The sequence below is a fragment of the Tiliqua scincoides genome, chromosome 9, assembly GCF_035046505.1.
Source record: "Tiliqua scincoides isolate rTilSci1 chromosome 9, rTilSci1.hap2, whole genome shotgun sequence".
NCBI lineage: Eukaryota > Metazoa > Chordata > Lepidosauria > Squamata > Scincidae > Tiliqua > Tiliqua scincoides.
In genome coordinates this window covers 14,726,000-14,855,942 of record NC_089829.1, presented here as the reverse complement: position 1 = coordinate 14,855,942, position 129,943 = coordinate 14,726,000, and the positions used below count along the sequence as shown (strand labels likewise).

Here is a 129,943-nt window from a genome sequence, read left to right as displayed (position 1 = left end):
GCCAAAGCTTCGGTCACATCGGCTTTGCAGTTCATTTTACATTTCAAGAACTTGTAAAACTGGCAGAGGACCAAACACAACAGGAAAGCATCGTACCACATTCTGCTTTGTGAAACAATGGCAATGCTAATCCTCATCTACCTATGCAGGACAACACAATACAGCAAGTGATGAAAGAAGGTGAGGGGGGAAGTGAAGGGTGGACAGACTTCACTGGATTCTACTGGTCTCAGGCACTGACTATCAGCAGATGGCTAAACAGCATCCTCCAGGCCAGATCTGAGCCCCAGGTGAATGTTATCTGACACGTGAAATTTTACTCAAGGTCTGTGGAAAAATCTGCTTAGGCTTTTACTCAGATAAAAAGGAAAACAGCAGTGTGAGGACCTGAGCTGGAGAACATTGATGAAGGTTTGTTAAATGCTCCTTAATGATCAGTGGATGTCTAGAATCTGCTTGAAAATTTCCAATGAGGAAGTACCCCCCCCCCACTGCATGAGACAGACTGTCCCAGTGCCAGACAGTTCTTACTATTGGGAAATCCACCCTCAGGTGTAGCCTCAATCAAGTGCCCTGTAGTTTAAACCCATCATCAATTCAGGTCCTCATATTTCTTCCATTGAGACCTTTCCTGAATGTTAATCATCAGAGCCTGTTGGAAGTGACTCCCCTAGATAAGAAAATCAACTGACAGTAAGAGGAAGGTAGGTGAAATCAGCTGAAAGCACCTTCTAATTTTCGGGCCTGGGAGAAGGGGCAGGGATCCTCAGCATTCATTTTTGTAAATCAAGGACATGTTGTGATGTCTCCAGTGCTTTCTCCTCCGAATGACAGGCAGAGTAGCACTTCTTCTCACTGCTCAGGGAAGTTGGCAACTATCTGTAATGCTGCCCCATGTGTGCAAGCTTTAGAACCAGGGAAATATTATTGCAAGGTGTAGGTGTTATAAGGTCTGGCTGTTTGGGGGAGGGGGCAGGTGGTGAACCACAAGATGGTTCTGCCCTCCTGGACCACTGTTGGAGAACTTAAGAAGTCCCCAAGAACAGAAAAATCTGTCACCTGTAGTTCTGGCCACAAGGAACTATCCTTTCCAGTTCAGCTTTGCTACAACTGTAATTATCTCTCTTCTCCACACTACTGATCTCTGTCTAAGCCTTCCTCTTCTCCCTGTATCTCTTCTCTCTCCAATAGATCATTGCTGCCCCTAAAGTGCAGTTGTTCTAGCAAGGTCTGCTTTGGGGGAAGAAGAGGGATGACCAGTGCCAGGGCAAATCCAGCCTTGGTACCCCCTTCCAGCTCCCAACTCAGCCCTGGCCCAAGGAACAGCTTGTCAGTCTTGGATGTGTTGCGTGACACAAGGATGGTGGATCTACAATGTGTCTGGGGCAGGCAGCAGCCTCTTGCCTTCCAAGGCCTTGGAGGGGAATTCCCAAAGAGGGCTGGCTAGAAAGGCAAGCAGCAGTAGCAAGTGGAGAGAGTACCTCGTACTGGTGCCGGAAGAACACGTACACACAGTATCGGATTACTCCAACGCAGGACAAAAGGCCTACAATGAAAGGAATAAATCCGTGAGTTCCCCTGCTAATAGAGTGGAGCCTCTGCCAAGCCCTCCTTCAGCTTGGCGAGGCTCCGTCATTGCCAAGCCACACTGGTGTACAGAATTGGGCACAGTACTCCAGGAGAGGTCTGACGAACACAGAATAAAGCGGGATAACTACTTCTCATGACTTGGAAGCTGCAGTTTTACTATTGCAGGCTAAAATGGTGTTTGCCTTTTTTGCAGCCGCATCACGCTGCTGACTCCTTGTGATCCACTGCAACTCCAAGATCCCTCTCTTATGTTGTGCTGCCGAGCCAGGTATGTCCCATTCTATGCCAGCATCTTTGGTTATTTTTACTTAAGTTTTTCTTAGATGATTCATTTGTTCTCCCCATTTGGCAGAATTAGGGCCCAATCCTATCCAATTTTGCAGTGGTGTCAGTGGGACGTGAGCTGCATCCTTTGGTGGGGAGGCAGTCACAGAGGCCCCCTCAAGGTAAGGGAACTTTTGTTCCCTTATCTCCAGGCTGCATTGTGGCTGCACCGGTGCTGGAAAGTTGGATTGGATTGGGCCCTTAGCCACCTGTACTGGAGATTCCCTATTGCTCCCTGCTTGAGTTGCCATTTTGGGCTCACCTCCTTCCATTCAGGAAGCAGAATCAGAAAGGCTTGTGTCTTTGAACCTCTTACCTTTGGAGCCAAAGGGAAGGTAGAGGACATACCTGCAAAAAGGAAGAACCCCACAGAGAGGTAGAGGCAGCGCTGTTTGGTGGTGGGCTCCTGGCAGCAGAGGAAGTACTTGCACCCCGCAAGGAGGCAGAAAAAGGCTCCGGCACTGGTGATGGCAGCTGTGATGAGCGAGGCTCTCGTGATAATAATGGCAGCTAGAGAAGGACAGATGGACCAAGTACCAGTCAGTGGTGAGAGACCAGCAGGGGGCAGTCTGTTTGTGGGGCAGAGATCCATTGGGGCTAGTGAACTATAAAACTATTGGAAGACTAAGGGGGATGTTTGACCCAGTATCCTGTCTCCAGAATTTACTGCAAATACTGAGCAATTCTTGATTAGACTGTTCTCCTCTCAGTCACACCCTGCTCTCAATGGCCAGCCCTCAAGGGGTGTGCCTCTTCGAATCAGACCAAAGGCCTGTCTAAGCCTAGCATCTTGTCTCCAGCACCACCCAGCTAGTCCCTCACAGGCAAGGTGTGAAGGTTTTAGCTATCTGAAAGTCAAAGGTAGACTGCCCTGAATGTGGAGGCTCCATTCCTCTCTGTATATGTCTAACTTTTTTTAAAGCTGATGACCATCATCACATTTGGGGCCAACTAATTTCGTGATTCTACACTGCATGAAGACAGGCCTAATCTTCTGTCTACCAAACCTCTTCCAGATGATTTTTACAGATGGGTGTCAACTTTCTAGTATTCTGAAAAGGAATGATATCCAGTCCCCTCCCCATTGCAACAGAAGTCTGATTGTGCCATACACCACCCTGCCCACCTCCCTTGCTGAACATCCCATGTGTGTCATGAACTTTGGTTTAGCACTTTTTGCTAAAACAAAAACAGAACAAGATGCCAAAGGTTTTGTGGGACTTCACAAGTGGCAGTGAGTTCCACAGACAGCAGCAACATTGACTAGTGGTAACTGTACTTTTGGCCTTCTTGTGGTGCAATATGATGGAACAACAGAGAGAAGACACCAAGAGCCAGGAATCTTGTTTTCCAAAAAGTGTGCACTGCATGCAGGAGGAAGGAATCAATTTCCAGAGCAACCACACAGGCAGCTTTTATCTCCTGCGGCTCTGATAATAGTGGAAAGTTGTGAACCTAGAGGAGGAAGTGATAGGAAGGTGTCATGTTACCAGCCAACTGGATGCTGTGGTTGGAAACAAGTGACAATGACACCAGACTGAACACAGTCTGAATCATTTTCATGCAGACTTGGGCTCCTCCTCCTGGCAGATCTTAGTACTGCATGTCTACTTTATAGAACAGTGGTTCTCACACATTTAGCACCAGGAACCACTTTTCAGAATGAGAATCTGTCAGGACCCACCGGAAGTGATGTCTTGACTGGAAGTGACATCATCAAGCAGGAACATTTTTAACAATCCTAGGCTGCAATCCTACCCACACTTACCCAGAGTAAGTCCCATTTACTGTCATTGTTGAAAACATATATATTGTAGCCTGTTAAAAGTACAGGTCTGTAACATTTCCCCAAATGCAGTCACATATCATGATAACATCAAGTTTAATATATTAAAAATAAAATATTGAAATGAATGGGTACCCACCTCAAATTGGCTCGGGGTCCACCTAGTGGGTCCTGACCCACAGTTTGAGAAACACTGTATATAGGACAAATGCAAACATTTCTAGAATGGGCAAATTTTTGGATGTGCCCTCACCTTGTCTAACACATGTACATTTTTTTCTCTTCAGGTTCAGGTTAGGAGAGTGGATAGTTACCCGGCTTTGCAGCTTAAACTGGTTGAGGACAGTGCTGATTGGCTAGCACCTACGATGCCACCAAAGTGCTTCACCTCCTATTCCGGAAATAATTTTACTACTGCTTTTACTGGGTGTCTGCTTTTTTTCCCCAATAAGGGGGAAGGTGAGTGTTTAATAGGCAGTCTCTGCCTGAAGAATGGGGAAAAAAGCAAGAGCTGGAAAACCTCCCCTTCCCAGCCCTATTTACTTTAATTGGAACTAGAGATGCCGACTTGCAGACAAACCTGATCGTGTGCAGATCAAAAGGCACACCTGCAGCAGGTGAGGCTTACCAGGGTGTGGATTCAGGTACGAGCTGAAGACATCACAGGTCCAGATCTTGACAAATTTGTCCCAAACACACTCCCCCCACAGGCCCCTGCAGCGCATGCTGAGAACCACGGAGCCTTTGCTATTCACCTGGAAGAGGAAGGAGGGAGCCTCAAAGCCACAAGATCCTGATTTAATAGAGCTTGGAGACCTTATTAAAACAGAATGGAAGATGAAATTAGCTTGAGCAATGGCTTTGGCCGGGGGCTAAGGCTAAATATCTCTCCCATGCAGAAAGGGACCATCTCTAAATTCACAGTGGCACACAACAGTGGCACACACAGTGGCACACAACAGAGATTCCCCAAGGCAGGTTTGCTGGATGTCAAGAATTTTGTCGTGTGGAAATGGTCAATTGTCCCCAGCTCTGTGGACAAACCATGTCCTAACCTGGGAGAACTGAGATTCTCTGCACGGTACCAAGCTGCTGTCTTTGCCCCCCCTCTTCTCAGCTTACCGATAATGGACAATGGGTGGCAAAAGACAGTGGCTTCCACCCTCCCCAGCAGTAAATGGGGGGAACCCCCCCTCCATGCCATGCCCTCCCATTGTTTGTAGAGGAAAATAGTGACACTGGGCACAATCCTAACCAGGTCTACTCAGAAGTAAGTCCTATTTTGTTCAGTGGGGCTTACTCTCAGGAAAGTGTGGTTAAGATTGCAGCCACTGTTGAAGAGTGCTGGACCACAGGTGGCTATTAGACATATGTGCAGCTCGTGACGATATATTGTCTGATCTCCTTTTGCATCACAATTAATATAAAAGGCAAATAAAAACAATTTCAAGCTTTATAATTATTTACTGGATATAAACCGAGAGTCTGCTAGATCAAAATGCAAGTAAATATATTTAAGATTTTAAATTCCTCATAAATATTGCGGCTCTCAAACATCTGAAGTTTATCTGATGTGACTCTTACATTAAGCAAGCTTGGCCACCCCTGCTCTAGAGGCACAGATATGTTAGAAGCGCACAACACTCCTGCAGGGTGCCATCAATAGCCACAACCTCCATACTGCTTGCTCACCACTCCAAGGTGCCACTTCTAGGGACAGAGCTGCACCCGACTAGCCCACGCCAGAGCAGCATGTGAACGAGGCATGCACCAAAGAGAAAACCAAGAATAAAACAGTTTCCTGGTTTGCCCAGGAAACACAACCTGTTCCTGATGGGGGTGGATGCACCCCCAGCACCCACTGCCTGGCTTCACTGGCCCTTTCTAAAGTGGCAAGGAAGAAGAGAGGCTCTTGTGTTACCTGCCAGCAGTCTGTGCAGAGAGATGCAACCGTGCAGACAAAGGACAGTGCCCCAGAGACAATGGAGACCAGGCTGGCTGCTGTTCCCATTGGAGGCGCTGTCGAAGGCACACAGGGCCCACAAGCCACCGAGTAGCTTCTCCAGGCTCCAGCTGAGTCCTGTTTGAGTTGTTCTCCAACCTGACCCAGATCAGGATGCACCAGGCACTGCTTTGATATACGCTTGAAACCTCTGTGTTTGGAGACCCCTGTTATGCCTGGCTTGGGCCCCTGGAAGATGGCCATGCCTTTTAATGAAAACCCTTTATGTTTTAATGAAAACATAGGCAGAGATTAGTTGGGACCTAGCAGAGCTCAGAGGTGCTAAAATGTCAGCTGGAACCAAAGAGGCAGCTGGTTAAGGCGAACTCCTGCTGGTTTCTCATCATGGCCCAAGAGGCCATGGCAATATTCCCCTCTTCTTTCAAGGAGGAGGAAATTTAGCAGGTAGTGGGCCACATCTGAAGGAATGCCTTTTCTAAGGAGGTGACTGCTGTGGTGTACAGAAAGTGGTCTCCTTCTGAATCCAGCCATCTAGCTCAGTATTGTCAGACCAGCAGTGGCTTTCCAGGGTTTCAGGTAGAGAAGGGCCTTCTCAGCCCTACTTGCAGACACTGCCAAGGACTGAAGCAGGTACTTCTCCAGCAGGCTACGCAGGGGCTGCCCCTGAACATGGGGACAGAGTTACAGAATAGACAAAATCTTCAACTGGTGGCTGGGTTGTGACCAGCGAAGATCCCACAGAAGGTTCCATCCTGAATTGGGCCCATTGTGGTTAGTGAGAGGTTGAGGGATGGTATCAAGAGTTAGCCAGATTGGGTGCTGATCACCTGAACCCCTTGAACCAGTCAGCCCCCACAGATTCCCCCTCCCCATTCATTGCTGGGGAGGATGGAAGGAGCCACTGCATCCAGGCCTGTGCATCGAGGAGAGTGTAAATGGGGGGTGGGTTTTCTTGGTGCATTCTCTTTGGGGTCTGTTTTACTGATTAGGTGTCACATGAGTATCTCATCTGTCACTCTGCACAGCCCCCCTTCCCATGGCACAGTGACAGGTGTTTTGCCCTTGATTGATAACAAGCAACCCTTTCTTTTGAGTTCCCCATTTTTTAAAGCCCACTTTTCACAGAGCCTCAGAGCCACTACCCTTTGCCACCCACTTCCGGTAATGTGGCACTGACTCTGAAAGGAACCTCTGTTCCCTCAGGTTGGGACATTGTTCATTCACAGGGTGAAAACAGAGCTGGGGCCTGGAATCTCAACTCACTCAACTCACAGGAAAGAGCCCTCTAAAACAGTGGTTCTCAAACTTTTAGTACCGTGACCCACTTTTTAGAATGAAAATCTGGCAGGACCCACCGGAAGTGATGTCATGACTGGAAGTGACATCATCAAGCAGGAAAATTTTGACAATCCTAGGCTGCAATCCGACCCATACTTACCCAGGAGTAAATCTCATTTACTGTCATTGTTAAAAGCATATACTTAGTAACCAGTTAAAAGTACAGACCCATAACATTTCCCCAAATGCAGTCACATGCAATGGTAGCATCAAGTCTGATATATTAAAAATAAAATATTGAAATGAATGGGGGCCCACCTGAACTGGTTCGTGACCCACCTAGAGAAACACAACCCATAGTTTGAGAAACACTGCTCTGAAACATTTTACACTTGTGTGTGTGTGTGTGTGTGTGTGCGCGCGTGCGCGAGGGAGAGGGAGGGAGAGAGAGATCTGCAGTTATAACATTATAGGATCATATGGAGCTGCCATGCAGAGTCAGACCATTGGTCCATCTAGTTATATTGCTGGACTCTGGCAGCATCTCTCCAAGTTTTCAAACAGAGAAGGGTCTTTCCCAGCAGTACCTGGAAATGCTACCAGGCCCTGAAGCTGAGGACCTTCTGCACATGAGGCAGGTATTCAGCCACTGACCTATAGCTCCAACAGCATGGAGGTGCAATTATTGCAATTCCTGTTGTCCAGCTAGGTTCAGTCCCTGGCAGCAACACCCTCTGGGCTGGGGAAAACCTGTATCTAAATTCCTGAAGTGCAGCTGCCAGTCAGTGTCCAGACCATTCTGAGCTAGATGGACCAAGGGTGTGACTATATGGGCAGCTGCATAAAACCAATTACTTTTTTTCCTCCTTCCCTGCTGCGCAGGGTTTATTAACCCATCATGACACGCTCTGGCCACAAGGTGGAGCCAACCACCACAGCCAGATTCTGCTATTAAATCAATTGGCGGCCCTCCTGCCTCCCAGGGTTGTGGGGCACTGCAGGTCCCACGTGGCTGGGGTCAAGCCCAGAACTGGAACCATCATTGTACTGCCTTCCTCCAGTGGTCTATTGGGTGCTACCACTGCCACCAGTACTGAGGACTCAGGGAGTGACCTGACCAAGTCAGCCCTATGTGTAACAGATGTAACACACCCTTCACCTTAAATTATGACAGTCTTCCACTTGCTGATGATGTTTTCCTCCAAGTGACTCAAGAACATGTGCACAATGCATTTTCTTGACCACTAAGTCACTACAATCTTTGGGGTAAGTCTTCTGGAGCAGAGAGACCATTTTCAGGGCTTCATCTGCATTTGTCTTTAATGCAGCTTAGTTCCAGAACTTGTTTTCAAGGCCAGGACCAGGTAAGGTACTAAAAAGGGCAGTGCTTCTGAGCATGTCCAGACTGCATTTTCTTCCCTTGTGGGCAATCATGGTTCACCTCCAGACTCCTGGGTCTCATGGTTGGTATAGAACGCTGTGTGCAGTGATAGGAATAGAGTTCCAAGTTCATCTGACACCTCTACTCAGGGCAGGCCTAAGACCTCCTGACACTAGAGTGGCCTGCCAAATGCTGCCCCCTTACCTAAAGATGTGCCTGCCTCTGCTCTTCCCACTCTCCAATGCTCCAGCTCAGTATGCCCCTCCCACTTTGTCCTCCTCTTCTGTTTCCAATCCAAGGAGCGGGAGGAGGAGGAGCAGCAGCAGAGGCACATAGGTGGGTAGAGACGGACACTCTCCACCCATCTGAGGCCTGAGGCAACCACTTCAATTGGTCTCATGGATGGGCCAGTCCTGTCTCTACTGGCCTAGCTGTAAGGGCTGCCAATTTGTGTCTGGGAACAATGAGAGTCCTGGTGACCATCCTTACAATTCTGAATGGTTATGACTCAGATATTTCAAGGGCTGCTTCCCCCTCCGTATGAAACTCCCCTCTAACATCCTTCAAATTCCTTCCTAAACCCACCCTTTCCACAGTGTCTTTGGCGCAATGCCATAGTCCTCATTCCCTACAGTCACCATGCTTAAGGAGGGTGTTTCCTTGCTCTTAGTGTTGCTGTGGATTGAAAGCTGATCCTCAGCCAGCACTGTGATGTGGCTACAAAGAAGGCAAATGCTATTTTAGGCTGCATTGGTGGAAACAGAGCTGTTACCCTGCACATGCCCGATCTCATCTGATCTCAGAAGCTAAGCAGGGTCGGGCCTGGGCCTGGTTAGTACTGCCTGGGAATACCGAGTGCTGTAGGCTTATACCATAGTCTTTCGAGACTGAAGGTTGCCAACCAAGTGGTGAAAAGTTGTGGTTCCACTTTACTCTGCACGGATCTGACCTTACCTAGTACTGTGTCCAATTCTGGTTGCCACACTTTAAGAAGGATGCAACCCACCTGGAGTGGGTTCAGGAGGTAGGGCTTTTCACCTTATGTAAAGAAGGCTATAACTCTCCCCCCCCCACACACACACAATTATATACAGTATATGATTCGTGCAAGAGCTGTCTACCATTAATGTCATTCTTCTTTTGCAGGTTTCTAATAATAATAATAATAATAATAATAATAATAATAATAACTTTATTTCTACCCCGCCTTTCTCCCCGAAGGGACTCAAGGTGGACTAATAAGCCCAGTTATCCCATCTGCTGGGAGGCTAACACACCTTACCCAGAGACAGTAAGCCGCACTGCTACCGTTACCCGCCAGGCCACCCCTCCTCTCTGCCTTCCTCTTGTGGCAGTTGGACAAGCAGAAGGGCTGCTCCAAGGCACGTGCCGCTTAAACGCATCTCATAGATTCATATCATCTCAGCCAGCGGCCTGCTGTCGAGGGGCAGAGGGGGCGGAGGGCGACACGAGCCTCTATTGTGCCAGCGCAGAGATTAAAGCAGTCCTGGTTCCCCGGGGATGGATAACCAGCTGTCCCTGGACAGGCACAACGAGGGCTTGACTTGCAGGGAAGCTCCAGGCTCAGCGCTTTCACTGTTTATTCTGCCCATCCAGAAGACCAAGGCTGGACCTGCCAGGCGGTCCAGCTCCAGTGGGAGGCTGGGGTTCTGAAAGCAGAAAGCAAAAACCGTTACTCTTCTGGGTTGCCGTTACATTACTACGCAGAGGGAGCAGACGGGCAGTCCCAGTGGCAGGACAGCCTAACCCCAAGGAAGCCACTGAAAATTCAAAAGCAGCTTGATACTGGCCACAAATGGTCTCTTCATTCAACTCACCATGTTGTCTGCCCTCCACACGGTGCCTGGTCAGAGGTTTTTCTTAGTCTAAGAGCATAAGAGCATCAGAAGAACCCTGCTGGATCAGGATAAAGGCCCATTTAGTCCAGTGTCCTGTATCTTACAGTGGTCCACCAGATGCTTCTGGAAGCACACAAGACAAGAGAACCTTCATCCTGTTGCCCTTTCCTTGCTCCTGGCATTCAGAGATAGGCACCTCTAAAACCCAGAGGTTGTATTTAGCCATCATGGCATGTCATCTGTGATGGACTTTCATCAATCTGTTCAATTCCCTTCTCAAAGCATCTAGGCTGGGTGCAATTGCAACATCCTGTGGCAAGGAGTTCCACAGATTTACTGGGTAAAGCCAGGGTGGTTTAGTGGTTAGAATGGCAGGACTGAAGAGGGCAGGAAGTTCTCGGTTCAAATCTCTGCTCAGTTGTGATCCTCACTGGGTGACCTTGGGGTCAGTTACTTCCTAACTGGGACTCCAGAGTTGTAGGAAAGGCACAAGAGTGGGGCCAAGAACAAAGCCCCAGACATCTTACAGGAAGGGTGGAACATCTTACAAGAAGGGTGGCACGTAAATACTGAAGTGGCGTTTAGGAATTCTGATAGAAGGTTAAGCCAGGGAACTGATGGGCAGTCAATTCAGGACACATGAAAGGGGATCTTCTTCACATAAAAAAATTAATGTATAGAATTCACTACCACCAGAAAGTGGGGCTGGTTACCAGCTTAAGAGGTTAGAGAGGAAGAGAGATCTATCAGTGGTTATTAGTCTGGAATCAGATGGAACCTCCATGTTTGGAGCAGTCTGCCACTAAAAAGCAGTTTCTGGGGAGCAACAACAGCCAGAGAGGGGGTCTGCCTTCCTATCCTGCTTGTGGGCTTCCCATTAGGGCAGCTGGCTGGCCAACATGGCAAACTGGATGCTGGACAAGATGCTGGACTTTGGGCTGATTCAGCAAAACAGTTTCTTAAGTTCTTGAATGCATTCTTATGTTCAGAATCCTAAAGGATTCTGGGATGCACTTTCCACAGGCAGGGGCAGCCAGGTTTGGAAGGGAGCCAGCCAAGGGCCAGGACCTGCAGCTACTGGGCTCTGCCACCCACCTGATCAACGTGGAAGTGAAATACTCACCAAATGTGATTTCTGTCCAGCTTTCGCACTCCCAACCTGGCATGCACTTGAAGTGAGCAGGTGGCCCAGAGAAACAGCTCAGCCCCTCCCCAAAAGGAGGCCCAATAGAGAGAGTCCAACCATTCTGGGGAATGAAATGGAACTGGGATCTTTATATTCCAGGGTTGCCAACTGTCGAACTAGCCCCTATAGCTCTGTCCCTTTAACTGCAGTTTGACCTGTGGCAAGGAGCAGGTGTCAATACTAATTAAGCTGGTCAGTTTGTTACTTTGGCACTCCACAGGAGGACAAGCTGAGATTTCTTTTCCTCTAAAAATCCCAAATCCTCACTCTCTACCCCAGGCCTCCTTTTAGAAGCCACAGAGCACAACCTTAGGCAGGTCTACTCAGAAGTGAGTCCCACTGTGTCCCATGGGGCTTATTCTCAGGAAAGTGGGTTTAGGATTGCGGCCTCAGCCAGGTCCCCCATGGGTTACTCTTTCTCCAAACCCAAAGCTCAGCAGATTGTGGCCTCTCCTTTGGAGAAAGGTGCTCTGCCCCCCCCCCCCAATCAATCAGTTGGCCTTCTTTGGCAGGAGCCAGCAAGTGTATGCGCAAAACCACTGCCAAACACAACCCCTCGGAGAGGATGATACACGTGTTTAGCATGATACACGTGTTTGCCCCATTCACAAGTTACAGTTTGGGGAGGTACATTTAAACCTCTGAAGGCAACAGAAGCATGCAGTCCCATCTCAATCCACTCTCACACACACTGGCCTGCATACACGAGTTTGCCCCATTCACAAGTTACAGTTTGGGGGGCACATTTAAACCCCTGAGGGCAACAGAAGCGTGTACACCTACCCCAGTCCACGCGCACACACACACTAGCCTTCGTCCAGCCGGTCCTCCTCCCGGGATCAGACGTGTGTGTCCGGATGGCAGCCGTCGGAGCCTCGCGTCCTCCACGTGCCGTCGATTAGCCCCATAGCTTAGCCTCCAGGCCGCTCGACGCGTGCCAAACCCCCCTTCCCTCCTCCCCACTGCCTTCTCAGCCCCTCGCTCTACTCTTGCTCTAGCGCGATCTGCTCTCTCTTCCCCGGTTATGCCCTCCTCTGCCCGCGGAGGTGGAGTGCGCCTGGTCCGAAATTTACCCAGAGGGAATGAACGTGTGAATGGGATGGGACGCGGGTCTCTGGTGGGGGGGGGGGGTGGAGGCGTGGATGACGCCTCCTTGCATCTCCGGGCGCTTCTAGCGAAAAGAGTTTGTGGCAGACACGAGTCTGTGGGTAGAGCGAGTTCGTGGGTAGGCGCGGGCACCTGGGCAACTTTAGGACACGCGATGGTGTGAGGTTGTGGGAATGGTGGCTGCTGAGTGTGCCGCTTGCGGGTAGGAGTCAGGGGTGCCGGGATTCTCACAGTCCAAGACTAGGCATGTGTCTACTCTGAAGTCCCATTAGGGGGCTTACAGCCCAATCCTATCCACACTTTCCTGGGAGTAAGCCCTATTGACTCTAGAGGGACTTACTTCTGAGTAGATATTCATAGGATTGAGCTGTTTCTCCCTGGTAAATGTGGATAGAATTGCAGCTTTAGAAAGGAGTCTCTGTGGGTGTATGTATGCAGGAGGGATGGGGGGGGGGAACGGGACAGTCTTGCTTAATCTGTGAAGGGTGTTTTAAGGGGGTGTCATTCCCTCTTCTCCCCCACTCAGGGCATCCATTGTCTCTGCCCCCCCCGTCCCGACTCGACTTGGGAAGCGGCTTAATTTGGAAGGGGGAGGGTATAAAGACTGGAGTGGGGGCTCTGAGTCTCTCTTTGGGAAGTGGGGGGTGGGGTCATATCCTGAATCTTGCTGGGGGAGTGAAAGAGGCTGCGGGAACAAAGAGTAGAGGGTCAGATCCAAGCATATTGGCGGGGGGAGGGGCAGGAGGGCGGGGGGGTCCCAGGCACGGTCCGATCAGCTCCCCAATGGATCGAGGAGGCGTTGGGTGGTTTGAATTGCCCAATCTCGACTCAGCATAGCTGGGGGGGGGAGAGACGCCAGACCCTCCCCACCCCCTTAATCACCCTCAAGATCACCAGGGGGGTGGAGGCCGGGCACACCCCCTCCACTTCATGCCCCCACGGAGGCACCCGCGTGGCTTGAGGCTTGGGGGCTTGGAGAGGGAGAGTATGGGGGTGGGGGTGCGAATCAATGAAGCAAGTTGGGGAAAGGTTGGTTAGTGATGCTCTTTGAACAGCTTTAGAAAGGGATTAGGGAGAGCGCGAACAACAGTCCTTGACCGAGGCAGTTCAATAGAGCCTCCATGTTCAGAAACACTCTATCCCCATGCACCATATGGTGGAGAGGCGACAAACAATGGGAAAGACCAGTTGTTTCCTGGAGGCTTGGGAAGCGGCTGAACCTGGAAGGGGGGGGGGCGGAGAGATGTACAAAAACATGGTTTTGGATGGGCGGAGTTCTCTGGGCCGCTCTTTGGGAGGTGGGGAGGGTCACATCCTGATGCTTTTGGAGCAGGGGGTAGAAAAGCTGCGGGAACAAAGAGCAGAGTCAGACCCAGACATATGGGGGAGGGGGGTTACGCTACTCGGGAACAGGTTACTGGGCTAGCTGGGCCCATCGTGGTCTGATCCAGCAGGGCGCTGCTTGGGACTTCAAACACTCCCGGGAGCCCCAAGGAAGAGACGGTGCTTCCTCTGCTTTAACATTGAGCCCCAGAACCTTTTTTTTTTTTTTTTTTGCCCTGCCAGGGGTCAGCGCTAAAACATGAGTAATCACGAATGCCTCTGAGCACGTGAGAGGCATAAGAACATAAGAACAGCCCCACGTCTTCTTGTATCTCACAGCGGCCCACCAAATGCCCCAGGGAGCACACCAGATAACAAGAGACCTCATCCTGGTGCCCTCCCTTGCATCTTTTCCCCGCTCCCCGTATGATTAGTTTTGGCGCCCACCCTGATGAACGGGGAAACTTGGGGAAGGGCCTCCAAGACAGAGGAGCTCCTCCAAGGCTGCCCGGAGCCCCTTCACCTCTTCCTAATTAGCGAGGAGCCCTCTCCCGCCCTGGGAAGGGTCCTCAATGGTCTTTAGGAAGGCAGCCCTGGTGGCTCTCGATTCTGCCCAGGATTATTACTCCTGGATTATTTCCCCCCCTCTTCTGAGGGGCTCAGGCTGCAATCCTATACAGACTTTCCCGGGAGTAAGCCCCACTGAATGCAAGGGACTTGCTTCTGAAAAGACATGGCTAGGCTAGATAGATAGATGGATGGATGGCTTTGAATTCCTGTCTGTCTGCCAGCATGGTTTTGGATGGCGGGGCTTTCTTTGGGAGGTGAGGTCACACCCTGAAGCTGGGGGGGGGGGGGTGTCTATCTGACAGACAGGATTTCAAAGCTAGTCACACACAGATCTATCTATCTATCTATCTATCTATCTATCTATCTATCTATCTATCTATCTATCTATCTATCTATCTATCTATCTATCTATCTATCTATCTATCTATCTCCAGCGTAGCACGGAGCTCTATCGGGTCTGGCGCGTGCCATGCCGGTGAGGGGCTCAGCCTCGGTCCTCGGGGCACGCTTGGCACGTGTCGCCTCCTGCCCGCAAGCTGAGCCTGGAGCTCCGTCCTCCTGTCGAGGACCTGCTGCTGCCTGGTGGCTCTCTTCGGCACGTGCCCCCGTCTTCCTTCTGGACATCCATCACAGGCAGGGGAAAGGAGCTCTCCTTGGGCTGGGGACTTGACAAGAGGGGAGAGACCTGGCCCGTGGAAGTAAGCCGAGGGCCTCCAATGAGAGCCCTTCCCGTACATGGTCGTCTGCCTTACAGCCTTAGAGCCCAATTCTATGCATGTCTACTCAGAAGCAAGTCCCATTATAGTCTATGGGGCTTACTCCCAGGAAAGTGTGGATAGGATGGCAGTCTTAAACCGGGAGAGTTGCAGAAAACAGGGACGCAGCTTGAACTCCTCCGAAGAACGGGGTGGGCTACAATGAGAAGGCAGACCCTCCCTCCGTTAAGGTGCAGGGCGCTTCGCAGAGCAAAATCGGAGTCCCTGCTCCGAGGAGCTTGCTTGCCATTGACAATTCTCCACAGCGGAGGAAGATGGAAGCGGGAGAAACCAGGGCAAAAATGCAGCCAGGTTTCATGCTGGAGAGGGTCCCCACTCCCACCCCAGGCGCCGCATACTCACGTTTGAGCCTCTCTCCTCTTCCCAAGCTGGGGGTCCCGCCGCTGCCTCAGTTTACCCGACGTTCTGCAAAGCTGCAGGGAAATGTGGGGGTTTCCTCTACTTCGTGCTGGTTTTTCAGGGTCCCTCTCCCCTCTTCCCCTCCCCCCGATTTTCCTGTCTCCTTTTATCGCGCCAAGACTCTCCTGCCCACCCTGCATGCATTGCCCCCCACACAAGACCCTTCATCCGGACCCAGGGACGGCACAAGCCAGCCAACCCCTCCCGCACACTCCTGCCAAGCACGCCAATGATCTCAACTGTCTTGGGTCCCCGATGGGGAGGGAGGGAAGCCATCTATTGAAAGAAAGACACCCCCCCTGCATTGGAGATACAAATGCTGCTTATCCCCTCCCCCCAACTACAACAGGCCAAACAGAGCCCCCCCCCCCACCTGGATAACATATTAATACTGTGGCTTTGGGGGTGAGTGTTTGGGTTTGGTTGTTGTTGGGGGGGTCCAGGCGTTGTTTTTGGTAAGCCCCCACGCACCTCACCCCCCCCCCCACACACACACGCGGCTTGGGAAGCAGTGGGGTCTCAGGAGGTCTGAACTAGATAATCCCCCCTCCCAACAGCTTTGGGGAGATGGGGGGATGAGAGAACAGAGTGTACCTTGATGCCCATCCGTAAAACAAAAAGGGGGAGGGGTTAGGAACAAAGAACAACTTACCAACGGATTCTTTCTGTGGTGGGGAGGGGGTCGCAGATAGGGGGGTCCAATCCTCTCCCCCGACGTGGTTCAAGGACGCTGTCAGTGTTTGAACAGCCTAATCCCATAGGGAGGGTTAAGAGATCCGACCTCCCCCCCCCCCTTCTGTGTGTGGAAAGGGAGGGGGGTTCGGTTTCTCGCCGCAGTAGCCCTGGGCACAGGACACGCGCCAGTTCAGCACCCTGGAGAGCGGGCGGACGCGCGTCTCTTTCATGGAGGAGGCGCGGTGTTCCAGACATGGGGTGGAGGGGCGGGATGGTATGTGGGACGGATCCCCCTCCCCAAAAGCGAATATGTTCAGTGCCAAACGGTTTTGGTGTCCTGTGATGACCGCATCACCTTCGCAGGCTCTCCAACCAGCAAGGCAATCCCAGGTCTAGTTACTTGGGAGTAAGGAGGGGGGCTTACTTTTGAGTAAACATGCAGAGAACGGGCGCGGTCCCAGTGACCCCAATGGGATACCTTTGGAGCACCAGATTTCAGTCCCCATCATTCCTTGTGAGACGTGCTTGGACCTGGCTTTGTCTGGATCGTGGCCCCCGTTTGTGTTTCAAGTGCAATTCGGTTGATGGAGGTTGGAAACTCAGCTGCGGGCCAGGGAGGATAGATAGATAGATAGATAGATAGATAGATAGATAGATAGATAGATAGATAGATAGATAGATAGAAAGAAAGGGAGGGAGGGAGGGAGGGGACACAAGGCAGCTCTTTTCTCACTTTCGACTCCTATCAGCATTCACATGTGACGCATCCCAACTTGCAATGTATTCCCAGAGTGGGAAGAACCCAAATTGTATCTCATTCTGGACTCGTTTGTAAGCGTTCACACATGCCATGGGAACACGCGGGAATGATCTGGCCTCTCTCTCTCTCTCTCTCTCTCTCTCTCTCTGGCACACACACACACACGCACATACACGCAGGGAACCAGGAAGTTTCCTGAATGGCTGGCTGGCAGGTTAGGCGAAGGTGAAGTAACCTGTTCTTCGGCTTTAGCGTGTCCCTGCATTTCAGTTCCTCCAACTCCCCATGTTCAGCATGAAGAACTCGAACCCAGGACCGGGCTCTGGAGAGAGGAGCAGTGCAAAATGAATACCTAAACAAACATTTATAAATGCATTCATCTCTCAGAGGGGGGCTGCAATCTTAGCCATACTTACTCCTGAGTAAGCCCCATTGACCATAATGGGACTGACATGGGCTCCCAATTCCCCTTCGCCCCCCCCCCCGCATTTTGCCCCAGTGAGGCAGAGAATTGTCAGACCCCCCCTTTCCAGGTCCAAAGGCGTCCCCTCCCCCTGGGACTCGCTGACGCCCACTGGGGGGCAAAGCGTGGGGGATGTGGGGGGGCAAAGCAGATGGCCTGGGTCTGGGTGCAGGACGGGGCGTCCCCCTGCGACGCGGAGGCACAAGCCAGCGGCTGGGTGGGGGCCGGACGGGGCGGGCTGGGCTGCAGCATAAAAGCGGCCCGGCGGGCGGGGAGAGAGGAGTCCGCCTCTCGCCGACGCCTCTCTCGCTCGCTCCTGCCATGGCCCCGCTCAGCTCGCCCGCGCCGTCCAGCTTCTCTCCCAGGATGGGCGCCGCCAAGAAAGCCGGCGCAGCCCCCGAGCTGCGGAAGGTGAGAGCCCAGCAGGGCAGCCCCTGCCCTCCTATCCACACTTCCAGGGAAGTAAGCCCCATTGACTATCATGGGACTTTCTTCTGAGTAGACATGCCTAGGCTTGGGCTCTAAGGTTGCAATCCTAGACACACTGACCTGGGAAGAAGCCCCACCGAACACAGTCAGATTTACTTCTGAGTAGACATGCCTAGGCTTGGGCTGTAACTCCCTCCCCTCGCTCCCCGCAGAACCTGAAGCCGCTCATGGAGAAGCGTCGACGGGCCCGCATCAACGACAGCCTCAACCAGCTCAAGACGCTCATCCTGCCTCTCATCGGCAAAGACGTGAGTAGCGCCCCCTTCAGAGTGAGAGTGTGTCTCTGAGCGCGTGCAGAGTGTCTTTCTCAGTAGACTTCAGCCTTCATTGCCAGGGCTGAATCACTTCCAGAACTGGCCTTACTCTCTTGAGAGGCCAAACTGGAACCAGCTCGCAAATCTGAGAAACCCCACCAAATCCAGCACCCTGTCTCCAAGCGAGAAGCCCCCTAAGCACGGCATGGAGGTAGCGCTCTCCTCCTTTTGGAGGGGGGCCCCCAACTTCTGGTATTCCAATGATAGACTGCCACTGTCCATGGAGGCTTCACTGCTGGGCCACTGCTGTCCTATGGGGGATCATAGCCTCTCTCTCCAGGAATGGGTCCTGTCATTCAGCCCTGCTTGTGTGGAAAGGCACCTCCTTCTTGTCCCCCTGGGCTCCGTCTGCCAGTCTTCCCTTGTTCCACCATGCCCTTCATGCACCCTTTCTCTGGCCTCCACACACCCACTCCCCTCGAAGCAAGTTCACCAGGAAGCCTCTGCCCCCAGTGCCTCCTTTTCACCCAAGATGCATTTCCTGGTCTCTATTCTCTAATCCCCACCCCCACCCCAGCACACTGGCCCTGATCCCTCTGCTCTTTGGCTGACTGTTCTGCACCTTGCAACACCCTGCACTGCACCCAGCTCTCCAGGCACCTAGTCGTCGTCCCGTTCCCAGCTTTGCTCAGACCAGCCAGTCACCTTGTTGTCCACCCAGGATGCCCAAGTTTCCTAAACTGACCATCTCCTCCTCTGGGATCCCCATTACCTGGCACCCTTATCCCTCAGTGAGGCTGCAATCCTATGCACACTTTCCTGGGAGTAAGCTCCATAGAATGCAATGGGATTTGCTTCTGAGTAGGCTGGGCACGTGCAGGCTTGCACTCTTCAGCGCAAACCTAAGCATGTCTACTCAGAAGGAAGTGCCACTGCATTCAATGGGACTTACCCCCAGGAAAGAGTGTATAGCATTGCAGCCTAAGTGTGTTTCCCCAGGGCATTTAAGCCTCTGCCTCCAGTGTCCCAAGGCCTGCAGAGCACTTAAGCAGCAATCCGATGCACACCTTCCTGGGACTAAGTCCTGTTGAACACAAGGGAATTTTCTTCTGAGGAGACGTGCATAGAATTGCACCATTGATTTTGCCTGTTAGAGAGCAAGAGTAGATAGGGCAACTTGACATCCCCCCCTTAAATGATTTAGGATGCACTCCTATAAACACTTTTCTGGGAGTAAGTTCCATTGATTTACTTCTGAGTAGACAAACCTATGATTTCATTCTCTGTGGTGTGTAACCCCACCCCCCACACACATTTGCTGTGTCTTCCTTGGAGCATCCTAGATGCACTGACCTGGGAGTCAGTCTCATCAAACTGAATGGGATTTACCTGGGAGTAGACATGCCTAGGCTTGTACTGTTAAAGGAACTAGTGTGGTGCACTGGCTAGCATGCTGCATCGAGCCTGGGAGGATCTAAGCTGCTCTGTCTCCTCATTTAGCCTACCTTGTAGGACTCTTGTGGGAATATAAAGTAGGGAAGACTCAAAACTTGGAGGAAAAGTAGAAGTTAAATGCAAGAAACAGATTTTTGCCTGGGGTGTGTGCTGCCTGTTTGCCCAGAGAAAAGCAGGATATAGTTTAAAAAAAAAACTAATATTTTATCTTTTGTAGATTTATTTAAAATGCATCTGTTTCTTTTTCTCTCCAGAATTCTCGCTACTCCAAACTGGAGAAGGCAGATATTTTAGAGATGACCGTGCAGTTCCTAAAGGAGTTTCCAAGTCCCCGAGCCTCTGTCTCCGGTAAGTGTGTCACTTGATTTCTTGGCATTGCATCACTCAAGGTTTGATGGATGGGTGCCTAGACTACCTGGAAAGTTTTGTCTGAGGCTATCGGACCAGGTGTTGCAATTGGAGCCAGGAGCATGCAAGGGTGAACCAGTTCAGATGGGTGACTGAGGAGGAACTTGCTCCAGGACAGGAGGACTAAAATGCTCCAGGGTTGGGGCTCCTCCTGAAGAGGACACTGTAGCTCACTGATTGAGCCTCTACTTTGCAGCATCTCTAGGTGGGGTAGAGAAAGGTCCTTCTGAAACTCAGGGAACTGCTGCTGTTCAGAGTCTGACAATGCTGAGATGAACCTATGACATAGCCATAGCTCCATATAGAGCAGGTGCCTTTCACACTGAAGGTTCCAAGTTCAAATCCTGGTACTTCCAGGTTGGGCTGGGAACAGTCCTTCTTTGCCTGAGATCTGGGGGAGCTGCTGTTGGACTTGATGGGGCAACTTGGCATAAGGCAGGTTTGTAGCATGGAAAAAAATAAGCCCCCCAGCTGCTGTTCCCCAGCAATGGACATTACAGGGTAGACTTCTTGCAGAGGCTCTATCGAGTCATCTTTTGGTGCATCTCTTAAATACCCTTGCAGGACTGCGTATTTATTATTAACATTGGTGTCCATAGAAATTAGAACTTCCACCCCAGTTGCACTGGGAGGCATTCCATGGCTGGCTATTGACCCTGATTTTTCTCCCGCAGATTCCAGCAACAGCTACTATGAAGGCTACCAAGCTTGCCTGTCCCAGCTCACAGCCCTCTTGCCGAAGTACGAACCCCTAAACTGGGACTCCTGCTGCAGTCTCTTGGGGCGCCTTCAGCAGGACTGTGAAGAAAGGGGCTCTCTCCAGGACTGCAGTGGCCCCACAGACTTGTCCCAAGCACAGAGTTTGGCAATGCCCCTCTGCCCAGCCAGAAGGGCTCAGGAAGACCTTTCTGCACTCTTGCCCATGGCGCGACCTGTGTTCTGGAGACCCTGGTAGAGACACAGGACTCTAATGACAGAGACACAGGACTCTAAAGACGATGACAGAGGCCAGTCTGGTATCTCATTCTGGTTGGCTGCCTTCCCACAGTGGGTGCTAGGGTGTAGCATTCTGCTGCTAGAGAAGTGCCGGCGGGCAATGTATTAACTAAATCCTCCTGTGAGCCCCAGCACACAAAAGAGGCTGGCTGCTTGTCACATCTCTGCATGAGTTGCTGCTCTGGCCTTCCTTCCAGTCAGCCTCCACTGAGGTCAGGCATTCCCAACAAACCTCTAATGTGGGATGTGAGTAGTTCCTTTGACAGAGCAGAATGACCAGAGGAGGCTGTCTGTTGTGTCTCTCTCTCTGCTGGGGTCACTGCTCTGGGGTAATCTCCTTCCGCTCAAGGCACTCCCAGAAGAGTGACTCACACAGAAATACAGGGAGAACTACTGTGAAGATAGGAAACTCTTAAACCCTCTAAAAAAATGTAACAATTTGGGAGAGGATGGGGAGGAGGTGTAAATTAGCACTGAGGTCTGGAAACATTACAGCTTATCAAGGCAACTTCCAGAGTCTAGGCCACAATCTGGTCCTTGTTACCTGACCAGAAATCATTTTTCCCTCTCCAGAGGGTTCTGTGACCATTAAAAGTATGTGTGTGTGTGTGGGGGGGGGGGGGGAATGGATGATTGAAGGGCTAACAAACTTTCTATCTCAGTCTGTGATTTGCACAAATCTGGCCTAGCTGAAAAGCCAAAGGTTGGAAAGCACTTTAATTTGTACATATGCATAGGTTTGATATCTAATAAAGTTGTTTTGAAAAATTATTTGAAATGTTTAAAAAAATTCTTTTCTACACTTTGGAACACAGAACTTTGCACAGGACAAAAAACACACTTTATTAATCTTATTTCTATAGTGGCATCAACATGCCCATTTTTTTACAAAGGTTGAAAAATAAGTCCTTGCTCTAAGGGGCTTACACAGTGTTCACTTGGCATAACTTTAAGCTTAGTTACAGCAGGGAATGGGTGTGAAGTCATGGTACAAGAGGCTTCACGGAAATTGTGGGTTTTTAAGAAGGGATTTGGAGGAAGAGAGAGGATGCCTCCTACAGGCATTCAGGCAGTTCTCTGATGCTCTAGCCCAGTGATTTTCAACCTTTGTCATCTCATGGCACACTGACAAGGTGCTAAAATTGCCACGACACACCATCGGTATTTTGACATTGCGCACTGCTGGTAGGAGGCTCACATTCCCCAATGGCCCTTCTAACAAATGACCCTCCCCAAACTCCTGAGGCACACCTGCGGACCATCCATGGCACACTAGTGTGCCACAGGGCACTGGTTGAAAATGGCTGCTCTAGTGCACCACTGCCCTCTTGTTCACACCTCTACTCCCTTTTCCAGTCCAGCAAGTGGGAGGAAGAGCAGCAGGTGGGTGAATGGAAGTGGGTGTGTCTTGCCAATCTATGACCTGAGGCAACCACCTCAGTTGATCTCATAAATGGGCCAACCGTGATGCCCACTCAGGTTCCATTTCATCTTCCTGGCTAAAAGTCACTGATAGACCAGTCCTCTGTCCCCTCCCCCATTTAAAGTCAATTATGGATTCGCACAATTATGCAACATGTGCCATGATTTCAGCCACCCTCACAATGGTCTGGTAAAGACCATCCAGTGAGGTCATGACTAATGTTCAGAGATGACTGCCCAATGCCACAACCTGCAAAGCTCACTGTACCTGCAATGGCAACAGATGAGGAAGCCTGAAGAAACTTGCTCCCGTCTTGCCCTTTGGCTCCATTTTCTCTCCTGCCTGGATGGAGAAAGGCCCAGGCTGGGAGATGTGCACTTCCAATCCACGAAAGGTGAATCCTACTCCATTTAGGCTTTGCACCAGTTGCCCAAACATGCCCCAGCAACAGGCATCGCTCAGGTTTCTCCAGGTTCCCTGGGTTGTGCCTGGTCTTGTCCCCAAATCTGCAAACTTGTGATGCTCAGGTGATTTGCTAGTCAAATATAGGGGAGGGGAGGGGTAGTGCTATAGAATGGCAGTGAAGTTTCCATTCTGCCCCTGTCCAACAGCATTGATCATGGCCAGAGCTGCCTCAGCCATGAAGCCTACTGAGGCCTCCAGTTGCCTCAGACAGCAGATTGACCAGGAGATGCTCATTTCCATCAGCCCACTTACAACTTCCTCCCTGGACTGGAAAGAGGGTGATGTTGCAGAAGGAGTAGTGATCTTCAACCTTTTTTGTGCCACAACTCCAATAAATAAATAATGCATAAGACTGGGGACCCACCCTGCTGATCCTGACCCCCTCCAGGGACCCTAACCCCCCACTCCCTGTTACATCCTCCCAGCACTGTTCACTGTAACCAAATACTCTTATTAGAGAGAAAAGGATGCCAGGAAGCCTGGCACAAGTAGAAGCTATTTTAGCACAAGTGTTAAGACCTTGAGTTGGGACCATCTCCTGGTACCTGAAGGGGTACAGCTGATACTTCCCTCTTTACCTGGTGGTGCTCTAGTCCAGTGATCTTCAGCCTATTTTGTTCCTGTAAGTTGCCACAACCCACAACAAAGGCTTTGTGACCCCATTGGGGTCATGACCCCCAGGTTGAAGAACACTGAGCTAGAGTGCTGGAGACTCTCTCTCTCCTCCTCCTCCTCCTCTCCACTTCCTCTCCTGCTCTGCCCCCTCTTCCTTCTTTTTGTTTCTGTGAGGCCTCAGCCTCCCTGTGGGGGAGGGGAGGGCCCACCCAGCCTTTCCCAGGGGGACCCCTTGTGGAGGCCTCAGACTTGCTCCCCACAAGAAGGGGGGGTTGCATCACCTGGTTCCCCTTCTTTGGGTTGGCAGCAATCATTAGTCAGGAGCAGGGGCTGCTAGCAGCAGAACCTCCTGCCTGCTCTATTAACTCCTAACTGCCTTGTCATCCCTGGCCTCCAGGTTTATGTAGGGCAGACCCCTCCCCTTTGGCCCCTCCCCTTCCCTCATAGGGAGGGTACAAATAGGGCCTATCTCTGTCTCTGGGCTTACCACAACTCCTCCCCTTCCTCTCTCTGTTTCCCTCCCACCTCCTCTCAGCTGGAGCTGCCAGGGTTGTTCCTGAGAGGGCTGGGAAGGCTGCTGCCTCTGCTCTGGTCCAGCAGCCTTCTCCCTTGGTAAGTTGGGGACTCACGGGAGGAGGGGAACCCCAACACTTTCCAATCAAGGGAGTGAGAGGAGCAGAGGCTGCCACATCATCAGGCTGGCGTGGTTGGCAGTGTATGGCACACAGAGTGACAGGATAATGTGAGCCAGCCCTGGCTGTACCAGTGTTAGATCCTTGTTCTTTGCTCCTTTTGTGGTTCCTTCATCCACCTTCTGAGGGTGAAGATTGTGGCCACTGTTTTCAAGCCCCAAACCGGGATTAGATGAACATACAAAACTGCCTTCTGCTGCGTCCATCTAGCTTAGCATTGTCTGTGCTGACCAGAGTCGGTTCTCCAGGGTTTCAGGCAGCAAACAGTCTTTCCCAGTCTTACCAGGAGATGCTGCCATGGCTGGAATCTGGGGACCTCCTGTACGTTCAGCGAGAATGACCGATAATGCATTCAAATAATTAAGCAGCCTGATCTGCTGCTGTTAGATGGGCCTAAACTATTGATTTTAAAGTTTGAATGAATTCTGCACAGGGCCAGGCTGGAAGGCTACTCTGAGCCCAAAGTGTTCATTCTCAGAAGACTTATTATTATTATTATTATTATTATTATTATTATTATTATTATTATTATTAACAGTATTTATATACCACTTTTCAACTAAAAGTTCACAAAGCGGTTTACAGAGAAAAATCAAATAACTAATAGCTCCCTGTCCCAAAAGGGCTCACAATCTAAAAAGATGCAAAAAGAACACCAACAGACAGCCACAACTGAAGCCACAACAGAAGATGCTCCCCTTTGTGTAGCTGCATGACTTGTGGCTTTGATCTTGCCTTCTCCCAGTGAGTAGGCCATCCTGCCCTGTTTATATATGGGGGCATATTGTGAATCATTCAGTCATTCCCAAAGTCAAGATGCAACAAGATCACCTCAAAGGAGGATGTCTGTGGTGTTTCTGTGGGAATCCGTGCTCTGGACTGGCCCTTTTTCATTCAGGACTAGTGACTGACACAGGCACGGTGTGTATGCATGCTCCACAGCAGGGAGGGCACTTTTAGAAATTCTGGAAGCCAACTGGAAAATTCTGGTTTAAGAACCGAAGATCCAAATAAAAATGTTGTGTATATTTTTAAAAAATAAACTAATACGATTGTTATGATTTTTAAAAGAGAGTGCAGGGAGAGGAGGAGGAGATAAATTATCATTCTAATCCTTGCAATGCCAGGTCAGGTCAATGTCAGGCCTGTTCACACATGCAAAAGGTCACCATTAAGTGGTGTCAAGTTATTCTATTGAATGTGTGAATGATCCCTAAGTCTAGGACATGGGGGTAGCATTCTGGCTGCTGGTGTTAGTTTTGTGGTGAAGGCTCCCCAGTCATCTTTTTGGAGGTAAAGGATCCCAGGCTATGAAGTCAAAAATGAGTTTGCCTGCTGGCATCAGAAAAATGCTGGATCAGCAGGGAATCGGGAGAGATACTGGTGCATTGCCAGGCCCTCCCATGGATCGAAAGCTCCTTTATTGTTGCTTCAACCTAGTCAACAGCCTAGAGGTTCTCCGTCAAAACAAACCAAGTCCTAATCAAGTTGCAGGCTTGGAAATGTGCGATGACTCAAGATGCAAAGTTCTGCACGTACCCCTCCCCATCCAATGCACAGGTTTAGGGTGGTGGGGTACCTGGCTTGCCAGTTATACATATGAAAAAAGGTAACTTGGGACTGCAACTGCATTCAATCGCATGTTGAATGTGATCCTGCAATTTGATACAGCTGCAAAAAAGGCTAATGCGATTTGAGGCTTCAGTAACAGAACTGTGGCTTTCAAGTTACAAGATAGAATAGCCCCATTTTATTCCATACCAGTCAGGTGTCATTGGGAGTATGTTGTCCAGTTCTGGGGGCAGCATTCAAGAAAGAGGGGGACAAATTGGAACACGTTTAGGAGAGGACATAAGAACAGCCCCACTGGATCAGGCCATAGGCCCATCTAGTCCAGCTTCCTGTATCTCACAGCAGCCCACCAAATGCCCCAGGGAGCACACTGAAGATGGCCAAGGGTCTGGAAAACAAGGCTTGTGAGGAGAGGTTGAAAGTCATGAACCCTATGCTTGCCTGCCAGAGCAAGGAGCCACTGTTGACACCATACTCTTATCTCCTCCAGGGAATCTTGCACATTTCCATTACAGAGGTTTTCAAGCTGAGGCTGGGTACTCCTCACTGGGGATACTTTAGCCCTGGATTTCTTGCACTGAGCAGGGCTTGGACTAGATGGCCTTAGGGTCCTGATTGTGGGAAAGTATTAATTATGGAAATTCATGGAGGATGGGTCTATCAGCTGTGTCTCTCCAGTTCATGAGCTGAACCACTTCTTGGAGACAGGGGACTGGTTAGTTCCACCCATTGCTTTTCAAAAGGATGACTGCAATGGGGTCCACATGGGTGGCCCTTGAGGACTTCTTGGAAATGGAGGCTAGAGCTAAATATAGCCACCCATTTCCTGATGTTGGTGGACGGGAGCACACAGCATCCAATTCCCAGATATTTTGCATGGGTTCTCCATGGTTTTCTGACAAGGATTTTAGCCGATGCCTCAGATATACCTCCCCGCCATAAGGGCTAGAAACTTGATTTGTTGATTTGATTTTTTTAACAATACATACACAAAACAGCCTAGATCCTTTGAATTCCATATTACAAGCCATAAATGAGATTGAATCTCAAAATTTGCCCTGCCCAAACCGGAAGAGTCAGGTTAGCAAAAATGGTAGGTGCCTGAACCCAGGCTGAAATCCCATGCAGTTTCTGTTGTCGGAACAATCTTCAGGCTGCATTCTGGCATTTTGGCTCCTAAATTGGAGCAAGGAACACACTTGCTTCAATTACTTAATTACCAGTCCCTCATGTCTCCAACTTCCACCCTTTCTTGTAAACCTAGGGCTAGAGCTATTTCCCAACCAGAAAGAAAGAAGAGGGAGGGAGGAAGATGACCTCAGGGGGAGGTTTATGAAATGAGTCATGGCATGGAGAGAGAGAGAGAGAGAGAGAGAGAAGTTTGGTTCCCTGCCTTGTAATATGAGAACTCAAGAGTTTATCCAGTGAAACTCAGGGGGCAGGAAAAAAATCATTTTTCACACAATGCATCATTAGCCTGTGGAATTCTCTGCTACAAGTTGTGGTGACTGTCAGTTGCAGAGATGGCTTCAAAAGGAGACTGGGAGCATTCCTGGGGGGGCAGTCTGCTGTTGGCTGTGATGCAAACTGCCCTGATCATGCTCATTAAGTGATGGTTGACAAACCAACAAGGAGTCTTGCACCTCCTTGGGATATGGACCAGAGTTTGGTGAAAGTACTAAACTAGATGCATCAAAGATCTGGCTTGATATATGGACACCTCACTATGTGTTGCTCCCCAGAGAACAGAGCCTATTTGTTTTAGATAAAAGAACAAAGAGAAAAAGGAGGGGATATAAGAACCTTGGGGGAGCCCTTCTGGGGCATAGGCAGATTCTAGCACCCTTGTGCTAATGGAGAGCCCATTAGAAGGAGATGACTGGAGCAGCTCTCCCCTGCTGTATTTACCCCCAGACACTGACAATCAGGTATTCTGTCCTGTACATGAAAGCTCCTTCTGTCTTGTGCAGTAGCTTTTGGTACAGCTATCTAAGAACTTCAGGTGTGCTCTCCCCACATCGCTTTCTAGGCCCTTCTCTCCCAGTGACCCCTCATCCTGTGACAGCAAAGCAGGGAATTCTCAAATTGGTGGAATTCTCAAATTTTGGGAAACAAAAAGGGGAATACTGTACAACTGACTCCCCACTCCAAATTTCTGGGACAAAAACATCTGGGGCAAAGGAAGACTTGGGTTCCAACCCAGAGGTTTCCCCATTGGAACCTCCAATCCCATAATGACACTTTCCTCCTATTTGCTTGTAAGGACTGGGGGATGAGGGGTTCTGCCCAGGAAGACTAGGGGATGGGTATAAAAATTTGTATCAGGAGAAGAGGGAATTATTTCCTCATTGAGTAACTTGGAGCCCCTAGATCAGGGATGCTCACACTTTTTTGGCTCGAGAGCTACTTTGAAACCCAGCAAGGCCTGGAGATCTACCAGAGTTTTTTTTACAATGTTCGCGCCATCATAACATATAACATTTATGTGTACAATGTATGTTGGTGTACCTTGAGCCCCACTGAGTATAACAGGACTTACTCCTGAGTAGACATGCCTAGGATTAGGCTGTGAGGCTGCAATCCTAGCCACACTTACCTGGGAGTAAGCCCCATTGAGTACAATGGGGCTTACTCCCGGCGTTTCCTCCCACTGGCACCTGAAAGGGGGGGGGGTCGGCACTCCGCGATCTACCGGTAGATCGTGATCCACCTATTGAGCACCCCTGCCCTAGATTTCTGCCACCCTGAGCAGCTGCCTATTGGATTGGGCCATCCCCACCCCACCCCACCCCAATGTTCCAGAAGTTCAGAGTGGTGCTCTCCATCCCTGGATGCCTGTGTCAACTGTCACTCCTCCTGCTCCTTGGATTTGAAAAGGGGAACAAAGCAGAAGAGGAAGGAGGAGGAAATGAGAGCAGAGGGCTACACAGGAGTACCTCCAATATCAGAGTCCTTCACTCATCTCTCCTCCACACTTCCTCTTCTGTTCTGTTCCCTTGTTTCAATTCTAAAGAGCAGACAGGGTGGTGAAGCCAGTTAAGTGGACAGGTGTTGCTCACCATGTTAACCATGCCTAAGGCACCCACCTCAATTGGCCTCATGGATGGGCCAGTCCCAGTTCTGTCCATCCCTGGGTACCTGCATTGTCTTTGGCTGTGATTCACTGAGTCACTGGCTGTGACTGCAGAACTGTGGTGAGTTGCCTAGGCATGTTGGGGAGAGACAGGCACCTCAGCCACCCACATGGCTCGCGGTGAGTGAGTCAGCAGTTTCACTCGGTGGTTTCAAGGAACGGGTGAGGCCCCCAGGCCCTGAGGGATCAGGATCTCCATGTCAAGCTGTGGATTGAGCAGCGTGGGAAAGCGCTGCGCTGCCTTACCCGGGCCAAGCCCACGTGGCTGGGTGGGGTGCTGTGCCTGCCACACAGCCCCAGGGAAGGCTTTGCACTCTGCACCACGGAGAGGGAGCTGCCTCGTGCTGGGCCGGCTCTCATGCCAACAACTCACTGGGGGAATCGCAAGCTCGCCATGGCTTGTCGGCATCATTTAGATCACATGGGATCCAACAGGCCTAATTCCTAGAGATGACTCCAATTTCCTGGTACCTGGGTAGTGTCAGCTTCAGATTGGGGGGGGGGGGGGCTCAGAGAAAACCCCTGCAGGGGTCTCTCAGTGGTGCCCCCCCCCGTGCTTTGGAAAGCAGATGTGCTCCAGTTCTCACTTCATGACACACAGAGCCAGACAACGGACCAGGAGCCCCACGTGCTACCTGCCCCCACCACTCCCTAGTAAGTGGGCCATGGGCCCCTGGCTGGTGTTCTGGGCAATAGTGAGGATAGCAGCAGGAGAGTAGGTGCGGGGGAAGGAGAGGATGCTGTGCTGATGCTCCTTCCTACCGCCCAACAAGCTACCCAGGGGCCCAATGAAGAAGCTTTCCAGGGGGCAGGTGGCAGTTTACCACCCACTTTCTCTTCCCTGTATTCCTTAGCACACTGGAGTCACTGTTCCACAGCACACTGGAGTGCTGTGAATGGTCCACAGGTATACTGTGGGAGTTTGGGGAAGGGTCATTTATTAGGAGGCCTACTGGGGGATGTGAGCCCCCCACTGGCAATGCAGTGTGCCTTGTCAATTGTCCAAAAACCAACGGTGTGCCTTGACAATTTTAGCACTTTATCAGTTTGCCATGAGAGGGAAAAGGTTGAAAATCGCTGCCTTAGCAGTTCCTGGATCCCCAGCTCTCCACATAGCACCAAGAGACAGGACAACCAGGAATTCAAAAATTGCCCCGATGATTGCTGTGGGTCCTGGTGGTGGTGAGGAGCAGTGGCAGCTGCAAGACCTCACTATATCAGTGGCCGGCCAGGTAGAGGATTGAACCTTGCATGGGCTTGAACCCCCAGATCATGTCCCACCAGCCCCATGCCAGCCTCTAGTCCTCCCACGCCCTGGTCTGGAAAAGAAAGGTGAAGCAAAAGGGAAGTGTGGAAGAGAGGAGAATGGGGGCTAGAGCGTCTGTTTGCTCCACACCTGGTCTTCTGCTGTATCCACCTTCTCCTTTTCCAATCCAGGGAGTAGAAGGGAGAGGAGCAGCTGAGGTGAGCAAGTTGATGGGGGTGGGCAGCCCCTGAGAATCTGCTGCCTCACTTGACCTCATGATGAGCCGGCACTGTGTAGCTTGAGCATGGTGAAGACTGTCCAAAATGTACCACTGCAGACAACTCTGCCTTGGCCTCACATTGGGACAAACTCCGCCAAGAGCTGATTTCAGATTCTGTGCAGGAAAATCAGCTGCATGGTTTAGCACGGCCACAAAACCGGACCCCTCTGCTTCCAATGTGGAGGATGACATCCAGTTCTTGCTCTAGCCAAAGCCCCAAAGGAACCCCGCCCCAGACAGCCCAAACTGGACGTACATCATGAACTCTGCTGCGTTCCACCTGCGATGCAGGAACTTATGTGTCAGGGAGCCAACAAATGGAAACCTCCTGCCCATAATTGGCAGGAGCTGGAAGTGGAGCAAGCTGGAGGCGGAGGGAACACCAAGTCTGAAGCCTGCAGCCTGAGAACGCCATTCTGGCCCCGCAGGTGCAGGCAGGGGCTGAGTTTCGATCTGGCTGCAGCCAGGGAGGGCTTGGAGGAAAAGCCAGGGAGACAGAGGAGGCTTCTGCTGGAGTTCGGCAATGGGCGGGAGCACGAAAGACTTGTCAACATTCCCCTTGCAGGCTTGCTGAAATGGCACCTCGCCTTGCAATTGCACCAAATGTGGGAATGTTGTCATAAGACCAGAGCTGGGCTTGCCTCGGCACAAGGGCAGGGCAGAGGCTCCGAGGTCCAGGAGGAGGTCTTGTCCCACTTGCAGCTATGGGAAGGCATCAGGGCTGCTCCGGAGGAAAGGGGCCATGCCACAGGTTCTTCAGCCTCTGGGAGCTGCAGAAGCCACCACAGAGCAGGAGGGAGAAAGCTACAGTTGCCGGAGCTCCTTCTTATCCTGGGTGGCTTTCAGGGCTGGCCCAAGACCTCCCAGTGCTTGAGGCATTGTGCCAAACGCTGCTCCCCAGGACCCAGTGATGCCACAGCTCCCACCTTCTCTCCTCCTTCTGCTTTCTGGATCGGAAAAGGAAGAGGGGCACCGAGTAGAAGAGGAAGCGCGGGGGAGTGAACACTCTGACCCACCATTCTGCTCTCCTCCACACTTCCTCTTCAGCTCCATTCCCCTCTTTATTTCCCAATCCAGAGAATGGAAGAGGAGTGGCGAGTCTAGGTGGGTGAATGGAGGTGATGTCCTCTGCCAGTTTGCCACCTGAGGCTGCTATCTCGCTTGGCCTCATGAGTGGGCCGGCTCTGGTGGCTCCAAAGGGTGGTTCGACTGGACAGTAGTGAGGGCTGTGGGACCAACAGCTGTGGGACTACTGGGAAGGTCTGAGAAATCAGGACGTAAACTTCAAACCAAGGCTTTGTGTGGTCTATTGCTTCTCCCTGGTCTTTCATTCACGGTCTGAAGGAGATGGAAGTCCATGTTGTATGCCAGTCTCCCAAGTGTTATTTCCTGTAGTATGTGGCCTTTTGCCTTTCTGAATCCAGAGGGTGGTCAGAGGAGAAGTTGCAGTGGCATTTGGGCACATGGCTCCTGGTGCTGAGAGGTCTCAATGTCACACCAGGATCCATCCTAGCCAGGGTCACCAGGGTCGCTTCCCAGCCTTGCTGGCTGGATTTTCTGGGCCACAGATAAAAGCTTAAGAGCCCTGCCCGAAAATCACTTGGCACCTCCACAAGATGCCTTCAGGAGAGCAGACGAGTGCTATTATGGCGGCACTACAACTCCAAATTAAGAGGTGCGCTGCAGGGAAGGAAGGCGGCTGCCAGCCATGCCTCAGTCTGAATCTAGAGAAGCGACTCCTCAACCATGTGCTGGGGTGCATGGCTGTTTCATCATGGGAAACAATTACACTAATTAATTAAAGACTCCGGTGAGTCTGAAGTAGCCACCCGCAGAGGAGGTTGTCTGTCGTGTTTCTGCTTGACTTACTGGCAGCAGCTCTTCAAGGGCTCAAGCAGACAGCCTGTTCCTCAGTTTGCCCAGAGTTACAGCATATTGAGTCACTGCTTAGATTTCTACAGTCCCTTGAGAAGGATTTGCTCCAACAAAATGCAGTGGGAGCATCTGTAATCAATAAAGCATGCCAGTATAGTCAGCTGTTTTGCTTGCAGCTGATGATTGCCATTGCTAACAGTGTCCATGACATTTTTCCCCAGAATGAGAGGGCAGGTCTCTGCCCTGAGAGGTTTACAGTCTAGATTTTGTGACAGCAAACAGAAACAGCAAAAGAGGGCAACCCAAATTGTCAGAGGCCTGGAGCACCTTCCTTATAAGGAAAGGTGACACTGTTGGGTGCTTTTTAGGTGAAGTATGCCTTCATCTCCTGTTTGTGTATTTCCTAGGGGCACCTGGTGGGTCATTGTAAGAAACAGGATGCTGGACTAGATGCAGTGAGAAGAATTTTATCAGGGGGTACAAAGTTTCTTTGGGGCCCCTTCCCAAAGGGGAGGGGAGAGGGGTGGTGACAGGGGTGGGAAGAATGGGGGTGGAGAGGATGTGAAGCAGGGCAGGGCAGGGCAGTGGCAACGGCAGGAAAAATCTTTGGAGCACAGGCTTCCCAATACAGAGCCCAAGACTACCCACCTGTGCAGCATCTGCAGCTAGATACAGTAATATGGAGAACCAAATGCACTCCTAAGTCTCTCCAAAATCTTTTAAATATAGAAAATCATAGCAGGAAATTAGCATACTTCGTATTTAGGCTCACATAGAATGGAAAGTGTCCTCTGTGTACCAACACTCACTTTTGCAGCCGCTGTAGTCCAACAGCTGTGTCCCTGAGCTCCTATACATTCCTCCATGGTGAGTAGATCCACAAGCCAAAGAACTACCTTAGCAGGCCAATTTCACTGTTGGCCTGCTAAGTGATTGACACTGTTAAGGAGTGCCTCCTTGGCCCAGTGCATATGGTTTCCAGCAGCTTCTGCTGGTGCGTGCCTACAATAGTGCCCCTAGCATCCCATGCAGGCAGTGAGTTTGGGTGAGATCGGAATATGTAAGATTCCAGAAAATTTCCTGGGCACCTCCTTTGGCTTCTGCCCCCCCCCCTTTTAACCCTGGGTCCTTACCCCCTGTACCCTTCTTTCATGGGCCATGACTAGATAGGCTTTGAACTGGATTTGGCAGGTCTCTTTTTATGTTAAGAGACGTCAAGGATGGAAATGAAGACAGCACAAGCATAGAAGGACTCTGCAAAAGTCTCAGTTGTGTGTACTTCGTTACAGAAAGGAGGACAAAAATGCTGTGCCAAGGATTCCATGGAAAAGGTGAGCTGCAAGAAGCAGTGGTGATGCTTATTCAATTGTGATGCTTTTTTGCTCAGTTTTGTAACCTGATTCCTCTTCCCTGAGTGACCTATCCTCCTGCTGCATATGCTCAAGACAATGACTTATAAGGTACACAGGGGTAGCCTCCTCTTTGTTCTTCCTCGAAAACTCACCGTTTGTAAGTCTTAAGAGCAACACGTTTAAAATTCATCAGTATTAATGATTTCACCTATTTACATACCACTTAAAAAAAAAATTACCCAAACAGGTTCACAAAATAAAATATCAAATAGGAACTCTAGCCATTAAAGGAAAGCAAAAGTAAACAGAGCCCCCAGCACTGAATAAAATCATAACACAGCACAGATAAAGCCAAGAAAATCAGTTCAACATCATTGTAAAAACAATACATAAAAATATTTTAAGGGCCTGAGTTGAAACCAGCCAGCTTGGGAACTTGTCTCTGGTTCCTGCCAATTGCATTTATGTTAATTAACAAACTATTTATTTATTTTTATTTGAGTTTTTGTTAATCTGTTGTGTACTCATAAAAAAAAAGAAAGAATGGAATGAAATACAGAGAAGCAAGTGTTTTACATTGAACCAAAGAATGTTATCACTAATACTCTTGCCTGGGGAAGACCTAAGTCTGTATTTCTAGGTAGGGAAGAGAAAATTCTTAGTTTGGTGACTGCTGCCCTCCTGTGTTGGCAGTGGGGACCTAGACAGACCACTGATCTGACTCAGCACAGCAGCACCCTATGTTCAATGGAATCATTTCAGGCATAAATTGGGTTCCCCATATCTTGCTCTTGGCTTCTATTCTTGGGGACCCAGACTTTAATTTGGTTAATAGATGTAGAAATGTTAGATCTATGGGGGAAAACCAAAGATTTAGCCATGAGTTAAGAAATATATGCAGTGATGCAGTATTGAGAAATTAAGAATTTCTTCCAAAAAAATCAGGGGAGGGAATATAACCTGCAAAAAGACCCCCTTTGAGAAATTAGTGGCTCAATGAGGAGAAAAACATCCCCCTTCCAAACATAGCATTTTGCAAATTGGTTTTGGAGTAAACGGATCTCAAAGGTATAAAAAAGAAGTGGGGGCAGAAAACTAGTTTGTGGATTCTGTAGGTTTGGAGAAGAGCTTGAAATGTACAGTGATCAGAGGAAATGGCTGGAAAATGGCCACACATGGCACATAACTTTCAAAAATGTAAATGGCCTCAAAGAGCCTTCCAACTCTATGATTCTATAGAATCATAGAGTTGGAAGGGTCTTTGAGGCCATTTAGACTGCCCTAAAGCATTAAATAACTAGCAGCTTAAAGCAAACGGGTAGGTGACATAATTGACCTGATGCAGGTGCAAGAACCTCACAGCATGTCACACCAGCCAGCAGTCACATTTTGCACCAGCTGAGATTTCTGGACTGTTTCCAAGGGCTGCCCTAGGTACAGCACATTGCAGGAGTCAAGCCTGGATGTCAGCAGTGCATGGATAACTGAAGGTGGGTCCAGCTTCATTTGCCTCACACCAGATGTTTGATCTAGGCATGGCTATTCATGCATGATGGCCTGGCTAATTCTCCCAAAGAGATTCTCACCTCTGCCACAAGTTCCCACTGTGACCCCAATGAAATCCCTTTGGTTTTCCACTCTGCACTCCTTTAGCTTGCAAAAAGCTTGGAATTTCTGGGCAGCATCAGGTCTGCTCTTTTGCAAGCTGCCTGTCAATGATGTCTCCAAAATGACACACAAGAATAAGCCCGACAGCCCCTGGGCCAATCTGGGTGCGTACTATCAGGTAACCCTCCAAGGCTTGTCAATCAGGACACAAGCTAGTCACATGGTTTAGGAGTGCGGTAAGACAAGTGGGACCGGTTGTGGCATTCTCCTTGAGGGCTGCAGCCTCAGCCAAGAGGTGGCATTTATACAGAAATATCTCCCAAAGTAGGTGGAAAACTGGAACTGGGCTCATGGCGTGGGAGAAGCAAAATGTCTCAGGTGTTGGACTGAAAATGTAACAAGGAATCTAAGGAGGAGCTGGGTTATTTTCCTAGCATCATAAGATGTTAACACAAGAAGGGCGATCCAGTGCAGCCTGCCTTCTGGCTTCTGCAAAGGCCAACCAGGAAGCGGGCAAGCAGGAGGTGAAGGCTAGAGCCCTTCCCTGTTGTTGCCTCCTGAAACCAGCGCACATAGCTGGACTGCTTTGGAACAGGAGGGTCTATAAAGTCAATGTGGGACCAGTTCAGGTGGTAAGCCTATAGAGCATTGGCATCACCTGGGGCAGGAGAATGGACAGGCACACCTGCTGCATATTAGCACTGAGGAGGGAATCATAAATGAATCACTTCTATCTCATTACAGTATTTTGTAGTGGGAAGATGTAGCATGTATTCACTGCTGAAACAGAGACGCCTGCGTTGGCTTGGTCATGTCGTGAGAATGGATGATGGCCGGATCCCAAAGGATCTCCTCTATGGAGAACTCGTGCAAGGAAAGCGCCCTACAGGCAGACCACAGCTGCGATACAAGGACATCTGCAAGAGGGATCTGAAGGCCTTAGGGATGGACCTCAACAAGTGGGAAACCCTGGCCTCTGAGCGGCCCGCTTGGAGGCAGGCTGTGCAGCATGGCCTTTCCCAGTTTGAAGAGACACTTTGCCAACAGTCTGAGGCTAAGAGGCAAAGAAGGAAGGCCCATAGCCAGGGAGACAGACCAGGGACAGACTGCACTTGCTCCCGGTGTGGAAGGGATTGTCACTCCCGGATTGGCCTTTTCAGCCACACTAGACGCTGTGCCAGAACCACCTTTCAGAGCGCGATACCATAGTCTTTCGAGACTGAAGGTTGCCAATACAAAAAAAGTGGGAAGATGCATCAGATTGGGGGAGATGTGCATGCCCTCCGCTCCTCTCCCACGTGATGCAGACAAACCACAGCAGTCTTATCCAAACCAACCCATTATCAATAGCCACCCCCGATGACCAGCCCATCTCTGGTAGGTGCCCGCACCCCCTACACCCCCCTAGCGACACCACTGGTCCCATGGCAAAGTAAGGGAAACTGTCAGAGTCTGTCACCCATCACTGCCCACTCTTACATGACTCTTTGCATTCTGCAGGAAACATGTAGATCCCACCCCCAGGCTGAACCATTTCCTTTGGACTGTAGTCATGACCTGGGCTGACCTGTTCATGGAGTATTTCTTTTTTTCCCAGGGCCCTGTTTCATTTGCAGAGGTGGCTGTGTACTTCAGCAGAGCAGAGTGGGCTCTGGTAGATCAACACCAAAGGTATCTGTATGAAGTGGTCATGATGGAGAATTATGAGAATGTGGCCTACTTGGGTAAGGAGGGTCCTTTGGTCCTTAAGTGGAAACTGCTTCTGTATCAGCTGTTGCCAGGGGGAGCTGGTGGCTAGGATGGGTGCCCTGGGCATGGGTTCTGCTCTGCTAGAGGCCCTACATCCCCTTGTCTGGGGGGATGGATCTGGGGTCTCTTAGCAAGGAGGGAAGCCCGAATCCAGGAACATTGTGCCATCAGCTGGAAGGGTTTGAGCAGCTGCTCTTTTGGCTGTCCTTTGGGACTGTTCTTAGAGGAGGGCACTTCTCCCTGCGTTTGGAGGTCTCCTTGTTTGCCCCAGAAGATCTCCAAGAGAGAAACTCCTTTGGTTTTCCAGAGTGGCATAGATTCTGAAATGACATTGCAAGGTAGGATGGGAGAACACCAGGCAAAAAAGTCTCCTGGTGCATTCAGAACTCCTCCACTTCCAATGGGCAGAGGTGCAAAAGGCCTTTCCTTGCGCAGCAGAGAATCAGTGAAACCCTGGGTATGGCTTCACTGCAGGCTTCAATCTGAATAGCACTGTGAGGGCTGAGAAGACTCTGCCAGAGATGACTACTCCCTCTGCAGGTTCTCCAAGGCAAACCAGCCTTTAGACCTTTGCCTGCCATGATGGTTGCTGTATTTAGCTCATTACCTTCATCTCTGCTGCTCTCAGTTGGATGTACAATGGGCACAGAGAAATGTGAATCTCTCTATCAGACTCAGACCTGTCTGTGGTGCAGGTGAAATCCCAGTGAAGGGCTGACCACACTTTGCTTCTTTAAGGGGTGGGGGCAGCCTGGAGGGAGCGGTGTGATCCCCAGGATTGTGCCACTCAGGGGGCTGCAAGGGCTTGGGTGCCCTTACTCAAGTCTCCTGCAGCCCCCCCCCCCCGGGTGCGGGGAGCCCGGCAAGACCTTCTGCAGGGCTCCCTGCAGCTGTGAAAGTGAAAGTTGAGCAATCGCGCTCCACTTCTGCTTTAGTGGAATTATTTATTCCCCATTGACACAATGAAAATAGCTGATTTTTGCTCTGTTTTCATTACATTCCATCATGTAATTTTTTAATGTTAAAAATAATGTTTTTAATACCTTATTTGAGGTTTTATCTGTTGTGATACTTTGTACTTGATGATAAAGCTTTGGAAGCTGCTTTGGGATGGGAAAGGCAGGATATAAATCTCTTAAATAAAAGAACACAAGGGAGGGTAGTCCCCTTCTTTGCATCAAAGTGTTGATTGAAACAGTGTGGTAATTTCTGCAGTGTTCAATTGGGTGCCTCCAACTAGCAAGAAAGCACAACCAGACACACAAGTGGGTAGCCCAGGGGAAGTGAAATAAGGGTACTCATCTTGGTACTGAATGGGGAGATTGGCAGCCAGTGCACTCCCCCACTTTGCTGGCAACCAGAAGGGTCAGGTCCAGGCAGTAGCTCCTTGCTCATACTCTTCCCCCAGTACAGCAATTCCTTTTTGTGCCAGCACAACATCACTAGAGCCAAGCCCTATCTCCACCACCCACCAGGGAGTCCCTTAGGGGAAGGGAAAAGTGTATGTTTCCCCTTGGGGGTGAGGAGGCCCTGCTTCCTATTCACTTCCATGGAAAAAGCTCAGTTCGCTGGAGCTCTGGCACCCCCAGTGAATAAGGAACAGAGAAATGGCCTCACATTCACCCCCCCCCCCCGTTAGGGTGAGGAGAGGGATGGTTTGCTAGGGCAGGGGCAGGATTTGAACCATGGCTTGCTGCCTTCTGCATCCAGCAGGAAGATTGCATTGGCTGGGAAGGAAGTGCATTGGTCCTGCTCTTGCCAAGTCTCTTCCCCCCCAGCCTTGCAAGTCTGGGGAGTGGGGAAAACAGGGGTCTACATCTTAGCACCAGAGTCCCCCTTCCTTCCAACAACTCCACTGAGGCACACCCCAAATTCCCCCAGCATCTCTCTTAGTTGGATTCCACTTTTTGCAATCCGTTATTTGTCTTAAATTGTATCCTCTGGTCCTGTTAATCATCTTGAATACAGTATTACAGACGTTCTCAATCTGTGCTTTGCAGTGGCTTAGGGAGGTGGGGAAAGCAGCCAACAACACTCTCCAAGGGTGGAGAGTGACCACAGACAAGAGAAACAAGCAAACCATTGTGTTTAATGGGGTTTGCTTCCCAAGAAGTGTGTGTAGGAGGGCCATTCAGGCTGGTATTCTCCATTTCATGGCAGCAGGAACTCCAAAAAGCCCTTCTTAAGATGTTCCTGCAAAGCTAACAGCGGGGACTTGTTTTCAGGTCTACAATATGGTGTTTCAATTAGATGAGCTGATTTATAGCCACTTTGCCTTTAAAAGTAATTTACAGTAGTAAAAGCATCTCTACTGTGATCTTATTCCCACAAGTCCTTGAATTTTTAACAGTTCAACTTTAAAATATTGGTGATCAGCTATTGCTGTTTCTGCCTTTGAGGACTTGGGAAAGGATTGTACTTTGTTATATAATTATTTATTGTTATATAATTATAATACTGTCATCCCAATTTGGGGGGTAACTGAGATGGGGTGATATCATGTAATGGGGAGCCATGGCCAGGCGACACAGGGGTCAAGGGAGACACGGGCTGGAAAAGTTTGGGAACCAGTGCAGTATTGTCTCACAGAGAAGCAGGATGAAAACATAGGAGACTAATGACATGTCTTCACACCTCTAAAGCTGGAACTAGTGAAAAACATGGTGCCGCCTGAAATAGGCATCACTTGAATTAGGAAGGAAAGCAACTCCTCACCTTCTGCTGAAGGTAACATTTATGTCCAAGGAAAAGGTGGGGGGGGGGGAGGACACATCGCAGAAGATGCTTAAGTGACTCTGGCCACAGCAGATGCATCTGTAGCTGCTGTCCAAGGAGCCTGCAACATTTTGCCCTCCTATTTCTGAGACATACATCCCAAGTGGGCATGTGCAGATCCTCCTGTGGAGATCACTGATACAGGAATTTTGAAACAAACCATGCAGGCAAGCTGGTTGTTTGGAAGCAGCCATAAGGGCCCAGTGAGTAAACCGGACCATTAAGACCATCTCCATGAATTCAATATATGTTGTCCAACCCCCTCCCCCGCTTTTCAAAGCCAAATTAATCAGGAAGATTAATTCTCTCCAGTCTTCTCTTCCATCTAGACTAATTCCTCTATGAAGATTTAGAGAAGAAACACTGAGTTCCCTATTAGAAGATTAGTCATAAGAGGGACTATTGGAGATACAGCTTTTGTAATGGTGGAAATTTAGATCATTAATATAAATGCAATTGGCTGGCAACATTCAGTCTCGAAAGACTATGGTATAAGCCTACAGGACCTGGTATTCCCAGGCGGTCTCCCATCCAAGTATTAACCAGGCCTGACCCTGCTTAGCTTCCAAGATCAGACAAGATCAGGCATGTGCAGGGTAACAGTTGCTGATATAAATGCAGTAAGCAATTGGAATTTTTTCTGCTTCGATCTTGCTACAGATATTCTATGTAGTTTTTTCTCTTTTTATTTTGCTTTTCTATTTCTGTTTTTAATGTATTTTATCTATTATGTATTTTATTTTGTTTGTTGTTTTTCTTTTACTATTATTTACCTTATTTATTTAAAATATTTACCTTAAAAAGGTTTAGAGGAGAAAACACACAATGGAACAGACCTGTGCAGCAAGAATCTCTCTTACAATTCCTGGCATGGAACCCTGACTGTCTGTGAACCTGCCACATGATGATACTGGCAACAGGGCTGTCCTTTTAGCTGGGAAAACTGGGGAGGGTCATCAGGCCTGGTAGTGGCAGGATCAGGCCTTGCTCTCCCTCTGTCCAAGAAAATAAACAAGCCTTCCACAACACCAGATCAAGCCAACGAGATAGAACGCCAGAAGGAAGAGAAAGTGGGAAATTTGGAGGCAGATCTGCTGAAAGTAGATAACTGTTGAAAGCAGAACCAAAACAGATGAGGAGGAAATAAAGATATCAAGCAATGGTACTTCGTCTGTGCTGCCAGCAGATTCCGAAAGCCTTCAAAAGGATCCTGTGGACTGGAAGATTGAGCTGGTGGCGAGGAAAGCCTTCGAAGCCTCATGGCTCTTCAGGCTTCAGTAGCTGGTTCTCTGTTTGCCAGGATTCTCTGATGTGGCTCAAGAACTTGCAAGAGGGCTATAATATTTCAGTCTAGGCCAGGAAAGAGCTTTGTAAGCTCTCTTCTGCAGCAGCATGTGTGGCTGATTCTACAGCAGATGCTATGCAGTTCTCGACAAGAGCTATGTCGGCAGAGGTCACGGTCAGACGCAGTGTGTGGCTGCGAAACTGTAGATTCTGCATCCCCTTCCAAAGTAGTTGGAGTTCCGTTTAAAGCTTTTTGGGGAGGCTTTGGACCCTTTGCTTGCTGAGACCAAGGGAAAGAAGGTCTTGCCTACTAGGGATTGCAGCCCAAGGGAAAGAAAAAGGTCTTGCCTACTAGGGATCACAGCCAACATCAAGGACAGAAGTGACAGCAGAGATCCTTTTGTCCGACTGGCCACTCCAATTCTTCCTATTCACTCAGCGGAGGTTGGCCCACCTGGCAACCCCACAAGCCTGCATTCAAGAACTAATCTCAGCAGCAGCCCCATCCTTCCTCCGAGAATTCAGTGATGCCACAAGTCCACCAATGGGGGCAGACTGCAGCTCTTTGCAGACCAGTGGGTGTAGCAGTGATTCTTTGGGAGCAACCAAAACCCAGGGGTCAGGTTGCTGGATTTAGGTGCAAGAGCAGAAGCAAATGAATGGTCAGACAGAAAATCAAGAGACAGCAGACAGACTGAGAGTTGAGAATGCAGAGAGAGACAAGTCGCTTGTACGAGCTTTCTCACTGCCATTTATTGAACATTGCAACATCAGTTACATTCCGTTCCTAGATAGTGTGCCACATTAGAATCTCATACAGGGGCTTAGAACAATGGGTGCTTCTTCACAGAGTGCTGTATCAGCTATTGTCACACTTCGGCCTGAGAACTAGCAACCCCTTCGGTGTGCCATAACAGGGGGAGGCTTGCCTGCATTGCCATGTCATCAAGGCTTTCTGTGTGCTTCTGCTTAAGCAGCACTAAAATACCACAAGTGGGACCAGACAAAGACTGACAAGTGGGTAATCCCTTGAGTTTCGATCTCTTCCTAGGGAGATGTTCATGCTGGCTCGCAGACTGAACTCTTCCCAGGGAGATGTTCTTGCTGGATCATCTGCACTCTTCAGGCTCTTCATCATCTTCTGCAGCTTGGAGCCATAGAAATGGTTTCAGAGGACCAAAACAGGCAGGGAGTGTACGCCCACATCTTTAAAGTTCCAAAGAAGCCTGGAGATACCTGGGTCATCTTCAACCTGAGATGGCTAAACAAGTGGATGAAACAGAAGTTCAAAGTGAAAACACTCAGGTTCTGCTGGCCATCAGGTGGGACGATTTAATCGTCTCCCTGGACGACCAAGATGCTTATCTGCATATGCTCATCAGGCCTGCCTACAGGAAGTATCTGCACTTCTGTAACATGAACCAGCACAAGTAGCTACCTTTTGGTCCGTCATCAGCTCCCAGGATTTTCTTGAAGATCCTGATGGTTCTCATCGCAGACTTTCATCTCCAAGGGATAGCAGCTTTCACCTATTTAGATGACATTCTTCTGAGAGCGATATCTCCCTTGCAGGAACAGAAGCCTCTGGAACGGACTCTACAGTCCCTTCGCTGCCATGATTTCCTTGTCAATCAGGAAAAGAGTCACATGGTACCCACTCAGGTTCTGGAGCATCTGAGTCAGGAGCTCAGAATCAGAAGGTGTTTCTCTCTGTGGAACTGGTCCTTTGTTCTCCACAGACGGACGTACTTACGCTAGCCAGATTACTGGGAATGCTTTCTTCCTGCCAGGAGATCATCCTGTGAGAGAGATTCAGGGCAAGGTCCCTGCAACACCTGCTCCTTCCAATCCAGTCCTACATCATTCTTGGATGCAGTAGACTGATCAGCCTCGCCCCTCAGATCTGCAGGGATCTTCAATGGTGGATCCAACCTTGCACGTTGATGTCTGGGTCCCCAATTCAAGTGGACTAGAGGAACATTCTCTTCATGGATGCTAGTCTTTTCGGATGGGAGCTCACCTTCAGGGACAGGTAGCACAGAACTGATTGTCCCAGTCCGAGTCTAGGAACAGCATAAACTGGCTAGAGTTGAGGATGATCTTCCTGGCACTTCAGACCTTTGCAGAGAATTTGACAGGCAAAGATGTTCTGATCTACATGAACAATATAACAGCACATGCTTACATCAGTCGGCAGGGAGGGACCAGTTCGGTAACCCTTCAGAAGTTAGTACATCAGATGTTCCTGTGGGTAGAGAAACATCTGTCATCCATTCAGGCTGAACTCCCAGGGTCTCTAACGTAGCCACCAACTGGTTCAGCAGACAAGACCTAGATCAGTCAGAGTGGAGGCTACATCAGGAGTCCTTCAACCTGATTACCAGATGCTTCGGCACGATGATGATGGATCTCTTCACCAGCCAGGAGGCTCATCAGCTCCGAGGTTCTTCTTGAGCCAAGGATGCTGCAACTCAGAAGAGTTTGATATGTTGAACATCTATTGGCTGAGGAGATTGCCGTATACACTCCCCCCATGGAGCTACTCAAGAGTAATTCTCAAGATTCGACAAGAACGAGCTTAAGTGGTTCTGGTGGTGCCACATTGGCCAAGATGTTCGTGGTTCCCAGACTTACTGGACCTATTAGTCACTCCACCTTTGCGTCTTCCTCTCAGAGCAGACTTGCTCAGTCAGGGGCCTATATTCCATCCTCAACCAGAAACTCTTCAACTTACTGCTTGGAGCCTGAGAGGAAAGGTCTCCTCCACCTAGGCTATTCGGAAGAAGTCCTAAGGACATTATTATATATGATAAGACAAAAATCTACCAACAATCTATTCCACCCCCTGGAAGATCTCACAGTGGTGTGAACAACACAGCGTCCAGCCCTCAAGCCTAGAGTTAAACATCTGCTGGAATTTCTGCAGTCCCTACTGCAGGACAAAGGTCTCAGTACTGCAACTCTCAGATGACAAGTGTCTGCTAGTTCATCTATATTGGGGTTTCCCTGGGGTAGGGTTTTATCTTCCCACCCTCACATTAGAAAATTTTTGAGGGGAGTAACTTTGCTAAATCCACCTCCAGTTCCTAGAGCTCCTATATGGGACCTTCCCTTGGCTCAGTTAGTAAGATCTTTATTGGCATAAAACTTTTCCTTGGTGTTAAAGGCCCTCTCTAGACCTCCTTTTGAACCTATGGCAACATGTTCCTTAAGGCTCCTATCTCTAAAGCCCTTTTTCCTTGTAGGCATTACATCTGCTAGAAGTGTTTCTGAAATGGCAGCTTTTTCCATAGCCAGAGATCTATCCAGGAGGACTGATTGATTCTCCGCATGGACCCTTCTTTTCTACCCAAGGTAAATTCTTTGTTTCATCCATCGGAGGCGGTGGTCTTCCCGTCCTTTTGTCCCAATCCCTCTCATCTCAGGGAGAGTGAGTGGCACAATCTGGACGTTTGCAGGGCACTGAGTTATCTGTCTCGCACTGCCCCTTTTTGCAGTTCTGAAGCCTTATTTGTGTCTTATAAATCTAACTAGGGTGAAAAGGTTTCACCTTCTACCATATCTAGGTGGATTTGTGAACCTGGGTGAAGTTACCAGGCACGGGGTGTTTCTCCCCCACAGGAGACTGCTGCCCATTTTCTTAGAGGAGCTGCTACCACTGCAGTGTTCAGTGCCTTCCCTTCCTTGGAGGCAGTGTGCGGAGCAGCCACCTGGAGCTTGCCTCACACATTTATTGAATGTTACAAGAGGCTCTTGCGCTTCTCAGGATGCTGCCTTTGCCAGGCACGTTTTGCATGGTGTTGCTGCTAGTGACTCGAGTGCTTCCCACCCTTGAGTGAGTTTGTACAGCTTGGGCACTTCCCATAAGTGAAGACTGACCCTGCCATTGGAGAACAGGAGGGTTTGAGCCTACCTGTGAACTCCCCTTCTCAGTGGTGCCATGGCAGAGTCAGTTGGTCCGCCTGCAGTCAGTTGAGTCACTAAAAAGATATATAGATATACTTAGCAGATAAAAGTAGGTACATCTGGAGATGTTATGAAGTTGTAGGGTTGAAGAGTTCACTCCATTACCCCTTGTTGTTCTCTCAGCCATGTTCATTGTGGGCCTAGGTTATTCTTTCTAGTGTCTACAGGTGAGACCTACAGTTCGGAAAGGAGAAGCATCATCCTCAGTTCATACGTGGATTTGTCAGTGGGTTCCTTCATAAGGTTCTGGTTCCAGTTGGAATTTCCCAGAGAATCCTTTGAATTCTGGGCATTACCCTGGGGAGGGGCCTTCTGAGGCTTTTCTACAGTCTGAGGAATCATGGGAGCCCCTCCCCTCAGGAAGACTTAGAAATTGATGTGCCTCCCTGAGAGGTGCACTACCCATAAGTGAAGACTGACCCTGCCATGGCACCACTGAGAAAGGGAGTTCACAGGTAGGCTCAAATCTTCCCATTCTTTGTTGGTGCTGGATAAGCATGGAAAAAGTCTTCAGGAGAAGGGCTTGCAGGGAGAGACCTCACTGGTCTTGAGGATTTGCTTGAGTTCCAATGCTGCCTAACACTCAGGCAAGGGGAGGTCCTTAATTCCCCTACTCCCATCTGTGGTTCCAGCTATCTTCCAGAGACTTTTGTGCCTAAACACACCAGCAACTGACTCCCAAACAAGGGGAAAACCTCATTCACCCATTCCCCTCCAATAACCTGCCTCAGTGGAGAAGGTCAGCTAGGTATATGTTCTGGGATATATTTTCATTGTATGTCAAAGTTTTACTTTATCTCTTTCTAAACAAAGTTTTTGTTCTTGTTAACTCATGCTGGTGTCTGTGTGTGGTCTGTGCCTTTCTGGTGTTTTAAAGGGCCAGAAGAGGTTAGATAGGAGGAGTGCCTCCTGATTCCTATCCACACACCTGGCTTCCTTCCCGTCTCCTGGTTTCACTCCCAGTTCCGAATTCTGACATGACATTCTGGCTTCATTTCTGATGCCTGGCTCACTTCCTGATCCTGGTTGGACTCTTCCATTTTTGGCTCTGCTTGATCCCGGCTGGTTCCCCAAATCTGGCTTGACTTTCCTTCCATTCTTGATTGCCGGCTGGTTTCCCAAAGCTGCCTAACTCCTCAGCTTCTGGCTCTCCTCCTGACTCCTAGCTCACTTTCTGGTCCTGGTTTCTCCTGTGTTTCCAGATCTCTTACTGACTCCTGGACAAATCTCAGGTCAGAGCTGATGAGGCAACAAGACTGACCCAAAAAAATCATTCTTGTCGTCTTGAAACAACAAACATTTTTCAAGTGATCGCCTTAATGTTGGTTTCTTTTCCTCTGCTAGAAACCAGCCAGGAGTCCATCCTGTTATGAGGGGACCAGTGCAGCACAAGCTTAATCATAGATCATCATCATGGATTCCATGAGCATAGAGACCAAATTCTTGGTGCATCCTCTGATGTTTCTCAGATGAAGATCAGCAACACGGGTGTATCAGCTGAAGACCCCCCTGAGAAGAATAGTGGAAGAAAAGTGCTCTGAAGCTGAGGACCTCGGAGGAAAACTGTTCCTGGGAACTGGCACCCAGGGAAGAAGCCAAATCGTAGCATAAGTGGCAGCATTCACCACAATGAATTCCACACATTGCTCCTGTGTGTGGCTTCATTTGCTATCACTGGCTGCAGTAAAATATGAAAATTTTGAAAAGATGTAGTATTACTACTACTATCTTGATAGCGGAAGTCCCGCCTTTTTTTCTGGAAATCCCGCCCCTTGAGGGGGTTCATGTGACCCCTCAAACAACTCTCCCCTTTGCCGTTGACCAATAGGAAGGGGTTTTGTGGCACCAGGATATTTGGTTTGGCAGGAAAAGGAGCCCCCCAATGAAGTGCTGGAAAGGGGTTCATGTGACCCCTCAAACAACTTTTCCCTTCGCCGCCGACCAATAGGAAGGGGTTTGTGGTGCCAGGATATTTAGTTTGGCGGGAAAAGAAGCCCCTCAATGAAGTGCTGGAAAGGGGTCCATGTGACCCCTCAAACATCTCCCCATCACCACCAACCAATAGGCAAAGGTTTCGTAGCTCTCGGTCCACCGAACGGAACCAATGGGAAAAGGGGAATGGGAACAGGCCGGGGCATGCCCCTGTATTTAAGGTTTGGAGAAGGGAGAAAGCTGTACAACCTGCTGCAGCCATGTCGTCCCCTCTGAAGAGCACACCTGCTTCGCCTACTGGGATGGAGACTCCCCAGAAGCCCTCCGATTGTGAAAGCCACACTCAGCAATTGTTCAAGATGGAGAGCCCAGAGACCATTCAGCCTTCTGGGGTGGAGACCCCAGTCAGACCAACTGATTCTCAAAGCCTACCGCGAGCACCTATGAAGAAGCAGAAATGCAAACGTGATGATGAAAGCTCAGATGTGTTACCGTTTCCATCTCTGAACCTGGTTTACTGGTTTGCAATGGCAGATGAGGCAGCACCTCGTGAAAGTGAAGCAGAGAATGAGTCAACGCCAAAGGTAAATCTGTGTGCGTGAGTGCATGCGTGTGCGTGTCTTGACTGATTTGTAAAAAAAAGGTAAAAATACTTATTTGTGTTTTTTTCTGTAGGGTAATCCAGAGGGTGAGAAGCAACGTCAAGACACTTACAAAACTTTACGTAACATCCTGGGGGTTCTCCTGCTGGACAGACATAACAATCTGACATCACAAACACGCCAAAGAATCACAAAAAATGTGCTGAGAGCAACCCTGTACGCCATTGTGAAGTACTGTGTGAGCAAGCATTTGGAGGATTCATGTGAAGGATGCAGTATTCGTGCCCCTGCCCAGGAGGCTCATGAATGTTTTGATTGGACTCATGAATTTATTAGAGAGAAATTGTGTAGGATTATGAAAAAATTAAACATTGGCTGCATTGTCCATACAAGTTTGTGTATAGCGTTTTCGCTGGGGTGTCTGGAAATTAAGCAAAATTTCCCAGAATACCTGATGGGCATGCTGGAGTGATTACAAAATGATTCTGAACCCCACAAAACAATTGATAAGCTTATCAGATTTGAAGATTGTGTTTTTTTGTTTTCTGTTGAAAGAGTAGTCAGGGCAAAGCCGTTTTTGTTTTACCTGTGCTGAGGGGGTTGCTTATTAATGTCATATGTGGTTGTATGGAAATAAAATATTTACAGGACTTGCATGTTAATGAAAAGAACATACTGTTTGTTGCTTACAATGAATTTTGTTATGGATTATTTCATGTGAATTTAGAAGTATTTTAATACTTAGTACAGAGAAGACAAGGGGGATGTGAAATTAAAAAAATATATATCCATGGGAGATTCGGAAGTTTTAAACATTCCTGAACTAATTAAGTTTCAGGGGTGAAAAAACAAAGAAACTTCCTGTTATTTGTTTATGCATGGCCTGGGAACAGACATTGAATGATAGGGCCTGGGAACAGACATTGAATGATAGGCCAGGTAAGGTGGTGCAGAGATTTTCCCTATAAAAGTGGGACACACCTCTGTCAGAATACTGAAGATCAACCATAGAAAAGAAGCCTACACTTTGATGTGTAAAACTTCTCTCTCTGACTGTGTGTCTGTGTATTTAAGCCTGTCAGCTGTTGCATAAAAATGTTATTTAGCCTTGTCACACTATTTGCTGTTTTATTCAGGGCTTTTCACTTTGTTTTTATATGTTTCAGCATGCTGAAGGAAGCACACATTTTTGATGTGTTTTTTCATGTTTGCATGTACGCTGTGTGTGTGTGTGTGTGTGTGTGTCTAAGCCTGTCAGCCTTAGATACACACAGGCTCAAACTGCTCCAGGATCTGCAGCTGCTCCTGGTTTCCCAGGTGGTGGCTATGGTGAAGGGAGACTTTGCTCAGCTTTCACCAGCTGTGACCATACCTGGGTCACTCAGATCTGGCCATAGTGACCCATGACCTGGTGACATCCAAATTAGATTACTGCAACACACTCTACATGGGGCTGCCTCTGAAGACAGTCCTGAAACTGCAAACAGCACATGTAGTTGCTGGGCCTCGTTGGTTTGACTCAATTAGGCTACTGCCTTGGTGACCACACACTGGCTGCCGGTTCATTTCCGGGCCCAATTCAAAGTGCTGGTTTTGACTTTTGAAGCTCCCTACCACTGGTTCCCAACCAGTGGTCTGGGGACCACAGGTTGTCCATGAGACCCTGATAAGTGAGACCTCAGTAAAAAAAATCTCCTTTGAACACTTCAAGCATCTTGCCAAGTGAGTGTTCCCCCACAGACCACCAGAGAGAGTGGAGAACAGACTGTTCGTAGCTGTCAATGAAGTGTCAGCTGCAGCTGTGGGCAGTCCACTCTCTGCCATCTCTGGTAGTCCACTGGGGGAGGGGCACTTGCTTCTCCACAGACCACCAGAAAGAGCAGAGACTGGACCACCTGCAGCCACAGCTAGCACCAAAAGCAGCACCTCAGAAATCTTCTCCATAAATAATAAATCTCTAATAAAATTTCTCTATTGCAAATTTAATTGTATTTTTTGTGTGCAGGGGGGTAGTGTGGTCCACGGTAATTCCAATTTTTGTCTCAGTGGTCCGCAACCACCTAAAGGCTGGAAACCACTGCCCTATATGGTTTGGGACCAGGGTATTTGAGGGACTGCCTCCTTCCATATACTTGTACTCTCTGGTCATCAGAGGGGGCCCTTCTGACTGTGCCAGCAATAGCAAAAGTGAGGGGAATGGTGGCTAGAAATAGGGCCTTCTCAGCAGTGGCTCCTCGTTTGTGGAATTTGCTAACTGTGGAATTAAGAACAGTTCCCTCTTTGGAACCTTTCGGTGGGGCCTGAAGACTTTTTTTATTCAAGGAGGAATTTAACTGTTGACATAATGGGCTGGTATTCTTTTAATTAGTGATAGTCAACCTTTTCCATCTCACTGCACACTGACAAGGCACTAAAATGGTCAAGGCACACCACCAGGTTTTTGACAATTTACAAGGCACACCATGCTGCCAGTGGGGGCTCACATCCCCCATTGGCCCTATTAATAAATGACTCTTCCCCAAATTCCTGTAGCACACCTGTGGAGCACTCTGGTGTGCCATGGCACACCAGTTGAAAATGGCTGCTTTAAATGAATGTGATTTTAATAGGTGATTCATTGGGTTCTGTTTAATTTTTTTAAATTGTTTTAGATTTTAATGTCTTAATTTTTTTTTTTAAATCTTTGACTTGTATTGTGTGTTCTTTTATGTTGTAAGCTGCCTTGGATGCCCCAATGTGTGGTAAAAATTTGTTAAATAAAGTAAAAACCTCTTCCTAGCATGCCGTAACCAGAAGTAATTGGTGGTGATATCATCACGTCACCACAATTACTCCAAGATCAGGGGCGGTTGATGTTGCAGTCATATCCCCAGGTGCCAAAGGAGCCAGCTGTGCCACTGGTTGGCTTCCCAAGTTGAGCTCTGAACAGTGTGGAGCTCAGTAATCTAGAAGTTCAACAATGACATGATGGCATTGTCAAATGTCTGGGTATCATTGCTGAACTAAGCTGGCCAAGGTTGCCAGACCCTGATTTAAGTATTCTAACACTGGTAGCCTTTTGTCTCTCAAGCTAAATCCCTCCTCCCCTCCTTAGGTGATTTGCAAGCAAAATGGAGAAGCCCAAGAAAATACCTACTTCTCACAAGATTCCTCACAATTCTTCATTCACTTCTCTGTGGGGCACATAACCATACTCCAAACCACCACTGACCATTCCCACTGGGACTCGTGGGGTCAGAATCACACACACATACACCCTCCCCCCCTCACCACAACATTGTTTGGACACCAGCCTGATTCTGCATTATTCTGCGTATAACATGGGAGGGATGAGTCAATGTAGGCCATAACCTTACCCCCTTTCAGACCATGGACATACTCCAACACCAGAAAAACACTACACCAATGACAGAGCTGATGTAGGTAGAAAGAACCGCATAGGGGAAAGGAAAAACCAGGAAGTCTCATCTCCCACTACACTCCCACACCACTTCACCCACTTTCCTACAATGCTGCATAGGATACAGACTACATTTACCAGCCAATCAACCCCATTTACAGTGCATCAACCCCAGTATATAAGTTCTTGCCAGGGAAACTGTCGCTCAGATGAGAAAATGGGACTATACCACTCTGGTCTCTCAAAGGAGAACTTTGGTGAAAGGGCATTTGGCGCATAAAGGGATCACTTTGCATAAACAGCCTCTTGTCCCTCACCACATGGGTGGCAAGATATTTTGTTAACACGTTTGCTCAGAATTCTTATTAAAGTGGCTCTGACCCAGGAGGACTCCACAGTCAACCAACTGGAAGTTCAACCTCATCACACCAGCAAGCACAATGCACCCAACACAGGTAAGCAAAGGGGAAGAGGGAATCCCATGCTATAGTGCAATGGTTCTTAAACTGGTGGATCACGACCCACCAGTTTGTGAATGCTTCCCCTGTCCCTTTAAGGGGCAGGGGAAGAGGAAAGGCAGGGGAATAGGAAAGGTACATTGGTGGCTTATCACATGTCTCTACTGTCAACTGCATTGCAAACCATCCCTTTCTTTTGCAACAGCTAAAAGCAGGGGGTATTTGCTCCCTTTCAGGGAATGCCATGGACTCCAACTATTGCTTGTCAAACACTTGTCAGAATCCTTTTTTTTTTCTCTCAAGACTGCACCATTGTCACAGGGGGCTAAACAGTGGTCCTCTGCAGAGTTCCACTGCAATCTCCCCAAACGAAAAGTAATAATCTGAGCCACCACTGTCTCACCCCCTACAGGGCACATCTGCACGTACATGCATCCATGTCCTGTAGGGGGTGGTACCAATCTGCCTCACAAACACAGAGAGTGCAATTCAATCGAGAGTTTGTGTGCAGCTGATACTGTTAAGTCCTTGTTACTCCCTCTGTCTTTCTCCTTGCTCCCCACAAAGACACCATGCAGACTCCAAGGGAAGTCCACAGCTTGCATACCTGCAGTTACTAGTGTGATTCCAGCTGCTTCCTGGTAAAGTTACTGAGCTACTCATTCAAGTCAAGACCCTGTGGCTTTGCAAATTCCATGGCAGATAGTGAGCCAATTGGTGCAGCCAGACCTCACTGGCACCTGTTACCTGGTTGTCTGGATAACCTGCAATGGTACAAGAGCCCTACTGGAGGGAGATCTTGGCAACCCACCCTAGGCGTTTCTTACCTCAGCTGACTTCAAGGTGAGAGTCTGCGGAGGGAGGGTCCTCAGGGACAGCAGCATCCTCATTCTGTGATTCCTTGAGCTCAGGAGGGGGGGAATGCTCCTCAGAGAGGACAAGCTCCCATTCTTTACTGCCTTAGTATATGGTGGGTAGTGGCAAGGAGTTAGAGAGGGGCAGCATATTGATAACTAGGTCAGAAAGTGCCAGCCATACAGCAAAGACCATATGGTGGGCATTGCTAGCAGGGTGGGCCACTTCAAGAGGTACCTTGCCCAGTGATTGGCCCATGCAATGCTCCCACTGATAGGTCCAGGTGCTAAACCCTCCCAGCCAATTGTTCCTGTTTGAGGTGATGCAAGGTGTTAAATGCTGGATGAGGTTCTCTTTACCTGTCTCCTGCTATGGCTGGTGGTTAGAGAGCAGCTTCAGAGAGTAGCTGGTGTAGGCTTTAGACCTGTCTCCCTCACTTCTTTTGCCGCTGCAATGAGTGTTTCTAGTCAGTCAGGCAAAAGCTGAGTACTTCACTGGTTAGCAGAAGTCCCTTGGCTTCAACTTATCTCGCCTGGGTCCCAGGCTGTTACTTTGTGCACCCTGCTTGGCCCAAGTGCTTTCTGACTCATCCCTGCCCCTGCTCTGGCAAAAGATTTCCTTCCAAGTGGTGAATGCCCTCATAGGGATGGGCAGCCCAATCCTGAGCTGTGTGGGGCTGCCATGGCACCAAAATGGCTGCCACAGCATCCTCACTGTGCCAGGCAGCCGGTAGTGGCTCCTCAGGAGAGGGAAACTTTCATCCCCTTCACCTGAATAAGGGAAATGGCCCCACAATGGGTCTTCTTGATTCTACCTGAACCCAGGGTACAGGGATTCCTAGCAACTATTTGCTTTTGTTCCTGATACTAGTAAGGTGGTGGGGAAGCTGTGCCATCTTTATGCTGAGTGTGTGCGTGTGCCCTCAGGGCATCTCCCAATGGATGGTAGTGGCCCTATTGTTATTTTGCTCACTCTTAATTGCTGGTGGAGGGGCATCCCTCCCAGAAGTGGCTGCACATTGGCCCTGTGCTTGCCCCCAATCCCTGCTTGGTTCATCATGGCAGTATTTCTCTGGCTGCTGCTGTTGGGCTGGGTGACACACTGACATCAGGTTGCCACTTCATGGGTGCACGGTTTCCTTTAGTAGGAGGGCTGCACTGCTGGGGCATTGCCTGGATACAATATGAAGGACACAGTGTTGGTGCACCATCAGCATGGTACCCAAATAGGACTTGGGCTTATGATTCCATTCTGGATAGCGCTGGCTCCTGTCCATTTCTCTGTGGAAGGTCAGAATCTGTGCAACTGTTTGTGATACCTCAGACGAAGCAGGTTGTTCAGCTAGACCAGTCCTTAAAAAGTACCTTGAGTTCAGTGTCCATCTGTGGCACTGGAGGTGGCATCATGGGATGTTTGGGGAATGTTGTTTCTGTAGTTCCTACTGAGGTTGCCCCGGAGGTCCATAGCTTATTGATGAACTAGTGCCAAATCGTATCAGGTGATACCTACAAAGAATAAGAGAAGGGACCTGTCTGATTATGGACAATGGCAAGATGCCCAGTAATCACGGGCCAACATAATTGCCAAGGCACACCACACTCTCTTGCAAGTTGCTGCTTGCTGATGTGCATGCGTCTGCCCAAAAACAACATTGCTGGTGAGTGACTGAGTGGCGGCACGTGCAGCATTACGACAGGCTCTTAAGAAGCGTGCTAGTTTTTGTTCTGTGTGGGACCTGCTCCATCAGCCCAGAAATTGCTGTCCTCTGCTGCCTGCGCTGATGGCAGCCACAGAGGCAGTGCAACAAGGCCTAGAATGGGCCAAAGACAAGCAAGTGGAGACTTGGCTAGTGTGAAAATGGGCAGGGCAGCCCAACAGAGCTCAGCAAAGGCTGAACACCCACCATGCATGGATTGGCTGGGGGAAAGATGAGCCAGCTCTTTAAAGAGTGGAGCGGGGGGGGGGGGAGAAATGAATGGCCGGCTTGTGGCAGTTACATGGAGTCTGGCCAGGGAGCAAGGGAGTATCAGATACCAAAGGAGCCTGGATAGAGGGTGCAGACCATGTAGTGCTGGGCACAGACCCAGCTGTTCTGAGCCAGGTCCCTCAAGCCCCAAGCCAGACCTGCTCAGACACCCAGGGACCACCCAAATGCTAACCTAGGTCCAACTTACCTGAAGGACAGAGGAACAGCAGCTCTGCCAGTCACTAGTCTGGCAGGGACCCATGGCACCACCTGCAGAGACAGAGATGACAATCAGAGTGACTGTGACAAGCCAGGCTGTGAAGGAACATGAGCATGCGTGAATGTTAAAAGTACTCACTGAAAGTAAACCTACCCCGGATCCAAGAACTTAATTGGCACTGGAGTGGAGTGTATGGGTAGAAAGGCCAGGTTCTTGCAAGGCCCCCTAGACTCCTACCTCCCCATGGATGAGGGTGTCCTGTTTTCATCTGACATTTGACTTCACTGCTTGCTTTATAATTCGTGCAATTCTTTCCAAGCCATCAGCGCAGGGGTTATCAAACGTTTTAGCACTAAGACCCACGTTTAGAATGATAGTCTATCAGGGCCCACAAGAAGTGATGTCATTAACCTGGAAGTGATTTCATGGCTAGAATGATATCATCAATTTAGACTCCAAACCTAAGCTGCCATTGCACAGTTCCCAAACCAAAGGTCCCATTGCACAGCGTGCTTGTGCTGCTATTTTCATAGCTCAGAATTCAAACATTCCAACTCGAAAATCAAAGCAGAATGCAGACTTGGATCCTTCTCCAACTGCACAGCCCTCCCCCCCTTTCCAGTGACCCATCTTCCCACCTATTCAGGGCAAAGCACCATGCCTCTCTCCCACTGGGAGCCCGCCCTCCCCAGCAGCTCTGTACCATGTACTTTCTGTCCTGTATTTTCAATAGCGGCTGAGCTAGGTGCTATGGGACCCAAATGAAATTGACACATGAACCACCTAGTGGGTCCTGACCCGCAGTTTGAAAAATGCTACATTAGTGGATTGATAGTGTGTTGTAGAGATGATGTACTGAGAGCTGTTGCAGTGCATACAGTCCTTGAATTCTTCCGAGGTAAACTGTTGGCCACTGTCACTTGCTCTGACAAACCTGGCAAATAAGCTCCAAAGAATTGCAATTGCCTAGGAAATAGTACGGTAATAGATTCCATAGAAAAAGTCTCGAGCCATTTTGAATGGGCATCCACAACTATCAGGAATAGGTGCCCCAAAAATGGACCTGCAAAATCAGTGTGAAATATTGCCATGGAGTAGATGGCTACTCCCATGGATGATACTGTGATTGCTGGCACCCAAAACATTTCATAGGCAACTTGCTGATCAAGTCTTGGCTTCCCTCAAAATGTCTTGCCAGGGCCTAAGATGTCCCATGTGAAGCTCTTCCAAAATTTTAGAGAACTTTAGATGGTATGATGATTAAGATGCTCCACTTTACACAGTTCTAATATATCGTAAGCATATCCTGAAAACCGTACAAAGGGACCAAGTGAGGGTTATCAATATGTTTCCAGCCCTTGAGTGTGGCTTCATACACCTGGGCCGATACACGATCCCTCTTAGTTTCCCGTTCAATATTACTATGCACGGTTGAGGTACACTCACAATGGAACAGGGTGAGAAAGTGAACACAGTCATCTATCTCAGGATGATGCTCAGCTGCTAAACATGGGAGTGCACTGGTATGTGCTGTTTCCTTCTTGAACTCAATGTCATATGTTTAACCTGCCAGGAAAACAGCCCAGTGTTGCACTTGAGCTGCAGCCAACAAAGAAATTCCTGTCTGTGAATTCAGAACAGAAACTAGGCAACTGCTGGTCAGTGATGATTGCATCTTCTTCCACATAGATACTGAATGAGGGCCCAATCCTATCCAATTTTTCAGTGCCGATGCAGCCATACCAGTGGGGTATGTACTGCATCCTGTGGTGGGTAGACAGTCACAGAGGCCTCCTTGAGATAAAGGAACATTTGTTCCCTTACCTTGGGGCTGCACTGCAGCTACACCAGTGCTGGAAAGTTGGATAGGATTGGACCATAATTTCTTCATATCCCACATTAGACTTAAAGCAGAGGTGTCAAACTTGCTTCATACAGCGGGCCGAATAGCATTCATGATGCCTGCTAAAGACCGGAAGTGATGTCATTAAACAAGTCATGATCAGAAATAAGCATTTTCTCACTTAGGAACTCATTAGTGACAGAAAAAAATATGCAAATCTTGATCAGATTTTTGAGATACGGGAGAGCCCAATTATAATGCGGGCAGCCCTTTCAGCAGTGATACCTCAGCACAGCTTAGCAGCTGAGAGCAGCTGCGCATCTGGCCCGCACACCTTGTTTGACACCCCTGACTTTAAGACTTCTTGTCTATTTGTGCATAGTTACTTTCTGTAGCTGACAGAGATGGAAACAAATGCTACAAGTATGTTAAAAGTATGGTTTTAAAGGGGTTAATGTTTTGTTGGACCTGTGGGAAAACCTGTGAAATGAGGACCAGCAAGAAGCCTATAGAGCAGGGCTGGCCAAACCACCACTTATGAGCCGTATGCAGCACTTTGACATACTGTACAACATGGGGCTCTCAAATATGTTGTCTGAGCTGCTTTTTGCATCACAATTAATATAAAAGATTAATAAGAAATTTTCAAGTTTTATAATCATTTACCAGATATAAACTAGGAGTCCACTGGATTAAAACATAAATTTATTGTTCATGGTGAGTAAATATATTTAAGAATTTAAATGCTTCTTAAATACTGTGGCTCTCAAACATCTCTCTTGCAGCTTTCAAACATCTGTATTGTATGTGGCTCTTACGTTAAGCAAGTTTGGTCACCCCCGCTATGGAGGTTAGAGGGCTATGTGCAAACTGAGGCCTATATTGGAGGCTGATTCTGCTGGGTGGGTGAAATCTGTTCTTGTTTGCTGGAAGCTGATTCACGAAAGAGCTTCAGAAGGGAAATAAGTAATTGAAAACCCACTTACCTGAAGTTGTCTACTTGGCTGTCTCACTGTCAAGAGAGTCCTGACTCCCTGGTTCCTGCTGCTCCCACTGAGACCTCATTCCAACTGCAGAGCCTAAAGATGGAAAAGAGGTTATTAGGACAGGCAAAAAGCAGCTTTTGGTGGAGAAAGGTGATCTTGTTGTCTTCTGTTAAAACTGGCTAACAAAATTATTTGTTCCACTTACCTTGTCTCCTGGAGTTGCTCTGGCAATGTGACTGAAGCTTCCAGCATAACAAGCACATTCAGATGTGACCAATTTCTTCGCACGTAAGGTTTTGTCACAAGATAATAGCCTATTTCAAGTCACCTGGTGGGTCCCGACCCACAGTTTGAGACACTGGACTAGAACATTCTCACAGTCTGAACTTTCTGAACTGAATACTCCCATTTGTATTATCTTGTCCTCTTCAGCAGTCATTTTGCACATCTCTGTAGCTTGAATAGGCTGTATCTCGTTCACTTCAGTAGCCATTTGCAGACCTCTGCTCTTGTGGCTTGAAATACTCTTGTTCTCTTGGACAGTCAGTTTGCAAACCCTGGTCGTTTTGGCTTCAACAGACTGTCTCTTCTTGTGTTTGCATCAAAGCTGGCTTAAACCAGCAAGACTCAGAAGGTTAAAGCATCCTTTTAAAGATGCATAGCTGCAGCTACCTTCCAGCTAGGCTTCTTTCTCAGTCATAAGTAATGAAAAAAGAGGTGGCTTGAGCTACTCTGCAAGAGTCTGGTATGAACCAGCCACCTTTACTGTCCGTCTTCTTGCATTCCTTGTCCTTTAAGACATAGAAGAGAAGCAGCAAGTTCTTTATATGTAGTCTCCAAGATGAACAGGACTGTTTGCAAGTCTCGCACTTGGTGCTGGGATATGCACCTAGGTATGTGCATATCTAGGCGCATGTATGCACATCCTCTTGTCTGTCACCCCTCAGGACAATGTCTCCTTCAGGGACTGTCCTGTGCTTTCAGTGCAACCGGTAAGGTGAAGTTGGCAGTGCATCTAGAAAAGTTTCATCCTCTCCACAGGATGCATCCTCATTGCATGCACTCAGGTTTCTCTGTGAGAGCTTCTGATAATTACACCCCAAAAGACCTGGGGGGGGCATAAGAGGAGCATGGGCTGCTTCCTGCTCATGTGAGGCTGAAGCTGGAATGGAGTCAGGTTCATTGATCCCTGCACCAGAGGCCACACCTCAGTACAGTATAGGGTGTGACAATCAACCATCTCTTGCAGATACATTATTCAACCAATCAGCTTCCTCCAGCACACATAACTGATACAATCAAACTAACCCAAACTGTATTAAACTGGTTTAAAAGGTTACAACAGAAGAAGAGAACATGACACCCCCCCTGCCAATCCAAAATGCCTTCCCTCCTGTCAACTTCCTTTCCCCAGCCATTTCTCCCACAGTGAACACACCCTATAATGAATACACCCTTCAATTTTTAGCTTTCTGTTGTAGATGTCCAGGTCAAACCCCCATTTTGCTGCCTGATAAAGTTGATTTGAAAACAAAGGGCACATTATTGTTATGCATGGACTGATTTTTGTTTCAAGTTGCCGTGTTGGAAGGTAAGCCTGGAAACAAGGTAAGGGATGCTTACCTGAAATGTAAACAGCATGGTTTTGATCTCTCGGTATGTGTAAGTTAAATGTCCAAGCAAGTTCAAGAAGAAAAAAAATAAAAAACCCGAAAGTTACAAACGGTTTGCTGGATTTGGCTGCGTGCCACAGATGTTCTCTCACAACAGATAAGAATGCAAGCACAATGAATAGTCTTTGTTTTCAAACCACAGGAAAAAAAATAGTTTGAACTGTTCGGTTTGAAGGCGTCTTACTTGCACACACACACGCTGGAACATTATAAGACACCAGATCCCCCAGATATATTATAGAGGATCATTGCTTTATGCCTAGTTTGTTTATATTGCTTGTTCTTCATTTTAAAACCAGTCTTGGTGCATACACAGGTGTGACTAGCAAATAGTAATATTTTACGTAAGTTTTAGTAGTCTAACAGCAATGAAAGGTTTAAGACAACTTATCCAAGCTATCTTCCGGTTTACAGCAAAGCATTTCTGGATTAACATTGCAAAGGTCAACTTCCCACAGAAAATGCAGAAGATAGCAGTTTTGTTGTTTTTAGCAGAGCTCACAACCTTTTAGCAACAATTTTGTTGCATTTTGAAGGCCCAAAGTAAGTCATCCGATGGTTATAGATGAGGTCAGGTTTTGAACGAAATTAAAGTGCAGTGCCATTTGCTGACTGCTGGGGGTATATTGTATATGATGTATGTATAAGATGGAACAACGGATGTTTTGAACCCACCAATGAATTGTCTCCAAAGAGAAATGTATGTGTTTCAAGGAGGGAACCCCAGATTGTTATAAAAGTGAGCTGCAGAAGGCACTCTGGGCTTCGCTTCTCTACTTCCACTTCTGACTTATACACACACTCTCTCAAAGCTTCCCGTAACGTTGGTGTGGTTTCTCTCACTTTGGATTTACAATAAAGGCCTGGATTTGATCACCTTTGCCTTCTGAGTTTGCTTTGGAATCTTGGGATCTCTTGTAATATCTGGGATTACCCTGGAACATCTTGGGTACCTTGCAACAGCCGCACTGAAGAGTAAAAAAGAAATAGGATCAATTTTGCTCATATTGCTCAGGCACCTGTCTGAGGATATTGAAAAGCAGGCAGCTGGCTGTTTTCAGAGTAGACAAAACAACAATGCCAGCTTTCTTTGTGGGTCCCTGTTCTGGGTATGACTCAGGCAGCACAATCCTAATTTGGCTTGCCTCGTATCCAGCACCAGTTTGGGGTGACAGCAGCTTTATGGCACGTTTGTGACCTTCCCAGGCAAAGGGGCTTGTGCTAGCCCAGCGCAATGTTAGGACTGCACTCTCAATTTTGCACTCTCTGCAAAGAGGTAGCACCAGAATGATGACTCATGAGTCATGCAGATGCACAGCTGGCATGCATCACTGGGCTGAAGAGCAACTGAATGATCCAATCAGGTGCATGCATGTACAGTACAAGGATGAGCACTACGGAGGAGCTGCAACCATTCCCCCCAATGAAATGACCACCTGACCCCGAGGAGGCAGGTTCTTACATTAAGAATTCAGGAATGAATGCTAACAATTCATAGGAACATAGTTTGGACAAAGGCTCCAAGAGAGCCTTGGGAAAGTATTCCTCCAGGGACAGTGGCCAGAAAAGAGAGATCCTTGGCCCATGTGAACCAAGAGTACTCCTTCAAATGCTCTCCTGCAGCAGCGCATGGCAAAATCTCCAGTAGTGGGCAAGGAAGCTTATCTGTCCTTGCAAAACTTCTCACTGAGCAGGCCCTGACAAAGTTCTAAGAAAGCCTCACTTTTCCCAGATCACAGGCTGAAAACCATAGATGCAATAGGGGCCCATTAAGACATAGGAAGATATTCCTGGATTGTGGCTTTTTTTATAATAGACTCAAACTGAGGACGTTTTTGCACTTATCTTATACTCTGTGATGAAAGGCCATCCTGTACATCTATGCAGTCTCCTAGCAGTCAGTGTATCATATTATCTTTCCACCAATGCACAGAAGGCTGCCCTGCACCCAACAGTTTCTTTGTGGACAAGCTAATTCTGATCTGAAAAATGAGTGCATGCTGTAAAAATAACAAGAAAGAACAGTATTATTTATACATTCTCTTCCCCGAAGCAATCACTCATTGCGTCTGCGTCAGAACAAAACAGCTATGAGAGCAGCGCTGAAATTAAATATTAAGATCATGCCTTCAAAAAAAGAATATATTTAGAGGAAAACAACAGGGGGAAAAGAATTAGGATTCTTGAGGCAAACACCTTTCAGAAGTACAGTAGCCATGTAGAAAGGGCAACAGGGTTCCCATACATGAGAAAAAGTGTGGTTCAGATAATGGAGGTACAATAATTTTTTTCCCTAAGTTAAAATGGAAGACATCACTCCACTCTTGTTTGCCAAAATGTTCCAAATGTTCTTGTTTGCCAAAATGATCTCATTACCTGTGTTTCTGCCTGAGTCATGGATTGGAAGAGCAGTGGCTCACGCAGAGATATGACGGGCAACCTCCTTGAAAGGCAGGATTGCCGGGTTGCAGGATTGCATCCGAGTGCTTGAAGAAGACGTGGCACATATTACCAACTACTGTGGGAAGCTGGCAACCCTATGTCAAGGACTCACACTGAGACAAAGGACCCAGTCTTTCCAGTGCTGATGTAGCCAGGCTGGAGTACACACTGTATCCTGCAGTGAGGGGGAAGTCACCAAGGCCTCCTTTAGGTAAGAGAACATTTGTTCCCTTACTTTGGGACTGCATAATGGCTGCATCAGTGCTAGAAACTCGGATAGGATTGTGCTCAAAGACTCATGAGGCTTTTCTCAGCAATAACTGGAGACACTGGTGCAGATCCCCCTGCCTCCAAAGCAAGGGATCAACTGCCGAGCTCCTGCCCCATCCTAACTAGGGGAAGAGGCAGATTTTAAAGCTCTTTTATGTCTTCTGATTGTAGAGGTAGGCTACCTCAGAATGCCAGATGCGAGGAAAGACACCGGATGCAGGTCTCTTGTTGTCTTGTATGCTCCCTGAGGCATTTGGTGGTCCACTGTGAGATGCAGGAAGCTGGACTAAATGGACTGGAGCCTGATCCAGCAGGGAGGGGGTTCTTCTTATGGGCTTATGAGATTCGAGTCAGGTTCCTCTTCTTCCAGGTGGTCAATAAAGAACATATTTCTTTGCCCAGCATGTCATTAGTCTATGGAACTCCTTGCCACAGAATGTGGTGATGGCATCTGCCTTGGATGCCTATAAGAAGAGATTGGACAGATTTCTGGAGGAAAACCCTTTCACAGGTTACAAGCCATGTTAGGCATGCGCAACCTCCAAGTTTAGGAAATAGGCTACCTCAGAATGTCTTATGCAAGGATGCAGGTCCTTGTCCTCTTGGGTGCTCCCTGAGGCATCTGGTGTGCCACTGTGAGATGCAGGAAGCTAGACTAGATGGGTCTTTGACCTGATCCAGTGCTGGGGGGGGGGGCTCTTGTGTATTGATGAGATTCCAGCCAGACTCCTCCTCCACCAGGTGGTGAAAAAAGCGGAACATATTTCTTTACCCAGCGTGTCATTAGTCTGTGGAACTCCTTGCCACAGGACGTGGTGATGGCATCTGCCTTGGATGCCTTTAAAGTGATGGAAGGTGACAGAATGACCAGGGTAATATGCCATTAGGGCAAAATGTTTAACAGCTTAAAAGCTCCATTGCTAATGCATAAGGGCACATAGAATAGTGAAAGCCATTTTCATCTAAAGAAATCATAAATTATTCTCACAGAAAAGCTGCTTAGAAAGCTGTTTTGCTAGCTGAGACCTTGGGGCCTCAAAGTCTTGCGTTGATACATTTTTGGAATTTGGAACAGGGAGTCGTATCTCAAAGATAGATAAACTCCTTCTTGGCAGAAGTATACGGCCAGCGAAGATATCACAAGCTGAGAAAACACATATATGCAACATTGTAGTAAGAAAAGTCTTAGTATTATCAGTTGGCAGGCTAATATAGGTTTAGCTAGCTGGATACAGACACCTGCAAGAAATTAGTTTAGAAAAGAATACATTTAATTAGATAAGCAAGAACATTCAGTCTTTGTTTGAATTGCAACTGAAATGGAGTGAATGTCAAAGGGGGTGGGAGAGGTTTGATTAGGAAGGTGCAGAGAGAGAGAGAGAGGGAGAAAGCAGTTTGCCTGGCATGTGATGTCTGAGGAACTTGTTTAAAGGTAAATGGGAGAAGGATTTCGTAAAAAAAAAAAGTGATGCAGTGAAAGTTTGGCTTGTTTTATGTTAAAATATATGAAAAGTCACAAGAAGCTGGCTGAAGCCTTAGCCAGCCACTAAAGGGAAGAGGTCACTTCTAGCAAGGATATACACCACTATAGACCCCTTAAATGTATTCAAAGTAACTTGTCACATATAGAATTAAGACATAGAGTAAAGCTGTTAAAAAGGGAAGTTTAAAGGACCTTGCTTAACAGAGGTTGGCAGAGAGCCCCACAGTGTTTTGCTAAACACAGGAGAAGGAATGCAGGAGAGATAAGACAGGTGGCTCAAGCAAGGCCATCCTAATCAGGAAGGGAGATGTATGTCAAGAAATAGGTCTGAAGTTCTGCCAAATGGTCAATGCCAGGTCAGTCCTGAATAAAATAAGGTTATAGCACATTCTACTGGTTCTTGAAAACTTTGTAAAACAATATGTTTAATTGTTTAATTTTACCTTATTTGGAAACCTGTAACTTGAAGCTCACCTATCAAGTGTCTCTAAGGCTATCTACAGCCTATTAAGAGTTAGCCCCATCTATGATGTCAAACTTCAGCCAATGGGAAGTTCAAATCATCAAACAAAGAACCCAAAATGTTATAAAGGATCTGGTTAAGATTGATACTCGCTCTCAATGCTTTGGCAGGAGTCCCATGAGATGCCTGTTGCTAGCAACGAAATAAAAGCTTGCAAATGATCACCCTTGACTACTGAGTCTTGCTTTTTGGACCTTGCAACAAAAGGGGAATTGAAATTTCTGGAGGAAAAGTCCATCACAGGAACCAGGTCCTGATGAGTATGTGCCACCTCCTGGTCTTCAAAGGAGGCTCCCTCAGAATGCCAGATGCAGGGAGGGCACCAGGATGTAGGTGACTTGTGTGCCCCTGAGGCATCTAGTGGGTCTGTGGGAGATGCAGGAGGCTGGACCAGGTGGGCCCTGGGTCTGATCCAGTGGGGCTCTTCTTATGGGGAGCAGGACTCTTGATTCACTCCTTTAATTGGTGCCCTCTTGGGGCAGGGACTCATTTGAGAACTGCATGAACTTGGGGCCTGCATGTGCTTGGAGACCTTTATTTCTTGCAAAGTGTCTATAAATGTTTTATTGCAGTAATAATAACAGCACAAGAACTTCTGTGTGCTGCAATATGTGCTGTGTGTGCTACATAAAACAACTGTACTTATGATTTAAGACAAGAGTGCCTCTGAGCATGTGCCAGCAAGACTCTGTGGGGGGGCCAGCATTGGGCTCCTAGCAACCAGCTGAGCGTTTTCTTTCCATGACGTCACACCCACGTGATATAATGAGACGTCAGCGGCCTTTCCTCCTGAAGCAGAAGCTGCAGTCACCATGGAGACTGGAGGCCTCCGTGAGAGCCGCTCTAGCCCCCCTAAACTCTATGGTATCTGTTCCCGTTCTTCAGGAGGGGACCGGAAGTGGCCGCCCCGACCGCTCAGAGGTTTCATGTGTAGACAGCTAAAGCGGCGCCTTTGCCGGCGTCACGTGAGTGGGCAGAAGAGCGAGTGCGCATGCGCCTAGCGGTCTCTCTTGGCCTCCAGCGCTGATTGCTGTCATTCTCTTTCGGCGGGGCGGGACTTGTAAAGTCCGACCAATAGGAAGCGGGGCGTGGGGGGAGGCGCGCCGCTGTTCGGAGGCCCCGCCCCTTCCAGCTCAGTCGGTTCGCCCATCCAGTCGCGCGCTGGCCGCCTGTGATCTGCACCGTCTCTTCCTCCCCTGCGCCTCGCCTCCGCCATGCAGCCTGTCAAGGGCGCCTCCAGCGGTGAAGCCGCCGCCGGTCCGGCTGCCATCCAGATCAGCAGGTGATGGGAGCAGCGGGCGGGGCGGCAGGGGCTCTGAGCATGTGCAGAGCGCCCAGTTGGGGGCCGGATGACTGGGCGAGAGTGCTTCTGAGCATGTGCAGAGCGCCCAGTCGGTGGCAGGGGTGGAGATGTTCCTGAGCACGTATATGATGCCCAGTTGTTGGGACACATGCGTCAAGGTGCCTCTGAGCCTGGGCACAGTGCCTGGTCATTGGCAAGGATGCATGGGTGGGAGTGCTTCTGAGCATGTGCAGAGTGCCCAGCTGATGCCCCGATGGATGGGCGAGGGCGCCTCTGAGCTTGTGCAGAGCACCCAGTCAGTGACAGGGGTTGGGGTGTTCCTGAACACATATGAGGCCCAGTTGGCTAGCAGGACAGACGTGTGAAAGTGCCTCTGAGCCTGGGCACAGTGCTTGTTCAGTGACAAGGTGGGAATGCTTGTGAGCATGAGCAGAGTGCCAGATAGTCATAGAGGGGGAAGGGGGATTCTTTCCACGTGGACAGAACACCCAAGTGGAAAGCTTTTCTACCTGGAGAGAGTACCCAGTTAGCCACAGGGATGAGTAGGAACATTGAAAGAGAGCATGAAATGTGTTAAAGTGATTAACTGAGATGAATCTCTGAGCATCGGCAGAGTGCTACTTCCCCTCACACTAGTTTATGTCCATATACTGTTGAGTGGTGAGTAGTGCTCTGCCCATGTGCAGATCTGCTCTTGTATAAGTGCTTCACATCTTTGTGAACCTTTCCCCCCCCCCTCAAGAAACTGGTGGGTAGATGTGTGGTCCCTAGGGGTCTGTACTGGTCAGATTAAGCCTTTTCTGCCTAACATTGCGTATGTACAACAGGAACCAAATGTGTACATCTGTGGGCTGGGCAGAAGTGGGTTAAGGCAAGTGTTTTTTAATGGAATTGTGAAGAAATAAATGCCTGCCTATCTACATACCTTCAGATCTAAAATCTAGTGAGTGTTGACATGCACATGTGAATGCTCACAATGCCACCCAAATGTTGTGAATGTCTAAAAGTGCATACATTTTTCTGCTGTGGCTACAAGCCAGTGGCTTATTATATTCACATACAGTGTCCAGCACCTTTAGCCACTTGTGAATGTGTTGCTCACTGCATTTCAGAACTTGCTAGAATATACTGTGTGATTGGAGTGGTTGATGCAACACCAGAGAGATAGATCCCTGCCTCATGGATCTTCCATTCTAAATGTCAAATGCAGCAAGATGCACTTCAAGGGAGCTTCTTGTGAGAGTGTAATTGAGATTAGAGGATAAGGCTTGGTGGTCATGGAAAGTGAATTGCTTGTGTGTTTTTAGGAGGGTGGGAGGGATGTGCCATTTTAGTGGTGTAGGATCATGGGGAGGTTCTGATTTATGCTTGTTGAACATCCCAAGCAATTTCACTCCAGTTTTAAAAAGTGCCTTGTTGTAGGTGATCTTGCTTCTTTTCCTTGAAGCCATCATGATATCTCAGTGAGACTTTAAGGTGTTGCTGGTCTACTTGCTAATTTCACAGCCACAGAAAAGTGCATCTGCTCCCCAGATGCTTTGATGTTGCATGTAGGCCAAGGAGCCAATGTCTGTACCTTGTGGGTCATGAATGCTTGTGTCAGATATGCAAGACAGAATGAATGGGTCTGTGATATGGACCCCATGAGAATGAATAGTGGCAACCACAGTGTGTATCAGTATTGGTGTGTGAGAGGGAAACCAACTTTGAAAACGTGTGCTCTGTCCTTGTGCTTCTCAGCCCTTAATAAAGCCATGTTGTTAGATCATCTTACGGAACCCAGTCTTCATTTGTAATATTTGAGTAGTGTTTTGCTCTTTACTGTTATAATGTGTGCCTGAAACCCCTGGGGGATGTTGACTATTTTGGGTTAAAATACTGTCTTGTGTGACAGTATTTGAGGTGCAATATTTTGAGCCTCTTGCATCTTCTTCAGCAGTGGGCATCCTGAACAAGTGCTTGGAGTTGGTAGTGGGTTGGTTGAGGGCCAGTGAACAAGCACAGTAATAAGGCAAAGGCTTCATTGATGGGGGACATGGTGTACCAAAGAGAAAGAATTTGGTCTGTTTTGAATGGGGTTGCATTTCCTGTGTCCAGAGGATCAGGTTTGTCATGCAGAGGATCAGGTGACATTAGATAAGTCTTATGGGACACTCTGATATTTTCTGTGGCTTGCCTTTCTCTTTTGCCGTTTTGGCTGGTGCACCAGCAGCTGTGAGTGCCTTGATAACATCCATTACTGCCGTGCAGGGTACTTGGGGCTGCCTTAGCAGTTTAGCCAGAGACCCTTCTCGATACAGCATTAGTGCTGCCCTGAAAAACTTTCTCAGCAGAAATACAGAAGTAGGGGTCTGATGTGATCCTGGGCAGTGGGACTGGCCAGTTTTGTTTCTGGGTATAATATAAAGTGGAGGTTATTACTTAGAAAGGCCTGCAGGATCTGGGCCAGTCCTTGAAGGACCACCTATTAACAGAGGGCCTCTGACTGCTAGAGACAATTTTATTGCTCTTCTCCGAGTGACCCCACATTTTGAGGTGTGGTTGGTGGAGCACAGAGCAAGTCCTTTTTGGTTGTGATGTTGTGCCTGTTGAACTTCCTCACAAAGACAAAAGAAGAGCCCTGCTGGCTCAGACCCAAGGACCCATCTAATCCAGCTTCCTTTATCTCACCAGTTGTCTCTGGAAGCACACAACGTAACAAGACACCTGTATTCTGTTGATGTGTCTTGCACCTGGCAATCAGAGGCAGTCTACCTTGAAAGCCCTCCCTGTTTGTGTTCAAGTGCTTCCTTAAGATGGGTAGCTCAATGGTAGACCCCCTATTTGCACCCAGAAGTCCCAGATTCTGTTCCTGGCAGTTTCTTCAGGTAGGGCAGGAGAAGACCCTGGAGAGCTCTCACCAGTTTAGTTTGATGGATGAAGGGCGTGACTCAGTTTGGCAGCTTCTGCTGTTTCTTTGTCTTCACCAATGGCTTTCAGGCAATAGGTGAAGCCCTTTTATTACTGCTGGATTTTAGCAGCCATTGACTTTATGGCTCATTCAATGAGCTGTTTTATTTGCATTAAACATTAACTGTATATTTTAAGATTTTGTTTCCTACAGCAGGAATCTTTGAGAGTGGCAGGTTAGGTTGGAGTTTAACTGATTAAGAAATTAAAAGGGTATCTGTTTCTTTCCCTCCGTCATGAATTGTTCTCCACCTCACCTCTGGTGTCTCGTCTTGATTGCGTTTCTCAATATTTTATGACCGGAAGGAAAAATAGCCTTTGCTGTGAGCATTTGCGAGCATTTGCCCTGTATCAGTGCACATCTGTTCCTGCAAGGGATGGAATGGTAAGACTGTGACCTATAGACAGACGTGCAGCCTTGGGTGTGTGCTGTTGTGGGGTGGGGGAGAGACTGTGATGTATGGTTGTAGCTTGACCCCCCCCCCCACTTCATCCTGGATATCTTTCCTAGAGCAGAAAAGCTCAGAATAGATCAGTTGTTAGTGTGACAGAGGACGCATCCGGTGCTCTTCTGTCATGCCGTTGGTAAGATGTGGTGGGCAAGGTCACATTTCCATTTCAGCCATTGTCAATGATTGGGGGAGGGGTAAGGTCCCTCTTGGCGTGCCCATCAATACACCAGCCGTGGTCTGATCAATGAAGCAGTTCAGCTGGAAGTGATGAAATGGTTCCAGTCTGCCATTCCCTAGTGTTTGGCATGAGGGTAATTAGGCTCTTGAGCCAAGCCGCTGCAGCCCATAGGGGAATCTAATCTGCTGACTCTCTGGAGCAGGGCTGGCACCAGAGGCACGCCAAGAGGCCTAAGAGACCCGTTGCTCTCTTTCCTCTGATATGTGCTCTCCCCGATGATGCTGAGTCACTGCATTTTCATTGCCATTCCGCTCCCGGAAGGGCTGTGCGTTTTGCAAAAGGGGCTTGCGTTCATTAGCTTCTCTTTGGGCCTCGGGAGTTTTAATTTGGACGAAGCTGTTTTTTAATGACAGTTAATTGGGATTCAACAAGGCACAACTCGTCTCATTTCCCTAACTGGTTTTCTAAAGCTTTATTTCCTGATTCTTTCCTGTCATAGTGACCTCAGACATATCTCTTTGCAAAGTTTCCTGCAGCGAAGTGCAGCTTTAGTTTGGTGGCAAAATCCACTTTTGGCAGGGGATCTACAATTTATATCACTGGCAGTGTGCACAGGGGTCGGGGTCCCTGCCTTTGGGCCACCATCTTGTATTCTTAGGGTTACTTCATATGTGACCGTTTTAGGTGCGAGTATGAAATGTGACAGATGTGTGTATGATGAGGGGCATTTGCTAGAGAAGCAGAACAGGCTATAGTGCCCTGTTTGCACATATGCTCAGGGTCGAGCTTAGGGTTTGTGGGTACATAATTTGTGAATAAGCCCTCAGTTACCCATAAATAAAAATGCATGATTATAGATGGAGAAAATTGGCTCTAGTTTAACATAAGAACCCTGTTGGATCAGGCCAAGGGCCCATCTAGTCCAGCTTCCTGCATCTCACAGTGGCCCACGAGATGCCTCTGGGAGCACCCAAGACAAGATCCCTGTATCTTGTTGCCACTCCCTTGTACCTGGCATTCAGAGATATAGGCCACCTCTAAAACCCAGAGGTTTCATATAGTCATTATGGTTTGTAACCTGTGATGGTCTCATCTTCTATAAATCAGTTATATCACCTTTTAAAAGTTTATAAGCCAGGTGCAGTCATGACATCTTGTGGCAAGGAGTCCTATAGGTTAATTACACACTGGGTAAAGAAATATTTCCCTTTGTAAGTTCTTACTCTCCTGCTAGTCAACTTTAGTGAATGTCCCCTGGTTTTGGTGTTGCATTGGAGTGAAAAGAATTCCTCTCTGTCCATCCCATGCATAGTTTTATACCTCTCCATCACATCCCCCATGCATAATTTTATACATCTCATCATGTCCCCTCCTCAGTTGTTTTCTTTCTAGACCAGGAGTCCCCAAACCCTGGCCCAGAGGCCACTTGCGACCCTCAGGGACTCCCAATCAGGCCCACGGGGAATCACCAGTCTCCAATGAGCCTCTGGCCCTCCGGAGACTTGCTGGAGCCCACGCTGGCCTGACACAACTGCTCTCAGTGTGAGGGCAACTGTTTGACCTCTCGCGTGAACCGTGGGACAAGGGATCCTTCCACTGCTTGCTGTTTCATGTCTGTGATGCAGCAGTGGTCATGAAGGAAAGGCTGGCCTTGCTTTGTGTAAGGCCTTTTATAGGTCTTGAGCTATTGCAAGAACTTCATTCATTCATATAAGTTCCATCTCTGATAGATTCATTTTTGTCAAAAGTCAAAGTCAAAGATTGTTTATTGTATTAGCTAATAGCCATCACAATAAGATAAAACATGTAAATCCAAAAATACATCAGAGATACAAACAATGATAAAATGATATAATTAGGTCAAAATCAAGCGCAAAAGGCACCTACACCCATCATATTAAGGAATCTCCTTTACAATCTACCGCTATTTCCCCCAGGTAGTTGGCACGAAAAGTTCTGGCAGCTTTGGCAAACAGCGCCACGCTGTAGGTGACCGATGGGTCATAATCGGAAAGTAACCAATACAATTTTGTAAGTGTGTTCTCCCCTTGAAGGGTAGCCAAAATAGGCTCCAAAAATCTTACCCTAGGATTTTGATAAAGCTGACAATGAAGCAGGTAATGTACAATATCTTCAATCTGTCCTGCTCAGCAAATACAAAGCCTCAAATGCCTGGGAATGGACATATATCTGCCACATTTTTGTAAATTTATTGAAATTTGAAATGTAAATTATTTTTCCCCCCGGCCCCCAACACAGTGTCAGAGAGATGATGTGGCCCTCCTGCCAAAAAAGATTGGACACTCCTGTTCTAGACTGAAGAATCCCAAACTCTGTTGCCTTTCCTTGTGAGGGCGGTGTCCTAGCCCACTAATTATTTTGGTCTTCTGCACCTTTTCTAGTTCCATATCTGTTTTTGAGATGTGGCAACCAGAACTGGGCACAACACTCCGGATGTGACTAACCATCAATTTGGACATGTTGAGAAAGAGAGGCTGTGGCAGAAAGGAGGCTGTTGCTTGAAGGTGTTCCCTCCCCCGTTCCCTTCTCTCTTTTGGTAAGTGTTGGTACCTCATGCGATGTGTTCTTGGGAAACCTGTTCAAAGTATGAGCCGCCTGGCCAGTTTCTTGTTCATTTGTGCTGCTAGGTCTTGGAACAAGCGGATGGCCTCACACAAGCTTTTTGGGTAAGTGACAATGAAGAACTGTTAACTGCTGCCTGTCAGGGAAGAGGGCTTCCCAACCTGGCTGCTTCTTGGTTTTTTTCAAGCAGAAAGCCCCAGTCTAGGGCTGTGACTGTGCAGCTTTTCTCTTGCTGAGTGCTGGCTGCAGATTTCCGGATAGTGACTTGCTTAGGTGCCATCAAGTCTTTTCAAGGGTCAGTACAGTTTTGTGATTTTCTTCCTCTCTGTCTTGAGCCATAGTGATTAGAAACTGAGGAAAGTCAAGGAAGAAATGAAGTCCAAAGTCTGGCCTTTTACAACAATCTTCAGATTCTGGGATGGAGAACCTGAAGGATCTTGGGACACTGTTTTACCCCACAACCTTGCACCATCTTAGGCAGGCTGAAAGCAATTTTCCATGATTTTGGAGAGGTTTTTTTTTCCAGTGCTACCTGGAGATGCTGTCAGGAATTGAACCTGGGATCTTATGGTTCATACCTGTCACTGAGCTACAGCCATTTTGTCAGAAGATGTTTAGGCCTCCCTCATTGTTGCTTATAGCCGTGACCCCTGCTAGAGCAAGGCCTACGGAATAGCTTGTGGGTTTGCTCCAAATCGATGAAAAGGATTCTTTTTGGTGTCTTTGTATTTGGGATTACAGTGGTCCTTCAACTGCCCTCTGTTTGGATGGCTTATCTGTCCTTGCTCCCCTGGGGGAGAGGCTTGGAAGGCACCTGGATGAAAGTTGGTCTCCTTCTGCCTTCCATTGCAGCTGTCCACAGGTTGGAACCCTAATGGTGTAGTAAATATAGAATATACAGGTGCTGGGCTTTAAGATGCTTTAGCAGTATTTGGCAATAATGACGCAGGCACACCTGCGTCTGAACAAGAGCACACTCTTGGCCTTGAAGATACGCTGTCTTCGCCCAGAGCCTGTAAAAACAAGATGTTATAGAGAATCATATCTAGGAATGTGATTGTGGTTAGTCTTAGCTTCCTCTTTCAAAAGTCCCTATTACACAGACTATTGACTCATGGCTTAGTATTGTAAACAAGATGAGAGAATTGAAAACCCCAGCCTGTGGTGTAATGTTTGGAGAAGCAATAAAAGGCAGAGAAGGCTGGATCCCACTACTACTACTGCTTCTACTTCTTCTTCTGCATCAAGCCTTCCTTCTGCCATCTAGCTACTATACTTGTCTGTTGTATTTATTGCTCTAACACTTTGTTGCCTCAAGATCTAACTTTCAAACCCTCAGAGTGCTTCTGCTTTAGCAAACTTTCCATCAGGCCACAAGAGACAGTCTTGTGTGTCTCCCATCAAGCATCAAGGCCCTCAAAAGCCTTGGGTGCTCCCCAGAGCAGCATCTTGCGCTGCTACATAATGGAATGTCCTTCAGTCAGTGTGTGTGTAGGACTGTGATGCCAGGGCATTGCTGTACATAGCCCCTTCAGCTTGTGCAGCGTAATAGCATAGATCAACACACTTCTCAGTGACATGCTTACAAAAGCCAACAATGGCCTACTGTAAGGCATACGATTTCTGAATTATAGATAAGGGGAGAAGCAGTCTAGTAATCAGTCTCTGGACACAAGGAAGCTTAAACCCTATTACAACCTAACTGTGGGTGGAACTTCTCGGTGTCCACACAAACCATGGTTTGGTGCCCCTGGCCAGCTTTCCTTTTCTTTCAGTTTTGGCACTCAAGTCTACCAATATTTCCTCTCACTGCTGGAACACGTGCCAACTGTGGTCAGACCATTCGGATGCTGCACCAAACCTTGACTGCAAGCCCCTTTCCTGTGCCAGTTTCTGAGTGACTTTCTGGACAATCACAAGCCAAGGCTTGTCCACCCAGAAAGCCCATTCAACAGAATTCAGGAAACTTCTGTAGTGGATTGGTGCAATATCTGCACTGAGCAGAGAATAGACTAGATGACCTTCAAGATCCCTTCTACCTGTAACGTTTTGTGACTCTGTGTCGAACAGAGTTTATTTCTTTGCCTGTTCTGGAAAAGGCATGCAGTGTTTTCTTCTCATTTTTTTGGCCTGAAGAGCATGCCACAGGCCCCCCCATCCCGTTACTCACTACTAATGAATACTGGAGGCCACTGATTGGGCAAAAATACTTTTTAAAATGGCCACTCTTATAGCTAAGGGTCTCTGTTGTAAGAGAGAAAAATGGGATTAAAAAAAAGAAAGACAAAAGGGAGATAACAGCAGATAGTAACAGGGAAGGATGCGATGATGGGACACTTAGACCATTGCTCTCTCACTGCTAAATTGATTGATTTAAATAATATTATTTTATATATTATTTATTAATTATTAAATAAATTTAGCAGTGAGAGCAGTGGTCTGTATGCGTCCCAGCATAGCATTCTTCTCCTTGGCTGACTGCTGATAGCGCGTTCTTTTTTTTTAAGATGGTAAGCTTTTTGGGAACGGAGACCCATTTTTAAAATATGTTTTACACGAACAGCTCTGCGATGTTTTTGTGTTTTGTGAAATAGTGGTATGTCTGTATTAATGATGGCTGGAGCATTACCTAGTTGAGTTGTCAATACCAGAAAGTGTTTTGCTGGGAAATGACAGTAATTTCTTCTGAACAGCCTGTAATGTGTTAGCTGAATGTTCACCAGCTTTCTTGCCCTAACCTTGTGGAGATTAGGCCCTTGTTTTAAAGGCAGTGGTCAAGAGGTTTGGAGCTGGATTGTCAGGATTCAGAAGAATTCTGTTTTCTACATATTCTTCTGTCAATAGCACGAGAAATATGAATTCCATGATATGGAGCTTCAGTGAGTGTTTGTCTGGAGCATTTTTAAATTTCCAGGCAACTTGTGCTGGTGGAGAGACCAATATAACCCTCAGGGAGGAGAGCAAATCTCATTTAGATACTACCTCCTGCATCCAGGCAGAAGTCTTGGGATTTGAGGAAGCGATGCTGAAGGCATGGCGACACCTGCCTGGCTTTTGGAAGGGAGTGAATCTCTGCCTGGTTAACACAGAAGTTAGCTGGTAAGTGTTCAGGCGTGAGAATCCTCCCCTTTCACAGCCAGTGCTTGTCTGGGAAGGAATTTGTCTGGATCTGAGTCCCTGTCAAAGGCCTCTGCTGCTGGATTCATCCCCCAAGCATATGCACTACCTTCAGGCTGTCGGGGCAGCAGTGGTGAGCTTGTGCACATAGCCATAGCTCCTCCCCCCTCCCCCAGGAGGGAAGTAGCCATCTCTTTGGTTGCATCTCTTTGGTTGACAGATCAGGAGAGAGATCTTGGGGTGGTGGTGGACAGGTCGATGAAAGTGTCGACCCAATGTGCGGCGGCAGTGAAGAAGGCCAATTCTATGCTTGGGATCATTAGGAAGGGTATTGAGAACAAAACGGCTAATATTATAATGCCGTTGTACAAATCGATGGTAAGGCCACACCTGGAGTATTGTGTCCAGTTCTGGTCGCCGCATCTCAAAAAAGACATAGTGGAAATGGAGAAGGTGCAAAAGAGAGCGACTAAGCTGATTACGGGGCTGGGGCACCTTCCTTATGAGGAAAGGCTACGGCGTTTGGGCCTCTTCAGCCTAGAAAAGAGACGCTTGAGGGGGGACATGATTGAGACATACAAAATTATGCAGGGGATGGACAGAGTGGATAGGGAGATGCTCTTTACACTCTCACATAATACCAGAACCAGGGGACATCCACTAAAATTGAGTGTTGGGCGGGTTAGGACAGACAAAAGAAAATATTTCTTTACTCAGCGCGTGGTCGGTCTGTGGAACTCCTTGCCACAGGATGTGGTGCTGGCGTCTAGCCTAGACGCCTTTAAAAGGGGATTGGACGAGTTTCTGGAGGAAAAATCCATTATGGGGTACAAGCCATGATGTGTATGCGCAACCTCCTGATTTTAGGAATGGGTTAAGTCAGAATGCCAGATGTAGGGGAGAGCACCAGGACGAGGTCTCTTGTTATCTGGTGTGCTCCCTGGGGCATTTGGTGGGCCGCTGTGAGATACAGGAAGCTGGACTAGATGGGCCTATGGCCTGATCCAGTGGGGCTGTTCTTATGTTCTTATGTTCTTATGTTAGCTAGCCCTGCGCTTCACTTCTTGTTGCACTAGGGCACAGGAGTGACTAGAAGCTACAGGGAGATATCAGATGCTGGACCAGATCCAGGGCCTCTTTTACCTCCATCTGGAACCTGGTTGCTCTGCAGCAGGTTGCTTCTTGCTGCCTTGCTCTTTGCCCTTAGGAGTAGAACTTCAAATAGAGTGAAAGGAAATGACTCATCCTGATGACACTCTTTTCTAGAAAAAGGAAACCCCTGACTTTGTAAATTAAATGCCTTCCTAGTGCTTCCTTGTCTCATGTTTCTTTTTGACTCCATTCCCAGTGGGACAGTAATGGGAATCTTTTTTTGGTTATTCTGCCCCAAAAAAGATTATTCTGCCCCCTCTCCTTTCTATTTCTGCGATGGGATTTTGAAAATCAAAATTTTATTTTGAGAGGAAGTCTTTATTCCTCTTATGGGCTACTCTGGCTTAAAACTGCAAATGTGAAACAAAGATATAATTAAAACAGCACAAATGAGGCAGGAAACAGAAAACGAGGCTGAAAATCATTATGTGGCTGAAGCGAAACGTGGAAATCAACAAAAAAAGCAGACAGTTTTGTGAAGTACTTAACTTTGATGTCTGGATCCAGCAAGAATGGCAGCTCATAAGAACAGCCCCACTGGATCAGGCCATAGGCCCATCTAGTCCAGCTTCCTGTATCTCACAACAGCCCACCAAATGGCCCAGGGAGCACACCAGATAACAAGAGACCTCATCCTGGTGCCCTCCCTTGCATCTGGCATTCTGACATGGCCCATTTCTAAAACCAGGAGGTTGCACATGCACCTCATGGCTTGTAAGCTCCTGTGGGGATTGGCTGGTGCCAGTTGACTTGGCATCCAAGTCTCCCCCACCCAGATCAGAGGGCAGGTACAGATACCCACCTAACTATCCAGTTCAATGAACCAGTGGCATGTTCAATCTAAGGTTTCTTCAGGCCAAGTCAAAGGATGCCTGATGGTGTTCCAGCTTGGCTACCTCAGAGCAAGCATCTGTGTGCCTAGCCAAGTCCTCGTGCTTCCCCCTTCTCTCTCCCCCCCCCCATCAGAGAGGTGTGACCTACTCTCAGACAGATATTGGATTTAGACACGTTGCTGCAAAGACTTAGACATTTCAGTTAATGATTTTTGCTTTTCAGTTTGCCTGCTTGGATTTTGGCTGAGATTCTCATCGCCAACACGCCAGCTGTTTTTCAAGCCTGCTTGTCTTATTAGTTCCTCCTTGTATTTTTAATACACACTTGACATTTTAATGGTTTACTTGCTTGTGGTTTGTTGCGTGCATTGAGAGCCTTTCCCCAGACCGACCTTTGGCCGCATGCTGATGAGTCGGTTCTTGGGACTTCTCTGAGTAACTAACTGGGAGAGAAGTTTCCAAGGATGGTCTCCTTATGGTGGCAGCAGAATCTACCGTTTTAAACCCTGACATGGGGGGCAGACCAGGGAAAGGAGACAGACTGCAAGAGCTCCCTCCCCCATCACCACATGCTCAAATCTCGCTGTTGGTTTACTCTTTTCTATTAGGCCGCTAGGTTTCTATGGTGACTTTTGCTTCCTGATTGGCTGGGTTGCCTCCTTCCTTATTTTGATGGGAGTGAGACAGGAAATCACCCGAGAGGGAGGCCCAGAGGAGCAGCATCGGGTGTGACATCACCTGCAGCACAGTGATGCAATGAGCACCGTGAAAATACCAGGTCAGAGAGTTTTCATAGTCCAGGGAACAAGGGCAGTGAGGACACTTCTCTGTCGTTACGATGGAATCTCTGCTACTCCAGTATGGCAACCCTCAAACTTCTTTCCTAGTGGCTTTATTTGTGGATTGTAGATATGTGGCTGTCCTTGGTTTAGATGCTCTGCGCTCTGTGTGTCTTTGTGAGAATGAGGAAAGATTGCATGCTGAACATTGGCTACTGGGAAAGAGCTATTGGTGCTTGGCTTGTCAGTTAATAGGAGCAGGTGGGGCTTCAAAAGAAAGACTGGGAAGCATAAGATGACCCATTCATGAATTAGCCTGGCTGGAGGGGGATTTAGTTATATGTCCAGGGAAAGAGATTTGGGTCTGGGGACTCTGCAAGTGTTGCTTCCACATGGCAGTGCTGGAAGGAAGAGTAATTCCAAAAGAAGGCTTTTGGAATGAAGTTTGTTGCTGGGGTTTAGTTAAGGCTTTTGTATGCTAAAAGGAAAAAAATGGTTACTGTCCCTCATGGGGAAAGAGATGGGGATATTTATAGAAGGTGGAGCCAGCATTGGTCAGTGACTCCGGGCTGAAAAACGGTTGCATGTTTCTCAAACCATCACCGCATCTCAAGTTTGCAGATTACCTGTGACTTGGAATTTTCCCCATCCCTAGTGGCTGGACCTACTGACTGAGAAAGAAACAGGGTTCCTTTGGACAAGAAGTTGATATGCTCTGACTTTCTCTGCCCTACCAGGGTTTGCATAATACCTTTCAATACCTACTGCATGTATAAGAGATGTTCTATTGCTGAGCTGTCCCCTCAAGTTGTTCCCATATTGGGGAGCTGAGGCTTGGAGGGAGTGACTTGCCTGAGGTCACCTGAGGTTAATGGCAGAGGGATCACATCCAAACCTTGGAAGTCCTGATCTGCGGCTTAGGGCACAATCCTTACCAACTTTCCAGCACTGATATAGCTGTGCCAGGGGGGCACATGTTGCATACAGTTGGGGGGCAGTCACAGAGGCCTCCTCAAGGTAAGGGAATGTTTGTTCCCTTACCTCGGAGTTGCACTGCCCTTAGCTCACTTTGGAAAGTTGGTTAGGATTGCGCCCTGGACTAAAGATCATGTTTTGGCGGAAAACTACATTTAGTAAAATGTGGTCTACAGAGCTTGTGTCCTGAGTACACTTCTGTACTGCAGCGAGTCATGGACACTGCTGAAACAGAGACGCCTGCGTTGGCTCGGTCATGTCGTGAGAATGGATGATGGCCGGATCCCAAAGGACCTCCTCTATTGAGAACTCGTGCAAGGAAAGCGCCCTACAGGTAGACCACAGCTGTGATACAAGGACATCTGCAAAGAGGTATCTGAAGGCCTTAGGAGTGGACCTCAACAAGTGGGAAACCCTGGCCTCTGAGCGGCCCGCTTGGAGGCAGGCTGTGCAGCATGGCCTTTCCCAGTTTGAAGAGACACTTGGCCAACAGTCTGAGGCTAAGAGGCAAAGAAGGAAGGCCCATAGCCAGGGAGACATACCAGGGACAGACTGCACTTGCTCCCAGTGTGGAAGGGATTATCACTCCCGAATTGGCCTTTTCAGCCACACTAGACGCTGTTCCAGAACCACCTTTCAGAGTGCAATACCATAGTCTTTCGAGACTGAAGGTTGCCAACAATGAATGGTCAGGAAAGGGAGAAAGCAGTTGAGGAAGCCCACCATGTGTCTCCTTCCTCTGCACCACTGTTGATAACAAATGTGATGTCTAAATGGTGCTTTCCTGTCCCTCATTACGCCTGAGTCACTGTTACTTGCTTTCTCCTTTCATGTGTGGCTGTCCATCCCATGTAAAGCCTTGTCTGTTGGGGTGGCATGGGGCTTGTCAGATTGGGCACTGAGAGAGTGTACCTGACTTGGCCATCTCTTGAAACCTCCCAGTGCCGGGCGTAGCAGTGGCACAAGTTGGATAAGAAACTTGTGCTGATCCTGTGTCTTTCATCCCTTATTTGTGGGAGCACTCCATGAGGCCCCTGGAGCATCTGAGGGAAGTTTCTCTTAGCTGGTGGTGGAAGAAGAGGAGGAGCTACCTCCTTCCCATCCTGCATCCCCATTTGCAAATTGGGTTGGACATGGCAGCCATAGCTTGTCATCCCTGCCTTTTGAGGTTTGGAGGGAAGGAACTGTTACTGCTAATGATTCTCCTGCTATTATGGGGGGGGGGGGAAGAGAGTGGGAGACCTATTGCCTCCCTCTTGTAATCTGAGGGGGGGGGCGTGGGGGCCCAATGTGTCATGGAGGCCTGACGTGTCGTATACGTCGTACACTCCCAAGGTTTTGGGGTGCTCAGAGTTCTTGGTTCTGGAACCCTAGAGCCCTCAAGAGCCCCGGTTTGGTAGTACTGCCACCACCCTGTATGTGCCAGTGTCTCAGTCCAGGGACACTGAGACCGTCTAGGCTTAATTCTGTCCCTTGCAGGCACTGAGCACTTTCTTTAATTAAAGCCTCAGTCCTCAAATTACTAATCCTCAATGAGTATTTGGTAGCTTGCTGAACGGCTAGGCAGGATTCTGAACCTTTGTCCCCCAACAGACAATGAAACAACTTAGTAAAAGGATTTGTACTTTATTAAATACATAGGGTTATATAAAGTTACAAAAGGCAGCAAATGCTAGAGGCATAAAACTTCTAGGAAACATATCAGCATTAAAATAACAAAGCTAACTGGCTATCTCTATTATTCCTTACTCTCACCTGGATAAGCTTTCTTTTGTAGATTTTTCAGCTCCAAGTTACCTAGGAGGCCACATGGCCTGGTGGACCATGCTCTCCCTGCAGGATGTTGCACCCACAACCTTTTCCACCAAAAGAGACAGACACACCCCTTGGGCTTTGTTCTTATACTTCTCAGGCTAACAGGACTGAGGTAACTCTGTACTCATTTAAACTGTCCAATCAGAACTCTTGGGGACAGAATCTTCCCAAAGTGGGGCTGGGTGCTAGCCCTCTCAGCTCTCCTCCTCCCCACTGGAGATCCGCAGCTGCATTCCTTCCTTGATGGGTGTCTTTCTGTCTGCATAGGTGCTACATTATCACCTCCCATTGAGTTGTTAATTTCATTGGCTGTTGTTACTTACATCCTTGCAGCTAGGAACTGCAAGCCATTCCTCTGTTACTGGTTAAGTTTGGTTCAGGCGCTGCATGCTCTAGGCCAGGGGTGCCCAAAGTTTTTGGCAGGAGGGCCACATCAGCTGTCTGACGCTGTTGGGGGGCCGGGGGGGGGAAGAATTAATTTACATTTGAAATTTGAGTAAATTTACATAAGTTTACATAAATGAATATATTAAAGATGAACTTATATGAACGAATGAAGGTCTTGCAGTAGCTCAAGGCCTATAAAAGGCCTTGCACAAAGCAAGGCTGGCCTTTCCTTTGCTGCCACTGCTGCATCACAGACGTGAAAGAGCAAGCAGTGAAGAGAGCTCTCATCCCACAGCTCACACGAGAGGTCAAACAGTCACCCTCACACTGAGAGAAGTTGTGTTGGGCCAGTGCGGGCTTCGCCTCCGGAGGGCCAGAGGCTCATTGGAGACTGGGGGCTCCCTGAAGGCCGCATTAAGAGGCCTCGAGGGCCACAAGTGGCCCCAGGGCCGGGGTTTGGGCACTCCTGCTCTAGGCCTAAACTGTACATATTCATGACAGGGCCCCAATGCAGGGCTTTGTTCCAGAGGCCTCAACAATCTGGCACGGCTGATCTGTCTTATTACTTTCACTGGGCCTGGCTTCTAACAGAAAAGTCAAGCAAGTCCAATACTAGCTCAACTTTTTCCTTACTTCCTCTTCCATTCCATTCCCCTCTTGCTGTTTGCATCTGGGAATTGGGGCTGCAGGCAGGCAGGCAGGCAGGTAGAGATTGGGCTGCCAGCCTGCTGGACGTCCTAGCTCAGTTAGCATTGTGGATGGGGCTGCCCCTGCTTTGAGCAATCTGGAGGGACTCTTTCCCATTCCTGCTCTTGAGTTCCTTTCAACTTGAACATGTTCCCATGGCATGTTTCAAGATGCGGCTATGGCCATTCAGCTTCCTGTCACCTCTTCCTTCCAGTGCTTTGAGATTCAGGGGCAGCCAAAGCGACTTTTGAGAACGTCCCCCTGCCCTTTCTCTTACCAGCCCGTGACCCAAATCAGGCAGCAGCAGCTGTTTTATCTCCGCCTGTCTTGGCCTAATCCTTTTTCCTCCAAAATCTCTAGCAAAGCTAATCCACAATTAGCAGTTATGGGATTATAGCATGTCAACTCTTGAGCGATCAATTGCACCCTTGCTAGATAAGGGAGAAGGAGGATACTTGGAAGCAGGGCCAACTTCTGGTAGTGATGCTGGGAGCTGCAGTGTGAGACCTGGGGACCAAATCCTGCCTGAAAGAGCCTCCAGTCCAGCCTCTAACTGTTCCAGGAGCAGCATTGTGCTTGGGGGTAGCATCGATGTGTGTTGTAACCTGGAAGGAGAGAGGCCAGGACACAGCATGAGGAAATCTTTGCCCTGGCTGGGAGTGGTGCTAGTCACGATGATCTAGACCAGTGCTTCCCAAACTTTTTAGCACCAGGACCCACTTCCTAAAATGACATCTTTTAAAACTATCGTGACCCACTAAAAATGAGATCTAGAAAGAAATATTTGATTAATTAATGGGGTCCTGTACTCCTGAGGCTGTTAGAGATGTTACATATAGTATAGGTATGTACGTATAGTCACTTGCTAGATCCTCCCTAGAAACAGAGTTTAAGGACTGTGTCCCCAAATCTTTACAGTTATTCCAGGGTACCCAGTAGGCTGAACTGGAGAGTAAGATGTGCAATGAGGGACTTCCAGGCGAGACAAAAGACTGAAACTGGGTTCATGCTATTTACTAGAGCAGTGGTTCTTATGCTTTTAGCACTGGGACCCACTTCTTAGAATGAGAATCTGTCAGGACCCACTGGAAGTGATGTCATGACCAGAAGTGACATTATCAAGCAGGAAAGTGTTTAACAATCCTGGGCTGTAATTCTACCCACATTTACCCAGGAGTAAGTCCCATTGACTATCATTGTTAAAAGCATATAAATAGTAGCCTGTTCAAAGTACAGATCTGTAACATTTCCCCAAATGCAGTCACATACCATGGCAGCATCAAGTACAATATTAAAAATAAAATATTGAAATGACTGGGGACCCACCTGAAATTGGCTCGTGACCCACCTAGTGGGTCCCGACCCACAGTTTGAGAAACACTGTACTAGCGAAAATAAGAAAACATATTTTAATTTTGAAGGTATAAAGATTACCTCATACAACAGGTCAGCATTCCAGCTAAGAATTTTCTTTTGCAAACCAGGCATGGGTGCTTGCGAAGTTGTTTTTTTATGTTCCAAAAACTTTTTGTGACCCACCAAAAATCAGCCTGCAACCTCCTGGTGGGTCTCGACCCACAGTTTGGGAAACATTGATTTCACAGCAAACAAGGAGAGCAAGAAAGGAAACAATCTTTTTTTTCCTCTTGTCCCCATAACTTCTCTGGTTCAAAAAGGGGTGATGCAGAAACAAGGAAAAGTAGGCAGTGAATGTTGTGTATTCCCCCAAAGATTGGTATGCAAAATATATTTTCCGCAGAGAATCAAAGTAATGAGGGTTATTTATACCAGCAAAAGGGGGGGGGGTAAGACCCTCTTTACTGTTACCATACCTCAGTGCAGCTGTCATGCCAAAAGACATGCCCACCCTAGCAGAGAACCTGTGAGAGGAGTGCAGGCACATGTCTGTAACACAGTCAGTGTGCTGAGCAAGATCTGACCAATAACTTTTCCTCTCTTCTCCCTCCGCAGGATCATGCGCCCAGATGATGCCAACATTGCTGGGAATGTCCATGGGGGGACCATCCTGAAAATGATCGAAGAGGCGGGAGCCATCATCAGTACCCGTCACTGCAATGCTCAGTCTGGGGTATGTACTTTTCCCATGAGTGCACAGGGAGGCTTTGCAGCCACTCGGTAAGGCCTACTGGCTAGAGTTGACTGCAAAGCCATGACTGAGAAGGGGGGTAGAGACCTGTACAGTGTTAGCCCTTATAATGCGGTTTTGTTATAGCACTCTTTGTCCTGGGTTTATATCCTACAGTACGATAACAAAGAGAAAGGTAAAACTTTAATGGAAAAAATCCATAAAACTGCTCCAGAATTTAGTGCAGAGACGTGCTGCTGTCAGCACTGCGCTTTCAGCCTACCAAAGCTGCATGTTCTGGTTAGTGCTATGCCAACGAGGGTGGCATATTTTGGTTAGCACAGGGCCAATCCCATGTTGCCTGGAAATATTCTGGGAGTTGAAACAGCAGGCAAGGCTGTCTGCTCTCAATGTCTTCTTCAAGAAGAAGTTGATAGTTCCTGAGGATGAGTGGCAACCTGGCTTTGTCCTCCTGGGAGCAGCTCCTCCCATCACCTTCCACCGCTGCCCCACAGGGGGAGTAACAGCAGCGGTGGTCAGTTACACAACAGGCACCGACTTCGGGCACTTGTGAGTACAGTGCTGAGAATACGTCTGCACTAGAAAGTTGTTACAGTTACCTCCTATAGCGCTGTGTCACACAACACTCTGATTTCCAGCACACAGCCACTGTGTTGAGAGGCATTACTTAGTGCAGTGTTTCTCAATATTTATCCCTCGTTAACCACTTCACGTGATTGGAAGTACCGCCAGAAGTAACTGGTGATGATGTCATCATCAGTTACTTCTGCATTAAGAGATCAGTTGTGTGACTAACACTAGTAAGGGTGGACAGGAGGGCTTTTTAGAGTACATGAAAAGCATGATTTGGAGCTCTGCCAGCTAAGCCTCATGCTGATATTTGTCACATCGTGATGCTCGTGTCACTGCCGGGCAGCAGATGTCCGGGGGTCCCACATGTACCACCAGACACCAAGTACTACTGATGGTACTCATACCACTAGTTGAGAAACACTGAGTTCAATGCCTAAGGATAACTTATTACTTAGAACTAAGGAACAGGATACCTCTCAGTATACACACAACCCAAGAATTTGTTTTTCAGTACCAGAACTAAGCACTCGTCCAACTTCCTTGCCTTGCACCCAAAAATTCAATCCTAGTTTCTCCCCCCCTCCCAAGCCTGACTTTCCTTATTTCAGTATGCCTGATACAGGGGAATGGCTTTCTTTTTACTATTGCTGAAATTAATTCATCACAGATGAGGAAGTGTGAATGTGAGAAGAGTGGAGAGCTGGACCATTGGAGAAACTCTAGCTCACTACTCCATACTTCCTCTTCCACTCCATTAACGATTAGCCTTTCACTTTCCTCTCCACCACTCTTTCTCTTCTGCTCCAGTCTCCTTCCCCCCCAGATGACCACCTCACTTAGCTTCGTGAATTGTTCTGTGCCATCCCCAAGATATTAAAAGCTCTCTAGCCCCAGGTTGTAGAGAGTGCACCCTCCAGGCAAGTGCCATTCCATACCACTCCTGGAAGTCACCCCAGTCAGAACAGCATCCACTTCCTCCTAACTCTCTCCCCTAGGAATCAGTTAAAATTAAAAGCTTTCTAGCCCCAGGATGGATAGAGGGGTGGATAGAGGGATGTCCTCTCACACAACACAAGAACCAGGGGACATCCACTTCAATAAAGTGTCGAGAGAGTTGTAACAGACAAAAGATCTTCCTTTATCCAGCATGTAATTAGCCTGTGGAACTCTTTGCCACAGGATGTGGCAGTGGCATCTGGCCTAGATACCTTTTTAAAGGGGATTGGACAGATTTCTGGAGGAAAAGTCCATCACGGATTACAAGCCGTGATGGATATGTGCAACCTCCTGGTTTTAAAAGTAAGCTGTCCCTTAATGCCAGGTGCAAGGGAGGGCACCAGGATGCAGGTCTCTTGTTGTCTTGTGTGCTCCCTGAGGCATATTGTGGACCACTGTAAGATTCAGGAAGCTGGATGAGATGGGCATGTGGCCTTCTTATGTTCTTAAAAGTTCTTTTTAATATGTCATATGCCAGGAGGATTTGGGGTCAAAAAGGAGGATTTACAGTATATAATGATGTATGCCATGCAGGCTGGTGAGAGGAAAGGCAGGTGTCTTTTCTCTTTCCGGATCTCTTCGAAGTCTCTTGCTTCGTATGTATTTTCTCCATTCCTTTAAAAGAAAACTTGCACAACACCCATGCAGTTTCTACATGGCCAGTAGGTGGCAGTGATGGATAATCAGAAGAGACCAAGGGAAAGACAGTAGCAGCCACACTGCCACCCCTTGGGAGGATTTGCATGGCAAACGTCTAGATGGGTCTCTGGGGCCTGCTTGAAAGCATATTGCTTGCATTTCTGGAAAGCTTCTTGTTCTCCTGGGCCATGTTGCCATCTTTTCTAGCCAAACTATGTTTTTTGAGGACTTGAGCAGGTTTGCCCCATTCTCTGTTGGGAGCCCCGTTCCCTACCTGGCAATGCTGGGACTGCTCACGTGGTGATCTTGTCCTTCACCCCATAGCAACCCTGCTAAGGGGGGAGCCCCGGCTCAGTGGCTGAGCCCCTGCCTTCTGTGCCAAGGACCTGGGTTCAGTCCCCTGTCACATCCTGAGATAGAACTGGGAAAGACCCTTTTTTGTCCGAAACTTTGGGGAGAAGCTCCTGTCAGAGTCAGGCAGCTCTGAGCCAACTGGGTCTCACTCAGGAGAAGGCAGCTTCCCACATAACCTCTGCCCAGTCTTATGCTAAGCAGGGATGGGGAGAGGGAAAGGCATGAAGGAATTGGAAGCTGGATTGGGAAAGATGGGAGGGGTGACTGCGATAAGGAACTGGGAGTGAAATTATCAAGCCGGAAGATCCTCTCTACTTTCTGATCTTGTAGCAGAAACAAGATCATCCCATTCTCTTCTTCCCACACTGAGAACTAGAAACTTGTGGCTTTCTCTCCCCCCCCCCCCCCGGCAAGATTGGGTCAGTGATGAGACTCCTTTCCCCTTGAAGTCTATCAGGCACTCTCCCAATTAGTTCCCCAGTGTCTTCTTTGTTTTGGCGGGTGTTTCCCTCTGGATGGGTTGGCAGTGTGTGTGTTTAGAATATTTATACCCTCCCTTTTTCATGATTACAAGATGCCCCAAGGCAGCTTGCAAAACTCATAAAATGGCAGTAAAAACAAATACAAAACTTTAAAAATCAGGAATAAAAACAAGCAGCATTAACAATAAAAACATTTAACTTTCCTACAAAAACAGCAAAGAAATGCAAACCAATGAACCAAAATGAAATACAAGCCTGCAGAATTAAAAGGGAAAGGTTAATCAAAAGAGGAAAGCTTTCGACCTCTGCCAGAAAGTTAGCAGGGAGAGTGTAGTTAAACTCATCTGGGAGAAAATTCAGCAACACTGGTACTGCCACAGAGAAGGACCTGTCCACACCAGCCTGGCTTCAGTCAAAGTTGGCACTCACAGTAATGCCCCTTAATGGTCTTGGGGGAGTGAGTCGGTTCATAGGGAAGTTTTTGTTATCCTCCTTTTGCTTTTACTCGGTATTGATTGCTGAGATTATTTTAACTTGCATATAAGTTGTTTAATTGTTCCTTTAATATTTGAGATGGAATTGTATCATACTGTTGATTGCCAGCTGCTTGAGGGGAGGTGACCCTTAGGGCAGAGATTTTCAAACTCTCTGGGAGAGTTTGAACCACTCTATGTCCTTGCAAGAGCGGGGGGAGGCAGTGTTGCTCGGGGGGCTGCAGGGGCTTGGCTGTACTTACCAGAGCCTCCTGCAGCCTCCCAGGGGTGCGGGGAGCCCTGCAGGGCTGCAGGGCTTACCGAAGCTTAAGAAGTGAAAGTAGAGCAATCGCGCCCCACCTCCACAAAACCGGAAGTGGAGCGTGATCATTCCACTTTCACTTCTTAAGCTTCAGGGAGCCCTGCAGTCTGTCGTGCAGGGCTCCCCGTGCCCCTGGGAGGCTGTAGGAGGCTCTGGTAAGTACAGCCAAGCCCCTGCAGCCCCCTGAGCAATGCGATCCTGTTGTGTTGCTGCTTCCTCGCTGCCCTCACTCCTTAAAGGGGCAGAGGCCAGGACCCTCAGGCTTGGGCATCGCGACACCCCAGTTTGAAAAGCCCTGCTTTAGGGGCTAGAAGGGTGGGATAACAATGTCAGGATAGTGGAAATGTGGAAGCCAAAGAGTTCCTCCTAGGCTGGAGGCTCTGTCCTGCTCTCTGTGTCATGGCTGCAGTTCTTCAGGCCTCTTTTGGCCTTGGAGGGCAAAGTCAGAATGAAGTCAGTTATCTCTTAGGAATGTGAAACGAGCTCTACACCTCTCCGTTTCCGTCCCACCTTGGTTGCATGTTGCACCTGTGTCTTTTCCTTTCCACTTCCTAGGAGCGCTGTGTGGCGGCCCTGGCCCGTGTGGAGCGCACAGACTTCCTCTCCCCCATGTGCATTGGGGAAGTGGCACATGTCAGCGCGGAGATCACCTACACCTCCAAGCATTCCGTAGAAGTCCAAGTGAATGTGATATCTGAAAACATCCTCACAGGTAAGAAGATGGGACTTCTGGGTTGGCCTGTGCGTGAGCCATCTCAAGATGCTTCACTGTCAAGTCCTTGAATGTGTGGGCTTCCATAATATTTCACTAGGACGGGAATGGAGTTGCTGACCAATGAATCCTCTGCTTAGTGGTGGAGTTGTCCCTGTTTTGCATGCAGAAGGATCCGGGTTCAGTCCCAAGCAGCATCCCCTAATAGGCTGATCTGGAGGGAAAGACCTGGAGAGTTGCTGTCGACCAGTGCAGACAGTACTGAGCAAGATGGAGCAAGGATCTGATTCTGTGTGGCAGCTTCATCTGTAGAGATGGGCCCTAGCTCAGTGCTTCTTTGCAGGCAGGAGGTCCTGGGTTCAGGCTCCTGGCAGCATTTCCAGACAGGGTTGGGAAAGACCCTTCTCTGTCTGAGACTCTGGAGAGCTGCTACCAGTCAGTGTTGGCGATATTGAACTAAATGGCTCAGTGGAAGGCAGAGTTCTGTGTTTTTGGAGTAGAAGTTACAAATCGCTGGTAAGGCCACACCTGGAGTATTGCATCCAGTTCTGGTCGCCACATCTCAAAAAGGACATAGTGGAAATGGAAAAGGTGCAAAAGAGTGACTAAGATGATTACTGAGCTGGAGCACCTTCCTTATGAGGAAAGGCTACAGCATTTGGGCCTCTTCAGTCTAGAAGGGAGACTCCTGAGGGGGGACATGATTGAGACATACAAAATTTTGCATGGGAAGGATAAAGTAGATAGAGAGATGCTCTTTACACTCTCACATAACACCAGAACCAGGGGACATCCACTAAAATTGAGTGTTGGGGGAGTTAGGACAGACAAAAGAAAATATTTCTTTACTCAGCGTGTGGTCGGTCTGTGGAACTCCTTGCCATAGGATGTGGTGACAGCATCTTGCCTGGATGCCTTTAAAAGGGGATTGGACAAGTTTCTGGAGGAAAAATCCATTATGGGTTACAAGCCATAATGTGTATGTGCAACCTCCTGATTTTAGAAATGGGCTATGTCAGAATGCCAGTGTAAGGGAGGGCACCAGGATGCAGGTCTCTTGTTATCTGGTGTGCTCCCTGGGGCATTTGGTGGGCCGCTGTGAGATAGCTGGACTAGATGGGCCTATGGCCTGATCCAGTGGGGCTGTTCTTATGTTCTTATAAGGTAGGGGTGCGTATACACCTACTGTCTCTTTCAGTTTGCCCTCTAAATGTTACTTAATATATTCTGCTTCTCCAAAAAGTGTTCACACAAAGTGTCTTTCCACCATAGAGGCAAGGATTTGCCAAATCAAAATAAAATAGCAAACCGCCAGCAGCCTAGAAAGCTCGAAAGCACAGAACAGCAGCGTATGCAATAATTTGATAAAAAAAACCTCATAGCTTTAGGCTGCATGAGGTTGGAAGTGTAAAAGCTGTGATTGATTGCCAGGGTTGAGCTGTAAGCTTCTGTCCAGTGGTATCTGGGAGAGATCAAACTTGGAAGGCCAAACCAAGTGCTAGGGAAGACTGCCCTTGTCCTGGCAAAGTCCTACCTCAAATAGGAAGCCTTTGGAGCTACTTCCTGTGTGGGGGAGCAATTACCTGAGGATCCTTCATTGTCCAGAGAGATGTTTCAGCCCATAGTCCTGGGGGTTCACCGCCATGCACACAGAGCCAGAGGTTCTAGTACCACCTGACTTTCTCATGCAACTGATTTAGTCCTGGTTACAGCTTAGTTGTATCGCATATGAGTCAGTGGAGTGAACTGTGACTTGATAACCACATTGAAACTCCCCGATGGCCACATTCTGCCGCTTTTGACCATGGGCTTGAGTGCCAAGTGTTCCTTGTGGGATGGTGCTTGCTTTCATGCTCCAGTCTGGATGACTGCTGGATTTGGGGGTCCAGAGGGGCATGGGATGCTGGCTTCAGGTGAGCAAATGGCTGATGTTAAATATTTGGGGTGAGTAGGGTGCAAGAGTGTTCTGGGATAACTTGCTGCCTCTTTGGTTGGCAACCTTCGGTCTCGAAAGACTATGGTATAAGCCCACAGCACCTGGTATTCCCAGGCGGTCTCCCATCCAAGTACTAACCAGGCCTGACCCTGCTTAGCTTCCGAGATCAGAAGAGGTTGGGCATGTGCAGGGTAACAGTTGCTCCCCCTTTATCCTGGGGAATTCTATTCTTTCCTGGTCTGTTTTTCAAAGTGCAGGGGTATTATGCTGAGCAGGTCTGGGACCAAGTATTTCAGAATCTTATCTTGGTCTTTCCTTGTGGGTGCCAGAAGAAGGAAAAAGGCAATTCTAGTTTTTAGAGTTCCACATTCTTTCAATATTGTTTGCTTCCTGTTCCATTTTTTCTGTTCTTCTTGACGTTCTATTACCTTTGACCTTGCTAAAAAGCCCTTTTCTCCCCCCCCCCCGTCAAAGACTCTTCACCAAGTGATGCAACAGCTACTGCTATTCCATGCTCCCTGGATTTGGTTAGGTGAGGGATGGGGAAGGGTGGAAGACATCTGTCTCTTCTCACCCACTTCCTGTTTCTCTTCATTCCTCTTTTTTTACAAATCCAGAGAGCAGGAGGAGGCAAGCCCATCAATCAATCCCCTGTGGTAACTGCCTCAGTTAGCCTCCTTGGCAGGTGCGGCCCTGAAAATACAGCCCTGCGCCAGTCTTTCTTCTCTGTCCCTTTTGGTTTCCTTTTAAAGTCTTGCCTTGGAAAACCAGTTTTGGAGGATGCACTTGCTGTCCAGGTTCTGCATTCCAGTCTCTGCTGAAATGATATTCCCAGCAGAAGTGCAGTTGAGCACTTGACTCTTTCTCATGCTTTCAGCACCACTAGCTGTGAACCTGCTGCTGATCTTTGGGGTGTGCAGTAAACTGCCAAGGCTGGACATCTTGGAGCCAGCTCTGCAGCAGGTTCAACCATTGCTAGCCCTGCCTCCCGTCAACCATCACATGCCCTTTTCAAGACCAGCTCTGCTGGCTTGGATAAAGGGTCTGTCTCATGAAACAGTCCAGCAGATGCCCAAATGCATCTTAATCTTGCAGGAGTATTTCCATTGTCAAACACTTAACCCAGTGTTTGTCAAACTGTGGGTTGGGACCCACTAGGTGGGACGTGAACCAATTTCACGTGGATCCCCATTCATTTCAATATTTTATTTTTAATATATTAGACTTGATGCTATCAATGTATGCAACTGCATTTGGGGAAATGTTACAGATCTGTACTTTTAACAGGCTACTCTGTATATGCTTTGAACAAAGATAGTCAGTGGGGCTTACTCCTGGGTAAGTGCGGGTAGAATTACAGCCCAGGATTGTTAAAAATTTTCCTGTTTGATAATGTCACTTCTGGTCATGACATCACTTCTGGTGGGTCCTGAAAGATTCTCATTCTAAAAAGTGGGTCCTGGTGCTAAAAGTGTGAGAATCACTGACAACCTATTTATTATCATATTCAGGGCTGGCACAAAGTTTTTCCAAGCCTTATATTCTCAAGGAGAGGCAAATTTTATAAGCAACCCCCCCCCCCCCAAACACACACACACACAGTTTTCTCCAGCTTGGATTAAAAGCTGAGGGGAAAAAAAGAATTGCTGATTTCCCTTGCTTCTCTTTAATGTAATAAAGCTTCATAACAATTTCTTTAATTAGGGGCCAAATCGGAGATTTTTGAAAGCCTGCTCCCTGGAAAATGGGGGAGGCAGAGGAAAGAACAGCGTCATGGGGAACTCTGTGTAGGGCAGCTGTCTTCCCTCATCTCCCCATTTCTGAGATTGCACCCCTTTTAAATAGAGCCAGTGGAGAAATCTGCCAGTTCTTTGAGGGGTTGTCCCCTGAGAAAACCCTAAAAAAACAAGCAGATAATTTCTCCACTTTGGGCGAAGGCCACCCACCATAGAGGACCCTTTAGGTTGTCTGCCCCTCCCTTTTCCTAGAGCAGCTCTTCCCAAAAGAGCTTCTCTTCACACCTTCGCTTGGTGTTAAATTATTTCTGAATTCTTTAAAAAATGTCTTTCCTGAGAGATCTTCATGAAACTGCATCTGTAGTTATATTTGCACCCTGCCTTTCAGGCAGGAGAGGCTCTCAAAACAGCTTACGATTTTGAATAATTAAAATTAAATAAAATTAAAAAATTAAAAAAAATGCAATAATGCTTGGATAGGGGTGTTCATGAGAGTCTAATGCGCGGACAGACATTGCTGCTGAGGATGCAGGGGCTGGCTGATATGAAAGATGCCAGCATACAGAAGTTAACCCTCTGAGCCTTCTGGCGGTGTGAGAATATGAGAAGAGCCCTGCTGGATCAGGCCAAGTGTCCATCTTTTCAATGTGAAGGATCTGAATGAGTTGGGAGGCATTCCACAGGCTACAGTTTTCTAGTTGATGTTAGGCTGGCTGAACCTTAAGATGCTGAATCACTTAAGAGCTTCAAGAGTTGCCCTCCCACAGTTCTCCACCAGTGAAGGACATCTCTTGCCCCCAATGCCTGCATATCTTTGTTTTTTTCTCCCAAATTCTTGTCTTTGGGGAAGTCCAAGAGAGGGTTTTGCTGCCAGTATGCTAAGAGTGGATGAGACGCCATCCGCTGTCACGGCGTAATCTTGGTGTGGTGCATCTGTGAGAGAATTTGAAAGAGCTACTCCAACACAGAGCATGCAGCGGGGAAGAGGGGAAATCCATGGGTCTGCTCCGGTCCTGGGAACAGAGGCAACGATTAGCAATCAATTCAGGGAAGATGAAAGAGGTGGTTTCTTCACACAATGCAAAATTGATTTCTGGCATCTGCTGCTGCAAGATGGCTTTCAGAGGAGGTTAGACAAATATTTGGAGGACAGATCTCTCAGCAGCTCTGAGTCATGAGGATTTGTGGAGTCTCGGTATACTGCTGAGTCCTGCTTGCTGGAGCTTGGAAGGCCGTTGCCTGCCTGTTCAGCTTGGGAGCTTCCAGAGGGATCTAATGAGCCCCTTCTTCACTCTCAACAATGATCTCCAGCTCCAAGAATTCCTCAGCAGCTCAAAGGATCTCCTGCTCCCTCTCCACCCTGGGTGCACTTTACTCTGGCACTCCCAGATCATGTGTGGGGTGCCCCCTCTCTTACTCCCTGCACATACCTCCCCAAAATCCAGATTTTAATGACACTACATCCTGCTTGCACCCTCTTTATGTGTACATGACAATAATTGCATATTCTTTCCCTGGCATCATTCCTCTCCCCTGCCTTGGTTTCTGCAAGCACAGGTCTATCTGTTTCCAGCAGGCTTCTCCATACCTGCTCTGGAGGGAAACTACACCTGTTGGTTTGTTTGATTTATGTCCCACCTTTCTTCCCTAAGGGCACCCAAGGCAGCTTACAGAAGTATTAAAATGCATATACAGGTGGGACCTTGGTATCCATTGCTTTGACTCACCACTGATACCAAGGTCTACCTCTAAATGCCTTGTAACAAGGAAAAATGGTACCAAGATCCAATCTCCTGCCTTCGCACTATAGTCCATCAAATTGCATTATTCACCCCATCTAGTTGCTGAATAAGTATAGGGTCTATACCGGGAATCTCTAAACTTTTCTGCCAAAGGGCCACATCAAATAGCTGGCACAGTGTTGAGGGCCAGAAAAAAAAATTTAAATAAATACATTAGCGATAGAACTTAGATGAATGAATAAATGAATTGGCTCAAATGTCCAGGACTTCTTCAAGCATGAATACAGCCCAAGAAATAAAGCACACACTGACATGGACCCCCATTCCCCCACCCCACAAGCACAACTCCAGAAGATTGGTGCCAGAAGATTGGAGGATAGCAAATGTCACGCCTATCTTTAAAAAGGGAAAGAGGGGGGACCCGGGAAACTATAGGCCAATCAGCCTAACATCTATACCTGGTAAGATGGTGGAATGCCTCATCAAAGATAGGATCTCAAAACACATAGATGAACAGGCCTTGCTGAGGCAGAATTAGCATGGCTTCTGTAAGGGTAAGTCTTGCCTCACAAACCTTTTAGAATTCTTTGAAAAGGTCAACAGGCATGTGGATGCGGGAGAACCCGTGGACATTATATATCTGGACTTTCAGAAGGCATTTGACACGGTCCCTCACCAAAGGCTACTGAAAAAACTCCACAGTCAGGGAATTACTGGTTGGAGGCCAGGAAGCAGAGAGTGGGTGTCAGTGGGCAATTTTCACAATGGAGGGAGGTGAAAAGCGGTGTGCCCCAAGGATCTGTGCTGGGACCGGTGCTTTTCAACCTTTTCATAAATGACCTGGAGACAGGGGTGAGCAGTGAGGTTGCAAAGTTTGCAGACACCAAATTTTTCCGAGTTGTGAAGGCCAGAAGTGATTGTGAGGAGCTCCAGAAGGATCTCTCCAGACTGGCAGAATGGGCAACAAAATGGCAGATGCGCTTCAATGTCAGTAAGTGTAAGGTCATGCACATTGGGGCAAAAAATCAAAACTTTAGATATAAGCCAATGGGTTCTGAGCTGTCTGTGACAGATCAGATCTTGGGATGGTGGTGGACAGGTCGATGAAAGTGTCGACCCAATGTGCGGCGGCAGTGAAGAAGGCCAATTCTATGCTTGGGATCATTAGGAAAGGTATTGAGAACAAAACGGCTAATACTATAATGCCGTTGTACAAATCGATGGTAAGGCCACACCTGGAGTATTGTGTCCAGTTCTGGTCGCTGAATCTCAAAAAAGACATAGTGGAAATGGAAAAGGTGCAAAAGAAAGCGACTAAGATGATTACGGGGCTGGGGCACCTTCCTTATGAGGAAAGGCTAAGGCGTTTGGGCCTCTTCAGCCTAGGAAAGAGACGCCTGAGGGGGGACATAATTGAGACATACAAAATTATGCAGGGGATGGACAGAGTGGATAGAGAGATGCTCTTTACACTCTCACATAACACCAGAACCAGGGGACATCCACTAAAATTGAGTGTTGGGAGGGTTAGGACAGGCAAAAGAAAATATTTCTTTACTCAGTGTGTGGTTGGACTGTGGAACTCCTTGCCACAGGATGTGGTGATGGCGTCTGGCCTGGATGCCTTTAAAAGGGGATTGGACAAGTTTCTGGAGGAAAAATCCATTACTGGTTACAAGCCATGATGTGTACGTGCAACCTCCTGATTTTAGAAATGGGCTATGTCAGAATGCCAGATGCAGGGGAGGGCACCAGGATGAGGTCTCTTGTTATCTGGTGTGCTCCCTGGGGCATTTGGTGGGCCGCTGTGAGATACAGGAAGCTGGACTAGATGGGCCTATGGCCTGATCCAGTGGGGCTGTTCTTATGTTCTTAACTATGGTTGTGTTTGGTCAACTGGACCAGAGGCTTTCAGGGGATCAGAGGCTGACTGCGGGCTGGATAGAAGCTCATTGCAGGCCGCATCTAGCCCCGGGCCAGGGTTTGGAGACCCTGGTCTATACCAATGCATTCTGGGACAGCAGTGGAGGAGCAAGTAACCTGGAAGTGGGTCTTTAAAGCTATTTTTCCACTGATTTAGTGTCCCCTGATTTTTATATACACATTGCTGAGGTCAGAAGGCTTTTTGGAAGAGGAAAGTCTTTTACATCATCTCATGGACATGTGCAAATTTTGCACTTTGAAAGTGCTTGGAACTGCACAGCTCTTTGCTTGATGTCCACAGAGATGGCTGTTAACTCCAGTGTGGCCGGCAGACGAGGCTGTGGAATTAAATGAGGCAACTGGATGCTCTTTAAAAATAGAGACTTTGGCAACATAGCTGTTAAAGGACTGCACATCATGGTGCAAGGAGGTTTGTGTCAAAAAGAGTCCCTAAGCTGGCCCGTAGAAATGCAGTTTCCCCCCCCCCCCCAGTGCTCAATACTTTGCATGTGGTGCTCTGAAAGAGAGTGTGCTTCCTTTGCCTTTTGCATTTCCCCTCCCTGCTGCTGCTCCAGATCCTTGGCACAGTTTCAAGTGTCTCTTGAAATCTCTTCCCACAAAGAGGATTCAAGAATGTGACTGGGACTGCTGGGATGTTACGCCTCTGCTGCCACAAGCAGTGCGGGGCAGGGTGTGTGTGTGCGTTTATGTACTGTTGTTTTTTCAAATCCCCAGCCACAGCGCAGGTGCTGGAGAAACCAGATGTCTAGCCCTGTGCTCTCTGCCCATGTGTGGGAAGATGAGACTGTGTTTCCATGGTTACTCTGCCTTGAAAGAGAATATGCAGAGGAAAACCGGGAGCCAAAAGTTCATCCCACGTGGTGATAGACACCACTGATTACCCGGGGGCTGTTATGGACAGGCTGGCAAATCCGCCTCTGGTTTTTCTTCCTAAAAAAGGAAGGATAGAAAAAAAAAAACTTCCACCCATTGTCTTTTCAAGATCAATTCATGCGTACAGTGCATTCATTGCTGGATTGAGAAAGGAGGCACCCCCCCTTTCCGCAGAGATTTGCAGTTTGAAACTAGCCATGTGTCCTCCACATGAATCGGACGCTTAGATGCAGAAAATTGGATTCCTGGAATGAGGTGCTTCCTCCTGCTCCCTTCTCCAAATTGTGGATAGGGTTTGCAACTAAGTTTTCACCACATCAATTACACTTCCACCCTCCCCACACAAAAACACTTCTTAAAACCTCCCCTTTTTTGCGAAGCTTTAGTCTCCCTTCCAGCTGTAGCTTTTTAAAGCAAGTGTAACCAAATGAATAGCACTCTTCTCTTGAATGCTTCTCTTGTTTACGCCTGCCTCCCTCTCCCTTCTCTTTCTCTTTTGTTTCCCCTTTGTGTCAATCTCCTGGTCTGTAAGCTCCTCTAGGCAGAGACCCGTCTTTCTGCTCAAGTGCCATGCATGTTGATGGCTGCTGTGAGCTGTAGGGGCCCTTAGTTAACCTCCTCTTTAACCCTCCCTTCTTTCCTCCTTGTTTGTGATAAACGGTGGCTGGATTTTGTGGTTGGTGTCGCCTCCATTCAGGGTCTCTGTCTTCTCACACAACCCCGACCAGCTCGCCTGTGCTTTGCAACAGCTCAACTCTCCTTGTGCCTGATCAGTCATGGTCTTGCTGACTGCTCCCTTCTGCTCCCCAAAATCCCAGATATTCAGTGGTGGTGTTCTGTTGTTTTTCCTTGTTGCCCCAGCAAGGTCTCACTGTTATCCAAATTATTGAGCTGCTCCAATGGTCTCCAAGCAGCTTCATTGTTTCTGCCAATGTCTTCACAGCTGTGCCTGCCTCAGAGCCCTGCCATGTCCCTTCATAAGGTGAACATTGTAACTCAAGCATCTGTAAGTTGGGACCTTCTGTATTAGCAGCAGGAAGATGGATTTAAAAGACTTGAGCAGACTTTAATTCCTGGTTCTAAAACTCAGAAGGTTGGGTGCCCGGTGCATGGGCCTAAGGAAGGACATTCCAGGCACAAGGGGGTTTGTAGTCACTAACTGCCTAACCATGGCAGATTGGGGGGGGGGGGTACTCTAGAGCAGGATTTCTCAAACTGTGGGTTGTGACCCAATTGTTGGTGGATCTTGAAGCTTTAGCTGATAAGCTGATAGCTGAGAAGGCAAATGCATGGAGCTCTATGGAAAGTGAAACTGAGCCATATCACACGTTTACTCACGAATAGACAAACTTGCCTTAGTCCGGAGTTATTCAAACTGTGTGGCGTGGCTCTTTAGGGAGGCGCCAGGAACTGAAAGGGGAGGCGCGGGATGTCCTCTTGCAGCGATACAGTCACATCCCTGGGCAGAATACGAGCCTGTCGTCTGTGCTTTTTTTTTTTAAAGCAAAAGAAATGGGAGTTGCTCGGCTGCGAGAGTGGCTGCTGCCGCCCCGCCCTCTTCTCCCTCTACTCTGAGGCTGCCGCCTTCTGTGTTCCCTGCATGTTGTTTCCAAAGCTCTTGGACCCCAACCCCCATCTGGCAAGTACCGAGCATGCTCAGCTTGCAAACCTTTGCTGATCCTTGTCTGGTTGGTTCCTAGTTCCCAGCCTGGGATCACTTCTCATCAAAGTGAAATCTCTCTTTTCAACCGCCTCCCTCTTCCACTCCCCCCTTTTGATCTCCAAACCTTCCCGATTCCCTCCCCCTCCCCAAATAAAACACGTCCTATTTTACCAGTCACCAGGGGTCTTAAAGTTGTTTCCATGCAGTTGGCAAAGGGGGGGGGGGCAGAGAGAGAGAGAGAGAAGCACACATTTTACTTGGCCAGGAGCATAAAAAGGGTACTGTTTTAAAGTGATTTATTAATCGTGTTGTTTGACTGAAGAGGAAAGGCTGTATTTTTAAAGTGATTAATCTTGCTATTTGAAGGGAATATCAGCCACTGATGAAGTGATTGCCAGCCCAATCCTAGTCACACTTTCCTGGGAGTAAGCCCCATTGACTCTAATGGGACTTACTTCTGAGTAGACATCCATAGGCTTGAGCTGTGCATCTCCTAGTATAGGAGACAAATCAGCTTCCTAACCAAAACCTTATCAGCTCTGATATATTTTCATGGTCTATTTTTGTTTTCCCCACCAGCTGCTGTAAAAACTTAATTTCATCAAATTAATAAAGGGTTCAATCCTATCCAAGGAGAAAGGGAGGAATGACTAGTTGGATTGGGGTCCACAGGGGTGTGTGTGTGTGTAATGTTGGTCAGACTGGTTGTTCACAAAGTTCATTTGATAAAACAATTCTATTGGTATGCTTACAAAGTTTTAAAAAATGAGTCCTCCTGGACCAGACGAAATCTACCTACTCCAGCATCCTGTCTCCAACAGTGATCAGCAGCTGATCATTTATAAAGTATGTATATTGCTGTGTATTAATAATATATTTTTAAGATCTGCATTTAATTAATATGATTAATATAATTAATAATATAGTTAATATATTTATTATATTATGATATAATATTATATTTAATAGATTTAATATTTCTGGCCACTTCCTGTTTAATGATGTCACTTCCATCCCTCAGGAACATGATGGGGAGTCATGGCCAACAGCCACAGGGGTCAAGGGAGCCACTGACCGGAAAAGTTTGAGTACCACTGCCTTAGTCCGTTGGAAAGGGCAGGCTGAAAGAGATTCAATGATAGATCCAATAGTCCCAATCTGATAAATGCAACCCCCAAAAACACCTGAGAAAGAAGACCCTCCCTCCAAGCTAATGACTGTATGGAGTTCTATAGAAAGCAAAACTAAGCTACGGATTCACATTTACTCATGAATAAGCAAACATGCCTTGGCTTGTGGTCAAGTTGGGCAAAGAGGAATGAAAGGCCACCAGAATGGTCCCAATCTGATGAAAGTAAGACTCACCAAATGCTCCAGAAGGCATGCCCCCACCACTAAAAAGTATAGGCTACAGCTGGTAAGGTGAATTTTTTTTTAAAGACTTGTAAAGAAGCTAAGTGGGTTCTGATAGTGGTATTGTATAAGAACTTAAATTGAACTGGGCGCTGAGTAGGACTAAAAATCTTACTAATTTTTTTCTCTGGGGGAGTGTCATTTCAGGCAGGCTACAGAGAAAATTAACTTGGTAGAACAGGGCTGGCTTCCTCTTATTAAATTATTTGTTTTATTTTAATTATTTATAATTATTTTAATTTGTTTATCTTGAGGATCAGACCATGGTTTGAACATTCGACAGGGCAAGTGCTCCTAGATCAGGGGTCGGCAACCTTAAACACTCAAAGAGCCATTTGGACCCATTTTCCGGAAGAAAAAAAACCTCAGGAGCCACAAAACCCTTTTGACATCTAAAATGAAGATAATACTGCATATATAGTTTTTTTTTTACCTTTATGCTCTTATAGGTCCCATTTTTTTAATGTAGCCCCCTCTTGTAGCTTTTAGTTAGTTTTGTTATACATTCTTGTCCTGTGTTTTCAGACGCCTGGTCCTCTATGATGTTTTGCCTGATTCCAAGGCCATTCTCTGCCTGGAGAATTATGCCCACTTTAAGCAAATTAGCTCCCCTTCTTTCCCCCAACAAATGACCCTGGTTCTGCCCTGCAGTCCTGCTGGACCCCACCTCCAGGGTAGCTTGCCTGTTCAACCTGCAGAGGTCCTCTCTCCTGCCAGCAGCCTCCCATCACTACAGCTGACCCTGGGTCATCAGCAGGTGTTGGGCACAGCAGCCACACTTCAAACTCCAGTGTCTCCAGCAGTCCATTAGTCACAAAGTCAGTCAGAGTATCCAGGGCAGAGTCCAAAGTCAATAAGCCAAGTCACAGTCCAAGGTCAGATTCCAAAGTAAATCAGTCAAATCAGAGTGTCAAAGTCAATTGAATTGTCTTGTCTTGTCTCGTCCCTTCCCCTCCTACCCACACACCCTTTCCTGCCTCAGGTGCTGGTTATATCCCTGAGGGCCCTATTGCCTTCAAGTGGCTGCAGCTGTGCAGCACACTCTGCTGGATGCCCAGGCCTTACCCTTAAAGGGGCCACTGCTGACACCACATCTACCTCCTCACCAGATCTTCCAGGATTCCAATACATATGTCTGCTTATCTTACATGGATACTAAAGAACTCCCCCCACCTTCCAGAGGCACCCTGCTGGAAGGAAAAAAGACTCCAGAGGTGGGGAAGAGAAGAAGCCAGAGCGGGGCACCCACAGGCCAACTTCTGCCTTGCCTGCCTGTCCTCCCTCACTCAGGCTGCAACCCTCTCCACACTATCCTGGGAGTAAGCCCCATTGGCTACAATGGGACTTCTGAGCAGACAAGTTGGTGGAGCTCTCAGGTTGTAGTCCTCTCCACACTTTCCTGGGAGGAAGCCACACTGACTACTTGTGAGTAGACCTGCATAGGAGGGGGCTGAGGCTGCAGCCCTCCACACCTTCCTGGGAGGAAGCCCCACTGACTACAGCGGGGCTTACTTGTGAGTAGACAGGCCCTGAGAGCCCAATCCTACCCAACTTTCCAGCCCCAGTGCATCCCAAGGTAATGGACCAAATGTTCCCATACATTAAGGAGGCTTCTGTGACTGCTCCCCCCACCACAGGAAACAGTGCATACTTCATTGGCGCAGCAGCAGCACTGGAAAATTGGATAGGATTGGGCCCCAAGTCTGTAGTTGTCCTCGTTCCACCCCCACCTCTCTTTCACTTGGGTGTGAATCTGCTGTGACCTCCCAGAATCTTCCTGAATCCCAGACCTGCACAGGAGGAGGCTGAGGCTACAGCCCTCCACACCTTCCTGGGAGTAGCCCAGGGACTATATCGGGGCTTACTCTCGAACAGACCTGTGCGGGCTCCCACTCAGCCGTCCTTGCGCTTGGCCTTGAGCAGGCTCCAAGGCTGCCATCCCAGGCACCCTTTCCTGGGAGTAAGCTTCATCTGCTGTAATGGGGCTTACAACTGAGTAGACACACATAGGAGCAGGCTCCAAGGCTGCCATCCCAGGCACTCTTTCCTGGGAGTAAGCTTCATCCACTGTAATGGGGCTTACTACTTAGTAGACACACAGGATGTCTCCTCTGCTGTGGAGGAAAAGCCTCTCCTTGCACTGAGTGGGGACCTGCTCAGGGAAAGGCGGGCTGCAAGGGCTCGCAATGGCTGAGGAGGAGGGTGTCCTGCTAGAAAGTTGGGGAAGGGAAAAACAGGGAGCTGAAACCTGCAGAGCGGGCAAAATTGAAAAGGGAAACCAATGCGGGGCAGGTGGGGGTGAAGGGAGAGGAGGGCAGTGAGCTCAGGGGGCTGAGGGAAGCAGCCTGCCCTCCCAACACAGGTGCCTCCTGTTACCCCGTTTGCCACTTTCACCCGGAGGAGTCGCAGCAGACAGCTGAGAGAGCCACATGCGGCTCTAGAGCAGCAGGTTGCCGACCCCTGTCCTAGATGAACTAAACTAACCAGGTGAACTAACTAAATCCCACTGGAAACTTTGACTTCAGAGAGATTAGTTTGGACCCTGCTCTCCCCAACCAAGGCGCTTCTCCTTCTCCTTCTCCCTGCCTGGCCTGCCTTCCTCTCCCTCCATTTCTCCAAACTGAGCACACACTCCTGCCATGCCACATTCTTCTGCCCCTTCTTTCCTCCCAGCCAACCTAGAAGGAATGAAGGGGCAGAACGACAGAGCAGCAGGGCAGTCTGACTAGCTGGTGTGAGGCAGGAAAAGAGCGACATGGCGAACATGGCGACCCTCTCACCCACCCCTCTTGTCCACTGAATCCTTGACAGTGGTTTGGGGTTTCGGGCTGGGTCCCAGTTCTTGGCAAGCTGAAGACCACCGCTGTTGCCTATGGCGAGAGGCATGCCAAGCTTCTCTTCAGTTTAGCCTGTTATCTAGCAGCTGTCAGGCACGTTTTCCTAAAGCCCCCTGGCTCTGGCTTGCCCGTTTGTAGAAGTACCCAGGCAGCTGCAACCTGCAGTGTCTGCTTTGCCACAGATCCCCTTTGCTTTTCAGCTCCCAGCAGGCGCTGCCAAGCCAGCACCGCCAAGCTTAGGGGCCGGGACTGTTCATTTGCCTTGCACCACATGTTAATGTTCATCTGGATGCAGTTAGGAGGGAACCACAGCAGTGTGAGCCAAACACGGCCGCAGAGGCTTCTGCAAGCAGCCGCCTGGGGAACTGCAGCTCATTTGATCTGGATTTTATTCAGGAAGATTTGCAGTTAGCCAATTTTGAGTCATTCGGGGCCTGAGCATGGGAGCTGTCCGGGTTTTTCTGTGTGGCTGTTGCTGCGGCAACCAGCTTGTCAAGGTGGGTTTTTTCGCTGGGCGTAAGCAGTAGGTCTTATTCCCAAAAGCAGGTTGTCACGTCCACTCTAAGTCAAAGCACAGTGAAAACATTTTTTCTTCTAGTGGAAGAATCGGGCAGGATCGTTGGAAAGCTCTGCAGTTCGCTGGAAGGAGGATGGGAGGTCCAGGCTGTACATGCTCCAGTGGTGCACTTCCAGAGCCAACAAAAGGCTAGTTCTGTAATCAGAATATTGCAGATGGGCCTGCTTTGCCCAACTCTTTGCTCCTTCTTGTAACTGGGGGAGATTTTGGACAAGTGGATGTACAAAGCAGAAGAACTCCACCTCCCAGTAGCCTTGTCTCCTCCATCTTAAGATGAAAGTTGGCATGATACGTTCAGGGTGGTGGGGGGAGGTCTTATGAAGGCATTCTCCCTACACATCTACACTGAATGCAGGCACATTTACTTCAGTCCGGAGGCAAAAAAAAAAGTGCAAACCTGCGTGTTTCACAGTGCTATTCAGTTCAAGCCATTGGAAAGCCAGCTACTGAGGCTGCCTGTTGGTCAGTGCCAGTGAAATCAGTGCCCACACCCATGCTCTCTCATTCCCAGGGCAATGAAGGATGAATGTACATAAATCTCAGAGTGTGTCTGCTGCTTTGATGTAGTCTTTTCAAAGGTGAGCAACTTGCCAGAAGCATATGGGGAGCAGCCAGCCTGCTGAACTGCAAGATTGCTGAAGCCCACTCATAACACAACAGAATGTCCTTGTCCTTTACCTCTTAGCATGTTTCTGGAGAGAACTGATTCCATTATTAGCGTTGCTCACCTCCTGTGGACCTGAGCTGGAACAATAATGTGTTCTCTCATTCCTTCCGTCTCAGGGGGATTTTAAGAACATTTTCCACAATTTGTCATCCTTCCTCTCCTGGCCTGACCAGAATCCTCTCCCTGCAGTGCTTCTACCCTTCACATCCTCTCGTAAAACCCACTTTTCTCCCATGAAACTTTTGCCCTCTTCCCTGTTGTAACTAAACTAACGTACATGTAGGTGAAATCTCATATGCTTGCCTCTGTCTCTATCCCCCTTCCCTCCCTCTGGTCAGGCGCTGTCTTTTCACTCCATGTCAAGACCACTTACGTGGCTCATGGTACATAAATAACAGTGAATTACGTTAGTAGTTTAACAGCAAAGACCGATTTGTACTGAATGTCATTCTTCCCTGTGCCCGTGCTAAAGCTTCTGGGTGCAGGCTTGTTTACTGGGTAATGTCTCCTGCCAGTATATGGCAAAGCATTTTTTTTGTTTGTTTTTGCAAGGCACAAGGCATTAACTATTACTAGGGGCTTAGGAATAATTTGCATTTATAGCATGCTGTAAACCAGAAGGAAGCCATGTTTTTAGGACGACACACGCACTTCTTTCACCTTGGCTAACACAATTTCTTGGATAATCTAAAAAGAGCGCTTGTCATAAGGGACTTTCCCTCTCTTCCCCCCCCCCCCCATCGCTCATTTTTCCATATTGCCCACAGAGATGGGAGAAAACTTTTTTTTTTTCCCATGGATTTTGGTGTTTTTCAAAGTTAGAAGTGCAGAAAGCGGTGATACATGTTTTTACTCAAAGTTTACATTATAATTATAAATTATAATTGCTTTAAAAGAGTACTAGGATGCAATAGAGAGGTATACTGTCAGCCGATGCAGCCTCAGTCATTACCCATGTGCCCCCACCGTTAAGTAATAAATAAAAACCAAATAAAACGGGGCTTAATTTTTTCACAGATCTTGGATTTTTTTTTGTTCCATTACAAAAATAAGAAGTGCGGAAAGCAGTGTTATGTGTTTTTATTTTGTTATCACTGCTTTCTTCCACCTCTATGTATTGGGCAATGTGTGTGTTTGTGACACCCTTGGTTCCTCCAGTTCTTTCCACCTCTAGGCTTTCTCTGTGGGGATCCACCTCTCTCTTCTGGGCTTGCTGGTTCCTGCCCTCATTACTTATCTCTCCTCCCCCCCAGCATTTCCTGATGTTCATATTTTGGTACCACTTTTCTGGAGTGGATACTGGGAGTGGGCAGTGCTTTTTTGTGCCTTGGTGTTTCTAGCCCCTATTGGCTTACAGATAAAAAACTGGGCAGGAGGTCTGGTCTAGAGGGTAGAGCCTCCATTTGCCTGAAGATTAACATCCACAAGGTCGGCAGTTCGAGGCCACCGGCACTGTGCGACCTTGAAGCAGCTGGCAAGCTGCAGCTGAGCTGTTCCATCTGCTCGGAGCGTGGGAGGATGGAGGCCAGAATGTTAAACCAGATCGGAGCGTAACATCTTGAATGTGGTGGTTCTTGAAAGAGAGAACCTTCTTTCAATTTGTAAAAATCCCTGCGTGGATTTAATAAGCCTGCCTGTGTAAACCGCCTTGAATAAAGTCTTGAATAAAGACCAAGAAAGGCGGTATATAAATACTGTATATTATTATATTATATATTATATTATTATTTGGTGTTTGTTTCCTCTTCCCAAAGGTGCCAAGAGGACGACCAACAAGGCCACACTGTGGTATGTTCCCCTCGCTCTCCACAATGTTCACAAAGTTTTGGAAGTCCCTCCAATTCAGGTGAGTGGCACAGTGGTGGTTTTTATCTCTTTGAAAAATGGATACTTTCCTGTCCCACCTTCTCAGGGCGAATTCGGGACAGCTTGTAAAAAACCACAGGCATGCCCCATTACCACAAGGATTCCATTCTGGATTCCCCCCCCCCCACACTCCCCTTGCCTCTGGAGAGTCTTCTGAGCTCCATGGAGGCCGTGCTCATTCGCCCACAGCCTCTGCGGGTCTCAGAACGACAGTTTCAATGAAAAAAGATAGTTTCTGGTTTTTCAACGAAGCCAGAAGTAACATTTTTATGCCTTTTAAAAGGCACGACCCTCATAATGCCTTTTAAAGACATGAAAATGTCACTTCTGGCTTTGCCTAAAAACTGGGAGTTGCTTTTTAAAAATTGTAGTAGTTCTGAGGCCCCCAGAGGCCATGAGCGAATGTACTTGGCCTCTGCGGAGCTCAAAAGATCCTCTGCAGGGTCCACAGGAGGGTACAGGGGGCTCCTGTATCCGCAGATATGGGATCCACGGATACAGGCCCTGTATATGTTTACACTGGCTTTTACAGCTTATGCAGTTGACATGTTTTGTTCCTGTAGTTCATGTTTCCAAATAATTGAAGGGAATTTTCGTGGGGAAAAATGTAATGGAGACTTTTGGTGGCTAAATTTTTTTTTTCTTGCTGGCTTTTTCTAACTTTGGTGATTTTCTCAATGGCTTGTCCTGTTCCAAGGACTTGGTGGTTTATCTTGGCTGGCCTCAGAGGCTGATGGGGCTGTTGACCAAGAGATGGTGTCAGCACCTTGTCTCCTCATCCTGGACCTGGGCAGGTTCTGCAGCACTAGAGAAGCTGCACCCTGCACCCTTTTGGGACATTGTCTATTCCCTGCCCTTACCAGCATTCTGTTTAGGTCAGTCCTCTGCCGGATGGTACAAAAGGCCCCTAAGAATCTGCAGCCAACCCTGTGGGCTACAACATCACCTCTCACAGTGGAGAACCACAAATCTTCATAGAGACAATCTTGCAAATTCTTTGTGGCCTTGACTCGCAAAGAGATGACCAGTCCCCCCAGCCTCTAGTTCTTAGCAATATCTTTAGGAGAGGGGCTGTGGCTGAGTGCAGAAGGGCTCAGGCTCAGTCCCTGGCTGCATCTACAGACAGGGCAGAGAAAATTCCTGTGTGAAGCCTTGGAGAGCCTCTGCCAGTTGCTGTCAGCACTAATGACCTAGATCACTCCTTGGCAGAGCGATCACTACTTAAGCCAGTCCTGTACTATGATGCAGTCTTTTCTCTGTTCGAACATGATGTGAAATAGTAAATTTTATCTTCCATCGCATTTTTCCTATCTACTTCGATTTCCTTTCTATGCTGCCCAGGGGAATTTTCACCCCAAACATAACCCTTGCACTATCTAGTGTCTGATTTACTAAACGAATGTGCAGTAAAATCCTCCAGGAGGCTTGTGAAGTTAATATTGAAGCTCTCCTGTATTCATTGATGATCCTGGGACATTGGGATATGATGTTGGTCTCTGATGGCACTTTGTAGTAGCAAGGCCAGCAGTCACAGTGCCAAGAGGGCAGCGGTCCATGGGCTTGAACAGATGGGCCTTCTGTTTCCTGTCAGTATGCAGGGAAGGAGCAGGAGGAGGAAGGGAGGAGGCGTTATGAGGAGCAGAAGCTGGAGCGCCTAGAAACCAAGGAGAGGAACGGGGATGTCATTCTTCCAGTTATCAACCCAGGTAAAATGGACAATCTGCATGCCTTTGGTTGCATTCCTTTGCTCACTGAGTTGGGACGAAGTCTCACTGAACATGGTGGGATTTTCTTTTGGGTAAACCTGTGTAAAATTGTGCTGGTAGAGACTTGAGAGAAGAGCTTTTGTGGTTCTTGTGAGTGAATCAGTGCATCTTCCCTGGCTTCCAGATTAGGTATTGATGACCTGCACTCCTGATGACTCATTGAACTCCCTTGTTAGCAGTGTGGGCTTGGAGAACTTTGGCGGAGAGAAGCTTTTCTGACAGAGGAGTGGGGAAGCTCCTTCTCAAGGAGTGTAGTCCAAATGCAGTCACACGGAGAGGACTAAGAGGGTTAGGAAGACTGCCCTGTCTGGACTTGTGCTATTTGGAGGGTGTTCTCTCCAGGGTGATGGGAGCCACATGGACCTGACTTGCCTTTCCTGGGTCCTTCACAGATCTGTGAATCAACTGCCACATGCCAAAGAGCATAGCTCTGCATGTGTTTAAATGGACACATGATGATACATTTATTGATTTCCTTTAAATGGCAGCCAGCCTCATAAGAATTGAGGAGAGCCCTGCAGGATCATGCCCAAGACCCAGGTAGGCCAGCATCCTGTTTCCCCACAGTGGCGCATCGTAAGTGGGAGGAAAAGGCATCTCCTGCTCCCACCATAGCTCCCCTGCAACTGGTAATGCAGCCTGGTTGCCTGGATCTGGAGGTAGCACGTGGCCATTGTGACCAGTAGCCGTTGATGGAGTCACCCTTCTCCATGCAGGTGTCTAGGCCCCTTTTAAAGCCACCCAAGCTAGTGATCATCGCCGCATCTTGTGGCAACATATCCCCGAAGAGTAATTCTGTGCTGGTGAAGAAGGGCTTCTTTTGTGTCCTTCCTAAATCTCCTGCCTCTCAGTTTCATTGGATGACCCAGCCTGGGTCTAGTATTGTGAGGAAAGAAGAAAAATTTATCGCACTTTCCACCCACAACACACATGCACCATGCTTAATTTAATACATCTCAGTCATGAGCCCCATTGGCTTCTTTTTCCAAGCTGAAAAACCCCGGACATGGTTGCCTCTCTATGGTAGGAAGATGATCCAGCCCTCTGGTCATTCTACTGCTCTCTTTTTAACACATATCCATCATGGCTAGTTTGGATTATTGGATTCTAATATAATAATCTATTTGGATTATTGCTGAGCATCTCTTCCTACTTAGAGGAGTGGAGAGGTGGTGCAGCGTGGTTAAAAGGAAAGATTAGCTGAATTATTGCAGGAAAGTCTAGCTATTCTGAAGTCTATTCTATGACTAGCTAGACTTTCCTGCAACAATTTAGCTAATCTTCTTTCCTTTCAACCACGTTGCACCACCCGTCCATTCCTCTGTAAGTAGGAAAGGAAGGGATGCTCAGCGATAATCCAAACAGATCCCACAATGCTTTTCTGCAGGGCTGATTTGGACAGTCTGAGCAACTCCTTATCTCAACTACTTGCTCTCCCCTCCTAATGCCACTGGAACCAGAGGTACAACTCCCTTCTCTCCCTCCCTTCGTCCCTGGCATTGCTCCCTGAGGGACCTTTAAGGCCCTTCTCCCTCCCCTTTTCCTCTGACTACTGGCCTGGCTGGATTGGCTGACGAGAGCACCCAAAGGCCCAGTGCAGGAGCCTAGATAGCAACTTGACCAGAAAGGTGGTGCAGCTACAGGTCTAAGTGTTTGGGGACAGGAGTATGTAGACAGCTTCCTGATAGTCACTGTAAAGGCAGGATTTGTATTGCAGGTTCTGGAAGTGACTGCTGAGCTTGCAGGGTGACTATGGCAGCTTGGGCATCAGCCTGGCAGGGCTTGGCATCCTCTGATCCTCGGCGAAGCCTTCCATCGCCTCCCTTGGCGTTGGGAAGCTCCTGGTGACTCAGCCAGCTGAGATCTTGTCCTAGTTTATCGGGTTCAGAGCTCTGGGGCTTCTGCTCCAGCCCCCAGGGCTCCCGATGACGCCTCTCCTTTTCCTTGTCTCCACCTCCCTGCGCAAGGCTTCCTCTTTTTCTCCGCAAAACCTGGAACACGCCTTGAAGAGAGATGACCAGTCCTGTGGAGCTTGCCTGCAGCACCAGCCGCCCTGCTAAGCCTAGCCCCAGAGACCCTTCCCTGCTACTGCCACAAAGAGGTTCTGGTTCAAATGCCAGCTATTTTGGTACCTAGACTGCTTGCATTTATAGTGCAAGTCGGTATTTATAGCCCACCTGCAGCAACAACACACGTGTACCCCATGCGTGCTGTCTTCTCTCTTCCCCCCCCCCCCCACTGTCATGGGTTGGTAGCTTGCTTTCCAAAACCAGAAGTCAGCACCGGGCAGCATCTTAGGGCAAGGGCATTGCTGGAGTGTGTGACCAATGAACCTGCAGCCCTGCTGAAGCTGAAGTTACGAAAGAGGCGACCTGCAGGCTATTTTTGTTGCTCCGAATGGAAGCGCTCTCCTTCTCTCACTTCTTCCCCCCTCCCCACTTAATTTTAGCTACTTTTCAGAGTGTGGAAGAGCACATGGAATTTGTGCAGTGGTTGCCTAGCGACCTGCCACAAAGGGCGAGCGACTGTTTTGCAGAGTCCAGCAGGCTTCCTGAAAATGAAGTTCCTGGAGAAATGGCAGGGAGCGCCCAAGGATTTGGGGGGTGTTGGCCAGCTCTTTGCTCTTCTTTCCATATCTGTAAATGGCCTACAAGCTGTGTTGGATAGAGCGCATGTTCTGCTTTGAAAGTTTGTGCTGCCACTGCTGGTTTGAAACAAAGCCACAAAAAGAACACAACAAGTACAACTGGCAGGGTAGAAAGTTGCACCACCTGATTAATTGCGCACAGGCATGACATCATCTTCATGTCCCATTGAGAAGTCAACTTCTTCTTGAGAGGGAACTCTAGAGCCTGGGTGCTGCTGCAGAAGAGGCTCTCTCTCTCCCAGGTCCCAACCAAAGGTGCAACTTAGTGGGCTCCCTTGCTGATCGCAGCAAGTGGGGGGGGGGGGTTTGTATGGGAGGAGACGGTCCTCCAAGCATCCCAGAGCCAAGCCAATCAGAACATTCGGGGTCTGAGCCAGCGCTTCAAATTGTGTCTGGTCACCTATGCCAGGTTTCACGTACAGTCTCAAACCAGCTCATTCCCCCCTCCCCTTTTCCATCATGTCTATTAAACTGTCATCCATTATTTTTAACTGTGAAGCTCCTTCAGTATGCTGGCTGGAAGAAGACATACAGATGTAGTCAGTGACAGAGTAGGTTCTCATCTAGGAGGTTTCTGTGGGTTTGCAGCAGCTCTTTGGGTCAGCATGCCTCACCTGCTTCTGCTGCCTTTCTGCTATAACTCCTGGCATGGGGCTTTCAGGGTTGCCTCTCCTTTCTGTTTATGCCATGCTGTTTTAATCTAGAAGCGTGGGGGGAAGGGGTGGTAGTGGCAGTTTAGTGCACGATGTTTGCCTGAAGGTAGCGGGGAGTTGGCTAGCAGCTGAGTATCTGTATCCTCTGAAAGCATTTGATTCTCTTAACTAATGCAGTTCATTTATCTCTCTCCTTTGCTTTTTTTGCTTCGCAGACAGGCAGAGAAAAGGTAAGGCACTCTAACACACTAACACTATTGGGTGGGTAGGCTTCTGAGTGTCTTCTCTTGCACCAGGAGGTGTACAGGATGTGCCAAGGAGGAGGATTCATACGTTAACATTTCTATCCCTCCCTTCCTTCAAGTTTCTGCCCATTTTATCCTCACCGCAGCCCTTTGAGGTAGCTTAGGCTGAGAGATGGTGACTGATCCAGGGCATCCAGTGACCACCATGGCTGACCTAACCCATGTCTTCTTGCTCCTAGTTTGACGCTAAGCATTATGCCGCGTTGGCCTAATAGTTTGCGGCCGTCGGTTGGACCGTCGGTCAACTGCTTAATCATTGTTGACACCTTGTATCACTGGATCTTTGGGGCTTCCGGCCAGAAACAGGTCTCTCCCAGGCTGACCTGAAGATGCTGCCAGAGAGTGAATGTGTAGCCTTCTGCATGCAAAGCAGGGGCTCTGCCACTTGGCTGTGGCCCTTTGCCTTGCTGGGACTGCCTTCCAGTTTAAAGAAGCAGTGCAATCCTGTGTGTGGTTGCTTGGACTCACTGGAGACCAGAGGACATTTGATCTTAATGAGAAGTGGTGCTCTTACACATATATGGGATGGTACCATCTCCTGAAGGGGAGCATGGGATCTGCAGTTTCCTCTGCTTCCTAATACAGTTGAACCACATGACTCTTATTGGTGAACAGATTGCCTTCCAGGGAAACTCATCTCCTGCTGTTCTTCAAATTGTTTCCTTCCAGTATTCTTGGGGGTATGGTTTGAAAAACCTTCACTTTAAGGATGTATTTTTCTTCAGTACTCCTTTCAGTTCACATTATCATATGCATTTCACGCAAGTTGTGTTGTTGAGTTCCTTTGTTAAGGATTTCCCACATCTCATGGAGTGTGTCTTTCTTATTATAGAGCCATACACTGTGGGCTACAGCCAGTCCAGCTTGATCCACCTGGTGGGGCCGTCTGACTGCACTGTCCACGGATTTGTCCATGGGGGTAAGTTGCTATAATGCATCCTTGTGTTCCGTTGTGGTACTGCACTGTGATTCTGCATGAATAGATCACCTCCTGTGCTGTGTTCTCTGAAGCATGTTGCCATTTTTTCATCAAAATGAAGGCCCCAGGGAAGTCTTCCTCTGACACACACATGATGTCTGCTTGATGCTCTCTAGCCCTTCCCTAGCTACACTGTTGCTAACTCGTCAAATTGTGGCTGCCTTCGTTAAAAATTGATTAGTTTTGCAATGCAAGAGCACTGGGCAAAGATTGCCGCGTTTGCACAGTTCATAAGAGAGATTCTGGGGCCGCCCTCCATCTTCCAAGAGGTATCGAATGCGACTCCATTCAGTCAGGCATTTGGTCTCCAAAGGTTAATAGCTGGTGTCTGCTGTGACTGGAATGGGGTTTGTGTTCCAGTCTGCGTTGTTTGATGGTTGACTGCTTATACTGGGTTTTAGTATACAGTGTTAGTCACTTGGGACCAATGGGGTGAAAGTTGGGATAACAGCAATAGATTGATGCACTAACACCATAGTGATCTGCAGGGGCCCAGGTTGTGATCTGAAGCAGTTGAAATGGGGAAACAATTCCAGAGCAGGTGAGTGGTTGAAATCGAGAAGAAACCAATGGTCTAGTCAGCTACTGTTACCCTGCACATGCCTGATCTCGTCTGATCTTGGAAGCTAAGCAGGGTCAGGCCTGGTTAGTACTTGGATGGGAGACCGGCTGGGAATACCGGGTGCTGTAGGCTTATACCATAGTCTTTCGAGACTGAAGGTTGCCAACTACTACTAACTAGTCTGGAAGCAGTTGGACAAGGAGGAGAAGCAAGGCATAGTCTGTTCAGCACCTTCCCAGTTAGACAAGAAACTCAGTCTGGGAACCAAGCCCAGGGGAGTTCTTTAATATAGGACCCAAGGGAATTCTTTCATGAATCAGTCTTCATCACAGGGTTCATAAATGTGAGGCCAGCCACAGAGCTCTGTTGGCCAGCTTGCTAGCAGATGCTTCCTGTTCCCCTCTGGAGGGGCAGCTGAAGCTGGCCAGTGACTGGGGCTGGCTGTGTACCCCATTGAACCCATGAATACCAAATGTCTACTGCAGGGCTCAGAAAGTTTCTGGCTGGTGGGGTATTCACAGAGCTGTACTAGAGCAGTCCCCAATCTTGGGAACCAGTAGACCCCCTAGCAAATCCTCGGGTATAGCTGTTTCCAGAGTCAAATGTCTTTCTAGGGCCAGGAGAATAGTGAAGTCTTCCAGGCCTTTGTCCAGTTGATAAAAAGGTGTTTGTCCAGGTGGTGTTAAAAAGTTATCAACTGCAGAAATCCCTGGTTTGGTCATTCTTTCATTCTTGGCGTCGCTGCAAGCCTTTCTTAGAAGCACCAAAAACTCTCACTTCTGGCTCTAATCGCTTTTCATAATGCCTTCTGCCTGCTTTTGCGCAGCCAGAGCTGTGGACAATTAAGACGTCTCCATTTGGGGCAGCAGATATGTCCGTGTGGAGGACACTTCTTTCAGGGTCTCTTTCCGACAGCAGAATCCATTGTGGATCTAGCAAGAATGCTCCTGTTCCTGCTTGAGCCTTGTGGTGCTTAATTGGTGTTGCAGTGACGCTCACAGCTTCCTGGAAGTGACAGCATCCCCCAGAATGGAAGAAAGCCAGCATGGAATGGTGGGGGAGGGAACAAGGAAGGAGACCTATTTGTCTTGAACTCTTGGGACATGGTTGTGGCAGCAAAGATTGTCCTCAAGGTTGGGGTCTCAGGAGCACAAGACAGGAGACTTCATTGCACCTTTTGCAAACGTCACCAGGTTTTAAATCGGAGATGCTGTTGAATGCCTACGGCTGGCTGTTTGGAACCTCTTGTGCCTTTGTGGGCACAGTTACTGAGCTCTCCGCACCCTGCTTTCCCATATTCTAAACAGTTGGCACAAATTATTTTACTAATCCTTAAAACAGCCTGTAAGGCAGGCCTATGTTGTCATCCCCATATTTGAGAGCTGAAAGTCAAATAAAACAAGAGCTGCAAGCAGGCAAGAATGTCAGTCTCTGAGTGATCGGTTAGACCCAGCCATCCAGCTTGACACAGACTTAGACAGCAAATGAGAACAAAATGCTGGTTGAAGCCTTTAGTCTAAAAATAGAGGCCCTTCTGCTCCTGTGAAGCTACCGTTTCCAGTTGCAGCTCACCAATCTGCTGGCCAACTTAATGGGACAGGAGGTGAAAGGGGATCAGAGTAAGAAGAAGTGAGCAGAAACGTTCTAGCCTTTTACTCTCTTTTCCTCACTTCTGCTCCTTCTCCAGTTCAGGGACTAGTGTAGCAGAGACCTAAGCATCACCAGGTAAAGAGGGTGGCATTTGTTATACCGTCTCAGGCACCAGGAGGTCTTGGGTCAGCCCTGGCAGCTCTCCATAGTTTCAAATAGGTATTTTTTTTCAGGTCTTCTAGAGATTCTGCTGGGATTGAACCTGGGACTGCCAAACAGTTGTTCTGCCTCCAAAAAGATGTTGCTGAGCTGCAGAAGGGGGGTGGCAGGCAGAATGATGAGAGGACTGGAGCACCTTCCTTGCCAGGGAAGGCTATGATGCAGGGGCAGGGGCACATGACTTTTGGGTTTAGGAAAAGACTAGCCGCTGTAGCTTGAGTGATTGAGCCCCTGCAGAAAGTTCCAGGTTTGGTTCTCAGCAGCATCCCCAGGTAGGACTAGGAAAGACATTCAGTGTCTAAAATGCTATACAGCTATTGCCAGTCTGGGTAGACAGTTCTGAACTATGGGGACTTGAGACCTGATTCAGTGTACAACGGCTTCCCCAGTGGCTTGGAGTGGTATGAACTGTGGGGGAGGGGTGGAAGTGGAGTTTTCCCTCCCTCTCCCACAACACCAGGACTTGGCATCATTCGATGAAGCAGACAGGCAGGAGATTCAGGGAAGGCAAGAGTCCTCCTTGACACAAACATGTAACGCGTGGAACCGATTGCCAGAGGATGTGGTGCAGCCAATAGCTGCGGTGCCCAGACGTGCTCAGAGCTCTTATTCTCAGGTAGCAGCTCTTAAGCATGGAGGCCTCGTTGCAATATCCAGTCAGTGAAACTTCCTACCCCCTTTTAGCTAGTCTCTGATCCAGCAGGGCTCCTTGTTAGGTTCTTAAGACAAAGGTGGGCAGGCAACAGATGAGATAGTTGGAGAGAGCTAAGAGTGCCGAGGTAGCCCGTGGGTTGTGCCATGTAGCACAGAGGCTATGGCCAAGGAAGAGGAGAGATAGTGTGCACTGGAACCGATTGCATAGGTAAGGGTGGCGTGTGAGAAGGCACGGTTGATGCCCTTGGGCCTGGGTCCAAGTCTCTCTGTTGCCACTGGTATCCCTGCCCACTTCCAGAAATACAAGTGGAAAAGGTTCAGTGATGCTGTGACCTGGCTAGCCATTTTGGCTCAGAGCCTCCTTTCATTCTCAAGCCAATGCTTCAGCTGGAACACAGGTGAACCAATGATGCCTCCAGCGGTGCTCAGAGAAAAAGGAATGGTTGCCATGGCAACCCTTCATTACCCAGAAACTCCTTTGCAGTTGAGCCCCGATGTAATTAAGTCCACGCTCCAAAGTGAGAGGGGGCCCCTTGCTTAAATCGAGCCTTGGGAACGAAACGGAGGCCCCCTGATGGGCAGCGTGATGCCTGGCACTGCAGTGGCCCTGCTAAATTCCTGAGTTTGTGTGTGCCCCCTTGCGTGGCTGAGGATAGGAGCCTGGGGCCTCTGTGCTGTTGTCCAGTTCTGATTGAGCTGGTTTAGCTGGCAGAGGGTGCCGGTGCTAATCCATCTGCCTTGATAGGGCCATTCCCTGTCTTTCATGGTCTAGCACAGGGGTGCCCAAACCCCGGCCCTGGGGCCACATGCGGCCCTCGAGGCCTCTCAATGCGGCCCTCAGGGAGCCCCCAGTCTCCAATGAGCCTCTGGCCCTCCAGAGATTTGTTGCAGCCCACACTGGCCCGACACAACTGCTCTCAGTATGAAGGCAACTGTTTGACCTCATTGCGTGAGCTGTGGGATGAGGTCTTCCTCCACCGCTTGCTGTTTCAAGTCTGTGATGCAGTAGTGGCGGCAAAGGAAAGGCCAGCCTTGCTTTGTGCAAGGCCTTTTATAGGCCTTGAGCTATTGCAAGACCTTCATTCATTCATATAAGTTCATCTTTAATATATTCATTTATGTCAACTTATGTAAATTTTAAATGTAAATTAATTCTTTCTTTCACCGCCCCCCGACACAGTATCAGAGAGATGATGTAGCCCTCCTGCCAAAAACTTTGGACACCCCTGGTCTAACAACTGTTGGTTTGGATGGGAAACAGCCCCCCTTCCAGTAAGCTAGCAGTTGTGGACTATGCAAGAATTCAGAAAGACACTAGTTTGTAAATTTAAAATGGAAAAAAAATATGTCCCAGATGGACCTGATAAGGACCTGTGCACAGTGGCTTCAAGAGCCACCACTGAAAGTAAGGGGAAGAAATGAGCAGGTCGAGTAATTATCCTGCCTGAAATGTCAAAGGTTCTAGTATCCTAGATGTGAAGATTGGGGAGGGGAGAAGAAACTGCTTGGATTTAGCAGTCCCAGAGTGAAAGTGGTGCTGTGAGGGTGGACTAAACACGGTGACACAGATAGGCTTGTCCCATCCTCTCCCCTTGCACCAAACCCAGTGTGGTGTCATTCTGGGGGTACCATGGCACAAGTGCCGTTGCTCACGCTCTGGTCCATTTCTGCCTCTCCTGGCAGGCTACAGAAGATCCTTCCCTCCTGCACCACAAATAAATCATTGCTCAAATTAACTCTTAGCCCCAGTACAGCCACAGTGCGTGCCTGTCTCATTGGCTTCCCCACAGGAGCAAGGGGAGCCCGCTGCTCCTAACCAGCTCCTTATGGCTCTTGTGATTATTCACAGGGCTTGCCAGTCCCCAGGGCGGCGTGATTAATTGGCCGGTGCATGGCAAGCAAATAAATAAATAATGGTGGCAGTATTTGGAGGCCTCCTGTTGTAAATCGAGGCTAATGGGATTTCATTTGTCTCTGACAGGCTGGCAATAGTGGGGCACCGGGGGGAGAAGGAAGGAGTGCTTGGAGACATCTCCTGGCCTCCTTTCTGTAGCTCCTTTGCAGAGTGGGAAAATGAATCCCAGATGGACTGGCAAGAGGGATCTGTTCTGACAATGGATGTCGGGGAAAGGGACAAAAGAGAATGACCCTGCCCTTCTCCTGAAGTGCCTCTGTTGCTGGTGGAACCACTGTGGGTTTATGTAAGAACAGCAGCCAACAAGTAAAAAAACCTGTAATCCCTGAAATTTTGAATCTGGGTCCCAATATTGACTTTCTGACTAGCTGTTCTGTTTCCTCCTTTACTGAGAATCTCCATTGCCTGAGGTGGTGGTGGACCAAGGTGGAAATGATTCCTCATTGGGGAATGGGGAACAATGGCCAGACATGGTGAATTATGCTGAATTGGGCAGTAATTTATAGGGTGCAGTGCTTTGGTGAGAATTGGCACTGATTTGTCCCCCAGTTAATTGAATCCTATCCACCTGGGAATGTCCCACTGACTATAATGGAATTTACTTCTGGGTAGACATGCCTAGGATTCAGCTTTTGGTTTCCTAACTGTAGGAATTGTGTCTTCTAATCTATCAATTTAAATTGATTTTCACGCACGAGAAACAGTAACTTAATTGGAACATAACATTATGCATGGTAGGGAGAGAGCAAAGTTTCTCCCAATCTTGCAACACTAGAACCAGGGTTCATCCAATGAAATTCACAAAGACAAAAGGAAATCCTTGGACACACAGCACATAATTTAATCTGTGGAATTTGCTGCCATAGGATGGCTGCTGTTTTAGATAGTTTTAAAAGGGACCAGTTCATGGAGGAGGAGGAGTCTCTCTGCCACCTTTTGATTTAATGATAGTCTGCTACTGAATACCATTCAGGGAACAATACTGGGGGAGGGGGTGTACGCCTTTTTCTCCTGCTTCTGGGCTTCTCAGAGGCATTTGGTGGACCAGTGAAGGAGGTCACTGGGCTAGTTAGATGGCCCTTTGGCCTGCTGTAGCAGGGCTGCTCTTATGGCTTCTTTGTATGTGTGAATTGTTGCAGCTCTTCCCGATATGTCAGTTTTTCAGTGTTCTGTTTCCCAAACCTCCAAGAACTCCAAGAACTTCTTTGCGCCTGCCTCACATGTAGCAATTAAAAAAAAGAAGCTGGAATGACTTGCCTGGCAAATGGATAGCCTGCAATTTGGCTGTCATCTGCAAAAGACAGACATCATTTACTGACACTGAACACAAAATTACCAAATAATTCCTGGGAAATTACCCTTCCTGTTTTGGGTGACAGCTAGAATTGTCTACCAGAACAAAGTGGATGTGAACCTTGAGAGAAGCGTTCAGAAAAGGGGAGCAGTGGGGGAAAAGCAGCAAGCCTTGAGATACATTTCTTTGTAGACGCTCGGGCCAAGGCCCCTGCCTATCCTATAAGAGTGTCCTATAAAGTGGGTGCCGAACTGTTGAGCCTACTCTGGCATGGACAGTGTTGGATCATGGAATGAAAACATGCACTTCCCCATCCCATTAATTGCTCTGCACAGGTGAGAAATCTCCGCTCATGTGAACCTTGGCTAGACTATGCAATGCGATACTACTACATGGGCTGCCCTTGGAGGGTGCCCAGAAAGTGCAAAGGGTACAGAACACTGCAGTCTGATTGCCAATGGAAGTGTGCTACTCCTTCAGGAACCATGCTGGCTTCCCACTGGTTTCCAAGCCCTGTTCAAAGTGATGCTTGGTTAACTTGAAAACCTTTTATGGTTTGGGCCTTCAGTACATTAGAGACCCCCTTCTGCCGTATCAGTCTGCTTGTCCACTGAGTTCTGGGCAGGCTCTCCTTTGTGTGCTGTCGTTGGATGAGGCTCATCTTACTTGACATGGGTCAGGGCCTTTTCTGTGGTACCTTCTTCCCCAACATGGAACTCCCTGCTTTGCGGTTTGAGAGACCCACTCTCTTCCCTCTTGAAAAAGGTGCTTAAAACTCTCCTGCTGCTTCAGGTGTTTGGATACTGAAGCTGGCTCATTCTTTGGTGTCCTCTTGTGTTTATTCATCTATGATTATTTGGATTATTTGGCCAGCCAGATGCCTCCAGGAAGCCCCCAAATGGAGGACAAAAGCAGAGTCTGGCATGGTCCTAAGCTTCTTGCACATCCCTTTGGGCAGAGTACAATTGTTTTAACTGTGATTTTATGTTTTGTACCTGCCCCTTTGTAAGCCACCTTGAGTCCCCTTGGGGAGAAAGGCAAGGTAGAAATGCCATAAATAAATAAATATGGTTCTTGTCATTGTCTTCTTTATCCACCCTAAATGCTAGACTGGCCTCATGGGCCATACATTCCAAAATGAAGACCAGTGGTTTGGATTCATGAATGTCTTGGTTTTTGAGACCCTTCTCATTGGTGTGATCCCCAACTCTGTTTTGATCTTAGAGTCTGTGCGGGGCAGAGCGTGATATGGGCTGCTGAAAATGGGACCCCCCCCCTTTGCTACATTCCCCATAAATGTTCACTTAGGAGCATTATTCATCCTGCCCAAATGATGCAGCATCACAAAATATCATAGGCTTAAAATTCAGCTGCATGCAATAAGCGCAGACAAAACAAGAAAAAGATAGGCATGGATTTGACTCCAAGGCCTACTGAAGCAGAATGCTGCTTTTCTCATGTCTGAATGATGGGGGGGAGGTGTCACGTGTACTGCTCAAGGTATGAGTGCCACAGCCTGGGCGCCACAACAGCCAAAGCTGTCTCCCCCCCCCCAGCTTTGCATTGGTCCCTTGACACCGTTACATTGTGCCCGTCCACTCACCCCACTCCACGTTGTCGGCTGGGCACAAAGATGGCATGGCTCCGGGTATAAGAGATCTTCCATGGTGAGGGGAAGCGACCCTGTCTGTTGCTTTAAAAGCACAAAAGGTGCTCAGAAGGATTCAGCAAGCGCGTGTGGTGTTTGCCAGGGTATTTTTAGTAACTGTTAGCTATTCTGTCAGTTGAAGTAACGTTGCCCTGCTTTGGGCCAAGCGGGGTGGGGGCTAGATCTCAATGGAATACACTGAAAGCAGTGTCTAAAAATGAGCTGTGCTTGGCAGACATTTACTTGCCGAGTCTGTCTACGGTTTGTTTTGTGGTGCAGACAGTATGCAGGGAATCGTCTGGGGGGCTGATCCTGGATTGGGAGTCCATCCTATTCTTGAGAAGGTAGAACCCCTTCTGAGAGAACAAATGGAAACTTGTGGGTGCTCCTGGATCTGGCTGTGCTCCAGTGTGGCTGTGTGGCCAGTAGTGCCGCTGCACAGCTCGTCCTGGTGCACCTGCCATGGTGCTTCTTAGAAGAAGCACATCTGGCCACAATAGCGCATGCCTTGGCCACCCCCCAGATGGGTCATTGCAGTGTGCGCTCTGTAGGGCTGTCCCTGAAAAGTATCTGGAAATTGCACTTGAGACAGAATGCCGCCATGTTGCTGACAGGAGCCACATGGATGGTGAGTGAGCATGCAGCTACTCATCTGTAGGAATTGCACTGGCTTCCCCTTGGTTTCCAGGCAGTGGGACTTTGAACTCTTCCCCCCCCCCATGTTCTGTACCAACGTTCCCAGCCACACTGCATCTAAAGATGAAGAGCAGGGCAGCAGAAATTGTTGGGTGAGACTGGAGTGCTTACCATACAAGGAAAGGCTGCAGCATGAGAGGGGGCTCTTTAGTTTTGAAAATGGTGACTTCTGTTGGAGGGACATGACTGAAGTTCGGGGAGAGGGAGAGAGAACTTTCTCCTTCTCTCACAAGACTGGAACCAGGGATCATCCAGAGAAACGGAGGGGTAGAAGTTTTAGGACAGACGAAAGGAGGTGGGTATTCCACACAGCACTTCAATAGGCTGTGAAATTCATTGCCACAGGATGCAGTGATGGCCATGAGCTCAATGGCTTTACAAGGGGGATTGGATAATCATGGAGGACCAGAGGGCCCTCAGTGACTTCTAGTCATGGTGGCTGTGTGCTACTTCCAGTGCCTGGGAATACCTGTTGCAGGGGAGGAAGGAGTATTTGTCTTTCTCGCTTGTGGTTTTCTGGGGGCATCCAGTGGGCTGCTGTGGAAGGAGGTTGCCAGATCAGATGGGCCTGGTTCTGATCCAGCAGGGTCTTTTGGTGTTTGTCACCTGGGTTGTGGCTAACTGGTATCTTGTTAAAACGCACTATTGCTATTTTGTTCATCACCCCCCCCCCCAGTCAGAAAGTAAAGGGGGCTCCTTGTAGCCAACATCAGACTAATTATTCCATTCTCAGTCCAGATCTGGGTTCCCAGCAGAGGCGGCAAACGCTGTGTCTCTCTCTGTTAATTGTCTTACTTGGCTGCTTTCAACAACTGCCATGTTGCAAGTGTGAAAGTCTGCTGCAAGGGAGGCAGTGCTGGCTTGTCTACTCGTGTGAAATACTTCCACTTTCGGCAGCCCCCTTTCCTCCCCTCTTTCCCCTCCCCACTGTCCTGCCCACAATGACAAATGCTCTGCTTGGCTGCATAACCCTCGCTGGCTCTCTACCCAATTTGCAGTCGAATGCCCAGGCTCCCTCTTTCGTTCCACAAACCTTGCAGAAAGTGGGAGTTGACGCCTGGAAGGTAGAATGCAGGTTTCCTTTGATCAGAGACTGTACTACAGAGAGGAAAAAAGAGAAAAATCCCCCAAAGCCCTTAATATTTTATTGCCTTTAATGCTCCTTTAAAAACAGCTACATTTTTTCCTTTGAAGTGTTGATAACTGCATGAGGCTGTCGGATCCAGCTGTTTTGAAAATTAAGAAGTGGTGAAGCTGGCTGGTGTGCTTGTTGCTGAGGGTGGCGCCTTGCAGCCCTTGTCATAGGATGCTGGGCAGGTTGGCCTCCAGTTAATTCCAGAGGAAGAATGTGCTCTTGTCTTTGGGGGAGAAGAAAGGCACGGCCTTGAGTTTGCAGCCCTGCCTCTTCGGTTCCCTGAGCTTGGATGCAAGGATGGGCTGGGGTGACTGCTCATTAGTGAAGCTCCCCAGGATCTGTGGATCCCCTAGTGGGGGCATTGAAATCCCAAATTCTGATCTCTGCAGAGCTGCTCACCCTCTTGTAAGACCTCATCAAGTCCATCTGTTCAAGCCTTTTGTTAGTCTTGAGGACTAGTCACTTGTGCATTTGTGCCTTTAAGTTTAATACACTTGAGGTTTTCAGGCTGTTGAATTTTCTGTGCCTGCAAAGTGCACTTGCCCAGTGCACCAACCTGAAACATGGCCCCCAGGCAAGAATCAGGATTCTTGCATAGGCATCAGAGAGAGCAAGTTTCTAGTTCTCTTTTTCCATGGGGTCCCCTAAAAACATGTTGCAGTTTCTGCCAAAGCTTAGCCAGCAGGAAGAGTGATTAGAAAGTATCACTTGTTGTTCTTATTGCATCAGCAGCAGTTTGCCAGGTCAAGCACTGGGCTGGGAGTCCACACCACTAGAGGGCCCACCTGGTTAGGCCAATCTCTGAAAATGCAATCCAGGTGAAACAATGGCACAAGATGGTCAATATACCCTTGTGATTGCTTCACCTAATCTTTTCCCATATACAACTGGAAGTGTTTCTGAACATTGTTGCCTGATCATGGCATCACAGCAGGAGTCTCCCGTTAACCAAGGGGGAAGGTGAGATAAGCTGCCCACTGCCAATAAACTTGGTGGGGGACAGACCTGAGGGTCCGACATGCTGTGGTGACTTAATAGAGGCCCGTGCCCCGGAGCTTTCAGAACCTTGGCTTTGTGAGCTGTCAAGTGTGCCTGGCACAGGTGATGCAAGAGGACATGCCTTGGTCAGTGAAGCTCACGTTCACAAGCTTGACACAGGAGGAAGGGGAGGGAGGTGAAGATGGGAGTAATCAGGAGATAAATATGCATTTATTTTGGTATTCCTCCTGTGCAGCAATTTGCATGCTTGCCGCGTCTCCTAGACATCCCCGTTCATAACAGGCTGTTTGTGCTTTTTTTCCAAATCCAGGTGTTACTATGAAGCTGATGGACGAAGTGGCTGGGATCGTAGCTGCCCGCCACTGCAAGACCAACATCGTCACAGCATCTGTGGATGCCATCAATTTCCACGAGAAGATTAAAAAAGGTAAAGAGCTGCGGCTGGAGGGGAGGGGTGGAGCAGCAGTGGCAGTCAGGGACACATTTGGCCTGTGCCTCATTTGCGACACGTCTTGTCAGTAATTATGTGATAATTTGCCTGATGTGACTCAAGGGATAAGACGATTCTGGACAAGGGTGTGTGTGTGTGTGTATGTATTGTAGGTCCCTCGCTATGGCAGAGTGTACTACTTTTGTAGAGGGAGCAAATGTGGAATCCTGACTGTATCCTTAACTTTTGCTCTCCAGTTTTGTTGCCTTGCCTTATAAGCAGTAGTGATCCTGGCCCTGGTACTGCCTGGGGCCAAGACTGCAGGCTGCCCCCCCCCCGACAGAACTGCCGCCCTGCCACCACCTGCCTCCCTTCCGGAGGCCCAGGGAGGCAGCGTACACCCTCCCTGACGAGCTGAAGGCCTTGTAAAGGCCTTGAAGGTCCAAAAAACATCACTTCCTTTTTCCTCCGTGGAACTGGAAGTGATTTTTTGGCCCTCTAAGGCCTTTACAAGGCCTTCAAAGGGTTGGTTAGGCAGTGTGCTGCTTCCCTGGCCCTCAGAACACCTCTGGGCTTTCACCCTACTTGGTGCAAGGTAGGGGCACCACAGCAGAGGTGGATGGTGATGTGGTGTCGCCCCCCCCAGCCTGGCACCTGAGGCATTTGTCCACCTTGCCCCCACTTCAGGTATGTCACTGCTTATAGATGGGACAGAATGAGGCGAGACCAGGACAGATTTTTGGAAGTGGCAGTTGGCTCCATAGGCTGTGGCCTGCCTCAGAGTGGAAAAGGAGGAAAGTTTGTGATTGAGTGTGTATGTGTGTCATTGGGTTTTTATGCAGTTCACTGTGCTGGCTACCAGTGGCTTCTGAAAGAGCTGTGTGCTGCTTTTGTGAAGATGAGCACTTTGTAAACCAGATTCTGTACGGATAAACATTGGCTTCTGCACACATTCTGCAAATTTTCATCATAATCTTGGATCGCATAATTTATTCTTGTTTTGTGGATGCAGGGCAGGGACAAGAGATCCTGCAGAGCAGAGAATCCTCACCCCCACCTCATCAAAAATCCATATTTAGCTGTTTCTCTGGCCTCTGATGTTTCATTAAGTGTTGTTTAAATGTTGTTGTGCCTGTCTTGGTGTGGCTGTAAAGACTAGAAGTTTGCATTTAGTTGCAAGAAGACCTGAAGCTCTTGAGGAGTTGAACCCTGCACCCAAGATCACCTTCTATGTGTGTTCTGTGCACCCATGCTTGGCTAGACGGAGGTTATAAAAAGGGTGGGTCAAGGAGCTTTGGAGTAGAAAAGGCTAAGTCAGTGACACTTACTGTGTAAAGTACGCTAAGAATTCACAACGGAAATTCAGAGTGGTCTCTTTCTGGTTCTGCTAAGTCTGGTTGGAACAGGAACAATGGTTTTCTGCTAGAGCTTAAAAGGGGGGGCCAGACCTGTGAACAGGCAGGCCACGTGGGCATGGACCTGAGGAATGCTGTGGGTGAGTGGATGTTACATAAAAGTAAGTCCGCGAAATGATCCGATGATCATGTACGGCAGCTGTGAGAAGTAGTGTTGCAGTCTTTCTGGTTGATCTCAATTGCTTGACAAAGAAGGAGTAGCAGTACAAGCACCTATACACCACTTTTCAACAAATGTTCACAAAGCGATTTACATAGCCAAAATAACTATGTGTTGTGAGCACACTTCCTTCCCGATCAGGTCTACTTCTGGCATTTGGAGTCTCCCGTGTGTCGTAAAATACTGGCTGTTCTGGGGGACTGAGATGTTCTTCTGCTGGTTTTGAGTGTTGCCATTTTTAAAATGTCAGGCAGTGTCTTTCCCCAGGTGAGGATCTGGGGGCTGCCTGCTTCGAGCTCTAACATCAAGAAGGGTCAAAAGCAGTGGGGCCTTCTCGGCCGCTGCGCTGACTTTCTGGAGTGAGCTCCTAGCAGGTCTGTTTTCAGGCAGAAAATAGGACCAGCTTGTTCCAGAATCAGTTGTGCAGTGCTTGTCTATGCATCTCGTTTTTATCTCTGCTGCTCTGTGATGGGTGTGTGCACCTGTGTATGTGTATTTGCTAATTCCTTTGAACACTGCTGGATGTCAATAAATAGCTGCTTCCCAACCCTGCCGTCTCCCTCTCTGATTTGTACTAGTTTTCTGAATTGCTGAAAATTCTGGGGCTGGTATTGCTACCTCATGTCATGAGTGTAACTGTGGGACTGTGAGCCCTACAACATGTGTGATTGTCGCTCATCTCTCCTGACGCAAGCTAATGTTTTTCAATTTCCTGTTGTCTTTCTGGGTCAGACCAGAGGTCTGTCTAATCTAAAGTTCTTTTCCCACCTAGATGCTGTAAGGATGCTCACTGTGAGGCAAAATAGTGTGGTCCTTTTTCTGCTTGTTTGTTCCTAACCTCAAATATTTGGGGGTAGGCATCTTTGGACAAGAAGTTTTCTTTTCTACTTATTGGGGTTCACTGTAATTGAGAAGGTGTTTCATCTGTGAACTGTTGCTTGAGCTGCGGCTGGTTGACAGTAAAACACTGGAATCTCTTTCAGTGGGTATTCCTGGGTTGGGAAGACCAGTCTGTCCTTCTGGTGAGCCCCTGTGTCAGCCCTCCCAGCAGGTCCTGTGAGTTGAGTTCTGTGTTTTTTGCTTTTTTACTACTGGAAGGAACCAAGGTAAACAGAGTGGCAGGCAGTGGTTGTAAAATAAGTTTGAAACAGAGGCAGGATTGTAACTCAGAGCTCCCTTCCAGACCACGCTGGTTCTGAGTAAAAATGGCAGCTTGATTTGCATGGTCTTCATGTTTAGGAGGTGTAGTTAAGTTGCTGCAGGGGAGGTTGATTGGAAGGACCAGGCCAGAGCTGTGAATTGGTCAGGGGTACAACAGGCAGCTTCTGCTATCGATGGCTGCTGTGAGCTCACAGTACACCTAGGGCATTTCTGTTGAGTAAACACCAGCATAGAGTGTGCATAGTATCTCTTGTTGCTGGGACCCTCCCAGCTCAGTGCCAGGAAAAACTTGATATGGGAGGGAGGGGGGAGTCCTACATCTGCCTCTGTGCAGTGCAAATCCAGCTCTGCTGTGCTGGCAGCCTCCATGTCTTTGAGCGTGTTCTACTTTTAAAAGGCTGGATTGGATTAAATTAGCTTTTTCAAGCTTTACGGGAGAGAATGTGGGTCAGAGCAGCTCTACCCCCCACTGGAGAGGCATGGGCTCCCAAGCAAGACTCTTTCCAGCTCAACGCACACTTTTTGATTGCAGTGGAAAAAATCCCATGAAATTGAGCATCAGTTCAACAAGGTCCTGGTGTGTTCCCCCCCTCCCGCTCTGCTTTAAGTCACTTGCTTTCTGCCAGCTTTCAGGCCAGTCTGAGATCTATAATGATCTCCCCTGCTCTGAAAACACACACTCAAGTAGAATAGCCAGTAGTGGGAATGCCAGAGGTGATTTAGACTAAGCCCGTTTTTGCTCCGAGGCACATTCTGCTCCAGCTGTCTGCTCCCAAGGTCCGTGCAGATTTTGCGTAGAATCTGGTTAGCTTGAGGCAAAGAGCACACGACTTGAGCCATGTCAAAGATGGCTTCAGACTAGTGGGTCATTGGATATGAAAGAGAGAGTATTGGCTCAAGCAAGCAGTGTGGGTGGTTGGGAATCCTCTTTGCACTTCAGTTGGAACCTTTTGAATGTTTTATGACTGAGGGCATGAATGACCCAAGAGTCCTAAAATGTGGGAGTTCTAAGTGGTCTTAGAGTTCATCTAGTCCAGCTCCCTGAAGACAACTGCTACAGCTTCCCTGACAGGTGCTTGGAAAGCCCACCACTATACATGGCAGATTGTTCCAGTGACAGACAGATCTTGTAGTGAGGAAATTTTTCCTCGTGTCTGGCCTCAATCTCTTTCCCTGCAGTTTCCAGTCCTGCCCTCAGGAACCACAGCAAAGCAAGTTCTCCCCTTCTTCGTGACAGCCCTTCAGATATTTGAAGGTGACTGTCATGTTTCCCCTTAATCTCCTCTTCTCCAGGCTGAACACCTCCAGCTCTTTTAGCTGCTCCTCACAGGACTTGGTTTCCAAACTTCTCACCATCACAGCTGCCCTCCTATGAACTGCTCCAGCTGATAAATGTCCTTCTCAGAACTGGGCACAGGATTCCAAGTGAGGCTTGAGTATGGTAGAATTGTGACTCCTCATGATCTGAACTCTGTACCTCTATTAAGATGGTCAAGTATTGCATCGATGTATTTTGCAGTTGCATCACACTGCTGGCTTGTGTTTGGCCTGTGGCCCACTAAGCCTGGACTGGGAACCAGCTAGTGAAAATGGGCACACAGTCACCCTTGTGTACAGCCAGAGCTGTTGGTTCACCTTGCTCTGGGTTGTTGACTGCCTGGTAGCAGCCCTCAGGCAGAAAAGGCCTTTCTCAGCCCTGCTCCCTGGAATTGCATCTGGATCCACCTTGCAAGCAAATCATGAGCTTTGTGTCACTGGACTGTGGCCCCTCCCTGGCCTTATCCTAAGGCAGGTCTTTGGCTCACCTGGCCAAGTCTTTTCCAGGGCATGGCCATGTAACTCCATTGCAGCAGCAAGCAAATCAGGTTATTTCAGCAGAAGCTTTTGTGGGCGGCCATTGCATCTGGCAAAGTGGACTCTCGTCCTCCATTGAATTAGCTTGCCTAGGATTGTTGATCTTGGCTGGCAGCCAAAAAAAAGGAGGCAGAGCTATCCAAAAGGGAGACCTGAATTGGATAAATTTTTATTGGGAAATAGAATATATCCACTACGTTGGCATTTTGCCTTCTGCAGAGGTGAAAAGGTTTTGTGGAAATCCATTCAAAGCATCTTGCCTTGCCTCTGAGGGAGGTGATGGTGTGTCGGGCTTATGAAGCTTCCCATTTAAATCTCCCATTCAGGCGTCATTTTGAGGTTTTGTCTGCTCTCCCCCTCCCCCACTTCCTCTCATTTTTCAAACCTGACTGACTGTAGTGTTTCCAGTACAAGGATCACAGAGCACATGCCTTCATGTAGCCCAGTGATTGTCAGCTTGTCAAGAGCTGGAACCCACCTCAGGCTACAGTCTGCAGCTTGTGACCCACCATCAAGAGCCTGACTGACCAGCCAGAGGAACAGGTGGGCAAGTGAGCGACTGTGCTGCCATAGTTCCTCCTCTCTTCCTGCCTGGTGGTGGCCAATCAGCGTGCCCTGCTTTGTTTTGCCCTGTCCCTTCTTTCCTTCCAGACCAGGTGGGAAGACCCATGTTATGCACTCCCAGGTTCAACATAACACTGTGTGATGAGTGAACCCTGTTGCCTGATGGGCCTCCATCTGTGGAGCTCTGCCAGCCTTGTGGTCCATTCTGTGCTTCTTGCCTGAAAGAGAGTCTCAGTCTCATTTGCAAGGCTGCGGGCCTGCCAGCACTTGCCATATCTGAATGGCTTTCCATTATCCACACCTTCTGGGGCTTTTGACTCAAATGAAGCTGCCCTTGTGTCTGATTTTTAAAAAAAAAGAAAAATAGCCTTTTGAGTTGCTCCTCTGGCCAGACTCAAATTTAAGACCTGCACTGCCATGTGCTGTTTCTGCCCATTTTTTTTCCCTTCTCATTGCTCTGTCTCAAGTAGTGTTGGGATCTGCAGCAGAAAATCCCAAAGAGACGTCCAACTGGGCCAGGAAGGGAAAGGCACTCAAGGGTAAACTTTGAGGATCAGTGTGTTGGGATTGGAAAGCAAGATGCAGCCTGACAGCTGGTAAAGTAGAGAGAGGAGGAGGAGGAGGAGCCAGTGTAAGGAAGAGGCTTTCCATCGTCATTGCTGCTTAATCAGCACAAAGTGGAGAATGTTGAGGTGGCATCCTTCTGTTATGGGCTAAGGATGGTTGACTTTCAGAGCCAGAATTGTCTTGAGCCTAGTGGGGTGAAGGCAGCTTCTTCTTGGCCAAGATTCTTGGGGACCAAGATGCTCAGGAACCCTTCTCAGGCTCATCTGACACGGAAAGACCAGCAGTCAGGCTGCGACAGTCCCTTCTTTTAAGGGAATGTATAGATTGTTGTTCCTCTGTTGGCCTAGGATGTGAGAAGGTCTGCAATTAGTGGCCCCTGGGCCACATTGGAACCTTAAAGCAGAGGTCTGCAACAGGTAAGTTAGGACCCAGAAGTGGGCCACAGCTTGTCTCAGATAGGTTATGGCGCTGCTGCTGTCGCCACAATTTTGTTTTGAGGCTCAGACCTGTGTAGAGACCAGGGGCTAGGGGTCTTGGAGGAAAGAATGGACTTGCTTTGGCCAAGTATGCCAAATGAGTCCTGTTGGACTTCCATCCCACTGACTCTTCTCCCTCCACCTTCCAACACTACTTGGTTGCTGTTGCAACCTCCTCCTCGCCTCCCAATTGGTCTGAAAAGAGAGGAGGAGGAGAATAACGTGGTAGCAGCACATGCTGATTGGCTACCACCAGGTGAGAAGATTGGGGAAGGTGAAACTGTGGCAGCAGGGCCATTTGCTTGCCCACCTCTTCTGCCCTCCGGCCAGTTGAGTTCTTGATGGTGGTCCCATGTTACAGGCTGGGACTCAGGTGTGAGACCCCCGTGTTGAAGGATGTCAGTCTTCCTCTTTTTCCAGCTCAGAAACTTGGGCCGTTTTTTTTCTCCTGGAGTTATTAGGCACAAAAGAGTAAAAAGGTCACCCAGCTGGATTGGTGAATGATGCTTGTGGAGCCTTACCGGTCTCTTCTGAGTCATGACCTATTGTATTATAGGAGGACTGAGGAACATGTCTTGCAGTAGGAATTCTGTCACTGTCTGATGGTACCCTTCTTAGTCTTTGAATTATTGGGCTCATTTGAACATAAGAAGAGCGCTGCTGGCTCAGGCCATCTTGTCCAGCTTCCTGCATCTCCCAGTGGCCCACTGGATGACTCCGGGAGCACTCAAGATGGCAAGATACCTGCATCCTGTTGCCAGTCCCTTGCACCTGGCATTTGCATTGTGTGCAGGCAGACTTGCAACCCACCTTCCTCTGCCAGGCAGGCGGCTTTCCTTAGCTGCACAGCCTGTCTGTTGCAGCCAAGTGCCAGACAGCCAGACCCTCTCATGGAAATGGCCTTGCCCTGTTCTCAGGGAAGGGTTGGGGAAGGAGAAGCTGCCTCGTGCATCCACTCACACACCAAGGCGCGCTGCACGGAATAATTGCCGCTTGTCTGTCCTTTCCCCAGGCAACTCTGTACCCAAAGTGACAGCTCACCAGCTGCGAAGCACTGGGGTGGACGCCTTTCACGGCTGACTTTAAAATTACATGAACCCTTTGACTTGCCGCCGCCTCCTCTGTCAAGTTTTCTCCCGTAATGATTTTTCCTGCGTCGGGCATCTGGGCAGGGGAGGCTGGCTGCAGCCGGCTGGGCAACGGTCCAGGGCCATATTTCCATCTATCCTTGTTGGGTTGTGAAGCCGATGATTATGACAAATGTGAGCCATTTTCTGTTTAGACAAGGTGGGTGTTTGCTACTTGCTGGAAACATAAACCTTGTTTTGACTAATTCGGTTTTGGGGTCAGTCAGGCACCAGTAAAATCATGGCACTGGAAGGTTGGGGGGATATATTCAGGG

The 129,943-nt window shown here is 48.3% G+C and overlaps 3 protein-coding genes and 1 pseudogene across 3 annotated transcripts in view; 3 read left to right on the top strand and 1 right to left on the bottom strand.

Annotated features, from left to right (window-relative positions):
- The window catches only part of LOC136660340 (claudin-16-like), a 6,717-nt gene extending 811 nt beyond the window's left edge, over nt 1–5,906 (bottom strand). Inside the window, exons 1-4 of the mRNA XM_066637467.1 lie at nt 5,622–5,906; nt 4,329–4,455; nt 2,263–2,424; nt 1,482–1,546 (exon numbers count right to left, since the gene is read on the bottom strand). Of these exons, the coding sequence (XP_066493564.1) occupies nt 1,482–1,546; nt 2,263–2,424; nt 4,329–4,455; nt 5,622–5,906 (639 nt within the window). The remainder of the gene's footprint in view (nt 1–1,481; nt 1,547–2,262; nt 2,425–4,328; nt 4,456–5,621) is intronic.
- Nucleotides 5,907–17,572: 11,666 nt separating this feature from the next.
- Nucleotides 17,573–21,001, top strand: HES2 (hes family bHLH transcription factor 2). The gene is made up of 4 exons (XM_066637466.1): nt 17,573–17,851; nt 18,082–18,198; nt 19,893–19,986; nt 20,721–21,001. Exons 1-4 carry the CDS (start codon nt 17,573–17,575, stop codon nt 20,999–21,001), a joined length of 771 nt encoding a protein of 256 aa, XP_066493563.1.
- A 43,865-nt stretch (nt 21,002–64,866) lies between these two features.
- Nucleotides 64,867–123,257, top strand: ACOT7 (acyl-CoA thioesterase 7). Its single transcript, XM_066637465.1, has 8 exons — nt 64,867–65,012; nt 82,912–83,029; nt 87,442–87,598; nt 104,741–104,832; nt 106,444–106,558; nt 111,056–111,142; nt 122,225–122,341; nt 123,187–123,257. The coding sequence occupies exons 1-8, from the start codon at nt 64,945–64,947 to the stop codon at nt 123,255–123,257; spliced, it is 825 nt and encodes a 274-aa protein (XP_066493562.1). The 5' UTR covers nt 64,867–64,944.
- LOC136660934 (5S ribosomal RNA) lies at nt 111,780–111,896 on the top strand (annotated as a pseudogene).
- Nucleotides 123,258–129,943: the final 6,686 nt, after the last annotated feature.

Bases quoted from the DNA above. Each gene is read 5' to 3' on its own strand.
- ACOT7 (XM_066637465.1), top strand. From the start codon at position 64,945: ATGCAGCCTGTCAAGGGCGCCTCCAGCGGTGAAGCCGCCGCCGGTCCG. The intron at 83,030-87,441 runs GTATGTACTTTT...TCCACTTCCTAG, and splicing joins ACTGCAATGCTCAGTCTGGG to GAGCGCTGTGTGGCGGCCCT. The intron at 87,599-104,740 runs GTAAGAAGATGG...CTCTTCCCAAAG, and splicing joins ATCTGAAAACATCCTCACAG to GTGCCAAGAGGACGACCAAC.
- HES2 (XM_066637466.1), top strand. From the start codon at position 17,573: ATGTGGGGGGGCAAAGCAGATGGCCTGGGTCTGGGTGCAGGACGGGGC. The intron at 18,199-19,892 runs GTGAGAGTGTGT...TTTTCTCTCCAG, and splicing joins TGAGTAGCGCCCCCTTCAGA to AATTCTCGCTACTCCAAACT. The intron at 19,987-20,720 runs GTAAGTGTGTCA...TTTCTCCCGCAG, and splicing joins TCCCCGAGCCTCTGTCTCCG to ATTCCAGCAACAGCTACTAT.